The 102,009-nt window shown below is 40.7% G+C and overlaps 2 protein-coding genes and 1 long non-coding RNA gene across 4 annotated transcripts; 2 read left to right on the top strand and 1 right to left on the bottom strand.

Annotated features, from left to right (window-relative positions):
- Positions 1-37,778: 37,778 nt before the first annotated feature.
- On the top strand, positions 37,779-51,068 carry LOC121879976 (programmed cell death protein 5-like). Its single transcript, XM_042386856.1, has 4 exons — positions 37,779-37,946; positions 38,744-38,840; positions 45,895-46,058; positions 48,579-51,068. Exons 1-4 carry the CDS (start codon positions 37,881-37,883, stop codon positions 48,621-48,623), a joined length of 372 nt encoding a protein of 123 aa, XP_042242790.1. The 5' UTR covers positions 37,779-37,880; the 3' UTR covers positions 48,624-51,068.
- Positions 51,041-97,483, bottom strand: LOC121879975 (probable ATP-dependent RNA helicase DHX35). Of its 2 annotated transcripts, none has more exons than XM_042386854.1 (14): positions 97,430-97,483; positions 86,103-86,229; positions 85,711-85,925; positions 80,020-80,256; positions 76,889-77,135; positions 75,347-75,508; positions 73,354-73,500; positions 73,016-73,157; positions 68,764-68,870; positions 67,955-68,134; positions 63,460-63,578; positions 62,787-62,970; positions 59,923-60,076; positions 51,041-51,209 (listed from the first exon to the last, which is right to left on the bottom strand). In XM_042386854.1, the coding sequence occupies exons 2-14, from the start codon at positions 86,131-86,133 to the stop codon at positions 51,083-51,085; spliced, it is 2,052 nt and encodes a 683-aa protein (XP_042242788.1). In that variant the 5' UTR covers positions 86,134-86,229; positions 97,430-97,483; the 3' UTR covers positions 51,041-51,082. The 2 variants fall into 2 exon arrangements, with proteins under 2 accessions (XP_042242788.1, XP_042242789.1); XM_042386855.1 differs by having other exon boundaries at positions 97,425-97,461.
- LOC121879977 lies at positions 94,419-97,396 on the top strand. Its single transcript, XR_006091473.1, has 2 exons — positions 94,419-94,478; positions 96,513-97,396. It is a non-coding gene; the product is annotated as an uncharacterized LOC121879977 (long non-coding RNA).
- Positions 97,484-102,009: the final 4,526 nt, after the last annotated feature.

Raw genomic sequence — 102,009 nt, forward strand, 5'->3', positions numbered from 1 at the left:
TTTCCTCCATTCTTATGTTCTTATGAAGCTATTCAGGCGTATTCAAGTTAATGATGATATTTGACTATCTTTTATTCCATTCATCCTGTTCAAAACCAGTGTTTAATTAAAACCATTAGTTAGTTGGATAGTTTAAGAGTTCTAAGTAACTCACTATTTAAATTATGAGTGGAAATCGGCAATCTCAGATCTCGTTATCGGGTCGGTGTCATCTGTCAGGTTCACGGCCAAGCGACACCCTCTCTCAGCTGCTTCTTTAAACTGTCAAAGTTTGCCTTCTGAAATCTGGTACTTTAGTGGAATTCCTTACGTCAGCCCTGAAAATCTAACTGGAAACGAATTTCTTTGTGATCGCTGTTTGCAAGTTCGTTCCCTGCCTCGACATTGCTGATGAGGTTTTCTCTGCGACAGAACTAAATGATATATTATTACCCCGTGTAGGTTTCGGTTATATGTTGACTTAGGAAACAGTCCTGGATCGTCTCAAGAAAATCCTCTGATTCTGAGTTACCCATAAGGTCAGTCCAATCTATTTGGCCAAGGTTAAAGTCGCCTACTATACAGACTTTGTTGTGTATGGAAGCCCTGCGCATTTCATCCCAGATAAGTCGCTCATTGACGCTATCAAGATTGGGGGTCTATATATTACTCCTGTGATTAATTTTTCCCGACCGTCGCTTAATTCTATCCAAATTGTTTCTGTATACCTCTCAGTTTTTATTTCCTTATTTATTTCACACTTCAGATTATCCCTAACATAGATTGCTACTCCGCCTCCTTTCCTGGTCTGCCTATCGGTATGGAACAGTTTGTAACCCGCAATTTGGTATTCGACTGGTAACTCACGTGTGTCTAGGTTGATCCATGTTTCAGTGAATGCAATTATATCGATTTTTTCTGTACATACCAAGGCCCTAATATCATCCATTTTGTTTCTCATACTTCTACTGTTCGTGTAGTATACATTTAAGTTAGTCGTGTTCTGAGTCCTCCCCTTACCGCGTTTAGTTTTAAACTCCCTGTCTAATTTAGTTTTGTCATCATTCCTAAGACTATTTCCCTGTAATCTTTCACTTTGTTTACCCGCTCCCACTGCAGTCTCCTCCACCCCCGTGCTCATATGTTCTCCTAGCAGTTTAAAGACTTCGATATCTTTTGAACTGCCCCCTCTAGAGCCCCAGCCAGGGTTGCTACTCCATCCCTAGACAGGTGCACCCCATCCCTAGCATAAAGGTCCCTTCTGCCATAGAAGTTGTCCCAGTTGTCAATGAATGGGACCGATATTGACTTGCAATATCTGTCAAGACGGTCGTTGACACCAACTGCCCTTGACAACCATTCACTGCCAACTCTCCTTCTAGGCAGGACACCACATATGATAGGGATCCCTTCCTTAGTCCTAATACGATTTATAGCTGCCTTGAACTTATCAAGAAGCTCCTCGCTCCTACACCAGCCAATATCATTGCCTCCTGCACTGAGGCAGATAATGGGTTTGTTCCCATTACCAGACAAGATATTGTCCATCCTGTCAACAATATCCCCCACCCCAGCTCCTGGCAAACACACCCTCATCCTATTTTTGTTTTTACCACAAAAGGACCTGTCCATGTACCTTACCTGTGAGTCACCAACAATTAAAGTTTTTATACCTTCCTTGTCATCCCTGCCCCTGACTGTACTAACGTCCAATTCGTCTATCAAACATAGGTTGGATGCTTATATGAGCAATAGGGGTTGGGTGTAAACGGGACTGCCCAGTATGGGCCAATAGGCCCGCTGCAGTTTCCTATGTTCTTATGTTCTTCACCATCACAACCACACGTCTCCACCACCACAACCACACCTCTCCACCATCACAACCACACCTCTTCACCATCACAACCACACCTCTGCCCTACCACAACCACACCTCTCCACCACCACAACCACACCTCTCCACCACCACAACCACACCCTCTCCACCACAACAACCACACTCCTCACCACAACCACACCCTCCCCCACCACAACCACACCCTCCTGCACCACAACCACACCTCCACCATCACAACCACACCTCTCCCCCACCACAAACCACACCCCCACCACAACCACACACACCTCCACCACCCACAACCACACCTTCCCCCCACCACAACCACACACCTCCACCACCACACAACCACACCCTCTCCCCACCACAACCACACCTCCCCCCACCACAACCACACCTCCCCTACCCACAACCACACCCTCCCCACACAACCACACCCTCCACCCACACACCTCTCCCACCACAACCACACCTCTCCCTACCACAAACTGTACACCTCTCCACCACCACAACCACACCCTCCCCACCACAACCACACCTCTCACCCCACCACACACCCTCTCCACCATCACAACCACACCTCTCCCCCACCACAACCACACCCTCTCCACCACCACACCCCCACCACAAATCCACACCCTCCCCACACACACCCCTCCACCACCACAACCACACCTCCACCACCACAACCACACCTCTCCACCATCACAACCACACCTCCCCACCACAACCACACCTCCAACATCACAACCACACCTCCCCCACCACAACCACACACCTCTCCCCTACCACAAACCACACCTCTCCCCACACAACCACACCTCCACCACCACAACCACACCTCCATCACAACCATACTCCTCTCCACCACCACAACCACATCTCCACCACCACAACCACACCTCCATCACAACCATACCTCTCCACCACCACAACCACACCACCATAACAACCCTGTCTCATCATTCACGTTGTTGTAACTCCCAGGAAAATTAATCATTACCAGCGTCCTACTTAACACCTGACACGAACGCTTACACAACACTAAAGTGATTAAGGCTGCGAGTAAGTCTTCAGCACCACACACACACACACACACACACACACACACACACACACACACACACATTACTATTGGCCACACACACACACACACACACACCTCTGAAAGCAAATCTAAGCAAGGTGAAGATAATAGTTTTGTGTATGGTGCTACTCTGAGTCTAATATAGTGTGTGTGTGTGTGTGTGTGTGTGTGTGTGTGTGTGTTAAGTGATCAGGGATTCAAATAACTTAGAGTGAAAGGCTAATTGAGCGAATCTCTGCCGTGTAGCTTCAGTGAGCCAGTAAGGGGAGCACCAGCCAGCCACCCTCCCACCTCTTACCACCCTGGGCAGCACCACACAGCCAAAACCTCATTATTCGGTACAATGAACATTATATTCCAAACATTTACACAAAAAACACATGAACATTTACACTGTGTACGTTTTCATGAATGTAAATAAGCCTGCATATTGTGCTTGATGTTTGTAAAAAAAAAATATATATATATATATAACTTTGTGTTATTGGCTGTATACATATACATAAAATAATAAAAATACATCATACCGGTAATGGTTGTATTTTCATAAAACACGTTAGAAGGTAACACAACTCACCTCCATAACTAAAGGTGGATATACAACTTAACAACAAACAACAATAATAAACAACAACAATAAACAACAACAACAACAAACCTAAAACCAACAATAAACCAACATAACCAACCCCGCCTCTGTACTGCCAGCCAACGGGTTAAAACTTCCTGTTATCTGTGTTTACGTAACGGGTACATAAACTTTTATACAGCCTGTGTTATCATTAAACCCTTAAGCCCCCAGGTGTAAATGTCTGGTAAATTATGAGGGGTTCCCACTATACCATGTCTGCACGGTCATATAAAGGTGGTGGTGATGGTGGTGGTGGCTAGCAGTGGTGGTGGTGGTGTTGGAGGGGAGGAGGAGTATGTGGGAGAGAGGGAGGAAAGAGGGAGAAAGGGAAGGCGATGGAGAGAGGGAGGGAGGGAGGGGTTATGAAGCAGGTGTAGCGGTGAGGTCTGCTTAGAATACGGTACAAGTGATGAGCTGAGCCTGAGTCACTGCCCGCCCACCTGGCCACCCTCATCCGCCCGTTTACACCCAACCCCTATTGCTCATATAAGCATCCAACCTATGTTTGAAGCTATTCAGCGTATTCGAGTTAATGATGATATTTGGTAACTTGTTCCATTCATCCACTACTCTGTTTCCAAACCAGTGTTTAACTATTTCACGCCTAAATCTAAATTTGTCTAATTTAAAACCATTGTTACGAGTTCGCTCCTGGTTGGATAGTTTGAGTACCTTTGTAATGTCCCCTTTGTTTTAGCCCTGACTTCCACTTATACACCTCTATCAGGTCGCCCCTCACTCTACGTCTCTCGAGGGTGCAAATTAAGATGCTTTAACCTGTCTCTATACTCAAGGTTCCTAATGCCCGGGATTAGTCTTGTCATTCTCCTCTGAATTCTTTCCAAGGATTCTATATCCATTCTGTAATACGGTGACCAGAACTGAACTGCGTAGTCCAGGTGTGGTCTCACAAGAGCAAGATACAGTTTTAGGATGACCTCGCTAGTCTTGTAACTAACACTCCTTTGTATGAACCCAAGTACTTTATTAGCCTTGTTACGAGCAAAAACACATTGTTTACTTGGTTTAAGGTTCCTACTTATCATTACTCCTAAATCTCTCTCGCAGTCGGATTTCTCTATGGCATCGTTGTTCATCTGGTATCTGGTTTCCCTGTTTACATCTCCTATACTGAGTACTTTACATTTGTCGACGTTGAATTTCATCTGCCATTTTTCAGACCATTCGAAAAATTTGTTTAGATCTTCCTGTAGTTTTGCCGTATCACTCACCCACCCACACAACCAACCGCTCATCCACCCACACAACCAGCCGCTCATCCACCCACACAACCAGCCGCTCACCCACCCACAACCAACCGCTCATCCACCCACACAACCAGCCGCTCATCCACCCAAACAACCAACCGCATCCACCCACACAGCAACCGCTCATCCACCCATACAACCAGCCGCTCACCCACCCACACAACCAACCGCTCATCCACCCACACAACCAGCCGCTCATCCACCCACACAACCAACCGCTCATCCACCCACACATCACAAATTCCTACCTCCAGACCTGCTGCTGTGTATACTGTACTGCACCTCTCCACACCTGCTGTTATAAACGCCTTTCCACACCTGCTGTTATAAACGCTACTCCACACCTGCTGTCATACATAAATCCATTTATTATCATCCTACACCTGCTAACATGTATATTACTCCATACACTTCCTCCTATGAACACTACTCCACACACCTGCTGGTATAAACACAACTTCACACCTGTCTCAATCACCAAAACAAATGACGTCACCATTATTCACACGTCTCAATCACCAAAACAAATGACGTTACCATTATTCACACCTGTCTCAATCACCAAAACAAATGACGTCACCATGAGAGACCCTTAAACCACCCAATTCCAGGTCAGGTCATTGTTGGGTTAAATGTCTACCGGGGCAACTCACCCACTGCGGGGCCCCAGATTATGCGGTCAGAGGAACCCACCCCCACCAACCCCCATGGGACTGTCGCTATGGATGGTAAGGTCACGGTTGCGATGGTGGCGTAAGCCGTCAGGTCAGATTAACCAGTCAACAGGTAATGTGTCCGAGGTCACTGGGTCTAGTGCTGGGCCCCGGGCGGTCGCCCCTGTTCGGCCCCCCTAAAGGACGGGCCTGATTACAGTATATAGATATGGGGTCAGGAGAGGTCAAAGTCATCAACAGGCGAGGTCAAGAAGATTAAAAATAACAAGAATAATGATAACAATAATAAAAGTAACAATAATAATAATAATAATAATAATAATAATAATAATAATAATAATAATTATAATAATAATAATAATAATAATGGTAATACTAAAAATACAACAATAATAACAAAACAGCAATAATAATAATAATAATAATAAAAATAATAATAATAATAATAATAAGACGTGAAACAATTACCTATATAACAATTTAAACAACCAAGCTGGGGAGGGAGCTTATTTCACCCGATGATTAAACACCTTAACCTTCCCCCCCCCCCTATCAGGTGAAATAAGCTGGGGTGGGGGGTGCCTAATCTTCAGGTGATCTACCCCCCCCCTCCCCCGTGAAATAAGCTGGGGATGTAGGGGGCTTTAATCTTCAGGTGATCTACCCCCCCCCTCCCTGGTGAAATAAGCTGGGGTTGGGGTGCCTAATCTACAGGTGATCCCAATACATTACAACGTGAAGGCGACAAAATGACCCAAGTCGTCTGAGGGGAGGATTAAGGAAAGAAGCCCCACCACACCTTAGGGTCACACCACACCTGAGGGTCACACCACACTCAGACACTCTTAACCAGGTGGATGTTTCTCCCTGACACCGGTTAACAGGAGAGCGTCAGGGACTATCTACGGCGGTCTAGGTGCAATTTTCACTCTTATTTCAGCTGTCATGTGGAGGAGGTTGAGTGTGCATAGGAGACGGGCAATCATGTCTTTAGATAAAAGGAGGAAGAGGAGGAAAATGAAGAGGAGATGGGAGAAGGAAGAGGAAAGGGGAGAGAAGAGGAAGAAGAGGAAAAGGAAGAGAAGAGGGAAGAGGAGGAAAATGAAGAAGGAAGAGGAGAAAGAAGAGGGAGACGAGAAAAAAAGAGGGAAGAACTGCAGGGGTGGTCTGAAAAATGGCAAATGAAATTCAACACCAGCAAGTGCAGCGTACTTAATATTGGAAGAACAAATACTTATAATGTATACAGCCTGAACAACATCAACCTAGAGAAGTCGAACTTGTGAAAGAGACCTAGGGGTACTTGTAAGCCCGGACCTACGGCCTAGAAAACAGTGCGTTAATGTTCGAAATAAGGCAAACAGAGTATTGGGTTTTATATCTTATATCTTATAACATAAGAAAATAAGGAGTCTGCAATAGGCCGGTTGGCTCAGGCATGGCAGCTCCTGTCGAGAGTTACTACCACTCTCTATCATCCATGAATCTATCTAGCCTCCTTTTGAAACTTTCCAGAGTTCCCGCACTTACTACAAAGTTGCTAAGCTTGTTCCACTCGTCCACCACCCTATTTGTGAACCAGTTTCTTCCTATCTCCCTCCTAAACCTAAACTTATCCAACTTGAATCCGTTGCTCCGAGTCCTATCCTGCTCGGATATTATAAGAACTTTATCTATATCCCTTTATTGATTCCTTTCACCCACTTAAATACTTCTATCATATCTCCCCGCACCTTTTGTCTTTCTAGGGAATGCAAGTTAAGATACTTTAACCTATCCTGATATAGAAGGTTTCTAAGTCCCGGAATCATTTTTGTCATTCTTCGCTGCACCGACTCTAGTGAATTTTTATCCATTCTATAATAGGGGCACCAGAACTGAACCGCATAATCGAGGTGCGGCCTGACTAGCGCAAGATATAGTTTGTTATATTTTACGCTGCCCTACTCAGGAGGAAAACTGCACGTAACATCGTTTGAGAATCCATTTCAGTGTCGCTGCTGGTCGAGTGAGTCAGTTAGATGGATTCAGGCATCTCCGAATTGAGGATTCAGTAGCAACCAGGAATGGACAATTTATAGATGCCCAGCCAGACTCCAGGCCTTCCGCGACGTGTGGGTATCCGGGACCTGGCGGGGGTAGATGGAGGATATGGTAGGGAGTTGGGGGGTAGAGGAGAGTGAAGGGGGTGGAGGTGGGGGCCAATGGCAGGTTGGGGTGGGGAGTAAGGGGTTGGGGGTTGAAGGGGATGGGGTTGGAGGGTGGCAGTAGAGAGTGTGTGGAAGGTTAGAGAGAGTGTGGAGGGTCAAACAAACAAATAAACACAAGATTCATGTTTTGCTCAATGATCCGAATAAAGACACAAGCGGGGTGAGGGGAAGAAAGTGCTATATGCTCCAGATATTGATGATGATGACGGTCAGTTTCCCGTAAGTGCTTCAACAGCCAGGGTCACTAAGCACCATTCACCAGAGGTCTTTAACACTTTCTTCAACGCCACAACAAACAATCTCTAAAGAGTAGGTCTCCCACTCAGCATCTAATTCCTTCACAGCATCAATAAACAGTCATTTGTTTCGTCGACTGCGCCATCTATAAACATCTAACCCTCTGGAGAAACTAGATATTTATCATCACAATAAAATCAAATGAAAATCTCTAATGATCTGCATCACGACTCCAACCTTATATTCTGTTCGGCTCCTAACTCCAGTACACGAGTGAGGGAACAAGGAACATATATTAAGATATAAACAAGTATCAATGACAACACAGAGGACCAAAGTAGCACACATCCATAATGGCAACACAGAAAACCAAAGTAACACATCCACAATGGCAACACAGATCTAAAGTAACACACACATACATACCCACAATGGCAATACGGGCGCCCATAGGCTTCCACAGAATCCTGAGAGGCCTGAAACACCCGTGCACTGTATACACTAGAGACAGGGAGGCGTGTCCATACATCCGGTGGTGTTGTGTGGCCCTAATCTCATGCTAACAGCTGAGAGGAGGAGGAGGAGGAGGATGACATGTTAGGGAGCATCTGTTTTCATTTATCTGTTAGTCTCTGATTTTATTTATTATTATTATTTTTTGATTCGTGTCACTGTGAATCTTTCAGTGTGTTAGGGATGTTTACGTTATTGACACACACACACACACACACACACACACACACACACACACACACACACGCACGCACACACACACACACCTCAACGTGACTTAACTACCATCACCAACGCACGCAACTTCTCCCATCCCCCCACACCACCTTAATTATCCCCGCACGATAATGACTCAACTGTCCTCGTGTCTGTCTGTGTGTTTCTATTCCACCTGTACTCTGTCTGTCAGTCTCTGTTTACGAGATAACAAACCTGTGTGTACGTCCAACTGGAGTGTGTAGATAAATATAGATATTTGTGAAAGATCTCGATTGTTTTAGATTTGTTTCTGTAAGATTATTATTATTATTATTATTATTATTATTATTATTTCGCATTTACGGTGCGACCTGACTTACGTACGGTACGTTGTATTCCATGCTAGGGTATACTACTACAACTACTTTCTACTACTACAGTCATCACTATTATCACTCCCTCTGCATGGTTCACTTCTAACCAGTAGCTATTAAGACTAGTACACTATATACCTGCTAAACGACTGGCTGTCACCGGTAAGTCACGCCACTGTCACCCTCAAGAGTTGTGACACCACCAGGATAAAACACACACACACACACACACACACACACGATAAATCATCTCATCTCAAGTACATGACCCGTTATTAATCATGGTGACGGGCATTACCAGGACCACAAGGGTGCCATCAAGCAAGTGTTCCAAGTCTCAGTAATGACACAAGGAGCACATGAAGATTAGCCTCCCACAGTTTAATTCACCTGATGATTAGCAACCCTAACGCTAGCCTAACCTAACCTAACCAAACCAAGAGCTAATGCTAACCTAACGCTAATCTAACGCTAATGTAACACTAACCCAACTCTAATCAAACCTAACCTAACTTAAAATATCCACATGTATACGAGGCCACGACTAACGGACACTCAGACAGACGGACGTACGCCAACACTCTCCTCAGCGACCCCACCCCCCCATGAACCCCATCACTACCCCCCACCCACCCCCATCAACCCCAGAACCACCCCCCATCTCCCCAGAACAAATCCCCTACCCCCCCCCACCTCCCGGAACTACCTGTAGAGTGCACACGAACCATTTAGTGTATCGTCTGACTACCCTAACAACCAATGGGGGGGGGGAGTAAGTTATGGAAAGTTTAGTTAAATTAGGTTAAGGTGCAATAAACTGGGGTGTCTAATCTTCAGGTGTTTCCATTAACTTTCCCCACACCCACACACACGCGCCCCCTGCCAAGTCAATCCCGGAAGCACCATTAACAACTACCTAACTCACGCTTCCTTGGTCGTAAACCGGCTGGTGGATCTTCATCACGCGGCCCATTTTGGGGAGGCTTATCGCGCCGACGTCCTTAGATATGGCCAATAACACCGCAGCGTCTTAATTAAATTCTTTGGCCATCTCCACGGTACGTCTCATAACCTGGCCATCTCCGCGGTAACGTCTCATAACCCGGCCATCTCCGCAGTACGTCTCATAACCTGCCATCTCCGCAACGTCTCATAACCTGGCCATCTCCGCGGCACGTCTCATAACCTGGCCATCTCCGCGGTACGTCTCATAACCTGGCCATCTCGCGGTACGTCTCATAACCAGGCCATCTCCGCGGTACGTCTCATAACCTGGCCATCTCCGCGGTACGTCTCATAACCTGGCCCGCCAGCGGCACGTCTCATAACCTGGCCATCTCCGCGGCACATCTCATAACCTGGCCATCTCCGTGGCACGTCTCATAACCAGGCCATCTCCGCGGCACGTCTCATAACCTGGCCATCTCGTGGCACGTCTCATAACCAGGCCATCTCCGTGGCACGTCTCATAACCAGGCCATCTCCGTGGTACTTCTCATAACCTGGCCATCTCCGTGGCACGTCTCATAACCAGGCCATCTCCGCGGCACGTCTCATAACCAGGCCATCTCCGCGGCACGTCTCATAACCTGGCCACCTCCGCGGCACGTCTCATAACCAGGCCATCTCCGTGGCACGTCTAATAACCCAGCACGTCTCACCATCTCCGCGGCACGTCTCATAACCAGGCCATCTCGCGGCACGTCTCATAACCTGGCCACCTCCGCGGCACGTCTCATAACCAGGCCATCTCCGTGGCACGTCTCATAACCAGGCCATCTCCGTGGTACTTCTCATAACCTGGCCATCTCCGTGGCACGTCTCATAACCTGGCCACCTCTAACCTGGTATCTCCGTGGCACGTCTCATAACCAGGCCATCTCCGTGGCACGTCTTATAACCAGGCCATCTCCGCGGCACGTAAGGTCTCATAACCTGGCCATCTCCGCGGTACGTCTCATAACCAGGCCATCTCCGCGGCACGTCTCATAACCTGGCCATCTCCGTGACGTCTTCAAAATATATCATTAATTGAGACCAGGGCGACGCCAAACTCACCTTTAAGCTGAGTTGTTAGCGGCCCCGACTCTCTCTCACACGTATAAATGACAGGTTGGTGAAATACATAAACAGACCAGTGAAGGTATCAATTGGTGTTGGGAGGAGGAGAGGAGGGAGGGGGGAGGGAGGAGGGGGAGGAGGGGGGAGGAGGGGAGGAGGAGGAGGGGGAGGAGGGGAGGAGGATGGGGAGGAGGGGAGAGGTGAGGTGGAGGGAGGGAGGAAGAGGAGAGAAGGGGTGTGAGGTGGAGAGAGGGAGTGAGAGAGAGGGAGCGGGAGAGGAGTGAGAGAGGGAGTGGTAGATAGGAGTGGAAAAGAGGGAGAGGTAAAGAGTTGAATAGGAGGTGAGAGAGAGAAGGAGCAGGAAAGACGGAGTGGGAGTGCAATAGACGGAGTGGGAGTGGGAAAGACGGAGTGGGCCAGAATACGTACCCAAATTTACAGTCGAGAATGGGTGGTATTTTCGCCGGGATTTATCACTATGGTGTGACCTCTCACGATAAAGGAATTCTTGGGGTCACCTTTTAACACCAATCCTTAACGACGCGAGAAAGTGGATTTTGAGGTCAGATTATATTTAAACCGATCCTTAACAACGAGGAATCAGATTTTGCTGTCAGATTAGCATAAAAAAAACTTTAAGTTCTAACAAATCCTAACCTAACCTACCAATACTATCCAGATGGTAACCTAACCAAAGCCAATCCTAACCTAACCTACCAATACTATCCAGACCCCTAACCTAACCTACCAGTACTATCCAGACCCCTAACCTAACCTACCAGTACTATCCAGACCCCTAACCTAACCTACCAGTACTATCCAGATCCTAACCTAACCAAAGCCAATCCTAACCTAACCTAACGAAAACCAATCCTAACATAACGTGACCAGTCAGGTAGGCTTGGCTCAGGGGGGGATTAACGTGGCCCCGACAGAGACCAACAAGGAAGAGCTGTCGGCTGATCCGTCGGCCGGGTGCTGACCACACGTCGAGGTGTATCTCACCGTCGCCACGCATCAAGAGGTTCTGACAACTCATGCAGTTCCTGGCTGTGTGTCTCCGTTACAACTCTCTTCCTCCTCTTATTCCTCTTCCAACCTCATCTTCTATGTCATCTTTCCCCATCTCCCCTTTCATCATCTTATTTTCCCCTTCCACCCTCCTGTTCCTCCTTACCTATCACCTTTCTTTCTTTTCTCCATCTCGTCTTCCATCCTCTTTCCTCCTACCCTACCTCTTCCTCCTTTCCCTATTCCTCTTTCATCCTCCTGCGTTAATCTTCTTATTACCCGATTCCTATCTTCTTCCTCTCCCACCGCCAGAAAAAACACCTCAAGTGCTCCTAAACATCTGATCAACATCCCTCATCCAAACGTCAACATTCTTAATACTTCACGACGTCAGCATCAAGAACTATGACATACACAATTACACATACAAATCATCAACATTCTTCACACGTCAGCCACACAGACACCAATAGCTACATAAACATTACCAAGGAGAAACTTCACATACAAATCATCAACATTCTTAACACAGTATATAAAACCAGTGGCCACATAATATAAACATCACTAATTTCTGCACTGGGTTTTTAAATGCCATTACTGAGCTTTACGTTAAGTTTACTCTACCCTGTGATCTTACCCACTCTACCCTGTGATCTTACCCACTCTACCCTGTGATCTTACCCACTCTACCCTGTGATCTTACCCTCTCCCTGTATCTTCACTCTACCCTGTGATCTTACCCACTCTACCCTGTGATCTTACCCTCTACCCTGTGATCTTACTCTCCTGTGATCTTACCCTCTACCTGTGATCTTACCCACTCTACCCTGTGATCTTACCCCTCTACCCTGTGATCTTACCCACTCTACCCTGTGATCTTGCCCTCTACCCTGTGATCTTACCACTCTGCCCTGTGATCTTACCCACTCTCTGTGATCTTACCCTCTACCCTGTGATCTTACCCACTCTACCTGTGATCTTACCCTCCCTGTGATCTTACCCACTCTACCCTGTGATCTTACCCTCTACCCTGTGATCTTACCCACTCTACCCTGTGATCTTACCCACTCTACCTGTGATCTTACCCACTCTACCCTGTGATCTTACCCACTCTACCCTGTGATCTTACCCACTCTACCCCTGTGATCTTACCCTCTACCCTGTGGTCTTACCCACTCTACCCTGTGATCTTACCTCTACCCTGTGATCTTACCCTCTACCCTGTGATCTTACCCACTCTACCTGTGATCTTACCACTCCCACCCCAGTCTTACCCTCTCCCTGTGATCTTACCCACTCTACCCTGTGATCTGCCACTCTACCTGATCTTACCCTCTACCTGTGATCTTACCCACTCTACCCTGTGATCTTACCCACTCTACCCTGTGATCACCCCTCTACCTGTGATCTTACCCCTCTACCCTGTGATCTTACCTCTACCTGTGATCTTACCCTCTACCCTGTGATCTTACCCTCTACCCTGTGATCTTACCTCTGCCCTCTGATCTTACCCCTCTACCTGTGATCTTACCCACCTGTGATCTTACCCACCCTACCTGTGATCTTACCCTCTACCCTGTGATCTTACCCTCTACCCTGTGATCTTACCCTCTACCCTGTGATCTTACCCACTCTACCCTGTGTGATCTTACCCACTCTACCCTGTGATCTTACCCACTCTACCCTGTGATCACCACTCTACCCCTGTGATCTTGCCACTCTACCCTGTGATCCACCCCTCTACCCTGTGATCTTACCCACTCTACCCTGTGATCTTACCCACTCTACCTGTGATCTTACCCTCTACCCTGTGATCTTACCCCTCTACCCTGTGATCTTACCATCTACCCTGTGATCTTACCCTCTCCTGTGATCTCCACTCTCCCTGTGATCTTACCCACTCCACCTGTGATTACCCACTCTACCCTGTGATCTTACCCTCTACCCTGTGATCTTACCCACTCTACCTGTGATCTCTTACCCTGGATCTTACTCTACCTGTGATCTTACCCACCTCCTGTGATCTTACCCCTCTACCCTACCTGTGATCTTAACCACTCTACCCTGTGATCTTACCACTCTACCCTGTGATCTTACCCACTCTACCTGTGATCTTACCCACTCTACCCTGTGATCTTACCCTCTACCCTGTGATCTACCCTACCTCTCCCCTTACCCTGTGTCACCCACTCTACCCTGTGATCTTACCCTCTACCCTGTGATCTTACCCTCTACCCCTGCCGTCTTACCCTGCCCTGTGATCTACCCTCCTCCTCCTGTGATCTTACCCCTCCCTCCCTGTGATCTTACCCTCTCCCCAGTCTTACCCACTCTACCCTGTGATCTTACCCTCTACCCTGTGATCTCACCTCTACCCTACCCTGTGATCTTACCCACTCTACCTGTGATCTTACCCCACTCTACCCTGTGATCTTACCCCTCTACCCTGTGATCTTAGCCACTCTACCCTGTGATCTTAGCCCTCTACCCTGTGATCTTCCACCTCTACCCTGTGATCTTACCCTCTACCCTGTGATCTTACCCACTCTACCCTGTGATCTTACCCCTGCCTGTGATCTACCCTCTACCCTGTGATCTTACCCACTCTACCCTGTGATCTTACCCACTCACTACCACTCTACCCTGTGATCTTACCCACTCTCCACTACCATTACCTGTGATCTCCCACTACCCTGTGATCTACCCACTCTACCCTGTGTCTTCACTCCCTGTGATCTTACCCATCTATGTGATCTTCCCCTCCTGTTCCCTGTGATCTTCCCACTCTACCTGTGATCTTACCCACTCCTACCCTGTGATCTTACCACTCTACCCTGATCTACCACTCGTGATCTTACCCTCTCTGTGATCTTACCCACTCTACCCTGTGATACCACTTACCCTGTGATTTCCCACCCGTGATCTTACCCCTCTCGTTCCATCTGATCTTACCCACTCTACCTTTAAAGCAAAAATAACACTAATATAAAATGGGACAGAAAACCAAAGAAATAGAGTTAAATATAGACGATAAAAATGTGTTTGTTGTGACTCCTCGATGTTTAAAAATTACTTAAGAGATAATACTGTATTTATGTGTTTATCAATGTTTTATTTCGCTTTAGATTAGTCCCAGCTTATTTCACTTTAAATTAGCCCCAAGCTTATTTCACTTAACGCTTAATTTACCCCTCACTGATTCACTCCACCCCCGATCCCCAGGCAGCGCTATGGTGTTTTAACTCAGAATAAGACCTGCTAATCTTACGGTGAAAAAGCTTGGGGGGCCTCAGTTGAAATAAGCTGGGGCTAATCATCAGTTGGAATAAGCTGGGGACAAATCTCAGTGAAATAAGCTGGTAAGAGGGGGGGTTGCTAATGTTCAAGTCATGCCAAAGTTACACTAGTGAAGAATATTAATAGAATTGCCTAAAGCACTCTCTTGTTAATGTCTCTATACTGTACTTGTAACTGTCCATGAACCTTGAGGTGGGGAAAACAGGTGTGTATATACCCGAAGCCACTCAATACAAACTGCTTACTGTAACTGTGTGCATAAGACAAATATCAGCACGCAGTATCTGACAGTTTGACATTCACGGGACTACTGTATCTAACCCGGAAGGTAGGCGAAGCTTGTGTCTACAGTACAATAATGCCACGTTACATCTAAGTGTGTGTGTGTGTGTGTGTGTGTGTGTGTGTGTCAACAAGTAAGTTTCTAAAGGTGTTTCCCCTGCAAACGTACACTAGCAGACAAAATTCCCTGGATACCCTTTTCAATAACGACGGATCACCTGAAGATTCGTCCTCCCAGATTATTTTACCTGAAGATTAACCACCCTACCCCCCCTGCATTAAGGAGGTAAGATGACCTGGGGGTAAATCTTCCGGTAGTTAACCCCAGAAAACTTGACGAAAATTACTTATCACGAGCTGACAGCGTAGCTAATTCTTCCATCAAGTGACCTGATCTACTAAAGGCAGTGTTCACAAACTCAGAGTCACGTCATAAGTTAATTACAACTGTCATTAACGGAAGCTAGAGACCAATTAGCTGACAAGGGAACTGTTTCCACCTCGTGTAATTTGTCTCACTTGTTGCTATCAATCAAACGACACGACATGGGAGAGAGAGAGAAAGTTAACTTTCCATATAATTAAATAAACCAAGACAGATTTATGAACTTCATAATCCAACAAGGCTGCAGTAATAAAAGAAAACTATTTTGGTTGCATTCTTGAGGAGAAACTCAGAAGAAAGCTTGGGTGGTGGGAAGGGTTGGGTGGTGAGGGTGAGCGGTGGGAGGGGTCGAGGCGGTGAGGGGTCGAGCGGTGGGAGGGGAGGTAAGGGGCTGCGGAGTAGGATGACTGGCGCACCTTGGCCGGTCTACACCCGCGTTGTCAACATTGAGAAAGGAAGTTGGGCCTTGACCCCGTCATTGACCAGACCCTCTTCACTCCTCCAAACATCCCTCACTTCAGCACCACTCTCGCCTTCCCTATCTTTCTCGACGTCTCACAAACTCTAGCTTACCTGTACCACAAAAACCCCAACCTTAACATTACTACACCTACCCACCTTCAACACTCGCCTTAAACCCTAGAAATAGGGCGGCAGATTAATTCAGGGCAGGATGCAAATGCACTACAGGAGGATCTAATTAAACTGCAGGAGTGGTCAGAAAAATAGCAAATTAAATTCAACACCAGCAAGTGCAGCGGACTTAATATTGGAAGAACACATACTGACAATGTATACAGCCTTAACAACATCAACCTAGAGAAGTCGACTTGTGAAAGAGACTTAGGGTACTTGAAGCCCGGACCTACGGCCTAGAAACAGTGCATTAATGTTCGAAATAAGGCAAACAGAGTATTGGGTTTATATCTAGAAGTGTAAGTAATAAGAGTGCAGAGGTCTTATTGCAACTATATCTTGCGCTAGTCAGGCCGCACCTCGATTATGGTTCAGTTCTGGTGCCTTTTATAGTGTATAAATCAAGTTGAAGAATAAAATGTTCGTTAGACTTCATATCAGGAATAGGTTAAAGAAACTAAACTTGCATTCCTAGAAAGACGAAGAGGTGGGGAGATATGATAGAAGTTTAAGTGGGTGAAAGGAATCAATAAAGGGATATAGATAAAGTCTTATAATATCCGAGCAGGATAGGACTCGGAGCAACGGATTTAAGTTGGATAAGTTTAGGTTTAGGAGGGAGAGGAAGGAACTGGTTCACAAATATGGTGGTGGACATGGAACAAGCTTAGCAACTATGTAGTAAGTGCTGGAACGCTGGAAAGTTTCAAAAGGAGACTGGATAGATTCATGGATGATAGAGTGTGGTAGTAACTCTCGACAGGAGCTGCCATGCACAAGCCAACCGGCCTATTGCAGATTCCGAAATTTCTTATGTTCTTAAGCTTGTACCCCCCTCCTTCACCCACTCATCTCAAACACCTCTCCCACTACTTCAACCTCGAAACTATGGAAGAAACGCTATCCTCTATGCCTGCTGCACGTACCTGTGTTTACCGATGGGTCATGCCGGGAGGCGCGGGCTGTGGGTGTGTCGTGTATGACAGAGGTCGTAGAGGTGTACACCAACACAAGTCTGTCTCTCTGATTGGACGAGTACCTCTGAGTGAGCTCAAGGTAAGGTCCAGTACCTCATACACTACTCCTGCCAGAGACTTGTCCTCGCACACACACACTTACCTCTCTCACTACCGCTAAGCCCGAGTGTCTCATTACTGTAAGTGCCTTTGAGAATCCGCTTATGTCTCATAGTTTAAGTGAGACAGTCAAACGCACTCTCACAGCTCCAGTTACAAGGAAAACTTACCTTTGAGGTCTTATTGAATCGTCCGAATGTCTCACTGAGTGTCTCCATTGTTCTTCCTCTCACTTATTTGTGAAATGAGGGATATGTTATGTTGTGTTAAGTCACAATACACCGATATAACTGTGTGTAATATATTGGGATCACCAATAGATTAACAGCCCCGCCCCCAGCTTATCATCACATGATTAACCTCGTTAACCTAGCCTAACACCCAAGCTTATTCAACCGTACGACTAACTTCCCGCCCAAACCTAATGCTAAACTGCCTTAACGCCCACCAAGTAGCATTAGTGTATTTTATCTAGTGAAACAAGTCAGAGGTAACCTTCAGATGACCCTCACCCCTACCTCTATACGTACTAATTATCTTCCTACTAATACAACCAGCAACAGCTAGATTAGACCGGAGGAAATGTCGTTTAAAAATTCTAAGGAAAGTTGCTGATTTACTCTTGAATTTTTCCTTGGTTTAAATGTTTTACAGGTCGCCTTTCCCGTTGTTAGTCAAGTTTAATTTAAAAAGTTAAGCATCGTCCACCAGATACAGCAAGTTAATTTTAGTGAGGGTTCTATGGACGTTTTCGGTCTCTCTCTGCCACCTCCTGGACCCTATCAATGATACCCTTGAGTAAGTAATACAAGGAGGAACAACTAACTAGTAAGTACAAGTGCACCGAGAGACAGAAAGAAGAGGACTCATCGCTCGCTGGTCCAGGGTAACCCAAGAGGCTTGGCTGGCTGGTGGGTCATGTGCCAAGACGGGTCGGTCCGGCTCTCACCACAACCACTACACAGTTCCCACCAAAAGTCGTCGTGTCTTTTGTTTTGAGGCTTTACTGGAATTACGCCTTGGCCAGCAGGTGAAATTTTGCGTCCTTGTGCGTAAGTCTGCGTCTGTGTGTGTAAATCTCGATGTGCGTAAATCTGCATCACTGTGTTCTGTCATTGTGTATGTGCTAGTGTGAGTTAGGTCTACGTCAAGAATGCACAAGGTTTGTATACCTGCACTGTTAATGAATATTATATGTACACCTGAAGATTGACCCCAGGTTATTTCACCTGGAGATTAACCCCCAGCTTATTTCACCTGGAGATTAACCCCCAGCTTATTTCACCTGGAGATTAACCCCCAGCTTATTTCACCTGGAGATTATCCCCCAGCTTATTTCACCTGGAGATTAACCCCACCTTTTTTTCAGAGATTAGCCTCCAGCTTATTTCACCTGGAGATTAGCCTCCCAGCTTACCTGAGATTAACCCCCAGCTTATTTCACCTGAGATTAACTCCAGTTTATTTTACCTGGAGATTAACTCCCAGCATATTTCACCTGAGATTAACCCCACCTTTTTCACCTGAAGATTAGCCTCCCAGCTTATTTCACCTGGAGATTAGCCTCCCAGCTTATTTCACCTGGAGATTAACCCCAGCTTATTTCACCTGGAGATTAACCCCAGCTTATTTCATCTGGAGATTACCCTCCCAGCTTATTTCACCTGAAGAGATTAGCCTCCCAGCTTATCACCTGAAGATTAGCCTCCCAGCTTATTTCACCTGAAGATTAGCCTCCCAGCTTATTTCACCTGAGATTAGCCTCCAAGCTTATTTCACCTGGAGATTAACCCCCCAGCTTATTTCACCTGGAGATTAGCCTCCCAGCTTATTTCACCTGAAGATTAGCCTCCCAGCTTATTTCACCTGAAAATTAACCATTCTATTATACCCCCAGGAAGCGTTAGGGTGTTAAATAATACATATGTACAGTATATCGGATCACCTGAAGATTTGCTTGCCCCTAACCCCTGTAGTCTTCATCCAAACGCCGGGGGTTAATCTCCAGGTGAAATAAGCTGGGGGTTAATATCCAGGTGAAATAAGCTGAGATTTCTCAGGTGAAATAACTAGGTGATTGGGGGTGCTGGGAATCTCAGGTGAAAGCTGGGGTTACGTGGGTTGTGTTTGGTGAGCTGACCAGTCTATTGGCTGTTATGCTCTTTCAATAAACCTTTATTATCATTTGTTACACACACAACCCCTCACACACACAACCCCACACACACACACACACAACCCTCCACACATACACACAACCCCACACACACATACACACAACCCCCACACACACATACACACAACCCCCACACACATACACACAACCCCCACACACATACACACAACCCCTCCACACATACACACAACCCCTCCACATACCCCCACACACATACACACAACCCCCACACATACACACACACATACACACAACCCCTCACATACACACAACCCCCACACACACACACAACCCCCTCACATACAAACCCCCTCCACACATACACCCCCACACACATACACACCCCTCCACACATACACACAAACCCTCACACACACAACCCCTCACACACATACACACAACCCCCACACACACACACACAACCCCTCCACATACACACAACCCCCACACATACACAACCCCCTCCACACATACACACACAACCCCCCACACACATACACACAAACCCCCCACACATACACACAACCCCCCACACATACACAACCCCACACACACATACACACAACCCCCCCACACACACCCCACACACATACACACAACCCCCACACACATACACACCCCCACACACACACACAACCCCCACACACACATACACACAAATCAGTGTATTCACTCCCAATACACACTGCTCACCACACTGTCCTATGTTGAAATGAACTGTAGTTTGAGCTTTTCCCCATCTAGTTATTATATGTCTTATTTGTGTCACTTATGTTACTTGTATATTATTTGTAATTCGTAACCCATTCCCCAAATATGTAACTGTATATTTTCAGCCTTCTCGCTGCAAGCTCTTTCAATAAACCGTTAATTATTATTATTAACTTCCCCCCACACACATACACACAACCCCCACACACACATACACACAACCCCCACACACATACACACAAACCCCCACACACATACACACAACCCCCACACACATACACACAACCCCCACACACATACACACAACCCTCCACACATACACACAACCCTCCACACATACACACAACCCTCCACACATACACACAACCCCCACACACACACTTCCAGTAATGATTTCCACTTTACATTAAACAACACAATCACCTACAACAAAAGTATCTTCAGCCAACACTAAAAGTAACACAGCACAACACACACAATATCATCACCTCAGCAACACCCTTAACAAAGACAGCCATGACACGCAATTTAAAGACACTTCCTCCCCACCACACACTTGACCATACTATGATTATAACATACTTCAAGCATGCTCCTCCACTACACTCGCCATATCATCATCACCGCCACTGCACAATACAGCACCATATCCGCACAACATCATTACCACCACACACACAGACACACACACTTGACCATACCAGCACAAACACACAATTATCAATACCAACACCATTACACATTAAAAACAATTATTTCCATTATACACCTAACAATATCACCACTACCAAACATTTACACCAGCTTGCACCGCTACACAATAATACCGTGGCCATATATCACTCATCAACTCAGAAAACGTGCAAAAAAGGACTTAAGGTGAGCGAGGGATTTCTGTAGTTAGTTTCTATTAGGATCTTATTAATTCAGTAAAAAAAAAATATTCACAATGAGTTGGTTATTATCCCAGTAAAAAATGAAAACTAAGGTGAACTGGTTATTAGCTACGTTGATGGAGAGCTACTTCCTGTAACTGACAGTGCGATTCAGGCAAGCAGGAGAAAACAAAAACTTGAGCAGTGCGCAAGTAACAAAAGCAACAAGGTCTCCAGGAGGTGGCACGAGCGGGTCAGAATGGGAAAGCGCGCATAGAGCTGACTTACGAGCTGAAACAAATGTCAGTCTATATCCGACAAGTCAGCTGGGTGAGCGACTTATGTTTACATAAATCTGCAGAGTTGCCAGAACAGTACACGACTCACCTCACATGTCATAGCGTCCCTAGTTTATACACGACCTGGCCATCACGATGAAAGGTTGCAGGTCAAATAGGCTCCAAGTTCTAACGGACCCCAAATTAACCGTTAAGAATGGGCCTCAATCCTAATGATTAGGCCTAAATTAAGTTTAAACCAATTTGGATCTTACGGAAAGCTCCGGTGTGTCTGTATAATCAAAACAACGCCATGTGAACGTATCTAGTTAAGCTGGAGTAATCTTGGTGGTATTTAGTATCTTTTAGCTTTATTTTTTATGGTTTTGCTTTAATAAAACAATCAGTAACATACTCTCCAGTCTAGAGGAAAAGACACTGTACGAAGCTGTGTGAATCAAGACACGGTGCCTGAATTCTCATAACTTTCTACTTAAGAACATAAGAATGGAGGAAACTGCAGCGGGCCTATTGGCCCATACTGGGCAGTCCCCTTTACACCCAACCCCTATTGCTCATATAAGCATCCAACCTATGTTTGAAGCTATTCAGCGTATTCGAGTTAATGATGATATTTGGTAACTTGTTCCATTCATCCACTACTCTGTTTCCGAACCAGTGTTTACCTATTTCACGCCTAAATATAAATTTGTCTAATTTAAAACCATTGTTACGAGTTCGCTCCTGGTTGGATAGTTTGAGTACCTTTGTAATGTCCCCTTTGTTTAGCCCTGACTTCCACTTATACACCTCTATCAGGTCGCCCCTCACTCTACGTCTCTCGAGGGAGTGCAAACTAAGATGCTTTAACCTGTCTCTATACTCAAGGTTCCTAATGCCCGGGATTAGTCTTGTCATTCTCCTCTGAATTCTTTCCAACGATTCTATATCCATTCTGTAATACGGTGACCAGAACTGAACTACGTAATCCAGGTGTGGTCTCACAAGCGCAAGATACAGTTTTAGGATAACCTCGCTAGTCCTGTAACTAACACTCCTTTGTATGAACCCAAGTACTTTATTAGCCTTGTTACGAGCAAAAACACATTGTTTACTTGGCTTAAGGTTCCTACTTATCATTACTCCTAAATCTCTCTCGCAGTCGGATTTCTCTTTGGCATCGTTGTTCATCTGGTATCTGGTTTCCCTGTTTACATCTCCTATACTGAGAACTTTACATTTGTCCACGGTGAATTTCATCTGCCATTTTTCAGACCATTCGAAAAATTTGTTTAGATCTTCCTGTAGTTTTGCAGAGTCCTCGTCAGATTTAATAACACGTCCTATTTTAGTGTCATCAGCAAATTTACTTATGTTGCTGTCTTCGCCGATATCTATGTCGTTTATGTATATAATAAATAATAATGGTCCAAGTACTGAGCCTTGGGGAACTCCACTTGTGACGTTGCTCCAATGGGACTTAGTGCCGTTAATGCTCACTCGCTGTTTCCTGTCCTGTAACCACGCCCTAATCCATTTAAGGATGTTACCTTTGATGCCATGAGCTTCTACCTTTCTAATTAGTCTTTCGTGGGGGACTCTGTCGAAGGCTTTGCTAAAGTCGAGATATACCACATCATAATTGTGCCCCTCGTCCACCGATTCGAAAACTGATGAAAAGAATGTTAATAGATTAGCTAGACAAGAACGTCCGCTTGTGAAGCCATGCTGGGAATCATTTATCAATCGGTGCTTCTCCAGGTGATTTCGAATAGTTTGAAATGATTGCTTCCAGTAATTTGCTTACTATTGATGTTAGACTGATTGGGCGGTAGTTAGAGGATAGTGATCTATCCCCCTTCTTGAAAATCAGAATTACATTCGCTATCCTCCAGGATTCTGGTACTACACCTGTTTTTAAGGACATGTTAAACAACTTTGCTAAGGGCATACTAAGCTCTTCCTTACATTCCTTTAATACTCTGGCAAATATCTCATCGGGACCAGGTGACTTATTAGGCTTCAGTTTGTCTATTTGCTTACTAATATCGTTACTAGTCACTACTATCTCGCTTAATTTGTTTTCTTCACTATCTCTGAATAGAGTCGGTGCCTCTGGTATCATGTTTAAATTTTCGGTAGTGAAAACTGTTGAAAAATATTTATTCAAATTATTGCTCATTTCTCCGTCGTTATCAGTGAGCTCGCCAGTTTCTGACCGTATTGGTCCAATCTTTTCTCGTGTTTTAGTTTGATACATTTGGTAGAATCCTTTGGGGTTTGTCTTCGCCTCCCTTGCTATCCTTACCTCATTATTCCTCTTGGCTTTCCTTATCTCGGTTTTAACCCTACTCGCCAATATCTTATAATAATCCTGGAGGTAAATTTCGCCACGCTTTATCCTTCTACCTATAGCCTCCCTTTGGCCAATGATGTTCTTTAAATAATTATTTATCCATTTAGGGTCATTGCTGTCTGATCTGAGTTTTTTGTATAGTATGTTCTGCCTTTGTGCTTTTAGTAACTCATTATTTAAATTGTCGTGGAACTCGGCAATCTCAGATGTCGTTATCATTTCGGAGTCATCTGTCAGGTTCACGGCCAAGCGCGACACCCCCTCTCTCAGCTGCCTCTTTAAACTGTCAAAGTTTGCCTTTCTGAAATCTGGTACTTTAGTGGAATTTTCCTTACGTCTACCCTGAAATTCTAACTGGAATCTAATTTCTTTGTGATCACTGTTTGCAAGTTCGTTCCCTATCTCGACATTGCTAATGAGGTTTTCTCTGTTCGACAGAACTAAATCGAGTATATTATTACCCCGGGTGGGTTCGGTTATATGATGACTTAGGAAACAGTCCTGGATCCTCTCGAGAAAATCCTCTGATTCTGAGTTACCCGTAAGGTCAGTCCAATCTATTTGGCCAAGGTTAAAGTCGCCTACTATACAGACTTTGTTGTGTATGGAAGCCCTGCTCATTTCATCCCAGATAAGTCGCTCATTGACTCTATCAAGATTGGGAGGTCTATATATTACTCCTGTGATTACTTTTTCCCTACCATAGCTTAATTCTATCCAAATTGTTTCTGTGTTCCGCTCAGTTTTTATTTCCTTATTTATTTCACACTTCAGATTATCCCTAACATAGATTGCTACTCCGCCTCCTTTCCTGGTCTGCCTATCAGTATGGAACAATTTGTAACCTGCAATTTGGTATTCGACCGGCAACTCACATGAGTCTAAGTTGATCCATGTTTCAGTGAATGCAATTATATCGATTTTTTCGGTACATACCAAGGCCCTAATAACATCCATTTTGTTTCTCATACTTCTACTGTTCGTGTAGTAGACATTTAAGTTAGTCGTGTTCTGAGTCCTCCCTTTACCGCGTTTAGTTTTAAACTCCCTGTTTAATTTAGTTTTGTCATCATTCCTAACACTATTTCCCTGTAATCTTTTACTTTGTTTACCAGCTCCCACTGCAGTTTCCCCCACCCCCGTGCCCATATGTTCCCCTAGCAGTTTAAAGACTTCGATATCCTTTGAACTGCCCCCTCTAGAGACCCAGCCAGGGTTGCCACCCCATCCCGAGACAGGTGCACCCCATCCCTAGCATAAAGGTCCCTTCTGCCGTAGAAGTTGTCCCAGTTGTCAATGAATGGGACCGATATTGACTTGCAATATCTGTCAAGACGGTCGTTGACACCAACCGCCCTTGACAACCATTCACTGCCAACTCTCCTTCTAGGCAGGACACCGCATATGATAGGGATCCCTCCCTTAGTCCTAATACGATCTATAGCTGCCTTGAACTTATCAAGAAGCTCCTCGCTCCTACACCGACCAATGTCATTGCCTCCTGCACTGAGGCAGATAATGGGTTTGTTCCCATTACCAGACAAGATATTGTCCATCCTGTCAATTATATCCCCCACCCCAGCTCCTGGCAAACACACCCTCATCCTATTTTTGTTTTTACCACAAAAGGCCCTGTCCAAGTACCTTACCTGTGAGTCACCAACAATTAAAGTTTTTATACCTTCCTTGTCATCCCTGTCCCTGACTGTATTAACGTCCAATTCGTCTATCAATGGACTGAACGAGTTGGCACACTTAGCCGCTGTTGTCGTATCCTTGGTGTATTTCTTCACCACCAGCTTGGTCCTCCCTCTCCTCACAACTTTCCACTCGCTTGAGTTTTCGTCAGACACTGGCTTTCCCTGTCCCGCCTCCCCTTTTAACCTCGCCAGCTCTTCCTTTAATTTCAGGTTCTCCAAAGAAGCCCTCTCAATTTCTTCCTTGGCCCTCGCCAATTCTTCCATGGACCACTCCAGTTTGGTCAACAAACTCGCACACCCAAGACCACACATAGCATTGGCCATATCTGATAATTATCCCTCGGGAGCTAACCCTGCCGTGACCTTTCCCCTAGTGAGGTCAGTACACAACTTCCTTCAACTGAGACGCATCCAACCCATTCACTCCAGCAACGACACAGTCAAAATGGTGCCAAAATCACAGACTCCATCTTAATTAGCTGCGTATTCTCATCAAAGATTCGTACGATGACTTTTCCACCAACTGGAAATGGAAAGACGATTCTAACTGCTACCATGCAATTAAAAAAGTCAAAGTAACATCAATATTACATCGCTCATCAAAGGTTCATACAGTATGACCAAATTTCCGCCAAATGAAAGATACAAGAACGTATCCAACTGGATTACTTTTGTAGCAACACAAGGTTGAATCAACAGGCATAACAATTATAATGAGATTACCATGCCCCAATGCAATGACTCATCTCATGGTAAAACTCCAGAGAGAGAGAGAGAAAGAATCTAGCGTTAAGAGCAGAAACATAGTCAAGAGCCCCCAGGAACGAATGACAATTTCTTTCACTCCCTAATTGTTATATCAGCACCATCCATCACTAGGGAGTGAGGTGTACGCAAACATATCTACTGTGTGTCTCAGTTGTTGACCACCTTTCCTTCACATCACCGCCATCCCTAAGTCTTAACATCGTAGACTCAGCCTCGCTTTCCGATCTCTCATTCGTCAAAGAATACTCATGGGTGTCTCAGTCTGGTATTTGTGTTGCCGAACTTGTTTACATTAACCAGGGGAAATTCCACACCGAGGGACGGGAGTGTAAGCATGTGTTGGCGCACAAGCAGAGAAAGGCGTCACAGCTGTAAAGGCAGAAAGTGACTCATACGGCGTCCATTGGACTTTTTTTTTCAACACCAAAGTTTCGCACGCGGAGCATATACTGTATATGAGTTTAAAACATAATCTATGGAGGAAGGATTTGGATGACATATCGCTAGAAGACAATCAAAACTCAAACACTGCAGAATGACAAATGGCCTCGCCATGACAAAGTTCACTCCCCATCAAAAAAAAAAAAATTATTTATATATATATATATATATATATATATATATATATATATATATATATATATATATATATATATATATATATATATATATATATATATATATATATATATACATATATATATATATATATATATATATATATATATATATATATATATATATATATATATATACATATATATATATATATATATATATATATATATATATATATATATATATATATATATATATATATATATATATATATATATATATATATATATATATATAATTAAAATTTCATTCCCATTTTCAGTCTATAAACTAAGTTTCAGCAATATTCTCCCCATAATACAGCAGAATAAATAAACTACTGAGCCTGACTAGAATCTGTTAAAGGCATTGGCTTACCATTTTTGGCATAGAATTGGGCAAAATACCACTTGATCAGTCTGAAAACACACACATTATATTTCCTATTTGAATCAAAATGCCTGTAATTAGCTAACTCATGTAGTTTCCTGTACAGGTAGTTCTGCTATAACGCGATAGTTGTGTTCTTGTAAAATATCGTGTTATAGAAAATCGCGTAATAGAAATAACAGGGCTTATGGAGAAAATAGGGTTAGGTGCAGATTACTCGAAATCGAAAAAATTTAGTAGTTAGCCTAACACAAAGGATAGCACAGTCTAAATAAATGTTACATTCATATCTAATAATGAAATCATACAGTAAATGTAACACTTTACTTGATGGGGGAAAAGGGTGATTTTGAGGTTGATAAAATCGAGCTTCTCTTCAAGTGTTATATCCTTTCTTTTACGAACATCACCGGGAATTCTATCACCAGAACGCTTCTTGTTGATATCCTTCTTTACTATATTCACAGTTAATACAGTGGGGTATGCTATAACGAACGGATCCTACTAACGAACGGTTTTACCTATAAAATTGAGAATGCTATAACGAACGAAACTCCTACAACGAACATTATTGAATTTTTTTTTTTCTAATTTATTGTTTTTTTATTACAAATATTAATAATATTCTTTATTTCAGGGGTTTAGATGCATATTTATGCACTTTTTTACAATTTTTACAATTTTATATTATATTTTTCAGTGTTAAGTGGTTGTATTTGGGGGCCTGGAACGGATTAATCCTATAACGAACGAATGCTATAACGAACAATGTTCTAGAACCAATTAGATTCATTATAGCATACCCCACTGTACCACAAAATTGGAGAAAGAGTAAGCAAAAATCGCGTTATAGCAAACAAGCGTTCACGTTATACAAATATCGTTCCTAATTCAAAAATCGCGTTAGAGCAAATTCGCGTTATCAAAGCACGCGTTATAGCAGAACTCACTGTACTGGATAATTATAGATTAATTTAATGAGATCCTGTATTACACAACAGCTTTATGTGAGGGTTTATGAAAAACATTTATATCAATTTACGTAACGACCTTTGACAAGGAGTGTCATGAGAAGTTCTGATTAATATCAATTCTGGATGATGGAAAAAATAGGGCAGCCAGACATACGGTAGGAATTAGGCAGTGGTTAAATTACCAGTCATGGCAAAATAACCTGTTCTGGGCTATTTTGCCAGTCCACTGTATATGTAGCTAATAGAAGAAATGATATAAAAATATTTATTGTATTATCAATCACGTATTACTAATTAAGTTACCCCAACCAACCAAACCCACCTAACCTCCTCTTATACTATTACTGTATATCATTAATTCTATTACATAAACAATGGACCGGCAAAATAGCTCAAAAAACCTGTCAGGATATTTTACCGTGACCAGTAATGTAGCATATTTGTAATAATAATAATACTGTAATTATCATAAATGTATAATAATTTCAAGGCCATGTAAAAAAATTATTTTCGAAAACCTGATTAAGAAAAGTTAATTGTAAAAAAAGAGTTATTTAATTTATTTCGAACTAATCTTAAGACTATATACAGTAAGCTCTTAATTATTAGGATAAGCAGAGGCAAAATATCTGGATCACAGAAATTAGACAGCAGGCACTGTACTGTACCCCTTAAGATCACTTACAACAATAATTATGGGCAGCTTCTTCATTTTGGCCAGTGTTAATAAATCTATCATAATTCAAAAATGTTTGTGCATACTGTATTCTTATTCAATACTTAGCATTGTAGCTGTTATGAGAATTAAAATGGAACTCTTAGAAATGAATGACCGCATCTGACAATAATGAACCTTATTGCCAGAATCTTTTTTTTTACAACTGGTCTTAAATTATCGACTGGATGCCACTGTTCAGTGTATATTCCACAAATTACAACTGCACAATCACAAGTGTAATTTTTTATGAAAAGGCAACTCAGGGTCAAACTTGATCTTGTGTGTCCTTGTGGAAGATGAAGTAAAGTAAAGTACTGTACTGTACCGCACTGTACCGCACTGTACTGTACTGTACCGTACTGTACTGTAGAAGCCAGTTGTTACTATAGTACAATGAGATGCCAGGACTGAACTCATATTCCATGAAGGTGATCCAGCTTCGACCTGCAGGCAACTTAAGGATGGTCACAGGTGAAGTCGATCACATTAAAAAATACCTTCCATTAGATGGGGAGGTGGTGCCACGCTGAAGATAATTTTGCCTGTCTCACCTGCTCTGCCAGCTGGGGCAGTGTCATGGGTGCTCCAATGACCAAAGATGACCAAGAGCGTCAATAGATGAGAACAACACCCACAGGTAAGACATTTGTACATAAAGTATTGTGCTGCACTGTATATCAAGTGTCTCTAGGTCAGTCATGCCTAATAAAACCAAATGCTGTACTGTGTTGTGTAAACCACAGAAACTTTGTACCAGTACACTAAGAAAACCCCCAATAGACTGAAATAGACTGAATGTATGATCTCTGAGCATGTTGCACACATGAAATGTAAGACAAACACTGTCTTGTGTATCAAAAAATCTCATGTTATTCAAGTGTAATTAATGTATAATATATTCTCATATTCAGTTGTGCCAGATGTTGAGTGTACACTGATCACAAGCTATGCCAAAAAACTTACTGGCAGTGAAGACCACCTACTGTATACTCTAATATTTACTACTACTGCGATGGTTTCAATTGGTCTGAAAAGAGCAAGGCGACAAATCTGTAATGGGAAATACAGACATATTAAACTGGTACAGTGCCAAATGAGCCCCCAGTTTACCTGAGAGGAGTCATGAAGTACAAGTATAGCTCTCCAACTGTAAGGGCATCAGCTGAGAGCTAAACCTTGCATAAGGAACAATGGATTTAGATAACTTATGGAACGGTCTACCAGCCCAAGCTATGGAATCACGAACAGCACTGAGCTTCAAAACAGCCAGGCAAAACTATCAAGAATAATGGAGGGATCCTACGTAGGCCTCCTTCCCACCTCTAGTGGGTGGCCACTAGGTAAATAAGATGAAACCGGGTATGTAACCAACCAGATTTTGTTAAAGTTCAGTAACAAACATTTCCCTCCATATGCATGTGAGTTATAGCTCACTTTGTCTCCTTGCTTAGTGAAGAACCCTTCTTACCACCACTGTTGTACAGCCATTTTCCACACACATTAATTATGGAAGGCATAGATTACATTTTGCTGTATAGTACTACGGGGAAATGCTTTCAGAAAAAAAGTGACGGCTACTTTTTTACAATAAAAAAAAAAGATACTAAAGAAAGACTAATCAAACTAAGACAAAATCCTAAATTACACCCCTACTTGTACAGTATGTATGGCTACTGTATTCACTGGTCTGGTAACACTATGCCTTTGTGTATCCTTACTGGGTGGAATCATTGCAGAAATTTGTGTTAGCATGACAAGCGGTGCAATATATAATGAGGGCATACAGTCATACACACCTGAGTACCGGTAAGAAAAAACAGCAGCTGATATAACTCCAGGTTTAAATTTATGATTTTTAGGGGGCTGAGAAAGCCAGATATGTCAATTCCCAGGTACAAAATAAAAGCACAAACCAATCTTTCTATTTCAGAGGGTTAAATTTAGAATGTACTGTACAATACTCTACAGTATGTCACACACTGCACCACACTATGCATGTATATACACTAGCTATATGATAATGAAGAAATTGGTCCTGTACACGTGAAGGTTATTTCCTGTACTCTATTTTGTACACAGGCTAATCATACCCAGCACAATGGCAGAAATAAATTGAAAACTGGACCTGGTTCAATATCCATTCCCTAAATACAATGTACCTTTACCATACAGTACTGTACAGAATTGAGATACAGTACTGTATATGGAATGGCAAAGTGAGACTGAAATTTATGTGAAATGCCTCAATGATCATCAGACTACAACATGATCCAATCTGGTGCTAACACAGGGGTCTTATTGCAACTATATCTTGTGCTAGTCAGGCCTCACCTCGATTATGCGGTTCAATTCTGGTGCCCTTATTATAGAATAGATATCAATTCACTTGAGTCAATGCAGCGAAGAATGACGAAAATGATTCCGGGACTTAGAAACCTTCCATATCAAGATAGGTTAAAGAAACTAAACTTGCATTCCCGAGAAAGACGAAGAGTGCGGGGAGATATGATAGAAGTATTTAAGTGGGTGAAAGGAATCAATAAAGGAGATATATATAAACTTCTTATAATATCCGAGCAGGATAGGACTCGTAGCAACGGATTTAAGTTGGATAAATTTAGGTTTAGGAGGGAGATAGGAAGAAACTGGTTCACAAATAGGGTGGTGGACGAGTGGAACAAGCTTAGCAACTTTGTAGTAAGTGCTGGAATGCTGGAAAGGTTTAAAAGGAGGCTAGATTCATGGATGATAGAGAGTGGTAGTAACTCTCGACATGAGCTGCCATGCACAAGCCAACTGGCCTATTGCAGACTCCTTATTTTCTTATATTAAATAGCCCTGTACAGTATTATACAGTAATCAGATCCAGATATCCATAATCACTGGCCTTACCTGTATAGTACTGTACTATTATTTCTCCCTCTCCCTTTTCCCCAAAATCCTATCACACAAAAGCATATACAGTACAGTAATTCAGGTGCTGAGAATATCATAAATGTGGTTAATTAATCAACACATGATAGAAATGTAACTAAAGCCTCCTACCTCAAGTCCTATAACACATGTTAATGGTATCATTCCACATCATTACAACCTAAACAAAAATGAATCAGTCCTCTGTCATAATTTTAACAAAAAGAATCATCCCACTTCATTACAGTGTAAAGCATACAGTAATTACTGTAACATATACTGGTACAATACATCTTACTTGAATATTCCTGTTGTTTCCAGTGCTGGAACTGCAAAATAAATATTGTAATTTTCAGCTAATAGGCCACTGTCTCTGTATGTCTATCAAATCATAACAAACCATCAATAAACTACAGTAAGTATGATTTCAGTAGGAAAGAACCAAAGTCTGGCAATGTTCAGTGGCCCATTCCTGTTAATTTTAAACACAGCTGTGATGGTTTGTTTTAACTCATTGCAACAAGCATTAGTAAACAGAGGCCTACCTGCCACAAGCTTCAACGACAAATTAATTTTGAGGTAGACTAGTAGAGAAATGGAATACTGTACTGTACAGTATGTTATTTCTGTCCTAACACCAGTTCCATGAACTACAAGTACAATACAATAAAAAAAAAAAAAGATCTCATGAAGATTAAGAACCCCCACTTGCTTTTCCCCTGATGATTAAGCCCCCTAACACTTAATGGGGAGAGTTAGGTTAGGTTAGCATAAGGATGTTTAATCATCAACTTCATATAGTCACTACCTACCATAAGTTAAAATCCCATGGGTGACTTACTTTACCTTAACCCTTAGAGGGTAGTGTTGCACTTAGGTATTTTATTCATGTTAATGCCAGACGATGTTAATCACTCTTACAACTTGATATATTTTTTCAAATTTTCGTTTAATATTGTACCTACAATTTTGCCAATTAACTTCATACATGATAACAAGGAAATGTATACATTATGTTCATCCATTTAGAAAAATACATCTTCTGCTGCGAGTCTGCCAAAACGGGGATAAACAAGCAGACCTTCTCTTTACACCAAAATGTTTGGCAAATTGTAATGGGTTGCGTTTTTCTCTCGGAGAAGCCATCTCGGCCTCCCTCTGTCGTTGATTCAATGGAGCTCTATCATCAGATAACAGTTTTTCAGTCAAATAGAAGAAACTAACCTTAATGACAGATTTTTAAAGTGAGGTCAGTCACTCACATAATGATACCGATTCTTACACTTGCTGAATTCCCCATATAATATATCATGCAAGTATGTATAGATAATATCTTCTTTTACCCAATCCCAGACAAAGCAGCAAATAATACAAAATGTTATTAATCTTGACACATTAAAATAATAACTGCCCTTTATACACGCACATACATTCTTTTGACGTACAATACAATTATTACAGGTATTACATGAATCCCAACTGTAATATACATTAATATTTTGTGACTGGCGGACAGCAGCGTGTAGGAAGGCTGACCTGTACTCTTCAGTTTTTCTAAAATACCATTACGCTGTGAAAGAAATCATATTTGGCTTTAATATCACACAGGTAATTGCAATAACTCTAGTATGGTGAAATTATACACTAATGGACTTACTTGTTCAGGTAGGAGAGTATGTAGTAGTGAACACCGCTTTTCCCATTTGACGGATTATCATGAAACTTGATGTGAGAAATGCCGATAAAATGTCATATAATTATTAGTTTATCAGTTAGAACCTATGTTTAATACATTGCTTCTACATAATCCACTCAAGCTTTCACATTAGCCACAAAATCAATCACTTGTCTCAGAACACAACCTTCTCTGTTGACATTGTGCAGAAACTAAGGTGACGCGCAGCTCAACGCGCACCCCAACACGGCCTAGTCCACTCCACCTGTTTCTTTATAATACTCAGAGGAATTTATCAAAACGAATGGCTGCTGAATGTAAAATGTTATTTCATATTCTTCATATAATTTAGAAGCATATTAAGATTAGCCTCAACTTATTTCAGCTGAAGATTGACCACCCTGATGCTAAACTAACCACCCAGGTAGCATTAAGGTGTTTAAATCGCCAGGTGCAATGAGGTGGAGGCTGATCTTCATGTGATCCTCATTCTAACTTAATATCATGTAATACAATGATCAATATTGAGGACGAACTCCGTAACAAATGATTTTATTTCTATATATTTTTAATTGAAATATCTATTAATTATGCTAAATTTACTCCTACCTCTACATGTGATTTAATAATTTAAAAGTTATTTTGAAGGAAAGAAAACATGACTTTTTAATTTTTACTTCTATCCTCTTCACCACTGATCGACTCGTCAGCCGCTTGGACGATCGGTCACGTCTCTGTTACGCACTGTTGGCAAGAACTGGGCATGCACCGGCTCCTGAATGTACCTAAACCTGCTCCAGTGTTGGTCAAGTCTGGTCTTGAAAGAGCTTTCACTTGGTGCCGTCACAACACTTTCTGGCAGATTGTTCCAAGACTTCACAATTCTCACTCCGAAATAGTTTGCCCTCACATTTTTCTGGACTTGCGGCTTCTTCAATCTTGAGCTGTGACCCCTTGAGGGGCGAGCGTCCGCCAGCTCCAAGTAAGGACACTCGATTGAGTAATGCCCCTTGAGATGTTTATACACCTCAGTTTGGTTTCCCCTTGCCCGTCTGTAGTATAAGCTAGGCAAGTTCAGGCGCTCCAATCTCTCAGGGTAGTTGAGGTGCCGAAGCGCAGACACCAGTTTGGTGGCCTTCCTTTGAACATTGTCAACCACCTGACGGTCCCTAGTATTGTATATAACTCGGGGACCAGACAGGGGTGACTACTCCAGATCGGGAAGCACTTCACTCTTGAAGATCGTTACGAGGGACGAAACCACTGAGTACCATTATACCTTATTCTATAATTATAAGTACAAATATCTGATTTATAAGATAAATAGGACAGAAAACATTAAAAAGAGATTAGCAAAGACATAAAAAAAGAAAGATGTGTCTATAAAAAAGGCTATAAATAAGATTAAGTTAAAATCAATGACAGCAAAAACCTCTCAAAGTCTGAAGTCACAAGATAGTCATCCTTTTCTAACAGAATTCTTCAACTTCGACCTGTAGATATTCGCCATGGGCGGTTGCTTGTGTCAGTTATTGTTCTCGGTGGAAGATGCGGGAGGGTGGGGGAGTAGGCAGAAGCTTAATGAATAACAAATAAACAATGGCTAATAAAATAAAGCAAACTCGAATTTCTATATATTTTTATTTTTGTGATGTCTAAATTGTTCATCACAAACCCCATTCGTTTTTCTTATTCGTAAGCTATCTTATAATCGTACAATTATATTATTTCCATGAAGGGTTGCCGGTCTATGCCCCTGTATCTGGCACTCTGACGCACACACTCACACTGTCCTTGAGGTTGGCATTTAGAGAAGGCTTCGCTCTACAGGCTTTTTTGTTGAGAAAACCCTGGTCTTTTGGTTAAGTTATTTTAATAAATCTGCTCTACAGGCTAATTTGTTGAGCAAAACCTTGGTCAAGGGGATAATTTGCAGAGAAAACCTGTTGTTGGGGTCAATTTGTGCAAGAATTGATGCAATCATTGCACAGGTTAATTCTATATTATAAAACCCTCATCATAATGAAAATAAAGACATCAGTAAACACTGTATGGTAAGAAAAATTACAAAACAAAATATAAATACTGACCTAAAATATAAATACCGTACTTAAGAATGCTATGGATAACTTCCTAAACGTTCCTAAGAATATATGAATACAAGAAACATTGGTTGTAGTTGCACTTGAAAATAAATATGATTGATGAAATGAGATAAAATACTTTAAACTTACAGTAGAGAATTAGTATAGGCCTATAGGGCCATTGCCTCTCACCATCGCAGCCCCACTAAACGGGCTTTTTTTCAGTTACCTACTCTCCTAATACTGAAATTAACCAAACAATCTCTATTATATAAAGAAAATAAGTTAAAGTGCATCATTGTAGATTTAAACTTGTAAGAAGTACCGTCAGTTGGTTGAAAATGTTCAAAGGAGGGCCACCAAACTGGTGCCTGCACTTCGGCACCTCAACTACCCTGAGAGATTGGAGCGCCTGAACTTGCCTAGCTTATACTACAGACGGGCAAGGGGGGACCTAGTTGAGGTGTATAAGCATCTCACGGGGCACTACTCAGTTGAGTGTCCTTACTTGGAGCTGGCGGACGCTCGCCCCACAAGGGGTCACAGCTCAAGATTGAAGAAGCCGCAAGTCCAGAAAACCGTGAGGGCAAACTTTTTTGGAGTGAGGGTTGTAAACTCTTGGAACAGTCAACCAGAGAGTGTTGTGACGGCACCGAGTGTGAGCTCTTTCAAGACAAGACTTGACCAACACTGGAGCGGGTTCAGGTACATTCAGGAGGCGGTGCATGCCCAGTATTTGCCAACAGTGCGTGACAGAGACGTGACCGATCGCCCGGGCGGCTAGCGAGCCGATCAGTGGCGAAGAGGATAAACGTTTATTAAGAATAATCATATGGTGGACGCATTGATGGTTATGAGTGAAGTTAGGACTGTTTTGGTTGTTCATAACACACGGTAAAAAAAAAGGCATGGCTATTTTGTATATGGGTAAGGTTTTAATAATGTCAATTCTTCATCCGGTAGGGAGCAGTAATCGACCAGAATGTTGATTATAATAAACGAAGACTACAGTTCTTTTCGTACGGATTCTTTTAATGTGAATATGTGGGATATAATTTGTGGTTCTGGAAACAGTTATATTTGTCTAAAAGACTCCGTGACTCTAATTCCTGAAAAGATATACCGCAAATCGAGAACCTTCCAGAACATCTTGAATCAGTCATCATCAGTAACAGTTTACGAAGCTGTGTTCTTCGCCATGATAATGTTGCAGAATACAAGTAATTTAATGAGCCGAACCGTAGAGGCGATGGAATGTTTATTTTGGCTTAAGATATACTAGTAATTTATTCGTAATTAAAAACTTAAGGGGTGATAATATATGTCCTACAGTTATGGAATTAAAACTGCAGATTAAATAAAACATTGTAGTGTTCCCTCTTTCCATAAGGTCCCAATCAACCCGGTATATAAAATATAACATACGTGCCTAAAAGAGAGCTCAGGTTCTCAACTGGCTCAGCCATGTTAATATTGTTATTATTATCCACTCTGTATCTGTGTTTTTCTGGCTAAATAAACTGTTTCAATTCAATTCAACTTAATTTCCATGTAATGCTGGCATTTATTGATAATATTTACCAGGTGCAAGATGGCCAGTGTTAAAAGTATATCATATGTACGGTCACTAAGCCATCATTAATTTTCTTTAAGTAGAAGCCTCAAAATGAACATAATGTGGACTTAAACTATAAGACTAGTGTCATTTACTTTAAGATAAGGTTGGTTGGTCCAAACAAATGATTTCATAGTTGTGTTCGCGGTACTTTCTAACATTCGTTATTGTGCTGGTCATCCATATGGGAGAGTGGGAACTGCAGTAAACGGACCATAAGCGACCATCTTGTGCTGAAGGGCTGCTGTCTCTCAGTTCAGTCAAAGTTTATAACACAACAAACCCAGCACAATGAGTGGCGACAAGGAGTTAGAGGCCATCCGCAATAAAAGGATGCAAGAGCTGCAGAGTATGCAGGTAAGAAGCTGGAGGGTTGAGGCCAGGTGGACGTAACTTGGGATTAGTCACCGTCCAGTCCTCGGCTGCACCAGGACAACTCGGCCCACACATTTTTGTTTGATTATTTTGTGGCAATCAACCACTGTTTATAATGAGAGTACTGTTTTTCTATGTTAATCATTGCTTTAAGAGGACCAGGATAAGAGTTTTTAGCCTAGTATTTAGTCCATGAAAAAAAAAGAATTTTTGGTCATTAGGTCAAGGTTGAGAATACTTTAGTATACTGTTACATCACTACAAAAAGCTCTTACCGCTGTATTTGGTAGATTTTCTTGGTAAATAATTACTAAATGTTTCTACTTGCAGAAATAGGGATAAAACAAAATAGTTCTGTTAGGTTAGAGGTCATGTTCTATGCATTGTCATTCCCATTTTTTATGGTAAAATTATCGTTTCGGTCATGCACCTATTTTCCAAAGGTCAGAATAGTTCAAAACACATAAAAAACCATCGAAAAAACAAAGTGTCAATCTAACCTAAATTCGCTGCTTGACCGAAACGAAAATAATACCTTTCTTATTTAGTACAGTATCGTGTAAATAACTCCGAAAATTTTGGTCATATTCTGCACGTTCCTTCTTGTGATAACCGTTTCCTTCACCTTTCCCAAATGACAGACAACCACGTGAGCTAGTTTAGTTTATCTGTGATGGAAGGCATTATGATAGCTGTCTAGTTCTGATTTGGGCCATAAAATGGGATATCAGGTTCAACTCTTAATTTTTGGTAATATAGCAAGTCCTTGCACATTGTAGGGGCAGCACCAGCAGCAGGAGGAGATGCAGCAGCAACAGCAGCAGGCAATCAATGGTCTTCTCAATCAGGTCCTTGACCAACAAGCCAGAGCAAGATGTAAGTAAATTTCAGTGATCGATTAGGTAAAACTACAACAATAACACCTCTAACTAATAGTTTTAAGGATTACGTGCAAAAAACACCTGTTACTGGAACTGATCACAGTTATGGAAATTTTTTTTTGTAATATCTTCTTTACCGGTGGTTTTCAAAACTTTTTTCGAGTGCGACCTAATTTTGAATATCCTGGAAACTTTGCAACCCATTGATTCAAATACTGTACAAAAAATTATCAAATCAAATTTATTGCCATATCAACTATCAATAAATAGAGTGGTTGAAGGCTCCTATTGTGTACTGCACTGGTGACAAATATATCCTGAGTAGGTAAAGAACAGAACCTAAATATTATTGGGACCAGTAGTAAGTTTATCCACTTGAACACGTTAACCCAATTTGTTGTGACTGACTGGCAACTGAAATCATTCTGAAGATGGTCTGTTGTGTGTAATTTTTTAAACCCCTGTAATCCAGTATTTCTCATAAAATATTCCTGGGAAATTGCAACCTATTAGTATTTATTTCTTGTATGCTGTAATCTTGCTTTTTTTTCACTCAGATTGTTAATTTCACCATGAATGACTTGTGACTAAAGAAAGGAATTTTATGCTCAGTACTGATTGTTCATACATGTATGCAAGTGTATCAGTGCCCAAATGTTGTACCCCATCTCTCCTTTTACTGCAAACATTATTATCAACTTATATCATCATCTAATTGTGGTGCAATATCTGCTTCTGTCACAATTTCAGTAGCAATGCAACATACCTGGGCTGACTGCTGAATGAAGTCCTGCAATGGGATTAAAAGACAGTAGCGGCAGTAACAGAGAAACTTGTTCACAACACAACTTACTGGGCTGTAATTTAAATAAAACCTCCTTTGAAATTCTTCACTGATGAGATGTATTGATATACAGGTGTGATCAGATTATATCTTAATAGTCAGTGCAGCACGTCTCCATGTTTCTAAGCATAAATTATCACCAAAAGAGTGATAACTGAACTTTCTTCAGTTTTATTCAATAAAGTTATCATACAAGTTTACAATTGGTTCTGCATGTATATAGACAATGCAGGTATACAGTGTACATACCCTGTGCAGGCTTACAATTAGTAGAATCACTAAAGTGGCAGTAGTGTTTTCCACCTCGATGGATTTTTTATTTTTATTTTTTTATTTATTTTTGCTGTGGTTAGAGGATCTTAAAGGATTTTACAGGATGAATACCAACAAATAGCTGCACAAAATATTTGCATTAGTACTACCTAATCATTCAAGAATTTATTACTCCCTTGTTATTTATTATGTGGATTCTTTTTGATAATACTTGATAAGAGTGGTTTGGCCTTAACAAACTGATGAAATTTCTCCATAGAAGATAAAAGGTTTCTTATTTTGAGAACATAAAAAAAAAATATGCAGGAGGAATCGGTTTTGTAAGATACAGGTACCAGTTTTGATGTACGAAATGGGTAGAGGAAGACAGCCAAACACAGCTTGGCCACCAAGGCCATGTTTAGACTATAAGTTTTTTCACAGGATTTTTTTTTTCCATTTTAGAAGAATAAAATAGGAAGTAACTAGTACAGTAGAAAGAATCCCGGTTATTAGGAGTCCAGGGAACCTGCACAAAAATGAAATAATAAAAATTCCTCCCAAATCAGCCATATTTATTACTATGATAAACAATAAACCTAATACATAGCATATCATAAAATACAATAGCACATATTTCATGTACAAAAAATAGCTCCTACACTTAAACCATCCTCTGGGTGACACGACCCACTTCAGCCAAGCAGTCAACCAGCTGACTCACAAACGTGTGGCTGCCACTCTGCGCTGAGTGTATGACATGACGTCACATCAGGAGGGAGTGCAGCCACACAGTTATAGTTCACCGCCTCCACACTCGTTCACTTCCCACCCATGTACAGTATTTTATAGTTTTTTATTGCATTTTATTTATTTCTAAGCCATATTAGAGTACAGTTTCTCCTCGACTTACGACGGGGTTCCGTTCTGACGACCAGGTCATAAGTCGAAAAGGCGAAAATAATACATAGAAATTCTAGAATGGGTGTCTCTTTTTCTTCTCAGCACCACAAGAACTCTCACTTTTACACTTGCCAGCCATTTTAAAGGGAATTACAAAAGAAAATTTTGTCGATACACAGAGCGATCACTAACGTCGGAACTCGAAAATATGTAATGTGTAAAATATTTTATACTACCATGGCCGTCGTAAGTCGAGGAGAGACTGTATTGTAATGATTTTATCATAAGTTTTATAGTTTCTTTACTTCATTACATGTAACGATATACGAGGTGGCTGGGCTGGCGAGTTGGCCATGCAGTTATAGCCCACCACCTCCACACACGTTCAGTTTCCACACACCCATGCTCTTCATTTTTCTTATATTTACAGTAGTTTTAACTTTTTTAAATTTATAGCCCACATTGTTTATATAGAGTGGAATGAGTGTTAAAGAAGTTAGTTTTTCAGTTAATTCTCAAATGAGCATATACTGTATAAGTACAGTAATTTGGAAACTCGTGAAAATTAACGAATTTGTGGAAAAACGGACTTCTGAGACACGAATTTGCAAGGCCAGCCTGTAGCACTGCACTGTAGGATTATTTGAGGGATCCTAAGAGTGAGGTTCAATTTAACGAAAAACTATATCTGGCACTTCTCAATTCTCATTGGTGCCGGATAACTGGGATATTACTGTACAGTAATCCCGTGTTTTTCGCGGGTACAGTGATCCCTCGGTTAACGAACGCCTCGGTTATCGAAATTTCGGTTAACGAATCATCTTCCATAAGAATCTTCAATTCGGTTAACAAACAAAAATTTGGTTCACGAAATTCTTACCAAATCATGCCAACATGTTTTCGCTTGCTCACCAGCTGGAATATTAGTCCGCCAATACAGTCATCGGTTCTAGGGCTTAAATTCATTCCCATTCGAATAAATATCAAGAAGGTTGTACTATTCAATAATTTTCCAAGTTTTATATTAAATATTTTAGAAATTTTAACACTTATTTAACATAATTGGAGTACAGGAATCTAGTTTTTGGTGCGCCAATCAGCCACTTGACTCACCCACCAAGGCGGTAGTTTGTATCTCTGGTAGTGGAGGTAACATCTTGCTTGTGGCTCTCTTGAACATAAACTATTTTTACGTTTTTACAGTACAAATATTGGTCATTCTGAAATTTATTTAACATATTGACAATACTGTATATAGTGTAGTGCAGTGTTGATTTAAAGAAAATAATCTTGAATTACACCTATTGAACTTAAAATTTTGTGGGTGAAATGATGGCATGAAGCATTGGGTGATTTCCACCCCCACTTCCTTCTCTTCTCCCTTCTCCTCCACCCCCACTTCTAATTTCCATCGTCATCAACCAGGACCCTTCTACATACACACCTCAAAGTAAGTGTACTTTACTGCATTTATTTTTACTTTGTATGTAATTTTCGGTGAGCTGGAACCAATTACCCCAAATCCCATTGAAACAATGGTTTTGGTTAACGAACGACCTTCTGGAATGAATTGTGTTCGTTAACCAAGGGACCACTGTATTACTTTCCTGAAACCCCCGCGAAAAGCCAAAACCACAAATACTCTTTTAGGAATCACTGTACCTGTGGCCACCAAACAGCTCAGGTAGGTCATGCACTTAACCACGCCATGCTCTCCACTCACGGCCCAGTGGTCACACTGATCACTGATGCATTGTACCGGCATTTACTAATATCATTATTTGAAACTAATCATATTGTAGTACAGTATAATACTGGAAAAAAACATAAACACAGTTATATACAAAAAATGTTTATTTACAAGTAAATAAAAATTATATTTCGCTGAGGTCAGCAACACCCGCATTGCCAGCCTCTCCCTGCTGTCCCGTCATCTGCCTGCCCTCACGCCAGCCAGCCAGTCCTCTTCCACCCACATTCCTCCACTTGAAGACTTGTATTCTGACAAATGAATTATCAGTCTTCACCACATCTCGAGCTATAGCTCATACCACCTCTGAGCTTGTCCAATAAAACTGTTTTTTCCATTAAGGTCCTCACTATTCACTTTAGAGTCTCTGCTAGTAATATTTGCCTTTGATGAGGCTGGCTTACATCCCGGAGCCACGTGGAATGCACGTGGGAGTAGAAACAGAAGAGGTAATCACAGTAGCGTTCACAGTACAGTAGGCATGTGTGGACTGAGGCTTCTCGGAGCAGTGGGTGTCTGAGGTGGGAAAGGGTGGCGTCTGTTTGCTGCACCGCACAAGGGAATATCGAAAATGGCGCAAAATTAAAATTTTTGTTTTAAAAAGCTATTTTATATACAGTCTCTCCTCGTCTTACGACAACCCGGACATACAATCGCCATGATCGTATAAAATATTTTTCACATTACCATACATATTTTCGAGTCGCGAAACGTTTGGTCGTAATGTGACCCCATATGACCGTGGGCTGGGCCGCCTCGTGGTGTACAGCATCCACGCCGTAGCCCACTAAGTTGTTGTTTGGCCGCCGTTGTTGCTGTTAGTGATTGCGCTGTGTACCAACAAAATTTTCGTTTGTAATTCCCTTTGAAATGGCTGGCAAGCGTAAAAGTGAGAGTTCTTGTGGTGCTGAGAAGAAAGAGACAGTTGATTACTTTTGAGATGAAAATTAAAATAATAATGCAATATGAAAATGGAAAAACGGTAGCAACCATTTCACGCGACCTTGGCTTCTCTCACTCGATGATATCAAAAATTTTGAAGGACAAGGAATGAATTCGTGAGGTGGTGAAAGCATCAGCATCTATAAAGGGAACAATAATAACGAAAAAAGGACAAGGTCCTCTTCATGAGATGGAGAAATTACTTGTGATGTGGATGGAAGATCAGCTGCAAAAGTGTGTACCCTTAAGCCTTCTAACTACACAGGCTTAGGCAAGAAACCTTTTCGAAAGCCTGAAAGAGCAGGCAGGAAATAAGTGCGACCAAAACTTCACAGCAAGTCATGGGTGGTTCCAAAGGTTTAAGAAACGTTACAATTTGCACAGTGTAAAGGTGAGTGGAGAGGCAGCAAGTGCTGATGTGGGTGCTGCTGAAGCTTTTAAGGGGGAGGAGGTAGATCGTGTCAGTGTGAAGGGAAATTATTTGCCTAATGTGGATAAAACTGGCTTATTCTGGAAGTGCATGCCAGAACAGACATACAGTACATCCACAAAGAGGCGAAAACCATGCCGGGATTCAAGGATCGAATCGCACTTCTGTTGAGGGGGAATGTAGCTGGTTTCAAGGTAAAACCCTTCATGATTATATCATTCAGAGAACCCAAGGGCTTTTAAAAATGTCAGCAAGCGCACACTGCCAGTGTTTTATCGCAGTAATAAGAAAGCATGGATGACCCTAGCATTTGAGGATTGGTTCCCAAGTTGTTTCATTCCATGAGCCAATTGTCTGCAACAAGGGATTGCATTCAAGATTTTATTAATTTTAGATAATGCTACGGGACACCCACCACACCTGGACGACCTGCACCTGATGTTAAGGTAGTCTACATTCCACCTAACACTACCTCTTATCATCAAACCCATGGATCAAGGTGCTATTGCTGCTTTTAAAGCATATTATTTACGTACGACCTTCTCTCACGCTATTGCTGCTACTGAAGGTGAGAAAACGCTCAGAGTTTTGGAAGGACTACAACATTTTGCAATGTACAAAGAACATAGCTGCTGTATGGGATGAGGTTACAGGTCAGTGCATGAATGGAATATGGAAAAAGGTCCTGAAAAGATATGTGAACAGTTTCAAAGGAAAGTGTAGCAGAAGAGCTAAGTAACGAGGATCTTATTGACTGGATGCACAGAAAATTGTAGAGGAAGAAGAGACAAAATGTAGAAGAAGAACCTGCATCCCCCAAAAAGTTTTAAGTGAAACAAATGGCAGAGGCATTTGCTACTATTAATAAGGGGATGCAAAAGTTGACACTGATCCAAGATGCACTTGCTTGCTACAACAGGAGATTTACAACGAAAAGAAAAGGGAAACTGTGCAGTCTAAATTGGAAATTTTTTATGAAGTCCTCCCACTGCTGTCTCCTCACGCCCCACCACTGTTGCCTCTTCACTCCCTAAAGATGATCCAATACCTTCAACAACCAAGTATGTTAGCCTGTGAAGAAAGCGAACTTGATGATCCACCCAGCCCTGTCTCCTCTGCGTCAATCAATTAATGTAGTCTCCACGCTTAATTAAAAAATTATTGAGGCCCTGTGTGCATTCAGCTGACTACATTAAAGGTAAGTGCACAGTAACACTAATAATTTTTCATTATTGATTACTTTTACTGTACTGTATTTCATTTTAGAATTTCTGTATTATTTTCGACTTATGACCAATTCGACCTACGACCTGGTCGTCGGGACGGAACCCTGTCGTAAGTCGAGGAGAGACTGTATATATAATTTTTGAGAGAGAGAAAAAAAAGAAAAGATAAAGAAACCTGCAAAAAACACGGGATTACTGTATCAGTATTTTAAATCGAGTCTGGTAGGTTAATTTTCTTAATTTATTAACAATAAATTTAGAAATTGTAGCAGTGGGAAAATAAACATGGTGGACTGAAGGTGGCTGCTCAGATGTTAAAACCTAAAAAAATCATAAAAGTGAAATGACAAAATGCATTCATCCAGCCATTTTTGTCTTGCAAGGTAAGAAGAGTTTTAGCTACGAAAGTAGAAATTTTGTTATGTTGTAGCTCATGTAGTACAGTATAAATAATTTTATCCGAAATTGTATAACCTGGAACATTTACTCAAAAGAAGTGGCTCGTGAAACCTTTCATCAAAGTTAAAACTGCCAAAAATCAGTTTTTAGGTTGCTCAATGGCAGTACCATCTCAGAATGTGAATTCTGGTCATCCATTGTATCGATTTTAAATCCCATCCATGTCTTAAAGGTGGTTCCATCCAATTATTATCCTGTAGCACAGTGACATAAAAACAAATTAATCCACTCTTTGTTTAACAGTAAACACAATCATGGTGGCAAAGCCAGAGAAAGGAAGACAGATGGAGTCCATTATTGTTCAGATGGCAACATCTGGGCAGATAGGTGGCAGGCTGTCAGAAAATGATCTCATTAGCCTGGTGGAAAGAGTTAATGCTCAAACTCAAAAAACTACTTCAGTTAAGGTTAGTTAAGACTTGTTGTGTCTGTAATATACAGTACTTTAATAATGTTTATTTGCCCCCTGCCTATATATTTCAACAGTGCATACTTTGACATTCTCCTTTGTATCTGATTGTCAGGCTGCTGTGAAATGGGTCATTTATCTCATATTCACCCAGCTCTGTAGTATAGTATGCTCCTTTCATAGAATGTGAAGGGCAATAATAAGGTTATTTCTCTGCTCAATAACCACAGCCTAAATATTTTTTTTAATTTGTATAATGTACTAAATTTCATTGCAGTCCATAATACATAGATCTTGCAGGGTTTTAGAATCTTCTTTTCAGCCTTGTTTGTGTATGATAATATTCATACAAGTTATTACTGTATATGTAGTGTCAGTAGCGGATCTAAACATCATATACTGTACAGTACTGTATATAAGTACAGTAGTATAGTAATCCATTCACTTTCTCAATTTTAAGTACCTGTACTCTAAGCAAACTATGGCAGTTCATATTTTCTAATTACAGTTAACCCTCACTTTACGCGGTTAATGTAACCCGGAGGGTACCGCGGAAAGCGAGAAACGCGTAAAGTGAATAACATAACATATGGGATTAATTGAAATGGAGTCCAGGCCGATCTCCAAACTCCACTTTTTGACGACACATAACTATGTTGTAGTAAAAATAACATCTTAATTTTATGATGGTACATGCACACAATTAATACTTAAGAAAATATACAGTCGCCAAGTTAATGTCCATTCAAATAATGGACAAGACTCCCTCCCCCTCTTCTCACACTACACTGCTGGCTCTTCCCTCTGAGAAATTTTGGGGGGAAAACCAGGTATAGTAATAAATAATACCTCAAACTAAAGTTAGGATAATATAATTGACATTGCTGGATTCCTTGTAAGACCAGGAATATTTTGAATATAAATGTCATATATTTTTCACAAAAGATAACATATTTACTCAGATTAAACATTACATCTAAAATTTGTATGTCTAATGCAAAATCTATGATGTTTATATTAAAAATGATCATCAAATTGTAAGAATTCCAGCAATGTAAATTATATTCTGGCCGGGTAATTTGTATGAATTTTATGAGCTAAAACAAATATCTTCTGTTAATAAAAAAAAAATATTCTTCACCACACTATCTGTCAATCAAAGTACCCCACCTGCCTTCCCCCCCTCTTCCAACCGCACGGTCAGTCCCAATTCTCCCTTCAAGAGAAAGAGTGGGCGAAAAAAATAAATTTTAACATTTTGTATTAAATAATACCTCAGATTAAAGTTAGGATAATATAATTGACATTGCTGGATTCCTTGTAAGACCAGGAATATTTTGAATATAAACGTCATATATTTTGCACAAAAGATAACATACTTACTCAGAGTGAACATTATATCTAAAAATTTTATGTCTAATGCAAAATATATGATGTTTATATTCAAAATGATCATCAAATTGTAAGAATTCCAGCAATGTAAATTATATTCTGGCCGGGTAATTTGTATGAATTTTATGAGCTAAAATAAAAATCTTCAGTTAATAAAAAAAAAAAATATTCTTCACACGGTAACAGATGGTCGGTCGCCGGTCCCTCCCTCCCTCCCCCCCACCCCCCACCAACGTCCCTACTAGATAAATGTGTGGGAATACCAGACTGTTTACCTTTTTAGTAATAAATAATAAATCAGACTAAAGTTAGGATAATATAATTGACATTGCTGGATTCCTTGTAAGACCAGGAATATTTTGAATATAAATATCATATATTTTGCACAAAAGATAACATATTTACTCAAGAGTAAACATTATATCTAAAATTTGTATGTCTAATGCAAAATCTATGATGTTTATATTCAAAATGATCATCAAATTGTAAGAATTCCAGCAATGTAAATTATATTCTGGCCGGATAATTTGTATGAATTTTATGAGCTAAATAAAAAAATTATACTTCACCCGTGTAAAGGGGTACACCCACCGCGGAATGTGAGCATCCTGGGTTCTGGCAGGGCACCGCGTAAACGTGGAATGTGGAACCGCGTAAAGTGAGGGTTGACTGTACAGTACTTGTACCCTTTGCTATACCAGGGAAGATAACAGGAGTTGTCGGCCAAAAACAAAAAAATACTGTATATGGGAAATTAAATTACCATTGAATAAATCTTTACTGTATATGATCCCTGTATCAGGGAAAAATTAAATATTAATTGGTCTTCATATCTCGCCTATAATTTAAGATACAGTACATATTTTTCTTCTTTGTAATCATGATTTTATGTTCTATAAATACACTGTAGTATTTGATATTCACTTAGCCAGCATTTTGGATCAAAAGTCACAGTTGTCATCCACAGAGATTTAAAGTTTCCTTTACCCGAAAAACAGAAAGGTTAACCCACTTGTATTTTTATAGGAATGTTAACTATAGAATTGATTTTTAAAGTCTGCTTTTGAAATTAAGTAAACTTAGGGTTGAAATTTTGCTGAGCTAATTGCCTTCATAACTTTTACAGTTTGACCGAAGGCGAGCTGCTCTTGATGACGATGGCGACTGGTAAAGAAGATAATTTCTGAACAATACGTTAATGGTTTTGTTATTATTGTGTGTAGTTTCAAGCAGCAGTTTTCTTGTGTTATTTTATTTGTCGTATGAAATTATGGTTTGTAATGTTTGTTGGTGCATAAACCTTAAACTTAAATCTTTACAAATATTAGGTATAAGTTAGCAGTTTTACACTGCATAATGTCAGACAGCTTAGGCAACTTACTATGTATGAGAATTAAGAACTTTGAAATTTATGGATGTAATTGTAAAACATTTCATCATCTAAATTTCTTGTTTGTCAGGAATGTTTGTTTATTTATCCAAATTGTTTGATTTAGGACTAAAATTTTTACAAATTTATTTGGAAATTTTTTTTGGGGTTAAAACCAATGACACTGATTGACGTCTACTTTAATATTTTTGTTAAAATGCTTTCAAATTGAATTTAACACTTCCAGAAAGATTGTACAATATACTGTAGTATATAGTGCCCCAGTAATTTCTGCAATGCAATATACTAACTGTCAATTTTATGAGTAAATCATACCACCAACATCTTTAATGACATAATTTTATTTTATAAATACAGTAAACCTTAATAATTTCAGATTTTTTTAGTGTATTTCCAAGACTTGTGACTATTGTACAACTATTAATGATTCGGGTAAAGTAAAAAAAATCTTGAATGTGTGTTATGAATTAAGATGATCCACACAGTGACCTCTCATATTAACTGCTTCTGTCAACTCACCATCCTTGTATTGTCTTTGCTCAGCCACATTAGGGTATATCCCTATAACTTTATTTGTGGTGACTTTCACCAAATGATTGTGTGGGATACTATACTGCACAAGCAAAATGCATCACAGCACCTCAGAACAGCTGATAATAATAAGCACAGCTAAGAGTGGAGTAAATGCAGAAGGGATTCAACAGGAATATGAACTGAAGCAGATCACTTATTGCAATATTATTAATCCTTTTACTCCAGGTTGCCACTTTTAATTTTTTGTTTGTCTGATGCCAGATGATTTTATCCAGCACAGAGACCCTCTTGTACCTGAGGGGTTAAGGATAAATGTGAAGTTGAAATTTGAAGAGATTTACTTTTTATAAAGCATGACTAGTTGGGGAAACTTGAGGATTTGAAGAGCACTTGTTGAAATAGCCAAGCAAAAGATGACTGAGGTGTTCCTGTGCATAATTTGAAACTTACAAGTGCTGCTGGAAACTTGGTACTGTACTGTATATTGAATTTCAATATACTGTGCAGTATTTCTAATTTGTATCATTACTGGGGTATCTGTAAGATATTGGCTGGTTACTTGTTCTTGGGGAGGGTGTACTAACATTGCTTAAATTCTCAATTATTAAATGTGTGTGTTTGGACTGGCTTTCCCCCAGTTTTTCTGGAATTGTGAGGGTTTACCAGTTAATGGCTTTGGACTTGTGAATTGTATCATGTGGATTATTGTGTCCATTTAACATGAAATAGCATTTATTTCTGTATGTCTTGCCGGTCTGTTCTACCTAATAAGTGGCAGCCACTTGTACATTCATTAGGAATTACAAGACTAGTGTCCATCCATGTCAAATTGAGGTTTTGTCCCAAAACCTCTCCATGTGTGGCCTTTAAAAAACCTTTGACTTTTTCAGTCTGCTCTGTGAGTAGCTTGTCTTGAAATGTCCATAATTCCTTTAACTGATTAGTGTTTTATATTGTAAAAAAATGGATAGATGTAAAAACACCCCTTATTTTTGTGTAATATATTTTTTTTTTTTTTTTACATGATAGTATTAAAAGCCTATGACCTGTAAAAGATAGTCAACCTGAAGATTCACAAGGTTAGCCAGTGTGTGCTATTGCTCACTTTATATTGTAAGTCTCTTGGTCGAGACAGCTTTGTTTATTAGTCAACCCTTTACAACAAATGTTTTTTTTTTTTTTCACTTAAGTTCCTGACACCTATATGTTTATATTAATATTATTTACAAAATCACTGTATGTGTGCATCTGCAATTAACTTATTTGCTTTATGAATTCACATTTATATATATTATACGGTCTTACTGAATTTGATATTTTGTCTAAGGACTATTATACTGTAACTAAAAGTTAAGAGTTAGTCATGAGATAATATATTATCAAATATAATATATTTTATCTTCACTCGGAAAAGTTCACAGTTATATCTTCAATAAACTGTTAGATAACATTTGTAAGTGCTCTTTGCCTCTCCAGGGTAAAATGCCCTACATGACAATAAGTCATGACAGGAAAGGGTGTACTATGTTCTCAGCTCTGGTTAAATACTTGGGAACTAGGTCTGCTGCTTCCACACCATATTGTAAAATTTTGACACAAACATTTTATCATTGCTATATTATAATATTTTGCTTCAAATGATATTAAGGAAAAAGAAGTGCCACTTACTTAAGAATAAAATTTTAATTTGCAGTGGTGTTTATGTTTTAATGGTCTTGCATAGTCCTTTTCTCATAGAAGTGTGGTGCAAGTTCAAGAAGCCACGCAGGATCTATCACTGTCAGATCGCGCATGAACATTTGTGACGTGTGCAGTACCTCCTGGAACAATACCCTGGAAGTACACACAATGATAATCAATAATTCAATGGTAAATTTGTCACTTCAGATATACCAAAACTTGCCATTTGGGATACAATTTCATGAATTGCAGGACACGGCTTTGAAATGTTGGGTAAAATACTAAAAAGTACACCAAACAAACCTTATTCATATTTTTGGCATCTTAGTTTGTGATGGTAGTGTTGTTTTCGGTGTTCAGATGAGGAGGGACCCATAAGCTTGAAAGCGATTCCTAACCTTTTTACAGGTTAGGTAAGATTTTCAAAGGTTAAGAATCGCTTTCAAGCTTATGGTTCCCTCCTCATCTGAACACCGAAAACAACACTAATACTGACACATTCCTTGATAAGAGAGACGAGTTTGAAACACTACTGAGGGTGCACCAACCCGATATAGTAGGAGTTGTAGAACTGTTGTACAAGAATAGGAGAATCGACCCAGAGGAATGTGAGTTCAGTATTGACGGATATGACTTATTTACGAACCTTTCTCAAATAACTTGCAAGAGGGGTGTGTTATCTATGCTAGGCAAGACCTTAGAGCAAGCCAGGTGAGGGTGCAGGGAGAGGATGTTTTTGAAGAATCCAAGTGGTGTAAAATTAAATTAAAGGGAGGAGACGTACTTATTATCGGGTGTATCTACAGATCCCCAAACTGCAGCTTACCAAACCAAAAGAACTTAAGAGCCTTATTAGACAATGCAGTGAGGCTCAATCCTAGCCACCTCCTTATCATGGGGGACTTTAACTATGGCGACAAATGAGTTCACGCCAAATGACGTAAATGACCCCACTACTCTTTTTGTAGAAATTCTGAGAGATAATCTTCTGTTCCAACATGTGAAAGACCCGCCGTATTACAGAGGGGAGCAAACACCCAAGCCACTTGACCTCATCATAACAAACGAGGAGGATATGGTGGCCAAACTGGAACATCTAGCCCCAGTTGGCACCAGCCACCATGTAATGCTGTCCTTCAGGTTTAACTGTTACTCAGTTCATGACAAAACCAGGTCAAGGTGGAAATATTGCAAGGGAAATTACGACTGGATGAGGGGTATCTACTGGCCTGACTCACTAAGGCATAAGAATGCAGACACTACGCTAAATTTCATAGCTAGAAAAGTGAACCATTTGATCGAGAAATACATACCCAAGACCAAACCCAGTGCCTCTAGGAATACAAGGAGATTGCTACACATGAACCATGTGACGGTCGACAAAGCTAAGAAGAAAACCCAGAAATTCAAGACGTGGGTCAGGTAAAACGATGAGCAGGACAAGAAGATGTATACAAGAGCCAGGAACCAAGCAAAGTCAGAGTGTAGAAGGGCCGAAAAGGAGTTCTAGAGGCTGGTTGCAAGCGAGGTCAAGTCTAACCCAAAGGCGTTTTACCGCTATGCAAAGTCGAAATTTAAAACGTGAGTAGGAATATCGGACCTGAGGCTTGAATATGGTAGTTACGCAGATTCTGACCAGGACAAAGCTGAGGCATTGAACAGCTTTTTTTTCCACGGTGTTCACGAGAGGATGCGAACAATCTTCCTGTGTTTGAGGACAGACAGTACGACACAGCACTGACCCACATTGTGTTCACAGAAGAGGTTATAAGATCAAAGCTAAAGGTTCATAAGAGTCCCGGACCTGACATGGTGCATCCCAGAGTGCTAAGGGAGTTGTGCAACGAGCTTGCTGAGCCCCTGAAGATCCTGTTCAGTAAATGCCTGTGATTGGAAAATGGCTTATGTTAGTCCTATCTTCAAGAAGGGAGAGCGTCACACCACGAACAACTATAGACCAGCATAATATGAAAGTACTTGAGAAATATACAAAACAACCCTGTAAATGGTTGCCAACACAGTTTTATGCCAGGGCGCTCCTGTTTAATAAAATTACTCCAGGTACTGGATATTTGGACCCAAATTCTGGAACAGGGTGGTAATATTGACAATATTTACCTAGAGTTTGCCAAGGCTTTCGACAATGTACCCCATGAAAGGCTGAAAATTAAACTGGAAGGGTATGGGATTCGGGGAAATGTCCTAGCGTGGATCAGAGACTTTCTCCATGACCGCAAGCAGTGTGTGGTAATTAATGGCACCAAATCATCATGCGTACCCGTCACTAGCAGGGTACCACAGGGCAGTGTATTGGGTCTGTTTTTGTTTTTTTTAAACAGGCATTATCCCACCTGGGCACAGGTCATGTTATGAACCACATCAAGGCCTGCTGGACAAAAATATAATAAAATAATAATAATAATAACATTAATAACACTTAATACAAATAATAATAATAATAACAACAATACTGTAATAATAATAGTAATAAAGAGCCATAAAAAAGAAAAAAAGGTCAATAGTGAGAAACAATATATGTATGTTGTGTTGTCAAAGTAAGAGAAACAATTGAGACCCTGCAATTGTGTGTAAATGAGGCAGAAAGTCAGATCAACAACCTGGGACTTGGTTAAAATTTTTGTGGTGCCATATGGCAGCAGGGTCTACCATTAGACAACACAGTATGCTTCCAATATCTTCCCAGGCGGTAGTACCTCCCTGTTTGATAGCTACCGACTACCTCACAAATAACCAGAAACAAATTTATTGAAAATGTGAGTCTACCCTCAAGTCCGTGCTTTATATTTTATTAATATAATCTTTTTCTTTATATTTTTAATATATTTCTTATTCCCCCCAGCCCTGTTGTGGGTCGATGACCTGTGCCCAGGTGGGCTATTCCCCGTAAAAAAATAAAAATATATAGTTGTATACAGTCTGCGCAGAAGGTTAGTTCGTCTGCTGAAAAAAAATGCATATTTACTGTTGTTATATAAATAAAGTCAAGTAACACTTACCACTTCAATTAATACTTTGTAATGTAATATACAGTCTCTCCTCGACTTACGACATATTCGACTTATGATAACCCGAACATACGACGGCCATGGTCATATAAAATATTTTTCAAATTACGTATTTTTGAGTCACAACGTTAGTGATCGCGCTGCGTACTGACAAAATTTTCGTTTGTAATTCCCTTTAAAATGGCTGGTAAGCGTAAAAGTGAGAGTTCTTGCGGTGCTGAAAAGAAAAAGAGACACCCATTTTAGAATTTCTTTGTATTATTTTTGCCTTTTCGAGTTACGACCAATTCTAGAGTATATGTACGTATATATAAATATATAGTGATTTAAGGGCGATATAGGGGAACTTTAGGAGTGTTTCTGACTTTATGCATTTTTTGGCTTTACTTTGTATGTACTTTTCTGTGAGCTGGAACCAATTACCCAATATCCCATTGAAATAATGGATTCGGTTAGCGAACCACTCTGTGGAATGAATTGTGTTCATTAACCGAGGGACCACTGTATACTGTATATATAATTTTTTTCTTCTCTTTTTTACTGGGAATAGCCCACCTGGCCACAGGTCATTGACCCACAGGGCCTAGGGGAGAAAACATAAGAGTAAAAAAGAACACAGTCGTGGCGTGACCACATAAGAGGACAGACGTGCCCATAGGTGCTCTTGACTTCCCGATCGTCTCACAAAGGGCCCCTCAGCCGGCAAGTTTTTGCCAGCATGGGGGGTCGACATAAACGTCACAGAAGAGGCCCTCTCATGAACGCAGACATCTCTGATATGGATGCCATTACCAACTCGCCTGGTCATACTGAATCCAACACCCTTCAAGAGTCAGACCCCAGTGATTATGACAGTAACGGTAATGTTTCTATGGGAAACACTAGCCGCAGTGGAAACACCAATGCCACAGACCCTATCACCCTGCCCTCTGCCAACCAGCCAAGTAAGCTGAATCTGCACTTCCCCAAGGATTCACTGAAAACCGTAGAAGAATGGTTTAATTAGATGATGAAGTACTGCAGACAACATGGTCTCAACATTCAATTCCGACAAGGTAAGAACCGGAACTTTATCAAGTGTCAGACTCCTGAAGTCTATGAAACACTTAGTACTGTTGGCTTTGACGGGGTTGTCCTGGTGCCCCCCCATTAGACGCTGATGAATGTTGCCACATCCTATACGCTGACATCGAAGATGCGCGTGACTTTAATTCTAGTATACTCAGTATACGTCGACAATACTTGGGGAACACCCCACAAGCTGCTGTCATTGTCAAGTGGAAGGGAAGGGAATGCCCAACCACTGTGGAGGCCCACCCAATCCTCCCTCCACTTTATGCAGAACCCTATCAACCCGGGCCTGCATATTTTTTTTTTTTTTTTTATGGGATAGCCCACCCGGGCACAGGTCACTGACCCACATCAGGGCCTGGGGAGCGAAAATATAATAATAATAATAATAATAATAATAATAATAATAATAATAATAATAATAATAATAATAATAATAATAATAATTCAGTTTAGTAAAATTTATAATAAAAAATAAAAAATAAAAAATAAAAATAATAAAATAATAATAATAATAACAACACTGCAATTATAATAATAATAATAATAAAGAACAATAAAGAAATACAAAAAATTAAAAAAAAAGATCAAGAGTGAGAAACAATATATGTATGTTGTGTTGTCAATGGTAAGAGAAACAATTGAAACCCTGCAATTGTGTGTAAACGAGGCAGAAAGTCAGATCAGCAACCTGGGACTTGGTCACAATTTTTTTGATGCCATATGGCTGCAGGGTCTACCATTAGACAACACATTATACTTCCAATATCTTCCCAGGCGGTAGTGCCTCCCTGTTTGGTAGCTGCCTACTACCTCATTGGGGTCACACCTTCACTGCCTGCTGCCGACGTGATGGTCCCAGATGTCGCTTCTGTTCACATAACCATAACTCCACCGCCTGTGCCCAGAAAATCAAAGACCACCTTAATAGGGGTGGTGTGAGCTATGTAGTTGATCTCAGGTGTTGTAACTGTGGCGGCCGGCACAATGCTGACTCATGGCAATGCTCCAATCGCCCGTCTGTCCCAGGGGAAAAGCCTCCCTGAAGGCCGTGTCTACTACAATGCCCTCCCCCCCAGTCTATCGGGCCGCCTCCCTCTGCCTCCAGCAATGCCTTCTTCAATAACACCTGCCCCTGCCTGGCCTCACCTGGCTGCAACACAGCAGTCCCGACCGTCTCCTAACTCAACTACTACTGGGCCTCCTCCCAGTCTCTACTCTGACACTGTCAGGCCTTGTGCTCCCACCGGTACCCCCCACAATCCCCCTCCAGTGACATGACACAGATCATATCCCTCTTCCAAGAATTTACCAACCATATTGAAAAACTCTTGGTTACACTCTGTACCACCATCTCCTACCTACTCTTGCCCTCTGTTGCCACCCAGTCACTCCTCTCTTCTGGTTTGACACAAGCTGGTAGTCCCCCTGTGAGCCCCCCCTGCTCACGGCCTACTCCACCGCCGGTGGCCTTCACTACTGGTGTAGCGCCTACCGGGCCTGCCCTGGTGTGTCCTGCTGCCCCCGAACGAAGTCTTGCCTCATCTTCACAACATGTGGTGCCTCAACCTGTCCTCCACCCACCGCAAGCCGTGCCCGCTCCTGTGTCTGTGCTGTCTCCACCAGGGCTACCGATTGGACCTGAGGACACCACCCCCGGCTACCAGTACCCCACTGGCATGTCGATGCACACGCCATCACAATCACACTAAAAGTTATGTCCCTCAATATTGTCAATGCCTATGTGCCTCCCTCCTCCCCTACTGTACCTGTCCCACCACACCATATCACCTCCACCCCCTCTGTACTTTGCCATGCCTAGTACATTGGCAACCCTGAGCCTGGTCCCACTGTTTGTAAACTTTGTGGTCAACCTGAATCTCACACCCTCTCTCACTACATGCTCACTTGCCCTATGACCTCCTCCTACAGGTCCCCAACCATTACCAACACCTCTTCCCTCCCAGACCAGATATCCCTCCTCCTAGTGACAGGCCTGGCACTTGACATTATTAGGGACCTGCCACACTTTGCCATAAACAGATAAATTGTACCGGGAATTTTCCCCCCACACAATCATCATTCTGTCACTTTATATAACTTGCTGACAAAACCCATGACCCATCAGGCTTTTAAGCCCTTAATGCATGACTCATAAAGGCAAGCATGAACTGCGCATGCTTCTCAGATGGGCGCTGTAAACGCTTCTGCACTTCACCTTGCACAGGATATAAGGGGGTGCCCAATAAACTAGCCCCCTGGGGGCAATCTAAAAAAAAATAACCTAAAAAAGAAATTAAAAATAGAAAAGAAGATTATATTAAACTACACCATGAAGAAGCCGGAAAACCATCTTTTTGAAGTGAGACAGATTGTATGAGTATGGAAACACAGAAGGAGGCAGAGCATTCCACAGTTTGGCTGTGTGAGGAAAGAAGGATGCACTATAACAGGTTATTCGGATTATTCGAGCGTGACCGACATCTACAGAGAAATGGTGGGCACCGTGGGTAAGACGCGTGTTACGAGCCCTTGGCTTTGCCAGCTGTACACCGAACATTGTCCGTTAAAGTATTGTACCTTTAAAAGAGAAAGAGTGAAGCAACATTGCGGCGAAGAGAAAGGGAAGAGAGATTATGAACTAAAGGAAGAGAGTTAATAAGACGAAATGCCTTTGAGTCCACCCTATCTAACAGTTGGACGGAAGAGCCACCCCAGATATGAGAGCAGTACTTCAAGTTAGGAAGAATGAATCCCTTATAAACTTGAAGCAACTGCTCAGGAGTGAAGTAGCTATGGCATCTGTACAACATTCCCAGCTTTCGGGAGGCAGCTTTAGCAATGTTGTGGATGTGTGGTTTCGATAACATATTAGGGGAAATTGTGAGGCCTAGCATATCTATTTTAGAATTTGGCAGAGTGATTGGTGGGAGATCATCTAATCTGGAAAGTGTAATTGATAAATACTGTGTTTTATTACTATTGAATTTAACCAAGTTTCTACCTCCTCATTTGTAGTATTTTCCCTCTACTTCAAAGCCCTGCCCACTCTGAACAATAAATGTTGTTGGTAATAGGGAAGGGGGGGGGGGTGTCATATCTCCATAGCAGGTCAGATTCACCTGAAACAACACAAAATACACCACGAAAACCTATTTTCTTAGTAGTTTCTGTGGGCGACAAAAAACAAATTTTTATCCAGGATTTTGCTGTATCATAATTATCACCACTCTTTTATAGCCTTTTCCATGCTTGCATGGATTAGCTGTAATGCCTAATAGCAGGGTGATTTTATTTTATTTTTTATTTTTTTACAGTGATTAGCCCACCCGAGCATAGGTCACTGACCCACATCAGGGCCTGGGGGGCGAAAATATTATAGTAGTAGTAGTCACCGTAACCTAGCTCTCGATGCTGCACATAGGAGGAACGAGAACGACAAGAGAAGGGCATATGGGGAGAGAATTCAAAACGTTGATCAAGGCAGCTTCACTCCTCTAGTGTTCACAACCTCTGGTGGGATGGGACCAAGTGCAAGATATTTCTACGCCAGACTCGCGGAGGTGATCTCCGAACAGAAGCAGCAGCCAAGAAGTTACGTTACAGCCTGGATGAGATGTCGACTGTCTTTCTCTCTCCTTCGGTCGGCTTTGCTCTGCCTCAGGGGAACGAGAGCTTCTGCCCCAATTCCGACAACTGCTGCAGATATTGACTATGAGGCTACAGTCACTGAATGCCGCATAGATCTGCGGCTCAACTAATTCAACACAGATAGGATAGCTACTTATGTATTAGGATATTTAATATTAAGGTAATTAAATGGTGGCGAAGGTGTGGCTATTGGGGGAGGCTGGAGGCCACGTTTAAAAAAAAAAAAAAAAGTAGTAGTAGTAGTAATAATAATAATAATAATACTAATAATAATAATAATAATAATAATAATAATAATAATAATACTAATAATATTATTTAAAAATAATTAATAAAAATAGATACAAATTATAACCAAAAAATAAAAATTCTAATAATAATAGCCATAAATAAATACACAAACGAAAAAATAAATCAAGAGTGACAAACGGTATACAGTATGTTGTGTAGTCAATAGTAAGAGAAACAACTGAAACCCTGTAATTGTGTGTAAATGAGGCAGAAAGTCAGATCAGCAACCTGGGACTTGGTCAAAATTTTTGTGATGCCATATGGCAGCAGGGTCTACCATTAGACAATACATTATGCTTCCAATATCTTCCCAGGCGGTAGTACCTCCCTGTTTGGTAGCTTTCTACTACCCGGTTGCCATTAGCCAAGTTTATTCGCTGAAGCCCTTGCTATCACCAACCCACTTTTACAGAGAGAACTGGGCATTAAATGTAGGACTTCCAAGTACTGTACCCTCTTAGCTGGCAAGGCAAAGTTATGGGGAACCTGGCTAATTATCTAAGTAGTGGAAAGTGAATGAAGGTCCCATAGGCCGGATGTCTCATTAGGGACAGTGAGTACAGTATTTAGTCTCAACACATAAGGAGGTAATGTACCTGGCACTCCACTTCACTTCCTGAACTGCAGTTATGTACACATCACTGGGTTAACTGAGGGTTCCCCATGTGTGAATCAGTGACCTTTAGACAAACACTATATCCATTTGGCTATGACAACTCATAAGTTGTAGTAAAATCAACTTCCCAATTCATGAATTTATAATGTGCATAAATTAGCCCCAATATCATTAACTAATTCCGTAATTAAAAAATAATGGAATGACAAACCATTGTGGTTGTGTTTCAGTGTAGAGAACAGATGATGGATGAATGTGCAGTGGTTGGTTTCCTCTCACAGTGTGATAAAAGCCTGAGTGATGGAGGAATGCTGCATTTGGGAACATGCCAGCTGTGATGCATCTGCACACTGCATCTATTCCACCTGTTAGTAAGAGATACAAGTAATTAAATATTTTTCATATTATTAAGAGCAATGCTCACTATGTAATGATAATGACTCACAAACACTGATATGCTACATCACATGAGCTTGGGACTGGACTGGGGTAATATTTTTTTTACAAAATGAAATGCAATTCTAGTTACAGTAAGTCCTCACTTAACGTCAGCCCGCTTAACGTTATTTCGGTACTACGTAGCTAAACTTTAGAGACCAAAAATTCACTTAGCATCCCGGTGATCCGATACTACATCTTTTGCGTCATCACAGATTGCTTTCTACGGCGCTCTTATATGGCCACGCTACTCTCTCTCAGCTTGGCGCGCTGCCCTCACTCACAGAATGTCACAGCATCCCCAAGCGACGTCAAGCCAGTCTCTGTTATGATCTCACATCATTCGTGTACTTAACTGCTTTTTGCTGTAAAACTGTACTCTAACCATTCGAAATGGCTTCCAAGTGCCCATCAAGTGCTACTGATGCTAGTGTAGTGAAGAGGCAAAGTAAGACCATTACCCTCGCTACAAAAATGGATGTATTAACCTGATTTGAAAAAGGGGAATGTGCTGTGGACATAGCAGCTGTGCTTGGTCTAACCCCCACAACAGTGAGTACTATACAGACCAACACTGACAAGATTAAGGTTAGTGCTGGAAGTGGTTCTTCTCTGAGTGCTACTAAGACAACTCGTACTAGAAGCACTGTGATAGAGAAGGTGGGAAAGATGCAGGCTATGTGCATGGAGGACCAGAATCAACGCAATGCCCCTGTGAGCTTTATGGTTATCCAGCATAAGGCCAGATCCTTGTTTGACGACATAAAGGCAGAAGAGGGTGAAGGATCGAAGGAAGAGACCTTTACGGCCAGCCGAAGCCGGTTTTAACGATTTAAGCGCAGGTATAACTTCCACAACATCAACATGACTGGTGACGCTGCCAGTTCAGATACGGTTGCTGCCGAGACATTCCCGCCTGAATTCAAGCAGATTAACCAGGAAGGAGGCTACTCATCAAAGCAAGTCTTCAATGTGGATGAGACTGGTCTCTTTTGGAAGAGGATGCCTGAGAGGATCTACATCTCCAAGGAGGAAAAAAAGTGCACCAGGTTTTAAAGTAGCAAAAGACCGCTTGACGCTGCTGCTTGCACGCTGGTATAAACAATAATGAATCTTTTGTACATAAGAGAAATGACGCTGTTTACACGATTGTGCATGTCGTCTGAACTTTGGTGGGCCGTTCAAACCCGTCAAAATTCGAGTTTCCGCCGTCAAAATTTTTAAATGTGTTGTTTATTTTGTGTGTTCAAATAGAAAATGTCGAATTAAAAACTCAGAAAATTTGAGAAGCTACTGTACGACATTTAACCCTTCAATATGTCTTCAAAGAGACCATGAAGCAGAGAAAGTGGTGCTAGTGCTTCAAAGCGTAAGCACAAGTCACTATCTATCCAGGAAAAAGGTGAATTTCCATGGTCCGGCACTGGTCAGGTCCCGATTTTCTGTACAGGTATATGTAATGTATTTCATGGGGCAAAGGGAGGCTGGGGAACGTAACTCCTGTATTCTATCTATTTCTTATGGGGAAAATTGATCCACTTAACGTTGTTTTGTATAACGTCGCGTTTTCAGGAACGTAACCCCAACGTTAAGCGAGAACTTACTGTATTTCACCCAATGAGTTCTTACGATCATAAATATTGTATGTAATTAGCTGTACCATGAGGTTAAAATACTGATTAGATATAACTTGTTATATTACAGATATAACTTTGAGGACTGTATTACAAGACTAATCATAAAACATAAATAGAGAAAAAATAACTGGAAATGATTCAAACAAGCTTCTAATGCACTATGCAATAGTGAAATTATGGCTGATCTCAAATGGAACACAAAGGAATAACAAAAGAAGCTGTTATTAAAGAGGAGTTCATAACAGTGGCAGATTTAGAAGTCTTCAAAGTGTGCAGCTGAACAGCGCCTTTTTATGTTTATTTTTATTACTTTACTGGCGAGTTATTTTTTTCCGATTCACTAGTTTACAACCTCGGGAGGATGGGGATGTATATAAGCTATAATACACAGTTGTTTACTTAAAGGTCTATGGCAAACAAAAATAACTCCATTTCTTAGGCCTGGGGTAATCAATTTTTTGGGGGGTGTTTTTACTTTTATAATATATAACAGTTTGTGGGTGTGTTACTAAAATTAAGTAGTGTGGAACTCAGGGGCCCCACAGGTCTAAATCTGGTGCTGGCTCAAAGCACAGCATTGTAAAATAATTATACTGTATGGCCTTAATTTGTAATTTCTGGTTTTGAGTATTAAAACCTGTTCTGTGTCTTACTCTGTGAATTTTGAGGTGAAAATACTTTATCATAAGAACAGATCTTGATACCTAACATCTCCAAATGTATATGAACGACACAAGTCTCATCTTAGTATGAGGGTCCAGTATTGGCTAAGGTACTCAGTGCCAAAATAACCAAGACTTTGAGTGGGTCTCAGGTGCTGGACCACTGACTACTATACAGCTTTAGTTATGCTCTTGAGTGTCCATGTTATGTACAGCTTTAAATAGATGAGCAGATTTATCTCCACTCAGAGTGATGGAGGTTCCTATGTGCAGGAAATCCAAGCTAAAGAGGTGCCATTACATACCGTGGAGTAGAGTACTCTTAGTCAAGATATTACCTTCACAAGAAGTTAATGGAATATCAAAATTAACTAAAAGCTTTTCCATTCTTCCCCTGATCTCAGCTGCTCTGCGTAATGCACGATGGTTGATAAATTTCTCCACGCACCACCGTCTGGATTCTGCATGCTTTTGATAACCAGTAAACACATTTAATAAGGTGATCAAATCTCCTTCATTAACCTGAAAAAAAGAAGTTTAATACAGTATCTATTATGTACAAAACTGAAACACTATTATTGATCCTTTACTTTCTAATATACTGTATAAGGTATATTAATTCAATACAACCAGAAATGACATTCAACCTATTTAAAGATAAAAATCTACACAGCATATGGTTACCCAACTGTTTATGTTAATCAGGTATGAGAACAGCATTAGTATAGCATCACCACTAAGCTTATGCTTGTGTACTCTGTTGTTATTATTCCAGTGTTATTGCTGCTTAAGAGAAGACTCCCCAGTCAGTTCTTATAATGTTCTGGCAATGCAAGTGTCCGATAATTCAACAGACAGTACTGCACAGTACTTCACTGCTGTATTAATCAATATTAGGGTTGAACAATGTGATATCTATTATCCAAAACAATTATTTTATCCTAAGCACTAATGGTTTAGACCACTTGAGATCAAAGAAATCCTATTGTACCGTCCCTTTTTTTTACATACCTGGAAATTTCTATGGATGACTCGAGCACGATGTTCCTGACCTCTAGGCTTTGTGAAAACATTCTGGACCTGCAACATTGCTACAATAGACAAAATTTCTTGAGAACACCCAAAGTCACCTGAAATAAAGATATACAATCATTAATTACCTGTATTATGCAAATATGATAACAATTATCCAGAGCAGCTAATTATTATACAATTTATACCGATAAAGTTCTTGATGTTTGTGCTTCTCTCCCAGTTTTGTGTGGAGTAGAAATGGTAAAATAAGGGCGTGAAATAATGAAGGAAAGTTGTGTAGAGAATGACAGGAAAGGGTCGAGAAAACACGTGGAACAATTATCCCACTATGAACATACAGTAGTACCCTGCTTAACGCGGTCAATAAAACCCACAGGGTACCGTGTTAAGTGAAAACCGCGCTAAGTGAACAACAGAACATATGGGATTAATTCCAATAGAAACTGGCCCGACCCCCAAACTCTACTTTTTCCAACACAATACCTATGTTCTAGTAAAAATAACATCTTAATTTTATGATGGTACATGCACACAATTAATACTTAAGAGAAATAGAGAAATACAGTTGCCAAGTTAATGTCCATTCAAATAATGGACTCAACTCCCTCCCCCTCTTCTCACACTACACTCACTGGCTCTTCCCTCTGAGAAATTTTTGGGGGAAAACCAGGTATAGTAATAAATAATTCCTCAAACTAAAGTTAGGATAATATAATTGACATTGCTGGATTCCTTGTAAGACCAGGAATATTTTGAATATAAATGTCATATATTTTTCACAAAAGATAACATATTTACTCAGAGTAAACATTATATCTAAAATTTGTATGTCTAATGCAAAATCTATGATGTTTATATTCAAAATGATCATCAAATTATAAGAATTCCAGCAATGTAAATTATATTCTGGGGTAATTTGTATGAATTTTATGAGCTATAACAGGCAGGCAGGCAGGGTGGCGGGTGGCGAATCTAAAAATATCTTTCGAGCTGGACACTCTCATTACAGTTAACCCTCACTTTACGCGGTTAATGTAACCCGGAGGTACCGCGAAGAAAGGCGGTTAATGTAACCGGAAGGTCAACGGAAGAAGAATTGCGTAAAGTGAATAACATAACATATGGGATTAATTGAAATGGAGTCCGGGCCGATCCCCAAACTCCACTTTTTTGACGACACACAACTATGTTGTAGTAAAAATATTATCTTAACTTTATGATGGCATACACACACAATTAATAATTAAGAGAAATATCAATAATATTAGGTTTTTTAACACTTACATTAGTAGGAAAGATGGCTGGGCACACGGGGATGGGCGGTTGGTTCCGAGGCAGAGGGCAGATTATTGGCCCTCACCTGTATCACTTGTATCAATTGTATCACTATCCACCACAGAGGCTTGCAGGGCCTCTTTGTCAAACCCCCAAAAGTTCATATAAGTCCATATCCTCACTATAATTATCACTATCACTGACTTGGGCCGGCTGTAGTGGGTGGCGGGTGAAGAACTGGTAATGTTTTGATGACTGGGCGACCTTGTGCGCACCATTTTCGCGCCTCTTACACAACATGGCGGATGGCGGGAGGTTTGGATCAAAAAATGGCGCGGCTTGCCAGCCGCTCTCTGCGTAATGGGGTTCACGACCGCGGAATGTGAGCATGTTAGGTTCCGGCAGAGACGCACGCGTTAGCAATTGAAGCGGAATCTGGGACGCGTGCGCAGTGAACCTTGGAATCTGGGGCCAGCGTGTCGCCATGAAGTTGAATGTGGCGTAGAAAAACCGTAGCGTTAAGTGAAAGTTCAGCTCTGGCGAGGCACCGCGTATACGTGAAATCGCGCTAAGCGAAACCGTGTTAAGCGGGGTATTACTGTATATTGTGCACATCACTGCTTATGTACAAAGCAAAGTGATGTTAACATATTCTTTCCCTACATGTTTTTGTCATTGACCCACTGACCTGCCGAATGTTGAAGAACTAAATGCTCTGGTTCGTAATACTCCCCCCACCCCCCCCACCCAAAAAAACAGATACAAAGTCCAGAATATCTCATGATACTCAATACTAAATTTTAATGTACAATAGTACCCCGATTTACTCGGTCAATTGAACCCACAGGGTACCGCGTTAAGTGAAATCCGCGTAAATGGAACAACAGAACATATGGGATTAATTCCAATAGAGACTGGCCCGACCCCCAAACTCCACTTTTTCCGACATAATACCTATGTTGTAGTAAAAATAACATCTAAATTTTATGATGGTATGCTCACACAATTAATATTTAAGAGAAATACAGTCGCCAGGTTAATGTCCATTCAAATAATGGACTCAAATCCCCCCCCCCCTCTTTCCAGCTCACTAGTTCCTACCTCTCTGAGAAATGATTGGGTGAAACACTAGATTTTAACGTTTAGTAATAAATAATACCTCAGACTAGAGTTAGGATAATATAATTGACATTTCTGGATTCCTTGCAGGTCAGGGAATATTTTGAATGTAAACTTCATATATTTTGCACAAAAGATAAAATACTTGCTTTGTGTAAACCAAATTATTACATTAGATCTAAAACTTGTATGTCTAATGCAAAATCCATGATGTTTATATTCAAAATGATCATCATATTGTATGAATTCCAGCAATGTAAATTATATTCTGGTCCAGTAATTTGTATGAATTTTATGAGCTAAAACAAATATCTTCAGTTAATATAAAAAAAAATATTCTTCACGACACTATCTGTCAATCAAAGTACCCCAACTTGCCTCCCCCCTTCTTCCAACCGCGCCAGATGGTCGGTCAGTCCCAACCCTCCCCCCAACCCCCCACCTTCCCTCCCTACCAGAGAAATGTTGGGTGAAAAAACTAATTTTAACTTTTAGTAATAAATAAAACCTCAGGCTTAAGTTAGGATAATATCATTGACATTGCTGGATTCCTTGTAAGACCAAGAATATTTTGAATATAAATGTCATATATTTTGCACAAAAGATAACATATTTACTCAGAGTAAACATTAGATAGAAAATTTGTATGTCTAATGCAAAATCTATGATGTTTATATTCAAAATGATCATCAAATTGTAAGAATTACAGGAATGTAAATTATATTCTGGTCGGGTACTTTGTATGAATTTTATGAGCTAAAACAAATATCTTCAGTTAATAAAAAAAAATATTCTTCACACCGTGCCAGATGGTCGGTCGGTCCCTCCCTCCCCCCACCCCCCACCAACCCTCCCTACCAGATAAATGTGTGGGAAAACCAGAATATTTACCTTTTTAGTAATAAATAATACCTCAGACTAAAGTTAGGATAATATAATTGATATTGCTGGATTCCTTGTAAGACCAGGAATATTTTGAATATAAATGTCATATATTTTGCACAAAAGATAACATATTTACTCAGCTAATGCAAAATCTATGATGTTTATATTCAAAATGATCATCAAATTGTAAGAATTCCAGCAATGTAAATTATATTCTGGCCGGGTAATTTGTATGAATTTTATGAGCTAAATAAAAAAAAAAAAAAATTATACTTCACGCGTGTATGGGTAGATGAACCGGGTAGATGAACCACGTAAAGTGAAAGTTCGGTTCTGGCGAGGCACCGCGTATATGAGAAATCGCGTAAAGTGAAACCGCGTAAAGCGGGGTACAACTGTACTGTATTACCCAGCAGAGCAAATGTGTCTCCAAATGTTAATTAACACAGGAACTTTCATACATGAAAGAAGTACTAAAGAGTATATTTCACGACTGAACAATGAAGTCATAACCTATGAACTGTTACTTATTATCGCCCATTTTTTAAGGAGTTGGTTGCAAAATGTTGTTGTTGGTGGTACAGTGGTAACATGCATAACTCTTACCAATATGTCAAGGGTTCGAGCCTCGGCCCAGACACACGTGAGAAGGGTGTTATCCAGTGTGACCCTCACAACCAAACACCACAGGTTTACCGGTCCCCAGTCTCCTCCTGTACTAACACTGGATAGACCATCCAAACGGCTAGTAAGCTGATAAGTGGCAAATATGATATAAATAACTGAATAATGGCTCAGTTCCACTTGCTAAAATTTGAGAGACATGGGTATGTATAACCCATGGGCCCTGGCAGGATATTACAGTCACCCTTGAAAGACTACTGGTCATAAAACAAGTGAAAAATAAATTTAGCCTTGCAAAATCCCTAAAGATAACTTGAGAGCTCAGTCGACTGACACTCGCAGCAAAATGTTAAATCTGAAATGTGAGTCTTATGTTTATGATCAAGGAATCTCAGTGAAACCAACTAAATTAGGGTTCATTCCTGAGATGTTATGGAAGGTGATCTTGAAGGTCATTTGTCAAATAAGCTATAAAACAATGTAAAGTCTAACCTCACAGTACCCATGTCTGAGAAATTATTGGCTCCATCAAAGTATCATGGTTAATACATTTATCTCATAATTTTACCTGATACAAGTAACATCTTCGCTAATTGAGGAGATAAAGGAAATTCTGCCATCTGCTGTCCCAGTGGCTTAGTAAGGGTACCCTCTTCTGTTAGAGCTCCCAGTGCATAAAGCTCATCTAATGCTGACGTCAAATGTTTCGCTGGAGGTGGAGAGGGAAAGTCAAACCTCAGCATGTTTTCTGGAAAAATAATGAAAGAATTGATAATATTAAGATAATGGAAATACCTTTACAGTACACTCCATCTGCTTAGAGATATCTACAATAAGAAAAATGACATGCTGTTATTTTAATTTTACAGAAGTATTAGTTTAAAATTTAAACACATGACGTTCAAGTTTGTAATGCATGTACGTACTGTATAATACTCTGCATCAACATACTGTAGTTAACAGTTCCCAAGAGCCCCACCAGCTCTCAGTTGTTTCAAATACATTACTTAATCTATCACTCATGTAAAGGAGTTCTTCAAGCCTTACTCCAGATCTTTTAATTTTCTCTTTAAAAAAAATATTTTTTTTTTTACAAATATATCTCCTCACTTTATTTCCACTGGAAATATTCTTAGTTGAAATGTTATTGTCTGTTTAGCGGAAAACTTGGCAAACACATCTTTCTGCTCAGACCATCTTCAAATTAAAGTGGAAATAAAGGTCAAATTAAGACTACTGTATATGTATATGCTTCGTGTCAATATAAAGTCATCCAAAACAACCTTGTAGAACAGCTGGAAGAGAATATGAGATACATAATAATAACAATGATAACAATAATATTGGAATAATGGACAGAGTAAATATGGTACATACCAATCCCTAAAGCCATCAAGTTGAGCACAGCTGAAGACAGATTTGTACGGACCATTTCAGGTGGTGTGATTTCACTAAGCTTCCTAAATTCTTCCTCTGGGTAAAGTCTGTAAATAAAACACAGACCAATACTTAATATATATGGATTTGTTTTAATTTTTCCACACTAAGTACTGTATTGTACTTGACATATACCTGCCCCTTCACTATTTTACTTACTCACCTTAATTGCACTTTTCAATTCTCCTCTATACAGGCATACTTATTATTTTTTTAAACTTCTTAAAACCTTGCACTGCTTCAGCCTTAAAAACATGAATTACCTCTTATTAATCTTAACTTGTTTTCAATTCATAATACTTTGTCACCACTTGATTTGTACCGAAATCTGAGTAAATAATCTGAATATCTCTTTCCTTCTAGAACTTGAGATAAACTACTTACATTATCTTTGCAAAATATATCAGTAATGTAGCATTGACTCTTCAATAAGATAATTATAATTCAGTAATATTTTACTGTATCCTGTGTTTATTTTTTCAAGCCCTCCTGACTTATTTTACACTTTTTTCATATAATTTATTAGTTTTGTAAGAAACCTTTTTTTTAACAGCCTAAAGCAATATCTTTATACCGGTAGTCTTAAGCTAGGATTCCATTCACGCAGTAGAGGTAGCAATAGCATTAGCGCCAAAATAGATCATATTGAAATGTACACGGTTGTTTCCACTGGCATGTACCGTTAGTGTAATGCGTTTGCAGTACATTTCAATCGGTCACTGTAGTGATTGAAAACGCAACCTCATGGAAATGGACAAGGAAATCCCACTGTGACGTCACTAGTTTTATATATCATTTTACAAGATCCATATATTTTTGACACATTCGTTCTAAAATGAAGGTTTATGGTCCCAATAAAAGGGTTCTTTGGAATAATATTTTTGTGTAACGTAGTATTTATCAATGGTCCCTATTATTTCCTATGTTATAATTATGCATGACTTACCTTATACAGGTACTCCTCGACTTATGACCTACTTGACTTACGACCACCCGGACATACGACGGCCGCAGTCGTATAAAATATTTTTCAAATTACGTATTTTCGAGTCCCGACGTTAGTGATCGCGCTGTGTACTGAAAAAAATTTCGTTTGTAATTCCTTTTAAAATGGCTGGCTGGCAAGCGTAAAAGTGAGAGTTCTCGTGGTGCTGAGAAGGAAGAGACACCCATTTTAGATTTTCTATGTATTATTTTTGCATTTTCGACTTAAGGCCTGGTCGTCGGTCTCTAACCCCGTCGTAAGTCAAGGACTGACTGTACATATTGCAAGTCATTGCCCTGAGCAAATGACTTCTCTGTTCCTGCAGTGTTTCACCAAATCCTCCTCAACCAAGGAAAGAATATATGCAAAATGTTATCTTCTGAGACAAAAATATTCTTTGAATTTTTCTTCTTCCAAGCTTAGGTCTTTTTCAAAGTATTGTAGGCTCCAAATTTGGACCAATTCAGCAGTAATTTATGCACCCACCATCTACATTTCCTTGATCGTTTTCCCTTTGCTTCACGCATGATCTTATACAAAATCAGGATAATTAATAGCAAATCATCCTGTTCATATAAATAGTGTCAGAGCTTTGATGCACAGGAAGGCATTTTTTCTGCCCTGTTCCCGCTGTGTTTAAGACAGAATATGCAACTGCAAATGGAAAAAGGGGTGTCCGTTTTCCAAGGCAATTTAAAGCAAACACATACTGCAAACGCATACAGGTATATGGAATCCTAGCTTAACAGTTGCTCTTTCACATCTTTTTATGACTTTCCCTAAACATTGGCCAAATTAAGACATATACTTTGTAATTACAGACAGACCAGAGGATAGACAGTGAACAAGATATACTATACTGTACAGTACTGTACTTCTTACTTTATACTGTACAGTACTTACTGGGAAATGCCAAAATATAAAGCTCAGAGAATCCTTATGTATCAAAAATTTCCTTATCATAGTTTCAATATGAAACATGGGCAGTTATAGAAATGACATTGAGTGAGTTGAAATGACAATGGTGAGGTAAATGTGGAACTGATATTGAGAGTTAAGAAACCCTGTTCAGAGATAAGAGGGCGGCTGGAGATTTTGAGTATTGGTGAGGTGTTATATAGAAGTAGGTTGAGATGGTTTAGGCATGAGGAGAAAATGGAGGATATCAATTGAGTTACAAAATAAATGAGTTTATATGTGACTGGATGAAGAGCTAGGGACTGTGCACCCTGGAGAGTTGGGAAAAGGCAAATATAGGTAACCTATGCAAGCAAACACGAAAAAGGGCCATAAAACGAATATGATGAAGATATTCAATTATCACAATTTTTTTCTTTTTTGTAAAGTCATAAGAAAAAATTCAAACCACTCACATAAATTACTTTCAGCTGAACAGCAACGAATGAGACCCAGAGTCTAGATGCACAATAAGTGTTTTCACTCTACCGTGCATCCCTCTACTATGCAGCATGATGGGTGTTCAGTTGTAACACAAACATGAGAGTGAGAACAAACACATGCCTCTCAATTATATTCTATACTGTATTTCATACATATTTGTAACTATTTCACATTTTTTATTAAATTTTAAGTGTTTCTGTACAAAAAATCAACCCAAATTCACCCCAAACTGCATGCCAGGAATACATTATCGTAACTATTATTGCCAAATGTATATTACAGCAATCATTAAGAAAGGTCATTTATAATTTTATGATTTGTCTCATGTATGAAAATATAAAAATGGTTGTTTAGTTATATTAAATATTGTTTCCAACTCAAGACACGCATTTCTACCGTCATTTGTTTATTTAGGATGACACGTGGCATCCCCTTGAAAAAGAGACTGCATGCTCTTCATGCTGTTGATTTGTCCACACCACAGGCTGCATCACATATAGTTTCTTCCCAACAATTCTCCATCCAGCCAGCCCTATACACTACATTACCATCACGCTACAGATAAGTAAACTCAATATTATAAGAGCACACGCAATTACTGTATTGGTTTTACAACTTCAAGATGCCTGGTCAACACACATCAAGACACAACACAATGGTTAGAACACTTTGAAACGTTCACAAACCAACCAGTCTTTTCCTGACTTGCCTTGGGTCAGGTCATGCAACTTCCCTTAACCTTTTATTGGCAGGTATATTTATGTGTGCTCTTCCCCACAGGATGGGGTATATTTTGCTACATAGAAAATGGAACAAGTTATGTAAGATAATGTTGTTCATATACATGTAACACACATCCTAATTGAGATATTTCACTTTCTTGTATATTAGAAGGCTGAATTCTTTTTTTACAAATTCGTATTAGCCAATAAATACGAGAAATAATAATTTCTTGGAGAAATCACGAGATGAACTGGGAGTACATGTTTTTCTGGTAGCTATAGATATTTAATGTTTTCATGTGTAGGCTTAGAAGTTCAAAGCATGAAGGACAAGGTCTGATAACCTTTATTGTATTAAAACAGCAAATACCAGGCTAAATAACTGGCATAAAAATTATCTTAAGAAAAAATTGCTTGGCGAAGCACGGCGCTCTATTGTGTAAGTTAATGTGGTTCAAATCCACATATAACAATTCCTATAAGAGAAAATGTAATTTTTTTGTTATGGAAAGAAGGCCAAATTCTTGTTCTTTAAATTGTACTCAGCAACCCTGTACTCAAAATAAATAAATTATTAGGTACAACATGTGTTGACATTTTCTATGCCCATTTTCCCTCGTGGGAGGCGATGGGATTGGAAGCACTTGTATCTCCCATCGCGTCTAGAAGAGCACTGAGTGAATATCAATATTTGTAGCCATGCCTTGCCTAGGCTGGGGAGGTGGCAGGATGATGTCTGAAGGAAGCCACTAAAGTAATTAGACAACACAGCCACAGGCGCACCCAAACAATGGCACCACCCTTTATGCGTTTTCCTCCTCTCAAACATCCCATGATGTTTACTGCCCTTTAAGGGTTAATATCTTGTTTCTTATGGTAAATAAACTTCACACATCACAAGGGTTTTTAGGAATGAAACCCTTGTAATAAGTGGAGACTACCTGTAACCTGTACATATAAATCAGAGATGAAAGTACAGTGTATACTGTATCTGCTACCTATGTAACTATTTAAAAGTCAAATCTTTCATCATTAGAAATCAGTGCTCAGTTAGGCACGCTTCAAGAGATAAGGTTCATCTTACCTGTACACCTTTCCTGAACGGGTTCTTCCTGCTCTTCCTGCCCTCTGAGTGGCTGATGCTTGAGATGTTGGAACTACCACAAGGGCATCTGTGTGACTGGTGGAGTTGTACCATCGTACCTTCACAAACCCACAATCAATAACTGTTCAAAATATGCAACCAATTACAAATTAATTTACCCACTTGCTAAAATAGATATTTACTGTGTAACATGTCATTTTCTTGGCTGGAAATAAAAGTTATTGCCATACAGAAAAACTAATGAAAACCAGGACTTTCTTGGAACAAAGCTGATTTACTCAGTGAAAATACATTACCCAAATGAACATTAACTTTACCATATACAATGCCAGGTATGGTGACAGAGGTCTCGGCTATATTGGTGGCCACTATCACTTTCCTCACTCCTGGTGGTGCTGAATGGAATACTCTCAGCTGATCACTGTTTGATAGGGCTCCATGCATCGGCAAAACCAGAATAGAACCTGAGCAGAAATAAATGTGACAAAATAAATAACACAACTTATAATACTAGAATTAAATCATAGGCATGGTGACAATGATCTCCCAAATCTCTAGTTTATCTCTCATCTTTAACGATTAACTGATGAGTGTATTTGTTTGCTGAAAAATCAACATACCCCTGGTACCTTAATAAGCAATATAGATAGCAAAAATAATGCAAAAAAGATAAACAATAAAAATCTAATAGGTATTTTTTTTCAACTTTTGCAAACTTTCCCCCATTATACTGCAAGAGCCAAGAATTAAAACAGCCTCTCTCTTCATTAGCTGCCATTCAATAATTTTTAACATTGTAAAATTATGTTCTTCCAAAACAAAGTTCCAAAGGTTTGGTTTATCCCTTTGGTTTCACATAACCTACTATTACCAACCAACAGCACCTCCATATCCTTAAACAACTTGATGCCCATATCTCTAGTCTTCAAATAAAATACACTGCTTCTTGAATGTCCATCTCCTCATTTTTGTTCATTCTTCACTTTCTTCCACTCTCCTTCCTATAATGTTTGAGTTATACACTGCACACTCATTTACCATTCTTTCAATACAGCGGTCCCTCGGTAACGAGCACAATCCGTTCTAAAAGGTTGCTCGTTAACCGAAAAACTCGTTTACCGAAACCATTGTTTCAATGGTTTTTGGGTAATTGGTTCCAGCTCACCGAAAATTGCCTAAATTCAACAAAAAAGGTAGAAAAGTACACTTACTTTGAGGTGTGTATGTAGAAGGCTCCTGGATGATGATGATGATGGGAATTAGAATGGGGGGGGGGGAGGAGAAGGGAGAAGAGAAGGCATTGGGGTGGAAGAGAACTCACCCCATGGCGCCATTTCACCCATAAAATTTTAGTTCTCTTGGTGTAATTCAAGATTATTTTCTTTAAATCAACACTGCACTGCATCATATATTGTCAATATGTAAAATAAATTTCAAAATGACCAATAATTTGCTTGCAAACACAGAAAAAAGGCATTTAGTTGAAGAGAGTCTCAAGCAAGATGTTACCTCCACTGAAAAGACACAAAGACTGACGCCTGTATGGTGTGTTGAGAGGCTGGATGGCGCGCATAAAACTAGTTTCATTACCCTCAATTATGTTCAATAATTGTTAAAATGACTAAAAAATTTAATATTAAACTTTTAAAATTATTGAATAGTATAAACTTCTTGATATTTGCTAAAATGGTAAGGAATTTAAGCCCTAGAACCGATTACTGTATTGGCGGACTAATACTACAGCTGGTGGACCGCCAAATGCAAGCGAAAACATGTTCAGGTCGGCTCGTAAGAAACTCGTTAATCGAGGGATTGCTCGTTAACTGAAGTTATGAATCTTATGGAAGGTAACTCGTTAACCGAAATCTCGTTAACCGAGGCGCTCATTAACCGAGGCGCTCATTAACCGAGGGACCACTGTATGTCTTTACAGCACCACCTTCTGGTAGCTCTCTGCTTGGCAATTTTTTTACGTCCACTTTCTGTATTTCTTCATTTCTTCAACCTCTTCACCCTATGTTTTGTTTCCAAGTACAATATGTCATTTCTGTCATTTCTAAAGTGATTCTTCTTCTTGCATCCACAGTTTATACAGGCCCTTCTCCCCCCTACAGTAAAGCTACACCACTTACGTACAGAATTTGATTTTGATCCATACAGCAGAAACTTTGTTACCGTACAGAAACCATTTGTATGACTGTCTATCTCCAAGCATTTTCAAATAACTCCTTATGTACTATACTGCATGGAAATGCCTCATCACAAAAAAAAGTCTGGAATTCAACATATGAGTCATTTGCCACTTGTTACCTTCATTTTTCTTAAGAGTTGCTGCATGTTCCTTGAGAAGAGATACACAAGTATCTACTTCCTCTGCTCCAGTGAGAAAGACTAACACATCACCCGCACCTTCTTTACGGTGGATTTTCATAACAGTTTCTGCACTGCCCTTCACATACTCAGGTGCTGGTTCTGGTAAAATAAATAAAATAAAAATAATTATGACAAAATGGTGAGCAAATATTATAATTCCTTTTCTTTACAACCTACTCTACCTAACTCTTATCTCTAAATCTCTTTTCAAGTAGTTGACAAGGAGGAACCAACATACAGTTCAACACCAACAAACTGCAGAAACATACAGGTACCAGAGAGTGGCCATGCTGTCCTCAAATCATGACACATTATGAAGGAGCAACCTTTTCCTCCTTAAAAAAAAAAAAGTGCCTGTATTCTTCCTATCCCTTCAATGACAACCATCTCCATTAGTAGTTGAGTTCTACCCCAAACAAGAGACTGAAGCCAACACATCCACTCCCAGTGCAGAAGCTTCCTCACTACCACCCCGACCTGACCATCTCTTGGCTGTGTACTGTCCAAGGGTCCAAAGTTACTCTATCCACAAGTCACCAACAGTTCAAGTAAATTTTGTACTGTTTTGCCTCCTGTTCCTAAATCAGTAACAGCTCCATATCATGATTCATGGGCTGAACCACATCACCATCACTAAGAAATAAAGTTATTGATCTCCATAAGCTGAGGCAGCAGTAGAATCGGCTCTATGAAGAAGAATATCCAAATATCACAAGCTGAACAACACTTTGGTGGAAAACAGTTCATAATACAACAAAGATCATAATCAGGACACATGATGTACTTGACTTGTATGTGTACCAATCATTACACTCCTTGGTCACACACACCTTGTCCTTGAAATTACACCCAAATTACTTAAGGATACTAATGGGTTTTCTACCAATGAAGACTAAAAACCAATGTTCAGAGCAATCACCAAGTGCCAGCAACATGAATAATATGATGAACAAGACTGAGAACTGCAAAAGCAAACAAGATGACACTCAAGCAGGTCACTAACTCACACTAGGTGCTAACTTCTTCAATGTTGTGACTTTTGACTTTTTCATCCCTAAAACATAAGAACTCTTGGTTCAGTATTGTCAAACAGAATGTAATTATCAAGTAAGAACATTGGAATTTTATCTCTTTCTGCATAATCACATATTGTTGACATACACAGTCAGATATTCACTGGCATATTTAGATACATACTGTACAGCACTGATCACCCAACCTATGTGACAAAATTGAGTACGAATTATTAAGTACAGAAAGTATCTGATAAAATTACTCTATGGAGAAAAAAGAAACAGAAAAAATCACTTCAAGTATATATTTCTTCCTTCCAGTTCCCAGTCACACTTGTAAATCATACCCGACTAAAATATCCTTATCTAAAATCACCAATCTAGCCCATACAAACTTCATCTCAATCACTTGGAACTGGTAAATGATAAGTAATTCTCTAAACATGATTCTTTTACTGTTCCGTACCTTCAAGATAACAGACATCAATGGGGTGAGTCCGTCCCTCGACTGACAGCACCGACACAGTGTCTTTATCCTTGTCTCCAGTGGTGTTATAATTGAAGAAATTATATAACTGATCTGCATCGATTGTTGCTGAGCAGATGATCAAGCGCAAGTCTTTGCGTCTGCGGAGAATTTTCTTCATAAGTCCGAGTACAATATCAGTGTACAAGGTTCGTTCATGGACTTCATCAAGCAGGATGACACAATACTGTAAGAGCATTGAAAAGATTATATTTATTATGAATTTAACTTTAATCTTCTCTATTTCTAATATTACAAACCCTTTCCCACTTTCGTGAAGTGTGACCAGAATTAAGAGCTACAACAGCTCTCCCTTCACTTGCTCTGGCTGCTGTAACAGATAAGTTCACCTCCCAGTCCAAGGCCCCAAGATGCCACCTGATTTAACATTCGGTACATATAATTAACCCCTACGCCCCGGTTGACTTTCTGGAATGCGCGCCCTTTTGTGGCATTGTTTGAATGCCCAGCGCGGGTTATCACGTTCCAGCGTTACTATTTGCATGTCATGCCACATGCTCGGCCACAGGGAAGCTTCCTGTCCATTTTATCATGTTGTATCAAACTAATATTGCTAAAAGTAGTGTAGTTGTATTGTAAGTTAGTATTACTGGAAAATAATACTATGATTATGTTGTAAATGTATTTATTTGTGGAATTATTATTCCGATAGTTATTTATATGCATTAATTGCTCTACCAAACACGAAGACAGCCAGACATCCTAGCGACAGACTGTGTGTTGCCGAGCACTTTTTATGAAAAATAATGCAAATAAAATATTCTAAATGAATTATTTATAGGAGATAAGTATTATGATCAGTAAATATATGTATTAATGGCCATCCTGGACACAAAGACAGGCAGAAAATGGCCGCTAAGTGCGGAGTGACCATGAGCGCTAGCCGTCAAAACAACACCGTCCCCATATCTCCCTCGCCACTGCGGCTCCAGGGATGTTTCTAGAGGGTCAATATACAGTTTTTCTTACTTCTTTTTTATTGTTTTATCATTTAAGAAGGCTAAAAATTATTTTTGAAAAAGTTGATTTTTCTTGATTTACCCCACATGGGGGATACGGCCAGCGGCACCCTAGCCCGAGGCGTAGGGGCTAAGTACCATGTATCAGGAAAATGTAATTACTGTAGTTCTAACACTTCCTCTTCTCTAAAAACAGATTACTGTACTCTATGATTGTTCCTGAAAACTAAAAGTAATACAACAATTAAATGCAATGAAGCTTTGGATACACAACACTAGAATCCACATCAATAAATGAAACATAACTTATACCACACTCCTAAATCTTTAAAATGTATTGAACAAATCTTTATTATTCTCAATACTTTAAACATTACTCTAAACCCAATATGGCTTTGACCCATGATATTTATGTACCTACTCACTCAATCGCTCTGTCACGCATTCAGTGTCTACATGTCACCTTGTGTATATTGCCAGTGTCATCCATTTTCCTTATGCTTGTACTACCTATGAACCCAATCTTTCAATTTCTCAGATTATGGTACATTAATGCCCAGGAGCACACAGACTTACATGAAGTATTATTCAGTTCTGTGTTTAGCTGACCATTCTTCAAACAATTAGTTCAATTTTTTAAGGAACACCACTGAATACAATAAACCCCAGTAGTTTGATGAAGTTATATTTACAGATACATCATTGCCAAACTACAATTAGGGTTCTTACACAAGTGAAAAAAATCCACTTACAGTACACCCCAGAACATTCAGTTTAATCCTTTAACTTCATTAAATATAATTGACTCCTTACAGTGTTAATCCTAAATGAAATAAAACCATCAGTATCCTTGAAGAGAAATTTGTCAAGATGGTATGGATATGTGGAGGAAGGATGCTGGTACTCCCCCCCTGGGAAGATATTGGAAGCATAATGTGTTGTCTAATGGTAGACCCTGCTGCCATATGGCATCACAAAAATTGTGACCTAGTCCCAGGTTGCTGATCTGACTTTCTGCCTCATTTACACACAATTGCAGTGTCTCAATTGTTTCTCTTACTATTGACAACACAACATACATATATTGTTTCTCACTTTTGATATTTTTTCATTTTGTATTTATGGTCCTTTATTATTATTATTATTATTATTATTATTATTATTATTATTATTATTATTACTATTATTATTATTATAACTACTACTACAGAGTTATTATTATTATTAATATTATCATTATTATTTTAACATTATTTATTATAAATTTTATTTGCTATGAAATATTATTATTATTATTATTATTATTATTATTATTATTATTATTATTTGTTATTATTAGAGTACAGTATTATTATTATTACATTTTCGCCTTCCAGGCCCCGATGTGGGTCAGTGACCTGTGCCCGGGTGGGCTAATCCCCGAGAGAAAGAGAGAAAAAAAAATGTGTTGGGTAGTGGAAGACCACCAAGATCATGGGAGGGAAAGGTAAAATAATATATTAAGGAGAGAAGAAGGGAGAAGAAAAGGAGAATATAGAAGGTAAAGGAGATAAGCCTAGAGGTTCTTCATGGCACCCCCTCAGAAGGAGTAAGGCATCACAGAAGGGAAGTGGGTGAAATATATCAGATATTTTATAGGGGTTTGTTGGACTTGCCTTTGTACTGAGGTTAAACAAACTCATCTTCTGTGTTTAATATTCATTTCTTTGACGAAAGTTAGATTGACGGGTTGAGGCAAGTTTCTGAAACCCATGAATGTAATCACTTTTTCTCATAAGAAATTAGGTTCAATTTGCACAAAAATGTTGTGTATCTGAGGTTTATCCCAACCAAAACCTCCACTTACATTACGGGCATAGTATAATAAATAATTTCATCAAATTTTTCAATAACATATCTAAGTGGTTTATAAGGAATAAATGACAATAAAATTGGGAAAGTCTGTGTTGCTTTTGATACTGGCCACCTGTATAATTTACCCCAAAATACAATAAGCTACAATATGGTAAAGATACATACAGTACTGATCTTAATATTATGAAGTTGGCATTACAACATTAAACCTTTGAATTCTTATTGGAAAATACTAACCTGCCTCAACAAGGGGTCAGCCATCATCTCTCGGACCAACAGCCCCTCAGTCATATATTTAATCTGTGTAGTCCCAGGAGTGCTACAGTCATCAAAGCGTATGGAGTAACCAACTTCCTTCCCAAGCATAACATCACACTCCTCTGCTACACGTTCAGCTAAGGTGGTGCAGGCCACACGGCGGGGCTGTGCTATGCCAATGATTCCGTCTGCTGCCCATCCTGCGTCTCTGAGATACTGAGATAAAGAAATACTTGCTAAAAGATTTTCAACAAAGAGAAGAGAGAAGTAAAAGAATGGCAGAGAGCACAAGTAGTTCCCTTATACTGTAAAATGAGTAAGGTGATAAACATAAATGCAAAAACTCAGAATGTTGTGACGGCACCAAGTGTGAGTGGATTCAAGACCAGACTTGACCAACACTGGTACAGATACATTCTGGGGCCAATACATACCCAGTACTTGCCAACAGTGCATGACAGAGATGTGACCGATGGCCCAAGTAGACAGCAGGCCGATCAGTGGCGAAGAGGCTAAAGTAAATTAAAGTAAAGGTATACCTGTTGAATTTACTAAGAAGTGTATGATAGACATTACTGAGAAAATTGCATTAAAAAGAATGTGTACAAGAAGTACTGTACAGTATTGGTTCAAGAGAAGAATAGGATGTGTGAATGAACATGTGCAGGGAGTCTATGGAGATGATAAAGAATGTGTTTGTGGTACAGCACATATTCCTAAATCTATATAAAAAAACTACTATACTGTACAGTAGTTTATACCTCCTTAGAAAACTATTATACACTCACTTTATTCAGAGACACTCTTTACTAAATAACAAAACCTCCTGTTACCTAAACAGATTTTTATGAGTAGCTTCATATACAGTATTGTACTGTACAGGCATCACTACATTTATGAATAATCGACTTATGAGTGATTTTCTTACATTAATTAGGGGATGCCTGTACAGTGTAAATGGTCTAAGCATAATGAAATACCGTGAAACAAAGTAAATACAATTTATGGGTAAAGTAATCTCTGTTAGCCAGAATCTTTGAACCCCAGAACTCTACAAAAGCTTGATTTTCTTTAACATTCCAAGAAATTCCACAAAAAATCTCTATTCCGGGTATCCGGATAAATTTCTGAAGATTGTATCAAAACGCATTTCCAGAAAATGCTGAGAAAATATCTCCGTTCCGGGCACTCTAATGAATTTCCTAGAGATTGCATCATGTTCCCGACACAGGGACACATGCCGGGCGCACGGGTGGGTAGGCTCAGAGTGCTCGTGAGCTACGGTTGGCCACTACTGTTATATGACTGCACGGGATGTCTATGATTGGCTGGTGTATCTCATAGCCTATCTCCTCAAACTCTTGCATCATGAGACTCTTAGTTCATTGTCTGCTGCCATTGTACAAGCTTGTACGAGTGCTTTCTAATGTTTTCGTATACGCTCAGGGATGCAGTCCTGCTGGTGTGCTCCATTCACCCTAAGAGATGTTTATCTTGTTGACAGCTTGACAGTAAAATGTAATGGACCAAGATGAATATCCTCAATTCACCTTGTGACATCAAATAAGAAATGATATACAGTACGTATACTGTACTCTTGATTTAACGGAATCCATTATAACAAACTCTCGCTTTAATGGATGGAATTTTTTCCGTTATTTTTCACCCGATTTAGTGAACTAGTTCGCTAAATTGAGATTAATTCCTTTAATGCGCTCACACCTCAGACACCTAAAATGCACGTAGAAATATTATTCATGGTTTACCTTAAACTAGGGGGTTCGGTGTTTGTTTTAAATTTTTTTCTATAATTTCCAAACTTTTTTCCAATTGATAGCCGCACTCTTTTGACTTTCTCCCACACACCAATTCCTTTCTGAAACTTCTGAGAGACTTTCGGCAAATGTCTAAGCACAGTAGTTAGTTGACCGAGATGTAGCAGTGAACAACACATGCAGTGGCAACAGGACACATTACTGAGTGGCAGTAAACAAACCCCACGGCGGAATTTAACGGAATCACGAAAATAACAGAAATTCGAAATAGCGGAAATTTCGATTTAATGGAAAGAGGTGGCTTGAATCAGTTCGTTAAATCAAGAAAATACTGTACTAAGTCCCATTGGCTATAGTATATAATGTCACATTATACTGTACTGTATTAGGAGGGTCAATTTATGGATAACTACATGAACCCTAAAATAATTGCTACAAATTGTTTTCCAGTGGTTTTGTTTAATGTTGGACACGGAATAACATACAAAAAATCTATCAAACTAGGACTGCCAGAAAGTTGTTAAAACAGGGTCATTTCAAGGATGGTTGTCTCTGATATTGTCGTACACAGAGGAAAACATATTTTCCATACCAAACATACAATGAGGAAAGAGAGACACTTTTATCTAGCTATATTAGCTTTCTCTTAGGCTGCTGATTCTGGGGAACTTTAAATTTTGAAAATAGGTTGAGAATTGACTGAGATACTGTATTGCTGAAAACATATTTTAATATTGTATCTTAGCCAATACAGTACACATGTGTTTAGTTGCTCATAAATTATTCATTGCATACATTTGAGTTCATGTGCAATTGCTATGATTACACCTTTTCACATATCCGTTGAGACATTGTTACATAGCTACTTGACAAATTTCATAACCGAATGACAGAACACATATCGAATGACAATCTAAAATAACTTCGTTCATGCTAACGGATGTGATTGACATAAGTTATGGAGTTGACAGACGTGAACAATAAACCGACAGTCTACATATAGTTTGAGAATGGAACAATTGGAGAAAGACATACCACCAACAGTTATTTTAGATTGTCATTCGATATGTGTTCTGTCATTCGGTTATGAAATTTGTCAAATAGTTATGTAACAATGTCTCAACGGATATGTGAAAAAGTGTATTATTATGAATTTGCCAGTTGACAAATTGTCTTCTGAGTACCTTATATGAGGGCGTATAAGTCAACTCCCCAACTCCAGCAGCTGTCAAGTGTTGTGAAGGACCAAGTCAACCATCAACACACATACATAAACAGGTAAACAAGCCACTCTATACATGACGTCACACACAACATCATAAGTGACTGAACCAACAATCACAACAACACTGAACTCAGTTGACTTCCTGTTCATTCCACCACAGTCCACACACAGCCACTGACCAGACAGCTGACAGCCATGGCCCCTCCTGCGAACCGAACAAAGTATGAAGCTCGTTTCAAGCTGAAGGTTATTGTGTGCCAACTCTACAAATAACTGTGCAGCAGCAGCAAGGAATTATGGAATTAGTGAAAAACTTGTGAAGGATTGGAAGAAGAACGAATATACAATAAGTAAAATGGCAAAGAAAAAATATGCCTTAAGACATGGCAAAGCTCAGTGGCCAGAAATAGAAGAACATTTGAACAAGTGGATCCGTGAACACCGACAGAATGGAATCGCAATAACAAGAAATAACATCCGTGTGGAAAGTATCAAGTGGGCAAGAGCAAATCCAGACCCCAGTCAAAATTTCAAGGCTACCCCAAACTGGTGTTCTAGGTTTATGAGAAGACATGATTTGGTGTTGCGGCAGAAGACCAAAATAGCTCAAAAACTTCCAGCTGACCTCGAACACAAAGTCACCGCTTTTCAACGGTATATTATCGATCTGCGGAAGACACACAACTTTCCGCTGTGTCAAGTATGCTCAGCAATAAAACAGTTGATTCTAAGGGACCAAAAACCATTATGATGAAAAGTACAGGACAAGAGAAAACAAAATTCACTGTGGTGTTGAGTTGCATGAGAGACGGTACAAAACTGATGCTACTCCGAGAGGAGAGTGACAGTTGGCAGCACCTGGTGGAGGAGATGGTGCACTGCAGTCCAAAAGCAGGCCATCCTGTATCATCATATCACCATTTGGCCTGCCTGCATCACAAGCTCAAGATGACAGCATCTGCTGATGGGTACAGTATACAGTTGAGTCTGGATTTACGCAGTTTTAGTTTACGCGTTTTGTCATTTACGCGGTGCCTTGCCAGAATTGAAATGCTTGATTTACGCGGCAAATTTGGTCATTTACGCGGGAAGCGGCGCGGGCAGGGTGCGCACAAGGTCGCCCAGTCATCAAAACATTAACGAGTTCTTCACCCGCCACCCACCACAGCCGGCCCAAGTCAGTGATAGTGAGGATATGGACTTATATGGACTTTGAGGGGTTTGACAAAGAAACCCTGCAAGCCTGTGGTGGAAAGTGATACAATTGATACAGGTGATACAGGTGAGGGCCAATAATCTGCCCTCTGCCTCGGAACCAACCCCCCATCCCCATGTGCCCAGCCATCTTTTCTACTAATGTAAGTGTTAAAAAACCTAATATTATTGATATTTCTCTTAATTATTAATTGTGTGTGCATACCATCATAAAGTTAAGATACTATTTTTACTACAACGTAGGTATTGTGTCGGAAAAAGTGGAGTTTGGGGGTCTGCCTAGTCTCTACAGTCGACCCGCGTTAATTCGGACCCCTTTAATCCGGATTTCGGATAAATCGGACGAAATCTGAACTGTCCATACCAAATTTCTGGTTCTGGGATTGTCCCAGTTGCAATTGGGGTTGCAATTTCAAATTCTGTGTCACTACTAAGAAATAACAAAGTCCCTGGTGCACTCTAAGATTAAGAGAAAACGGACGACTCAGGCGTCCTGAAGTGAGAGAAAACGGACTCCTATGACGGGGCACTCAAATAAAGAGACATGGCTACATGTTTTGTGGACTAGCCACTGCACAGTATCCTTTTCATCACTTTGTAATAAACCTCGTTATGCCTATGTGTTTCTGATAATTATCATAACATTATATATTTATATATTTAGCGGTTGTACAAACACAAGGCCTCACACATGCCATTTAGACTGACAGACTTGACAAGTTTTACCAACCATAAAGACAGTTGAAGCTTTAAACATCACTCACAATGGATCTTGAATATTCCAACTGTAATCAGACATACCTAAGTTGCCTCAACAATTGCAACCCCAGTTGCAATATCAAATTCTGTGTCACTACTAAGATATAACAGTCTCTGGTGCACTCTAAGATTAAGAGAAAACGGACGACTCAGGAGTGCTGAAGTGAGAGAAAACAGACTCCTATGACGGGGCACTCAAATAAACATACACATAGCTGTATAATGCAATATTAACCCCTAAATCGGTTAATTCGGACAATTGGCTAAAACGGACACCCTTCCCCCCCTATTAGTCCGTTTTAATGAGGGTCGACTGTATTTCAATTAATCCCATATGTTGTTATTTCATTTACACGTTTCTTGTTTTACGCAGTACTCCGCGGGTTCAATTGACCGCGTAAATGAAGACCCAACTGTAGTGTACTGGTACACAGAAGTGTGTTTTGATTATTTACAATACACAGTGTTGTATGTATACAGTGGTTTTTATGTAAATAAATACAGCTCTGTGTCTGTCTGAGATACTTAGATGAGGCTCTCAGAAAACTTTCCCAGCCTACCCAGAAAAATTCTGGGGATGTGCGATTTTACCTGGGGATGAAGAAAGTCTCCATAACCAGAAAACTCTCAAAACCCAAAACCGCTCTGCACCAATTATTCTGGCTAATGGGGAGATTACTACAGTACTTTACTTACTTGAGGTATCTGTGTGCTCTTCCCTGATCCTGTTTCCCCCACTACCACTGTGGTCTGGTACTTCTCCACCAAGTACAGAATGTGGTTACGTGCTCTAAATACTGGCAGTCGTTGACGTTGTTTTTCAATTGACAAGGAACGATGTGGGTTATATATAAACGTTGTGCCACTTGTTTGGTCAACATCGCTGCGGTCCTCTGCATATATGTCATCACCTGGGAAAGCCACATATAAAAGATATTATAATCCAGCCCAGATATAAACATTCTATTATATCCTGTACATAAAAGCAGAATGAAAATGTTATTAATAGTGTGTATTCAGTATTCTGAAAAAATATATTACAAGAAACATAATTTCATGTTCAAATTAAAAAACATACAGTACAGTACCTGGTTTCAGAAATTTGGGTTTTAAAGACATTGCAGGAAGAATTACTTATTCATTTCTTCAGTAATTATCCAGTTTATATTTCTACATCCATCTGCTAAACACGTCAACACGGGTTATACTGTATATCTGAAATGGAGATTATATTAATATCAATGATCAGACAGACATAATAATGGAGTAGTGGTTCTCCTGGGTTTAAAACTGGAAAACTTATGGAGGAGGGGGGGGCAGAGAAAACCTAGCAAGGAGGGGGGTGGGGAGGGCAGGCTTAAGGGATTATGGTATGTTTTTACGACTACCAATGTAAAGGAAAATATGAACCAATCAATAAACAAATTCAAAATTAGCATCTAGAAATCAAGAATTATCTAATATACTATTGGACTAGGCGTGTGTTTGTTCTGGGCAGCCGAAACGGCACAATCGTTTTTCATCAAACTTGGTGGAAAAATCGCAAAAAATTCGTAGAGTGGAACAAACCTGGTCCCATGTCGATGGTTTTTTTAGGAAGGCATTAATTAACAATTTTATTTACGATGGAAAACGATGCAAGTCTACGGACTTGGCGCACCCTAATTAACCCTGCAAGTCTACGGACTTGGCGCACCCTCATTCGCTGTACGCTGTCACGAGCGTTCAAACTCTCACAAGGGCACGAACTTGCCCGCGATCACTTGTATACTTCTGTACTGTACCGTGAGAACATAATTATACAGTATATACATAGAATAGCCCTAATGCCAAACTTAAAATTGTGATGTGTGTTGTGTTTTATTTAATATTTTACTTCATATTATAGTACAGTAATCACAAAAACCAAATATTGAAACAGGTTATCAGCCCAGAAAATGCAGCAGAGGCAATGGGGATAGGCTCAAAGCACTCAAAATTGTGTTTACTATGTGGCATCCTTCACCATTACCCTGGCATACATAATTGACAGTACTGTACTGTCCTGTACAGTACAGTATATGTACAGCAATCAATAGTTCATTCCTGATAAAATTAGCCATAGTTCAGTGATGATTTCTGTAAAATTGCCAAACATCAAAGGTACTATATACAGTAGAGGCCATGGGCCTTAATGTTTCCTAAATAATTAAAAGTTACTTTATCTTAGCTCAACAAAAGGCCAGTTATGTACATGTACACATAAGTACCAAATGTTTTATAAACAAAATCCAAACTACTAATTTAGTGGAACCCCTATTGTGAAGTACAGTACAGTACAGTACAGCACTGTGCTTGTATTAGTATAATTATCACTTATGACAGTAGCACACTAAACTAACTTAACCAAAAAATATGACAAGATAATTTAGGTACAGTATATTAAATTAGGTCAGGTTGCATGTAGTCATATATAATTTATACCTCTCCCCACTACCTTTCTAAAACAAAAAATTAAGAAAAAAGATGTTATTTGCTAAAAAAAAAAAAAAGTGAATTGTTGAATAGATTGTGATTTGTCCACCCTGTAATATGTTTATTTGAGTTTTGAAAATCAATGCAAGGTGATGAGGTGGTAGTGGCCACTGCTCCACACTCAGCCCAGGATGGAAGGTAAAGAAAATCGATTGGTGAGTTGTGGACAAATTATCAGTTTGTGCAAAATTTTTTTTTGCAACAACCTATCAAAAATTGCAAGGAAGGTTGGGGTTGCTGGGAGGAGGAGTCTAGGGGGTTGGGAAACTGGCTGTGGAGAGAATTTTTTAGGGTTTGCTGGCATTTAATATATTAAAATGATTAATTTTGGGTGTGTAATGTAAATACAGTAAAACATTTTACTGTATTATTAAAATAGTTTTTTCTTATGTTTTTCATTGTGATTTGAACAAATATGACCTTTATTTTTTGAGCTCTTGCTTATTTTTTGATACGAACATGATTTGCATAAAGGGGCAGGGCTTTGAAATGTGGGATTAACACACACACACACACACACACACAATAATGATAATAATAATGGAAGCCCCTCGAAATCGAGGATGGCCAGCCCAAGGGCCTCCTTGGCATGAATTTATTAAGGTGTAGAAGCTGTCGCCAACACAACAACCACACCCCAAGTTAACGAGCTGCATGACCCAGTGTCAAGGAATAGTCCGAGAAGAATGGACAACTCACCAACTGCACTGGCTAACCATTACCCAGGAATACGATCCGCAAATTGATTAACATCCAGGTTCCCAATTACTGCTGAGTAGACAGAGGCAAATGGCGTAAAGAAACTTGCCCATAGTTTCACCCTACCCGGGGATCGAACTCGAGTCTGCTCACTTGTGAGGCGAGGGTGCTGACGCACGCACGCACGCACGCACGCACACACACACACACACACACACACACTCTCTCTCTCTCTCTCTCTCTCCCTCTCTCTCTCTCTCTCGTACCGTCTCTACATGCTACGACGACTTAGGTCACTTGGGACACACACGCCAGAGCTGAGGACCATCTATAACGCCTTTATTCTCCCCAAACTAACGTATGCATCACCAGCCTGGTCGTCTTCTCTCAACTCCACCCAACAACGTCGGCTAGAGAAGGTACAGAAAAGGGCCTGCAGAATCATGCTCGGCGCAGAATACTCCGGCTACACCAACGCTCTCTCCACCCTGGAAATGCCATCCCTCAGTGACCTCCACCACCGAGCACTGGCAAGGTTTGGCAGTGAACTAATGCACCATCCTCGTCATTGCCACCTCCTGCCACCGGCAGTCCCCCACCCACCTCGCGCAGTCTGCCACTACAACAAAATTCAGCCCATAAGAGCCCGCACCGATAGATACGTATAAGAATAGCACCATCCCATCTATTGTTAAGATAATAAACTCCTGATTTATGTACTGTACAGCCCTGTAAATGTATTCAACGCATGTCATTATGTCTAAATCAAATGTAAGTTTGAATATTTTCAGCCACCGGCTGCAACTCTATTAATAAACTGTTTATTATCACACACACACACACACACACACTCTATTACCACTCCTACTTTGCTGTCACTCGGGATCGAATATGACGATCATCCAGCTATGATACAATGATATGAGTTATTAAGGACACCACCATCGTTGGTGAGTTTTAAGGTGACTAAAGAGGCTGATACGGGACTGGCAGGGTTGTTCACAGGTGTTACACATGTGGAGGGATACATCTAGTGTGGGAGGGACGGCGGCAGCGTCTTTCTGGCGTTGGCACTTGTCTGCCTCGGTTTGCAGACGGGCTAATTCGAAGGTATTGACACCATCTCGTGTGGTGCTTCTCCAAGAGTTACGGTGTGGCGATGAATTTTGGTGGGCAGTCAAAGCGGCTGAGGGTCCGCCAGATGGCTTCCCTGTTGACTGAATCAAGGCCTTGGTTAGGTCGATGAAGGCCACGTATAGGTCACGACGCAGTTTTCTGCACTTTTTCTGTATCTGGCGGGCAGCAAAGATCATGTCAGTGGTGCCACATGATAGTCTAAAGCCACATTGAGATTCTGGGAGGAAGTTTTCCGCTTCAGAAAGAAGTCCATTTAGGAGTACTTGGGAGATAATCTTGCCAGCTACGGACAGTAGCGAGATCCCGCGGTACAGTAAGTCCTCGTTTAATGTTTCCCCCGATAAAGTTGTTTCGTTATAATGTCGCTACTCTTTAGATACCCATGATTCAGGTAACGTCCAGCCAATTCAGTATAACGTCGTCACGGACTACTTTGTACGGCGCATCACCCCCTCTCATCATGGCTCGCTACGCTCTCACCCGCGAAGCATTACAGCGTCCGCAAGCGTCGCCAGTCTTTGTTAAGCTACCACAGCGTTCGTGTGTTTAAATGTTTTTGCTCTTAATACTGTACTCTAACCATTCAAAATGGCTTCCAAGTGCCCATCAAGTGCTACTGATGCTAGTGTTGTGAAGAATCAATGTAAGACCATTTGTCTTGCTACGAAAAGGGAGGTTTTATACCAGGAGGAGGAGCCACCCGCCGGGTCTCAGTGACTTGCCACCCTCCTCCTCCTCTCCTGCACACTCCACTACCCACCACACACTCACTCCACCGCTTCTGTCCATCAGTGAGTACAATAAAAAATTATTTTGTTAATTTATACATTAAGTTCTCGCTTAATGTCGTCCCGCTTAACGTTGTTTTGGTACTACGTCGCTAAACTTTAGAGACCAAAAATTCATTTAACCTCCCGGTGATCCGATACTACATAGTTTTGCGTCGTCACAGACTACATTTTACGGTGCATCATCCGCTCTCGTCTGGCCGCACTATGCTCTCTCGGCTCCTCTGCTCCCACCCTCCTCCTCTGCTCCTGCCATACTCCTCCCCTCCCGCCATCCACCTCCTCCACTTCACTACCCACCACACACTCACTCTACCACCTGTAATGTATTTCATGGGGGAAAGGGGGGCTCAGGAACGTAACTCCCGTATTTTATCTATTTCTAATGGGGAAAATTGATTCGCCTAACGATATTTCGTATCATGTCGTGTTTTTAGGAACGTAACCCCAACGTTAAGCGAGGACTTACTGTATATATATACTATTTTCTCTAAAAATGCCATTGAATTTCTGTATATGTAATGTATTTTATGGGGTAAAGGGAGGCTCAGAAACATAACTCCCGTATTTTATCTATTTCTTATGGGGAAAATTGATTCCGTTAACGTTGTTTCCGTTAACTTCGCGGTAATCAGCATTCTTGGCCAGTTGGAAGATGGCGTCTGTGTGAGATGGATGTACAGTCTGCATGCTCGCCTTGCAAGTGAGCAGTAATTGGGAACCTGGATTCTAATCGATTTGTGGATTTTTTTTCCGGGGTAATGGTTAGCCAGTGCAGTTGGCGAGTTGTCCGGTCTTCTCGGACTATTCCTTGACACTGGGTCATGCAACTCGTTAACTCAGGGTGTGGTTGTTGTGTTGGCGATAGCTTTTACACCTTAAACAAATTCACGCCTAGGTGACCCTTGGGCCGACCATCCTCATTACACGAGGGGCAGCCATTACAGTCAGCCAAAAATGCACCGACCCCATCCTGGGTCTCGTGCTCGCAATTTTACCTGGAAATACTGTGATTGGTGGATCTGTCTTTGGCTGTATCACTGTCATGATAAATATTAAACAAACCAAAGGTAACATTTTTATAATAATAAACTATTCATTGTTATTTAAGGTCATGAGAAGTTTCCAATTGTTCGTATATTTGTTTAAATAATGAAATAATTATATTAATGACTTGCAACTCAACTACAACCACAGCTGCCACAAGATTCTCACATAAAATTTTCTTCATTATTTAAGCAAATATACGAACAATTGGAAACTTCTCATGACCTGAAATAACAATGAATAGTTTATTATTATAAAAATGTTACACACCAAAATACACTGGAAAAACATATTAGTCAACTCATAGGGACTCATGTCCTAAAGTAAAAATTTACCAAATATTCAAATGTGATTGGTCGAAAAAATCGTGTGACGATATCGATACATCATAGGTCATGACTGGATAACGTCAGTCAATACTGCGCATGCATGATGCATAATTAACTGTTTCACGCAGATAACATCTCTTCACAGACGAAGACTGAAAAGTACGTAAAATAAATTAAATTTAATTGTGTCGCTATTTTCCACTTCCGCCTGGTATAAGTGGGGTTCAAAATGCTCAGAATAGGGAGATCTAAATGTGGTAAATTTGAATTAGTTCACACAACTCTGTTAGAAAGGCAAAATTGTTTTATCTAGTGTATTTTGATTGGTTTTGACCTCGATTTCCATCAAAAAATGCCTTTTTTTTTTTTTTAGTCATCGGGGGTTTTGGGTGGGGCATCCAACGACAAAAATTATGGCCAAGCGAATACAAAATACACACGCAAAAAACTAAAAAAACAGGCATATAAACCTAACCTAACCTAACTCTCACCATATGATGGAATCACTTATTTCTTACCTTATTGGCCTGGTTCTGGTTCTTCGTTGGATTCTGAGATCTAAAAAATTATATAGCTTGTTTGTATTTACCCCAAAAAAGGCAATCAACTCTATATAATTGAAATGACACCCATCGCAGACTTCCATGGTCGGGAATTAAATTGAATTTCAAAATATGTGAACCAAAATAAAATTTGAATCTGATTGGGGCAAAAATACCGCAAATTAAACGACAAATAATTTTAATTGGTGGCAAAAAAAAAAAAAAAAAAAACGCTTTTGATTGCCTGCTCGTGACGATTTATGAAGACACACGCAGAGTGGGGGGTCTGCTAGGCAATAATGGCAGAAGATTAATAGAAGAAAATAGAGAAAGCTTTGGGATGCATTATCTCCGTTATTATACGTTTGCGACGGTAATGTAACAGAAGAAAATTATCTTATAATTGGTGAATTTTCGATCTTGCACCGGCATTTCTCTCGCTATTATTTATGTGTTTTTTGTAATGTTTAGACAATTCTAAGACTTTTTTCTTCGGTGATATTTCCGGTGGAAATTAAGAATAACCAAGATATTAATTTTTCAATATTATTAGATTTGGCCAGTCACAAGTGTCGCCATTTGTTGTTTACGTCACACAGAGGTCTGACCACCCATCACGCAGTGATCCTTACCTCCATGTTGGCTTCTTAAGCATCTACAGGTCATGTGCGGGGGGGGCGGGTTCTTATTGGCTATAGCAAGAGGACTTATAATTGGGTAAGAGTTTCTTGTCCTAGCAAATGAACAATGCGTGGGTGCATCAGGAGCGGAGATTTGATTTTTCAGTACCAGAATAACCAGATATGGCTGAACAGGTGGAAAGAGCTGTGCCGACATTGTGATAAGAGACTATTTTACGTCAACTGCAGAGTTTCATCAGAAAAATAGTGTTGGGTTAAATCAGGTTAGGTTTGGTTTTGTTGTTTTTTTATTTATGTGATTTACTCGAAAAAATATAAATTTTTGTTAACATTGATGGGTAGGGTGGGGAGAGGGGTCTAAAAAATTATTGATTTCCGTCTGAAATGAATATCAAATTCGTTCTAAACTTATCAAATAACATCGGAAAAAACAAATTTTTAATATCCAAACAAAGACCTGGGGCCGGATACTCAAAAACATTTATGGGACTGTATGTCTTTGTGTACCCCGTAACTGGACTTACAATCTCAGATCGGTGTACTCAAAACACCGAAGGTATACTCAAAACAAATATTTGACATCGAACTCCGTAAATTAAAGAGCGTAACTTACACCAGCCCCTGAGGCTCTGTAACACTCTCAACCCGGATGTAGTAGTCACTAATTTCCGATTGTATTAAAAAAATAATAATATACAGTGACCCCTCCGTTAACGAACTCAATCCGTTCCAGAAGGTCGTTCGTTAACCGAAAAGTTCGTTAACCGAAACCATTGTTTCAATGGGTTTTTGGGTAATTGGTTCCAGCTCACCGAAAATTTCCTAAATTCAACAAAAATGGTAGCAAAGTTCACTTACTTTGAGGTGTGTATGTAGAAGGCTCCTGGATGATGATGATGGTGATGGGATTTAGAATGGGGGTGGAGGAGAAGGAAGAAGAGAAGGCATTGGGGTGGAAGAGAAGTCACCCCATGGCGCCATTTCACCCATAAAATTTTAGCTCTCTTGGTGTAATTCAAGATTATTTTCTTTAAATCAACACTGCACTGCATTATATATTGTCAATATGTAAATTTTATTTCAAAATGACCAATAATTTGCTTGGAAACACAGAAAAAAAGCATTTAGTTGAAGAGTCTCAAGCAAGATGTTACCTCCAGTGAAAACAGAGAGAGACTAACTCCTGTTATGCTGTGTTAAGAGGCTGGATGCCGCGCATTAAACTAGTCACTTTACCTTCAATTATGTTCAATAATAGTTAAAATGACTAAAAAATTGAATATTAAACTTTTAAAATTATTGAATAGTATAAACTTCTTGATATTTACTAAAATAGTAAGGAATTTAAGCCCTAGAACCGATTAATGTATTGGCGGACTGATACTAAAGCTGGTTGCCCGGTCAGTGCAAGCGAAAACATGTTGAGGTCGGTTCGTAAGAACTTCGTTAACCGAATTTTTTTCGTTAACCGAATTGAAGATCCTTATGGAAGGCAGTTCGTTAATCGAAATTACGTTAACCGAGGTGTTCGTTAAACGAGGGGTCACTGTATGTTGTAATAATGCTTGTTAGACTTGTTTTATCATAGAATACTGAAGAAAATGTTTTGTACATCAACATACTGAAATATAAGATTTCACTTTGTCTTTTTCGTAAAATGTTTGTTGCCATAATAAGCGGCTTGAGTGTTTGTATTTGTCTCAGTTTGGAAGAGACGCATCTTTTGTCTTCTTACAAATTATAAAGTATTTTTTACCAAAACAGAAGGTTTGTATTGTTCACACTTAGGGTAAAAATATGTTTTATGACTGAGTAAACTTGCAGATAGAACTTATTAATGTTGTATAGCCATAAATATCCCTCAGTTATGAAAGCCAAATATGAGGTCAAGTGAATATTCCTACCAAGACTTCGCCTAGTTTTCTAATATGCAACCAATAGCCTTAGCCTATTTTCTTATGTATATGGCTTATGATAACATGAAAGGCTCTAAAGGTTAGCCAAAATTAAATGATATGCATAAAATATGGATTGCAATTAACTTGATTAATAGGGGCATATAAAACTCCTTTTTCATTCTTAGGCAAATAAATGTTTAAACGTGGGGCCTACTCAATTTAGTTATAACATGAGGAATTATACCAATAGGTTATAGGTTAGGTTTGGTTTGGTTATGTTATTTTATGTTGGGTTAGGTTAGAGAATGTGTACATGGTTTTTTTTTGGTATCAGGCTGTCAGTGATACACTTTGTGTAGCAGCTACCTTAGGTCTAGTTCCAGACTTTTTATAAACAGTATCATAGGGTAGAGTATTAATTTAAGAAAATTTACGGATAATCAGTTATATTTTCAGGTTTTAAATTGTTGTTTTTTGTATAAACTTGAAGAAAATTCAGTCCAAATGACCCAAACATTGAAAGGAAAACATCATGTTCTAGGCTAAATTTTCCTAAAATTATTTTCTTTCTTTTGGCGACTTCACACACCATGGCGCATACTTCACACACCATGGCGCATACTTCACACACCATGGCGCATACTTCACACACCATGGCGCATACTTCACACACCATGGTGCATACTTCACACACCATGGTGCATACTTCAGTCTCACTGAAATTTGGTCGTTTCTTCAGGTGGTTGTCCTCCCATCTTTTGTTTACAAACTAATATCAAGTGCATCGCTCTCAGCTGATTTCTCCTTCTCTTGTGATTGGTTGATGATTTTGTTAACTGAGCGCTGATTGGCCAACTAGCTCCTGCACTGTCATCTACCTTCCGATAAGAGAACTTAATTTACAGGGTAAACACTAGAGTTATGATAACTTATGGACTGCCTAAGGAACTGTAATTAAATTTTGAGTATGCTAAATTAACGGGACTGTGAGGAGTCTGCAATATATGGTATTGTATCTCGCTAATATATGTAACCTATGAGGTGTTTTGAGTATCCGGCCCCAGTGCATTAGTGAAAATTGACACAAAAAATTGGACGTCTTTATCGAATATGATAATAGATTTGGGGTAGGTAAGTTGTGTGCACTAATGCAAAGATACCCTAAATGTTTCATTAGTTTATAAGTTTGGGGCTCGCTATGTCCTAAAATAAAATAATACTGTCATTATGTACTGTATATATGCCATTACCACAAGATTAAAGTTGGCTGTTGTGTCATGGTCACGTTGACTGCTAGTCGGTTTTAACACTAATGATTCTTATTATACTCCACGAACGCAAAACATGAGTGGGTAAGCTATTCTTAAGAAGAGACGTGTTTTTCCCCATCGACGCTTATACTCATGATCCCTCCCAGTAAGTCCAGCTTTCGAACACAGTTGTCAATGCGTTTTTTATTCCACTTTTTCCTGGCAAGCTCAATCTTGGATTAGTCTGTGTAAATCAACTCAAGTAATTCGCCAGACCCATGTCAACTGAGGGTCATCCTTGAATGAGTGACAGTTGGTTTGTTTGTGATTTCTGTCATTGCGTGAGTAGCGATCGCTGGCAACTCAGGGGTATATGAACCACTGCCGAGTAGAGAGTCGTCCTCTGTGATGCGTCCTCTCCAACTTGTCTACAGGTATGTAGCTGTGTTATCCCGCCGATATAACCATTCAGTTTGATTTAGTCAATTGTAGTGAATTATCAGTGTTCATGTTGTGACAGTGTAATTGTCATTTACCCAGTGTGAGAAGTATTATAAAGTAAATGTCGTCTGACGTTGCTAGACGAGAGATGTTGTTTGTGTTTGAACCACCATGCTTTCCTCTGTGACGCGTCCTCTCCAACTTGTCTACAGGTACAGGGGAAGGCTTAATTGAACACCCACTGGTCGCTCGGAGCCGGTGGATAGTTAGCCATGTGTCTGGCTTCCACCGATCACAGCAACGGTCGTGAGCCCCAGTGTCCTACCCTGGGACGCATTCCTGGCATTTATGGCCCACAGTGTTTGATGTATATGTTTGGGGATAATTAATTGGAAATAATTATCCCATGTTGGGTAGTGGACCCATGTATGAGTTGGTTTCAGTGAGTGAAGTATCATCTGTAAGTTTGTCATGTATGTAATGAAATATATCACCAGTAATGTGGGTGAAATAAGTACCCACTTGGATTGGCAGTTAAGAGAAGCCAGGAGTTGTCATGTAACTATGTACTGTAATGTAACACCAGTCAGGTTATGTGTAGTAAGAGTACAGGATCTGAGTAAGTGCAGTGGAGTAAGCCGAGGAGTTGCACCTTGGAGTGGTATGTTAATATCTTTGTCCCTTTGTATTTCATATTAATAAACCTGTTCTTTGAGTATTTTAGTAGTGTTCATTTTTCACCACAGTAGTTCACCTATGTTTCCGTCCAAGTGACTTGATATCAAAATTACTATACCCACGTGCAGGCCCTCGCCATGCTACCAAAAGGAACCGAGGTTAAGTGGTAACCAGTGAACGTAAGTAAGTAAGATAAGGGTGGGCAGTGTGAGTAGGAATCGCCGCCCTTACAGTTGTGCATCGGCTTTAATATCGCCAACGTTAGAGATCAGCTCTGACATTGGCTCCTTCCCCTCGAGTCTGACGTCTAAGTATTACCTGTACTGTCATTGTACATCGTAACCCTGCCCTGTCTATGTACACGCTGAATTAATATGAACATGTATGACGAATTTACTGAATATAATCTGCCTATCAACGTGAATATTAATCTATCCTTCACTTACTGTACCTTCACTGCCGGCCCAGACGCCCTTACATTCGTCTCGATGTAAACAAACACAAGGCTCTGACGGCACACCCCAACTTGGAATATCCCCAACTTAAGATGGTCTTATTAATAAAATACAATTTCAATTTCAATTGTTTATTCCTTGATAGAGGAAGCGGGATCCTAGTGCTGTCACTAGGTACCCCTGTACAATGACACCAGAAGCATCTGGCAAGTGTGACAAGTATATACAGTATAAATATTATAAAGGGGCTTACTAAAGCCTAAGGAAGGAAGGATATTCCTTTAACACATAATCAATATTATTTACCAAATATCTGGCCAGTATGGGGAGGATCATCGTGTCTCCGTCAGGGGGTCGTGGAGTGGTGGTCCAGCAGGCGTCACGGAAGCGTTGTGTGTGGGGACATCTTAGGAGGTAGTGGATAAGGGTGCTGCTGTCGGGTCTTCTGCATAATGCACAAGAGTAATAAAATACATTGTTATTCATAACCAGTGCTGGAGTACCAATTTTTAAGATGCCGGAGCTGTCAAAATAAATAGATGAATAAATAAATAAATAAATATATATATATATATATATATAATCAACACCTCATCCCGCCAGGACTCGAACCCACGGCCCATGACTGTGACCGGAGAACGCTAACCGCTGGACCACCAGGATACCAAAACTAGTCCGAGACTCTGTTATATTTCACACAAAGACTGTTCAACAGGCTTATGGCGCCGTGAACCTCTAATGGAGACTACCCGTATCACGTAGGTGGTCAGAGTAACGTTTTACCAAACCCGGCTTCGAAACACGAGGATCCATATATATTTCATTAGCCCAATAAACACGCGGACTTCTACATACAATCAACATCTCAACCCGCCAGGATTCGAACCCACGGCCCACGAGCCCATGACTGTGACCGGGGAACGCCATAAGCCTGTTGAACAGGCTTTATGTGAAATATAACAGAGTTTAGGACTGCTTTTAGTATCCTGGTGGTCCAGCGGTTAGCGTTCTCCGGTCACAGTCAAGGGCTCGTGGGCCGTGGTTCGAATCTGGCGGGGTTGAGATGTTGATTGTATGTGAAGTCCGCGTGTTTATTGGCTAATGAAATATATATATATATATATATAATATTTGGAATTTTTAGCTTTCGCCTTTACTCATTACATGTAATCTAGTTGCCTCTGAAGATGTCTTGAGTAAAGACGAAAGCTAAGGTACTCCGTTGTTTCCCTTTTCCCGTGATTTTATCAAGATTTATTTATCCACGCTTTGTGATCTATGAAATATATATATATATATATATATATATATATATATATATATATATATGCTGATAACCACAAGGAAAGAAGGCTGGCGTGGGGCAGTAGCCTTGAATGCAGAAACTGCCTGTCATATTGTAGTGGATTTCTCCCCTACAAACGATGTTTGTCGCTGAGTAGCTGACCCCGCGAATTCCCCAGTGTATGCCTCGTGGTCTAGGTCAACCAGCGCCGCCTTACATGACAGAGGTCAACTATTAAGCCACGCCTACCTCCGCTATAATAGACCTGACCTCGTGGTGACTGCTCTTTCTACCTACACCAACCAGCCAGCAACACCTCCTCCTCCTCCGCCGCTGCCTGGCGGTCCTCGCTCCCGCCGGCGAGCATGGCGACCCACAAGCTGGTCCTCCTCTGAGCATCCTCACCAACTAGCTCTCTCTACATCACGCTTGTAACCACGCTGCCACTTCCCAGCACCAAGCTGCATTGTACATCCAATACAACATGTATACAGAGAGCACATTGTGAGTTTCCTTTCTCCATCCCATCCTGAGTGTGAACCCAAACATCACATAACCCCACAAATGGTGACCCCCGGAGATTCGCACTCACACAGGATGGAGGAGAAACCGATCACTCTCCCAGTCTTCAAGCAACATGGAAGACTGGCTTATCCACACAGAAGCAGCTCTCATCGGCTCTACAACTACTGTCTCTACACTGCAGGTTAGACACCCTAGAGCAGCACTGCTTCTCCAAGCAGACACCAGCTTCTCTTCCTGCCCCAAGCACCACGTCCTACCGACCCCAGCACACCCGTCCTGTCTCAGACGCCGCCCCCGGCCCAACAGTACCCCCTGCCGCTCCTCCTGATGCGGACCCACACACCCCTCTTTTCTCCCTCAGGTACTCCCTGCTACTGTCCTGCACCCTACTGCTGTCGTGGACCCAGCTGCTGTCACGGACTCTCCTCCGCTCCTGCTGACGCAGCCCCTGCTCCTGACCCAGGCCCACACACCCCAGCAGGCGCATCTGACGACTCTGTACCTGCTGTGAAGGAAGCACAACATTCATCGTCTCCACACACCCTTTTTCTCCCTCTCTACTCCCACAGATATTGTGTATCTAGACAGTTGTCTCCTCTAGCGGCCGGCTCATCCACGCCCTCGCCGTTATGGCTCACATGTGGCATGCACTGCCTGTTCTGCCTCACATGTGCCATGCAACCCTGCAGACAACAAGTCTCCTACACCGCCTGGAGGGAAGGAGGGAGTATTGTAGTGGATACCTCCCCTACAAGTGCTGTTTGTCGCTGAGTAGCCGACCCCGCGAATTCCCCAGTGTATGCCTCGTGGTCTAGGTCAACCAGCGCCGCCTTACATGACAGAGGTCAACTATTAAGCCACGCCTACCTCCGCTATAATAGACCTGACCTCGTGGTGACTGCTCTTTCTACCTACAGCCGCAGCCAGCAAAACATCCTCCTCCTCCTCCGCTGCCTGGCGGTCCTCGCTCCCGCCGGCGAGCATGGCGACCCACAAGCTGGTCCTCCTCTGAGCATCCTCACCAACCAGCTCTCTCTACATCACGCTTGTAACCACGCTGCCATTTCTCAGCACCAATCTGCATTGTACATCCAATACAACATGTATACAGAGAGCACATTGTGAGTTTCCTTTCTCCATCCCATCCTGAGTGTGAACCCAAACATCACATAACCCCACAGTAGTGTTTGCAGTAGGTCGTGACAGACAGCAGGAGTGAGGTGGGCAGGGTCAGGAGTAGGTGAGAAGTCCCCGGGGAGGTGATGGGGTTCGCCTAGGGTGAGATCCGCTGGGCTGCAGTCCATGTCTTCTTTGTGTGATGCGCAGATGCCAAGGAGCACTGAGGGTAGAGCATCCGTCCAGCTGTAGGGGTCGTGCTGTGCCTTGATGGCATCCTTTAGCTGATGGGATGAATCTGCTCTACCATGCCGTTGGACTGAGGGTGATAAGCAGTAGTGCGGTGCCTGGTAGTGCCGAGGAACTGCAGGAGACTATGCCAGAGTTGTGACTCGAACTGAACTCCTCGGTCAATGATGACAGTCCAGTGATGACAGTTGTGGGAGGACCGAAGCGGAAACCCAATCAGACAGGAAAGCGTGGACAGCTGACTCTGCTGTAGCATTAGGCATGGGAATGGCTTCTATCCACTTGGTGAAACGGTCAATGCAAGTGAAAATAATGGTGTTGCCACAGGTTGCTGGAAGAGGTCCCACGATGTCGACGTGCACTACCTGGAAGCAACCTTTGGGTACAGGAAAGGTTTCTAAGGGAACCCGTGTGTGTCGATGTATCTTAGAGGACTGGCAGGCCAGGCACTGGGCAGCCCATTTCCGAGTGTTGCCCTTGATGGCAGGCCAGACGACACGTTGCTTGAGTAGGTGCTGGGAGGCCTGTAGTGGATTCCTCCCCTACAAACGCCGTTTGTCGCTGAGTAGCTGACCCTCTTCGAATTCCCCAGCCTGCGCCTCCAGCGCCGCCTGACATAGCGGGGGTCAACTATCAACCCTCGCCTACCCCCGCCTTATAAGACCTCACCCCGCCGTGACCACTCTCTTTCTACCTACGGCCACCAGCAAGCAACACTTCCTCCTCCTCCTCCTCCAACCTGGCGGCTCCCACTCCCGCCGGCGACCTTGGCGTCCCTCAAGCTGTTTGCCCTCCTCTGGGCACCCTCACCAACCAGCTTTCTCTACTCAATGCTTGTAACCATGCTGCCTATCCAGCACCAAGCTGCATTGTACATCCAATACAATATGTATACAGAGAGCACATTGTGAGTTCCCTTTCTCCAACCCATCTTGAATGTGAACCAATAACTCATAACCCTACAAAAGGTGACCCCCGGAGATTCGCACTCATACAGGATGGAGGAGAAACTGACCACTCTCCCAGTCTTCAATCAACATGGAAGACTGGCTTAGCCACGCAGAGGCAGTTCTCATCGGCTCTACAACTACTGTCTCTACACCACAGGTTAGACACCCTAGAGCAGCTCTGCTACTCTAAGCAGACAGCCGCTCCTCTTCCTGCCCCAAGCACCGCGTCCTACCGACCCCAACACACCCGTCCTGCCTCAGACGCCGCCCCCGGCCCAGCAAGCAGTACCCCCTGCTGCTGTCCTGGACCCTCCTCCTGACGCGCCCCCTGTTCCTGACGTGGACCCACACATTCCTCTTTTCTCCCTCAGGTACCCCCTGCTACTGTCCTGCACCCTGCTGCTATGGACCCTGCTGCTGTCATGCACCCTGCTGCTGTCATGGACCCTCT

This window comes from Homarus americanus, unplaced genomic scaffold (assembly GCF_018991925.1).
Source record: "Homarus americanus isolate GMGI-L3 unplaced genomic scaffold, GMGI_Hamer_2.0 scaffold29478, whole genome shotgun sequence".
Classification (NCBI taxonomy): Eukaryota; Metazoa; Arthropoda; class Malacostraca; order Decapoda; family Nephropidae; genus Homarus; species Homarus americanus.

Excerpts from the sequence above, each read along its gene's own strand:
- LOC121879976 (XM_042386856.1), top strand. The coding sequence starts at position 37,881 with ATGAGTGGCGACAAGGAGTTAGAGGCCATCCGCAATAAAAGGATGCAA. Across the intron at positions 37,947-38,743 it reads AAGAGCTGCAGAGTATGCAG|GGGCAGCACCAGCAGCAGGA; the intron begins GTAAGAAGCTGG and ends TGCACATTGTAG. Across the intron at positions 38,841-45,894 it reads CCAACAAGCCAGAGCAAGAT|TAAACACAATCATGGTGGCA; the intron begins GTAAGTAAATTT and ends TTTGTTTAACAG.
- LOC121879975 (XM_042386854.1), bottom strand. The coding sequence starts at position 86,133 with ATGTCTTTAAAACCCAAATTTCTGAAACCAG. Across the intron at positions 85,926-86,102 it reads ACCCAAATTTCTGAAACCAG|GTGATGACATATATGCAGAG; the intron begins GTACTGTACTGT and ends TGGCTTTCCCAG. Across the intron at positions 80,257-85,710 it reads AGAGCACACAGATACCTCAA|TATCTCAGAGACGCAGGATG; the intron begins GTAAGTAAAGTA and ends TCTTTATCTCAG.